Raw genomic sequence first — 142,427 nt, forward strand, 5'->3', positions numbered from 1 at the left:
GCCCTGAGCAGTTGGGGTTTCGGTGCCTTGCTCAAGGACACATCGACAGTACCCAGGAAAGGAACTGGCATTCCTCCAGCTACCAGCCTCAATTCCATACTTGATCCGTACCAGGACTTGAACCAGCCACCCTCCAGTTCCCAAGCCAAGTCCCTACAGACCGAGCGCCTGTCTACCAAATAAAAAAGCGCTACATAAATACAGTCCATTTACCATTTACACTGAAAAGCTCATCAGACTCACTTTTCATGTGTTTCAATGAGGTTATGGAAATCAAGAATCTCTCCATAAAAGGATGAGATGATGAGCAGGAGCTCTTCCAATCACTAAGTATCTTACACTTGCTGTGTTGTTTTTGTGTCCATGACACTGAGACAAATAGTTCCGTACATGGAACTTATTAGAAACAAAAAGTCTGCCTCTATTAATTGGTGTCTCCAATGCTCTTAGTGTCACCATCTGTTTTTGCTTGTTTGCGTGTACTTGCGTGTTTGAATTGTAATTTCTAGTTTTGGTCACTGACTCAAAAAGTACTAAATAACTAAATCACAATTACATCAGTCATGTGCAGTTAGTAAGCTAATTTTTTGTCCACTATCTTGGCTTCAGTCACCAGTTTCCCCCCTCGCTGGCTATCTCCTCGATCCGCGTCTCTTTCTTCAGCATGACAGCGCCCACAGTGGTTTAACAGTGACTTTCCAACATCCATCTTTTTTATAGTCATCGGCTTCCATTAAGTCTATCCTTTCTTTGTGGTGTTTGTGTGTGTCTGTGTTCCCACCATGGTTGGATGTTTAGGCATGCATGTGAACCTTAGCCCAGTCTTTGCTTTCCAATGGGCTGCTGGTGAGGTTAAATGTCAGCTGATCCCTGCTCTAAACCAAGCATCCAGACAGCTGTTTATCTGACAGAGGAAAACGTGTCTGTGTGTGATGTCTGCTCAGCTCTGAGCGAAAACATGAAGGGAGTCATGCAGTTACAGAGAAAACATTTGCCCGTTGCCTGTGCGTGCGTTCACACATCCAAGTGTCTTTCGCCAACATGTCGTCATTTCAAACTGAACTCGATCTCTTTTGAAGAGGGATCTAGCAGCAGGAAAATTACAGATGACAGAAAGCTCACGTGTCCACTTTTGACAAAGGTAATTAACACCTCAGTTCTGTGTGAAATAAGAAGACAAATGTTCCAATAATTTCCTGAAAATCTCCGTGTGGGCCGTTCGTTCTCTCTGGAGGTTTGCTCGCTTCCAGTGGGCTCACTCTCAGACCGAGGGAGAGGAGCGGCCTACTTAACACCATGTAAGTTCAACCTGTTGATGTGATAATTGGCACACCAGGAAGACGTAGGTAGAGGTGTAGTCAGAGGTGCCAGTTTAGAAGGTTTCAGACAAATATTTCCAGTTCCTTCTCTTTTTTCTTCATATTACAGCATGTGTTTGAATATTTTTGATGCTTTAACTCTCTGTAGTTTCCCTCTGGCGGAGTCTTTAAACTCTATAAGGAATCCAAAGCATCGGGATGATGGATAGTGCGGTAAGAAGATTGTGTATTTCTTCTGATTGCGCAGACAGTAAAATAAACAAGGAGAAAACAAAGGCCTGCTCATTCAGACAGTGACGAGCGCATTAGACGGTAAATCACTCAAGGCCGTTGTTTAATATGCTTCCACAGGGGAGATACATCCAAGATTAACAACCACACCATGCTAACCAGCTCTTTGTTGGTTTGGACAGCATTATCTATGGCTAACCCCGCGCTCCCCCCATCCCTCTTCCACATATCCCAACATGCCTTCTGCTGTTTCGGGATCATGTCCAACATTGACGTTCTCTCTCACTTATCCAGATGCTCATGTGCCTTTTCTCTGAGTGAATTACCCAGTTTTGGCCTGGAAACCAGTGTACTCCTGTATATGGAGCGAACATTAACCTCTGGGAGTGCCACAGAGTCAGAAAAGGTCACGTTATTGAAATGCAGACACACAGTCTGCTACAAAGCCATTACAAGTAAAAAGGGGGCAGCTGCCAGAGCTTCAGGTCTTACATTCACATTTTTCTTCTCCCTCTGCTTTTCATTTCTCAGTAACTTCATGTGGCTGTTCTTATCATTCCCAACATCAGACAGGAAACCCTGAGCAACTTTTCCAGCCCCAGTACAGGACTTAAAGCCAGATCTTGCCACAAATGAATGAGAAACACAACAGAAACATAACTGTGTAAGAGGATAATCTGGTTTATTACAATTTGGGGCTTACTTTAGTCGCCGTGGCCTGTAGCTTTCCATCTGTTCTGATACTGTAGTCACCAAAGTAAAATAAGATCTGGGGAACATTGCTACAACCAAGTAGCTAATCATTTCATCAGATTTTTTAATCTTACCCCACTTTGCCAAATACCACCGATTTGTCACTTTTTTCTCTACAGACACACAAGGTTGCACTGTTGCGACAAAGGTATCGTCACTATTCTTCTTATCCAACACTTGGTTGGCACCTGTTTGGTTCAGTCAAGCCAAGAAAACACACAAGGCTATTTAAAGTTGCATTTACACAGGACTCAAACCCAAGTATTCAAGGCTTAGGTCATGTGATGTTGGGCCCGTTCATCGCCCCCCCGGGCCGACACCCTTGATGCACAATTTGTTTTTACTACAGCGTCATAGGAGCCATTTCTCTAAGTGTCTCATATTGCCATACACAGGTCTCCAATACATTATTTAGTTACAAGCCCAGTGCGTCTCATTAAAATGCTGAAGGGTTCATTGTGCATCTGTATGAGCAGAGGAGAAAAAAGCAGTTATTAAAAGGTTAAAGGTTAGTTTATCTTTGGGTTTGAGAACAGGCTGATTCTTTGGGGGGGCATAAAAAAAGTTTGCTCATCAAAAATATTCGTTATAATCCCAACTGGAAAACTGTGTGTGGTTAGTGTGGTAGGGTTAGGGTTAGTGGCCGTAGGAGCTATGACTCTTGTTCGTCCGGAGCATATGAGAAAGAAGTGTGATGGTGTCGGAAAACATGGATGTGGTAAGCGGTTTCTCTTTATTTCACATTAAAATGTTTTACAAGCGACCAGGGTCAAAAACATGGAGTTCATACAGATCGCATGACAGATCCAGCTGTGACCTCAGCTGGAGGAAAAGCTAACTATGACCAGGTTCCTCCTCCTAATCTGCAAATCAGCAAAAGATGTAATCAGAAGAAGATTTGAATTCTCGGTAAGTGTCAGACTGAACTACAGAGAATTAGCAGGAAACGTCTCTACGACCTCTCGGTGTCTGTCTCTCCCGCTCTCACTGCTGCGGCCTGTGTGTGATGGCTGAGGTCTGGTCAGACCTCACAGACAGACAGACTGCTGCTGAGGAAGAAAAACATGAAAAACTGAATTAATTTCTGCATTTGTTTAGACTATGTCGCAGGAACTGAGTGCTTTGAACTGAGGATCAGTGGTGTAATTGAAGACAGCCTTTAGAAAACCTGCGTCTTTGTCCCCTCTGTTTCACCAAATGGTATTACAGCTCAGCCTAACCACACAGTATAAAACCTTTTCCTATCTCTGAAAACAACAGAATTTAAAATCAACAAAATGCTGCTGTATTTCTTCAAACTGTTAATAAACGAGTTTCATCCTGCTACATTCAGAGAAAGCTATTTGTCTCCGAGCAGCTACCGGCCAACTCTCTGTGGGTCTTTCGCTCCTCTCCCATGTGAAATCATGAGATTTTTCTTCAGCACTGTAATCCTACACAGCACAGAAGAATAGCTCATTGTTCAGAACAACAGCGAAGTCACAAGCTCACAGTTTGCAGAGTCCAGATATGCAGCCATAATCCCCTCAGGAGCACAACTGGACCCCATAAACGTGAGAGTAACAGTCCGATTTTCCCACATTCGTAAACTAACATTATACCGCTTGCGTGTTTTCCTTTAATTTTTGTGAGGTCACACCATGGACCAAATACTTGGTGGAGTCTTAGTCAGGATGTGAGATGATTACAAATGAAGTTGATGGTTGAGATATAATGAATGAAAGCTTTGCAGACAAATTTAAGTATGAACAGAAACTTCAAATATTACTGTTTTTCGGAATGAAAGAAAATAACACTTTAATGAAGTGAATTATCTTCAAGACAAACAAATATGACACTCTGCAGAGAACTGTTGCGTCTGACATTCTTCTAATGAACGTTTTTGGACCATGACCTCTCACTTGGGCCGGAGATTTGAGTTGTAAAGTCCCGCACAGCTGCACTCCTCATGTCTCCCTCAAGAGAAAAAAACACGGACTTAAGTGGAAAAGTTTCTCCAGTAGTTTCCAGGTCCCACGTTCATCAAGGTGAGATGTGCGTGAAGGACACAAACACACAGCCTGTTACTATTCATAATCCACTTCCACATAATAATGTCTCATTCATGTAATCCCCCTTTCTCTGCAGTGTGTGTGTGTGTGTGTGTGTGTGTTTCACTTCCAACTCATCCTGAACTGGAAAAACATGACCAGAGCTCATGAGTCACGGCGGAGCAAAATCATGACAGCATTTGGACTGAGAAAAACAAAACATCATGTTTCTTATTATCAAAGGCCTTTTTTATCGGTGAGCAATCTTTCACACTTCAACGCCGCAAACAGCTCTCCTTTCTTTTCTTTAAAGAATTGCTTTTCATCTATATGAAGTTGCCTTTATCAAGTTTTATGCAGTTTGGTTGGTAAGACTCATTAGAAGCAAATGTTTGCAGATGCAGAAGAAAGATAACCATCTCTTAACAGTCCAGTAAAATGACGGTAATCCATTTAAGCACTTAAATGAGCAGATAAGGATAGTAGGTCACCAAATATATGACCTTGGCTATATTCTGTTTAGGCAACTTTACTGTCAATCATACTTAGAACTGAGAGATACTAAGAGATACGCAGCTCTAAACAGATTTCCCTGGTATTTTGACTCACCGCGTCACTACTTCACGACTTCTCACGGCGGCGCTCATGACATGAATGATGGTAACGTGAATGGAATTCATTTGGGTGAAGAAGAAGTTGACGGCAGGATAAAAGAAGAAGAAGACAACGAGATAATGTCAGGTAGCGGTGAAAAGAAGTTAAGAGACGCGCCAGACTTTCACATCCAAAGTCCTAATTTGTTTTGACAGATGTTTAATAGTTCTGTAAAAACACGTTCATAGTTTTATCTCAGTTTGCAACAAACGTTGTGAAACTGACACCAAATTTCAGTAAATGAATACATTAATGTTGCACTTTGTATTCTTCAGTTAATCAGATGTCGTGACGTATCATTATATGATTGTCTTTCAATGTATCAATTGTCGCAGAATCGCTGTATCGTGATATTATCGCTGTCATGGGCCATTTAACCTGCGATTCCCACCCCTACTTAGAACTTCCACCCAGATCAAAGTGGAAGAAAATGTTCAAGACACAATATAATTAGTTTGAAGTATAATCAAAGACAGAACTTGATATTCATTTAAAAGATTGTAAAAAAAAAAGAAAAAAAGAAGTTATTTGAAAAAGCAAACTTATTGTACTCTCTATCCATACTAACTAAAATAGACAATCTCTGCTCCCCTGAGGTCTTGACTCTGGATGCACATGTGAAAACTAAGAGCTGTTTACATTGCAATCAGAATTCTGTTTACATAGACGTCCCAGACAGTAAGTCATCCTCGCTGGCCACGTGCCACCTCCACCTTCCTGCAGAGCACCTTGGAAGAGCTGAATAATTGGCTGCAGGTCCTGTTTAGAGAAAAGCTTACTTTAAATCAACTAAATGTCGTATCTTTCTCCACGTGACTGCAATGCAAGAATGAGGAATGAAGAACTCTTTGATGTAGATGCTTTCATTAGGATGTTACCTTTTCCAGGACACCTACAGCACTTTTAAAACGAGTCAAAAAGTAGTGCAGAAAGATTTTTGTGTTTGTCTTTTAAAGTAAAGCCTTAAGCTGCATCCTTTTCTGTTGCTTGAGTGCATTTACTGTTCACATTGGTGATTTACCAGTTGACCTATGTTCCCACCCTCACCTACAGTCATGAGCTTTGGGTAGTGACCGAAAGAATGAGGTTGCTGATACAAGCTTCCCCCGAAAGGTGTCTGGGCTCAGCCTAAGAGAGAGGGTAAGGAGCTCAGGAGCCGCTACTCCTTCACATTGAAAGGGGCCAGTTGAGGTGGTTCGGGCATCTGATTAGGATGCCTCCTGGGCACCTCCCTTTGGAGGTTTTCCAGGCATGTCCAATTGGGAGGAGACCCTGGGGCAGACCCAGAGCTGGCTGGAGAGATTATATAATCCATCTGGCCTGGAAACACCTTCTCCCCTGCAACGTTTTCAATTCAATTTAAAAGGATTGAATTGAATTGAATTGAAAAACGTTGCAGAGGAAGCCTGGGTCACCTTGCTTAGCCTGCTGCCACCGCAACCCGTGCCCAGATAAACGGAGGATAATGGATGGATGGAGTAATAAGAGAATATATTCATGGCTGCATTGCTTTATTGCTTTCACAACAATGGCAGCAAGCTACCATGCAAGTTACTGGCCTAACCATCAGAAATTTGGGGTTCAGTGTCTTGCCCAAGGGCTGTTTTGATGAGGACAGAACCAATGACCTTGCTCCCCTTCGTGAGCCATGGCTGCCCAAGAAGACAAATTATGAATTGCACTTCTTTGTTGCAAATCTCACCACCTGCCAAATATTTCCCTCACATGCTATCCAGTTTCACAGAGGGCCTGCAGTCATTATCCTCATTGTCATCATCATTATAAAAGTGGACTCCACCTTGCTTGTAAATCCTTCATAATCAACAGGCCTACAGTTATTTTGGTTACTGATTTAGTTGACTCCGCTTGTTGGCGAGATTGTGACGCTTTCACATGGTCTAAATTCAATAAGGGAGACTTCTTTACATTCAACCTACCTATTGGTTTTATAATGGGTCATTCTTTTTAAGTCACTATCCAACAAGTGCTGCTGTGTTCAACTCTGATTAAAACCAGTGTGGCCTCATTTCTGCTCAATTAGTCACTTTATAAAGAAAACTCTGGGAAATGATTCAACGGAGAAGCTCGCAATACCGAGGCAACCGTTTCAATTAGCAACACATGTGGGTTCAAACTAAAAGTGAAATCCTGCCCTTTGTGTGGAGATGAAAACCTCTTTCAAGCTTATACTTTGAAATACGGCTGACCCCAAGCAAGTCCTGTCATGTATGTGGACTTCTTCTTAGCTCTTGAAAGGAGACGTGTGTATGTGTGTATGTGTGTGCAGCAGGTGAGGACTGGTCCTTATACTGAGCCCCACCCAGAACCTTTCTGCCCTCATAAAGGATCGCTTATACAGCTGAGACGATGATGTTGAAAGAACACTTTTCAAGACCGAGAGCGAGAGGAGAAACTAAACTGCTCTCTGATGCTTAAACCAATAATGGTTACAATACTTTTATGTGACGCTTTCACTTAAATCCATGTGATTAAGCAGCATCTTCCTCCTCTTTGTTTGACATGTTTGATTTCTAATATGATGTAATTGACAAATTTCTCGGCAATCTCATCATGAGGTTTGTTTGTTTTTCATTGTTCACTTCCAAAAAGCATAAAAAGTGTACCTAGCATTATCGTCAACAATATTCATGTTGTGTGTCTAAAAACAGGAAAAAAGGTCAAAGGTCAAATTCTTAAGAGTTTAAAGTGGGCAGTTAGTGTTTGAGTGACCCCTATATGAAAAGTACAACAGGTAAAAGTGGTCAAATAGATTCCTGACTTTCATGTCATCTGCACTTGAAACCTGATTCACTCTCTGCTCTGTTGATATGTTATACACACCTTGCACACATTACAGCCATAACATTTTCCTAGCTCGGTAATTGCGAGTGTAAATGTTAAATTCGTCTGGTTTGTCTTTCTGTTGCTGCTGTGTGACCGCTGGTCTGTGGCATTCAGCCTCATGAATCTGCTATCCTGCTCCTCCCCCTACTGTACACTTGTGGGACTTCAACTGACCAATGTGTATTACATTTTGTGTGCGCCAGTTAAGGCCTGAAATAATTAGTAACTGCTTTTCATCAGTTGTTCTCATCTTTGTGCAATCTGTCTAAACTTAAAACATCGACTAAAATATGGAAGAATAATTTTCTTTTAACCATGTGCTGTCGGTTTGGCCACTTTTTTAATATGTAGAACTATTCTTCGCTGCCATACTGAACAAAGTAAACATTTTATAACAATAGCTATCACTGCTCTTTTTTTACATGTTCCCTCCCCCCTTCACATAGTGAATTATGATTCAAAGCAAAAGCCAGTGATATTAACAGTGTATGGCAGAGGATATACATAGTTGGCTGCCTTTTTTATCAAGTGTTAGTGTAGCATAACTTGCATAAACATGTCTAATTAAGAAGCATAATAATAATACCAGCTCCATATAATCTTTAAACCTGTAATTGTACTGAAGTATAATATCTGACTTGTTTACACAGCTGTTGAAACCAGCTGAGTGGTCATGGACTTTTTACTCTGCCATAATATCCATCCATGCTGACTTTCTATTTCAGGTCAGCCGTCCAATTAACCTCTAATGATTTGCAAATTAATAATTAATTATACCGTGATTGCCAGGCTATAATGTCAGTAACATCTTTGGCCTCTACAACCTTTGTGTTTATGGTCAGCAACAAATCTAGTAAGTATGTCAAATAGATTTAACTGAAGAGAGTCCAAACAGACCGAAAGAGAAACAAGATAAAGATATAAAAAAGTGTTTGATGTGCACACAGTTTGGAAGGTACAGAGCAAAAGATCAACAGAGTGGTTGTAAGAAAATATGCAGTATAGTATAAAGACACATTCATATTCTTGTGCGTTGCTTTTCCTCAGCCTTGCTCCCTTTTGTTCTGTGTGATCAAAAGTGTCAGAATATTTAAACTTTTTTAAAAGAACTTAAGTTGCATTAATGTGTTTAGAATTAAACTTTTACTCTGCAATTGCCTTGGGTTAAAAATGGACCTCATAAGCTCCCCTCACAGTGCTCTCTGTGTAATGGCTACTTGTTTTTCTGGAAGAGCCCCCAGTAATATGGTAATATGAGTAGGCATATAGATGTTATATTAGGAATATGCAAATAGGCGCAAAGCTTATAGATAAAGATCCTGAAACTATTTTGACACACACACACAGGCACACACAGGGCCACATGACTCACCCTTGTCTTCTCAGCTGATATTGTTACTTTAGTGGTGCAAATTATCATCGTTGTCAAAGCTGACAGTATCAAACTACCTTTCTCTGCCATTCTTGTGCAACTAAATTGCTAGCTTTAGCTCTTGGAAGACTCCGCTCATGCGCAATGAGTGCACAGACGTGGTCGCAGGTAGGTAAGTAAATAGGCAGGTAAAAAGATGTATTAAAGCCCTTTCTTTTTTTTAATGGGCATTCAATTATTTTCAGCCTGAAAATAAAGAGTTTAAAAAATATATCATTAAAGGTATCCAAAAATTAATTGCCGTTTGTTTTGTTTTTTTAAATGAAGAAAAAAATGACTTAAATTCAGGAACAGTTGATGGTCAAAATCACTTAAAAAATACAGTAGGAATATCCATATAATCCCTGAGAAAGCAGCAAACTCGCATCTTGAAATGATAGTGTTAGCGAGGTTGTCTCAGATTATCATTAAGTGTGCATCAAGCATCAATTGTTGTAAAGTAAAGCTCTTACATTGACTCCGCCCACCGCTGCCCAAACCGGAAGTTTAGCTGTTGTTGTCACACTGGAAGAAAATGGCTGCTGCTCCGACTTTTTTTCAATGAAGACACTGATATTTCAATTTCATTTCGTTTTCTCGCGTTGGAGCTTCAGTCGACCGCTATGCAACCTTGAAGGCAAGTCCATCCTGCTCGTTGAGATTGACGTCGCTTTATCGGTTTGTGTCTCTGATGACGTGACATCATTAGCGTGGCTAGTAACTTACAGCTCACCCACTAGGAAACGGGCTAGCATGCTAACGTTAGCCATGTTAGCCTCAACGGTCAGGCATCAGCGAGCTTGTTGCTATTGAGCCACTCTCTTCACTGGGCGCACACTCATTAGAGTGCACCAACCCCAGTTACACAGTTTTCTCGACTCTGGTGCAGACTGTGCATTTATTTACTTTGCTATAGCATTAATACTGTGAGCAAATGATGAAACAACTTAGATTAAACAGTTTTCGCTCATCAGTCATCTTAGCTGTTTGTGTGTGGCACCTGATTTAGGAACAGCCTGGGTATTTGTTGTACTATTATAAAAACCTGATAGACACACAAAGTGTATCTTAATTTTCTATCATCTGCGGTTGTGTGTGCTGTGTTGGTGTGCAGGGTGTGAATGGTCACTCTAGGAAGGTGACAGTGTGGGGCAGAAAGGACAGCATCGTCTACCGTCACTCGCCTTGAAGCTGGCGGTGGACCACAATGGTAAGTTTCATCTCTTTCAGATCATGTGTCTCTATATATTCAGTAGACTTGCACAGGCGGGTTTTATGCCATTTATTGCAGCCAAACAAAAACCTCCACTGGGATTTGCACAACTTATTTTATTCTTTTATTCTACACCACTTTGAGAGTTCCCATTGTGACTGATTTGTTTCATTTTCCTCTTGTTCCCCAAAGCAACAAGTTTTGGAATATGCATTGGATCGAGCCGAGGTAAAAGCCACTATTTCAGTCTTGTATGCTTGTGGAAAGAGAAATGAACTGCCTGTACTCCCATGTATCTTTGTGCGGCAATTACATGCACTGTGCACTGTGGATGACATTGATTCATTGTGTTTGTTTTGTATCTGTTTTTTAGTACATTGTTGAAAGTGCTCGACAACGGCCAGCCAAAAGAAGAATATCATCCGGTGGCAGGAAGAGTTTATATCAGAAGCTCTATGAGCTGTACATGGAGGAATGTGAGAAAGAGCCAGAGTTAAAGGTTTGTTTTGTGCATCTTGACTCTCAGTTATGACCATGTAGTTATGGGCCGGCAGGAAGACCTTGTTCATTACAATCTCATGGAAATGAGTCGGAAACCTGTGAGACTTTGGGCGATAAACTGTTCATAATTACTAATCATGCATTTGCAGCGTATCAGTAAATTGCGAGATGGAAGTGTTTCAGGTATACGAATGGAAGAGTGGCACGGCAGTATTTTGCCACATCACATTTTTTCAATGTGTTTTCTGCTAATTGGTTGAGAACAGAGTGTCAAAGTTAGCTCCTGTTTTCTTTTACTGTATTTTAACTTCAATAGACAACTGAATGTATCTAAGTAATCCCAGCTTGTATTTTTTTTTCATCATACATTGTAAAAAAAATTAGAATATCAAGTTCACATCCACAAAAGTCCTCACCTTGCTTTGTGTAGTTACAGCTTACCCCTGCCTTGCTGCTTCATCCCCCCTCTGCCTTTTCACGGCTATGAAGTATTTTCTTTATGTTGGATATAATGAAAAATAAGTCAATAACATTATTTCTAAGTAATTATATCTGCTGTTTAATAATGGCATGTATTACATTCTATAACACAAACCATGACATTCCTCTGTTGAGTTTTCTTGAAGAAAAACATTAAATTACTACTTAACAGCTTTACTCACGGTAAATGTGGAAGGAAAACATGATAGCTTACTTTTCCCACAGGGAGTTGGCATGGTTTGAATCGTGTGAGATCTGACATGGGTTTTTTGTTTGTTTGTTCTCTTTGAAGAATCTGAGGAGAAATGTGAATCTACTGGAGAAGCTTGTGTCTCAGGAGTCCGTTTCATGTCTGGTGGTCAACCTGTACCCTGGGAACGAAGGCTATTCTCTAATGCTCAGGGGCAAAAATGGGTCTGGTAAGAAAGGTCAATTAAGCCAAAACCATCGAGTCATGTTTTTAAGATCCGCTTACTGTAATTTTATCATCCGTAACATTCATGTTTGTGTTACTTTCCAGATTCGGAAACAATCCGTCTGCCATATGAAGAAGGAGAACTGCTGGAGTACCTAGATGCTGAGGAGTTGCCTCCTATTCTCGTGGATCTGTTGGAGAAATCACAGGTGTGTGTGCTAGTAAGGTATATGCATGTAAAATGTGCATAAAACTAAAATGTTCAAATGCATGTGTTTAAATTATTTATTTGATTTAACGTGTTTGATTGCACCACCAGTAAATTTACCTTTAAATTACTTGAATTTGAAGTTACAGTAATGCAGCTATTGTGAAGCATTGGCTTCTGACATGTTTCATTTTATGTCTTATATGTATAAAGAGACGAGGGCTCACTTCTTGCTTAGAAATCTCCCTTTTTTTTTACCATCTGTTGGTTAAAATTTGCAACGTCCCATGTGTTTTAGGTGAACATCTTCCACTGTGGCTGTGTAATAGTGGAGGTGAGAGACTACAGGCAGTCTGGTAATACAAAGATGCCCACCTATCAGAGCAGACACATCCTGCTGCGGCCAACCATGCAGGTAAGTCAACCAATAAAAAGGATAACTACTAAAACTAAACTAAGTACTATCTGAGCTGGTATGATTTTACATGTTTGGGATTTAACAAGTTATTTAACATGTTATGGGTTTGTCCTGCAGACTCTAATCTGTGATGTCCATGCCATGACCAGTGACCACCACAAGTGGACACAGGTACATTTTTCCTGATTACTATCTAAAACAATGAACCCTGCTTCATCTGACAACTCACTGTGTAAATGTGCCCATGGTCCCATGAATTCAAATGCCCTAGTAAATAAACAATTACTTGACCAATCTGTTCAGCAATCCTGCCTTGTTTTTAATCTCTTCTTCTTTGCTTCAGGATGACAAACTACAGCTGGAGAGTCAGTTGATTTTGGCCACAGCTGAACCTCTGTGCCTGGATCCCTCCATATCTGTCACCTGTACAGCCAACCGCCTGCTCTACAACAAACAGAAAATGAACACTCGGCCCATGAAACGGTACTGAAAACAGTCACACGCTCTCTGGGGTTGGCAGTCAGCTCACTTTCAAATCAATCATACCAGGGAAAACCCACATTTATGGAAAACAACGACATGAAAGCTTAAAATCATTCAATCCTTGATCATTTTAAGAAACATTCCTGTTTATTTGTATCTCAGGTGTTTCAAGAGGCACTCTCGCGCTGCGCTGAACAGGCAGCAGGAGCTGTCCCATCTGCCTATGCCTCCACAGCTACAACTCTACGACTACCTACAGAGGAGGAAAGAGAGGAAACCTGCTCCTGTCATAGACCTGAAGATCTCAAAGATCGGAAACGTAAGTAGTGAACATGCCCATGATTTGACCAGCCTGTTTAAACCGTACATAAAAGCAGCTCTCTCACTTGTTTTGCTCATATCTATTTCCCTTTGTCGCTGCTGCTATCATCCTCGCTTCTCCGATGTCATCACTTGCAGTGTGTCGACATGTGGAAGCAGAACAACTGCCAATTAACTGTACCGAAGGAAATTGATGTAAGTAGCACGACAAATCTCCATAGCACTGACAGAAACAACACTTAAAAAGTACTCGACGCAGTCCTTCAGTTATAATGTAAGTCGTAACAAACCGGATGGATTTGTTTGTTTGTTGCTTTAGGTGGAGAAGTACGCCGTGGTTGAGAAATCTCTGCAGTTGGAGGACTCTCAGCCCACTACTGTGATCTGGCCTGCTGAGGTAAGTGTGACAGCATGATAAACACTCTCTGTGGGTACAGATCGATGGTGGCTGTTTTCTATTAATATTAAGCAGAGAGTTGTTGCATTTGCTTGTGTAATGCTTCCTAGGGAACAATATTCATGGGACTTTGTTGCCTCCCTGTATTGTGCAGAAATACCAAACAGCCTCTTGGGTTTGTACTGCTTTTGTTTAGTGTCAACAGTGATTTAATACATGATCCTGTGACAAAGTGGTGCTCAATCTTTAACAGATTCCTTCTTGAAGAACCACAAAACTGCAGACTTTGGTAAACGTGGAAATGTTCTACATTAAAACAAAATACCTCTGCTGTTCAGAAAAATAAAACGGACCATGTTTGACTTTAGTTGAACCATGTCAGGGATTTTTTTCTGTCCTTAAAAGGTGCTTGACTCTTCTTCACTTATTTCGAACTTAATTCAGCCAGAACTAATGTCAGTGAGAGTAAGGATCATGTTTTCTTGCTTCTGGAGCCCTAAAACAGGCAATGCTGCTCACGAGCGAGGTTGGTTGCTAAAGCATCTGGGTTTGTAACTACAAATTAAACAATAGTTCAAGTAGCTCAATGTGGTTGCAGCATACCCCGGCCTCTCTGTTCCCTTCCTGCTTTGCCTTTTCTCATCTCGTTTCAAAAGATTTTCTTTGTTAGATAAAGTCCGAAAACATTCATGGAAACCAAGTCAGCTGTATTTAGAAGAAGAAGACATACTTTATTAATCCCCGAGGGTAAATTCAATTTCTTTTCTCTGTTTTTACAAACATGCTACACACAAAGGCCCGAAATACACACATGCACAAACAGGACCCAGTGGACATGTACTAATGGAGAGATGTTGAAGTGAGTGGGCATGGACATGCACCCTGAGCAGTTGGGGATTGGCCCAATCCCAATCTCCATCCTAAAGCCTAAGCACTGAACACTCACGGACTTTATTGGCATCAGGCGTCCAGTGCGTGAGTCCGTGAGTCCTTAGGGTCTGAGAACTGCATAAAAATGACGAATGGGACGCACTATCATGGCATCACACGTTGCCTGGAAACCAGATGGGCCATTAAATTTAATAAGTAAAAAAGCTGACCTGCAGCGTGTATTTGTGTGTTTTACAGTGTTTATTTTAAGATAAGATAAGATAAGCTGTATTTAACTACTATCACAAGTCAGAAAGGCATTGATGTTAATCATTTGCGAATATTTAATTGTTGTATCTGTAGTCATCCATCTTTTCTTTGTTTGTTCAGCCATAGTAGATTACTTTTTACTCGCAACACTTGCATAGACCGGAAATGCAGCCGCTTAGCTCCGCCTACCCTCTCTGGCAGACCAACCACTGCTGGCTGATGGAAAACGCGTCACTAACTGGGCGCCGCTTGTGATTATTTCCGCGAATGTCGCCACCCAGTCTGTAATAGTACTATATACTGCAAATTCAAAGGCTTCTTCAGTGGGCCATAGGCTCAATTACTATTGTGTTGCCTCATTTGGCGATAGATAGTGACTTAACACTTCATGAAAGTCTTTTGCTCAGGAACTAAGGGATGCTTAGACTTGTTTAGTTGCCAGCCTGTCAAACATGTTGGCTCCACTGAGCTTTATTCTGCATGTCATACAAACCTCATCAGCTGACTCTGTCCACTTTGTTAACACAGGAAGTTGTAGACGACTACACCTTTGAGTGTGAGGTGGGTGGCCAAGCCCAGAGGACCAAGGTGTCAATCTTCCAGTCCATGGGAGACCCGCGGGTGTATGGAAAGATCTACTGCGCTAAAGAAACAAAAGCAGAGGAGGACAGCAACGACCTCAAGCTCATACATCCCCCGTAAGGACACACTCAGACAAACTCAGCGTACATGACTGGATTTGAAAAGCCACTTTGAATTTACTCGTCTTCTTCTCTTTTGTCTCATTCAGGTTTCTCATAGGCTCAAAGATCGACGCAGACCGGTGAGTCTTCCTGTTTGCTTTTATGATGAGCTAATGCTGTCAAACACACATGGAATACATTGTGTGTTATGTCTGTTTTATAGGTTTCTTACTCAGTACAAAGGAGTGTATGAGAGAGACGTGAAGTGTCACGTGAAGATGTCCCATAACTCAGGCAGCGTGGGGCAGGGGCCTCCCTCCCCCAGCAAAGATGAGGTAAGGAAAAGTTGCTCCAGGTTTCTGGAATTCCCTCAAACCTCTGGAAATGACACCTCACATTTGTTGCATCTGATTGGGTTCATGTGGGGGCTTTATCGTAGCTTTACTGAGATTTTTACTGTTGAGTTTTCCTAAATAAGTTCATTGTTTTAATAAAAACATTTCATTTTTTAAGCGTATTGATCCTAATAAGCACTCAACTTGTCATTGTTGTTTAATGTTTCAAATTACTGTTTGGACACGATGGAGCTCACAAACTGGTTTCAATGTCCTCTGCAGGGCGATGGTATTTCTTCACTGGTCCAGACGTCTGTTTTGGGGAAAGGGGTGAAGCATCGGCCCCCTCCCATCAAACTGCCTTCGGGAACAGGCAGCAGCTCCTCAGGTACGTCTGACGAACATGTGGTGGCCCGACACCTTTCTTGTGGACTTCGTTGAAGGGTGTTCTGGAAATTGTCAAAAATCAAAAGCCAAAGTAGACAAGACATGTCGGTGGAAAAAGAGTGCAACCGAACGTTTAATGGCGTCTCCTAGACTCCATCAAACATCATAGTTTGATTAACTCTAATAGCACAGAAATGTGCTGGTTGGATTTTTCCTTTTATGGTTAGCATGAGGGCTGTGGGGTGATTCTGAGGTCAGGTGTTGCAAGGGAAGGACTGACCCTGCAATACACCGGGTCATGCAAGGGTGAAGCCCCGTGACAAAGCATATTTTCCCCTCGTCTTGTCTTTGTTGTTTCAGTTAGGGTCATGCACAAGATGCACAAATTCTTACTAAGTGTACAGTATACAGTGATAAGGTCGTGAAGTGGTGTTCTGTGTAAAATAGTCCCTTAAACATCTGCGATAGATCAAATCTCTACTCTGTTTTCATCAGGTAATCCATATAGTTCACAAACCACCAGTGGTCTACTCAAGTGTCCTACGCCCCCTCCAGCCAAAAGCCAGTCTCTGAACAGGAAGCACTCCATGGAGCTGAGCCAGGTGGGCCTGCTGTCGCCTGCCTCCCTCTCCCCGATGGGCTCCACGCAGAGTGAGTACAGCTGAGTCTGACTAACTGACTGGGCTCCTTGCTTTCATCAGGCACAGTCGTGAGAAGGAGTCGGGATGGAACATGTTACATCAGCTCCTCCCGAGCCGCACGAGTTTTCCGTATCTGGAATGTATTTTTGATAAATTGTGATAAATGAATTTGACATCGGTCCACAAAAAAAGCAGAGAACTACAGGGACGTATCTTGAACTTGACATGCAAATGGAATTTCACTCAATACAAAGCCTTTTCCCTGAAGTATTATGCATTCTGACAAAAACCAGCTGCTATGCAAATTAGGTTTTGACTTACAGAGGGTCCCAAAGTGTATAAGAATCGACTTTTTATCTGTTATTTAGGGAGATAACCTTCCTTTGGGTCCGAGCCTAAAAAAATCAAACCTCTCAACAACTCCTGAATTGACGGCTTGGTTGAAGCTCCTCTTTTGAGTACTCCTCTCTTTCTGTTTCGACCTCCCTTTTCCCCCTCTAGGATCAGGGACCCCCAAGCCATCCACCCCCACACCCACCAACACGCCGTGCTCGACCCCGCACCCCGCCGACTCCCTCTCCGCTCCCCTCTCTTTGACCCCGACCCCCTCGGACCCTCCCATGCTTCAGAGCCAGACGCAGCCCACCCTCCTCACGCCCTTCGCCCAGCAGCAACTCGCTCTAAGCCAGCCCTTGCCCGTCATGACCATCCCCCTGCCCACCATGGGAACGTCCATCACCACGGGAACCACCTCGTCGCAGGTCATGGCTAACCCGGCGGGGCTCAATTTCATCAACGTGGTCAGCTCTGTCTGGTAAGAACATAGTCCCTTGTCTCACAGTGTCTCTTGCTGGTCACTGCCAGTCTCTCTGACAGTCGTGTTATGTGTGTGCAGCAGCCCTCAGACCCTGATGAGCGGCTCCAACCCCATGCTGGGTCCGGGCCTTAACCTGAGCGGGATCCTGCCACCTGGAGGGTTGATGCCCACCATGCAATCTGCACAGACTGGTAGCTATTTCAATGCCATGTTCCTTTTTGTATATAATTCTACAATGTCATGACCAGTTAGTCTAGCCTGCAGACAAGCACGATCCAGGGTAGCAGGGTGGTGGTTAGCCTCCAAATGAACTCCCCATGCTCTTTTGCATTTAACCTACTGACATGTCCTTGAGCATTATTGTGAACTCTAGCTGCAGGAATGCCGACCCTGTCTTGCAACCTCATAGTAGACAGAAGAAACACCTTTTTTTAACAAACAACATCCAACAGCACAATCAGCAGTTGACCAGAGAGAATTGAGGATTTACTGTTTTTCGTGAAGGAATTTTGAGCGATTGATTCCTGGAGCTGCTAAGCTTTTTGTTCAAACAAGTGGATTTATACGTAAGAGTGTGTCAGAGTCTTTCTTTAGCTTGCCCTGTGTAAGATCCTCTGTGTCAGACTGCCTTTAGCCCCTCAACTTATTTTGTTATATAAAGGGGGAAAGTGAGAGAAACTTTGGATGAGGCAACTTAAGAAAAATCAGAATTGGCAAAGGGTTTTACACGGGTGGATTTCCACATAAAAGGAATTTGTCTTTTAGTGCATCACAATGAATATAATCATAAAAACAATGGAAACAAAGTTATAGGGACGGGCATTTTAAGCAAAACTACTATTCAATATTCACTGAGAACTATGAGAGTATTATTGGAGGGGGGGTCCAACTATGCACAGTGTGCATAGATTTACAATATGCTACTTTTACCAAGTTTGCACTTGACCTCTTTTAAGTTCATCTCTTCTTAGGAGTTCCAAACTCAACTCTTTGACGGCTGCTGAAGTCTCTGCATTTTTCTTCCGGTTCTGAATCTCATAGCGCCACACCCGCTTTACCGGCACCTGGCACTCGTGCTTTCTTCCTCTTTTGTTATTTAGTGGCGGTTGGCAAAAAGCTCTCAGATGCGCAACAGCCAGCGTCTGGTGGTAGAACCGCATTACAACCAGGTGCCGGTAAAATCAATGGGAAAATATGTTTTTAAGATGAGAGGATAGTGGAAATAACTTTTCACTTTTTTTAATTAAATTATGACCATTCAAAATTCATGACCCATCCATACAAAGTTAACAGAAGTACTCCCACTGTCAAGAACTGTAAATGTAATTTAAAGAGCCTCCTTCCTTGGCTGCATCAGGAGTCACAGGTGTAATAAAAGAGATATACAGAAATTAAGTAAATGCAAACCAAGATATTGACGTTGAACATTAACAGTGTGATTTAAAAGAGTGGAATGAAAGAAGTGTAGTTGGTCTCAGATAGAGTTCATATTGTCTCTTTGCTGTCCTGTCTGGTGATCATAACTCTGATATGTGTTGCAGGGAGTCGATTTGGTCTGAACAGCAGTGCGGGGTTGAGACCACTGAACGTACTGCAGGTATGACTGTTGTTAATCGCATGCACTGATCCCGATCCTGCACCTGTGTTGCAACACCTGGAATAATGATAAGCTGTGTATTAAACCTGCACAGCTCAATTTCCTCACACACCTGATTGTACATGTAGCTAAAACCCCTCCCCGTGTATATGAATCTCTGATAGTGGTAGTGGTGTAGTTACCCTGTGTTGTTTGATTGCTTGTTAATTCTCCTGCGTTCCTCTCCTCTTATCCCTTCATTCCTCTCCCTCTGCCTGTCCTCCCTCCTTCATCCTCATCTCCCTGTCTGTTATTTCCCCCATGTTTTGTGTGTGTGTGTTTTTGTGTTACCCTCCAGATCCCCACTGGTCCTCTCATCTTTAACCCTCTGCAGCAGCAGCAGCTGTCTCAGTTCTCGCCACAGCAGAGTCAGTCAGCCACCTCCAGCCCTCAGCAGCAGGGGGAGACGGTGAGTCGTTAAGTCACGTCTACACACACAAACACGTATTCCTTTATTCAGTATTTGGCTCAGCAACAACTGATTGGGTAGATTAAAACTGAGATATAATAATTTAAGTTTGATATAGTTTATTTTGGACAGATTTATAATGTCCACGTTTCCACATTATTAAAGCTCCTGTGAGAAACCTTCTGTTGTGTTGTTTTAGCCACCCCCTGGGGACAACGCCGTACCTCTTATCTCTTTGCTGATTTTGTCCTGTTCATGCTTAAGTGGTGGTTTTTAACTAAAACTCTCATCCTGCTTACTTTAACAGTCACATGTATCACTCACTTTAGATTAGGGATAGACCGATTATCGGCCGGGCCGATTATCCCTTTTATTTTCTTAATAGCCTTTTTTTTTTTTTTTTTTTTTTTTTTTTTAAATTCGACGGCCGATAAGAGATCAATTTAAAACTGGGTTATTTTGGCTCTGATGCATATGCTTAAAGGCATTTAAACAAAGTTAAGTGTTGGAGTTTGTATTATTCAAAATTTTGACGCCAATATTTTCACTTTTACTGCAAATGAATATCGGCTTCAAATATCGGTTATCGGCCTCCTTGACTACTAATAATCGGTATCGGTATCGGCCCTGAAAAAACCATATCGGTCTATCTCTACTTTAGATGTCTGCCCTGTACAATGTAAACAAAGGCAGCATGCAGTTAATCGCTTCATCTGACACCTACCCCCCACCAGCAGTTTCAGGCATTAAAAATAACTATATAGAAATAATCAATATTGTCGCTGATGGTCTGGTTTGCTTTTGTAGCTCATACAGAGTCATCAGAAATTATTTCAGTCTGTTTCATAACCAGCGAAAAACTCCTCACAGGAGCTTTAAGTAGTGTTTTGAAGCACAAAGTTCAGGATTTAGGAGCGAGAAGTGACCATCAGAACAACAGGCTGGATACGCATCGCTACTTCTCTATTGTTATTGACAGGTTCCCGTGGCAGCGACTTGTCAATAACAGCTTTAAAGCATTCCCTACTTATTCACCGATAATAATGCTGCATTGAAGAGATCTTCGTTTAGGACCGTAAAGTCCTAAAGGTTGAAGAAGTAGGGTCATTTTTCTTTTCTGCTTCCAAGCAATCAGACTTCTCTTTGCAACCAGTGCAGTCGCCTCCTGCTGGCAATTATTGAGACTGCAGGTTGAAGGCACTGGCTTCCCTTTTGAAACCAAAGGTTATTCTTTATATATATAATATTCTTTATGGTTTAAACAAATCAACAAGGAACAAGGAAGAAAATCCCATCAGTGCAGCACTACCTCTCATCTTGCAATTTGACATTTCTGCAGGCTTTTTAGTTTAAGGCTTTTGTGATGGCAGTCACAGTGTATGTGATGATCTCACATAACTTTGGCTTTCTTTGCAGGGTGACCAGGGCTCAGATCAAAGTTTAGGAAACCAGCAGACAGCGGTCATCAACCTGGGAGTGGGAAGCTTCATGTCTCCACAGGCGGCAGGTATGATCCCAGGCAAACAGATGCACATTTAACCCACACAGATGTCTCTTTGTTGACACCATGCCACCAACTAGTACTCATAACATACGATTAACTAATGTGTTCATTATTGTAATGACTGTACATTAGGACTCTGTAACCACATGATCATTTAACTGTAGTTAGCCATTATTCCTCTCAATGGAGCATGTAACAACTGACAGGAGAGACTCAACTTCCCCTTCTTCTCTGCTACATTCTCTCTTTTTATTTTCCCTCTGTTGTTTTTTTGCCCCTACCCTTATTTCTTACCCCCTGAACTCCTGCCTTCCTTTCCTCCTTCTGTACCTGCTCGATCACTCCTTTCTCACGCTCACCCCATTCATCCTGTTTGCACATAATCTGTCCTTTCACATGCACTTTCTGCAACACTCCCTCCTTCTGTCTTCTCTGTCCTTCACTTGCTCTCCTTGTGTCGGGTTATGCATCACTCCATCTCCCCCCTCCAACTCATTTTTCGCCTGTATGTGCACTTTCTCTCTTCATACTTTGCTCCCTTCCTTCCTTCCTTCTCCTGCTCCTCTCCCTCCTCCCGTCACACCCCTCCCTCTGGGGCTCCCTCTCTCCCCTCCTACCCCCTTAGTGCTGTCCCAGTTGGGCTGTGGGCTGGACGGGTCTGGGCCCCAGCTGCCTTCTCCAAGGCTTCAGCAGCAGCACCAGCCACAGATCCAAGTAATACAGCAACTTTAACATCTTTATACACATATGTACATGTTTGTAGGACACTGAGACTAGACTCATCAGCCAGAACTCCATGCCTTTCTTTAGCAGGCAGGTTTTTGTTGTGTTACACTTTAAAGCATCAGGGAATTAGGTCAGTTCTGCTCTGTATTAAGGGCTACATAAGACAAGCATTTCTTTTCACTTGTTTTGAAGTATTTTCATCAGACCTGGTCAGAAAGGATTTAAAATGCACAATGAAGAACAACATCCTTGTAGGCCTAATTAAAGCCTGAATTTTCACCCTTTCTTTTATAATTCTGCTTTTAATGAACAATATTAAAACTGGAGGAGTATTTTTTCCTCTAACGAGTAAGGGCTGAATCATCCCAGGTCTGATTTTCATCCAGGAGTCTTTATTTTTTCTCTGTTGTTGATCCACACATTTCATTCCATCTTGTGTTGTATGTTTGGTCAATATGTTGTTTGACAGCAGTCCCAGTTCTCCCAGCAAACCAGCACACACACACAGAGCTTCTGGCGCTTTCCAATGGCAGCAACTAACAGCGTGTTGAACTGGGAGGCATGTTCTTTAGTGGCAGGATCTTAAACATAGTGGGGAACATGCTGTGGTGATGTTGCTGACTGCAGGTTATACATGACAAGCTGTTACACTGTAAGCATGAAGCATAAGGTGTTTGTTTTTTTTGCCCAGTTGAAGTTGCTGACTTACTCCGAGCAGAGAGCACGGTTGCAAAGCTGCATGTCTGTTCTTGCCGGGATCACAGCCAATTATTTGTGTCTGCAGAACGCCACTGGTGCTGCTTGACTGTATCCTGCCTCACTCCCCAACACACGCCCCCCCCAACCTGCCTCCAAACTCTGTCTCTTTCTCCTTCTCCCTCCCCCTCCGCAACCCATTAACCACTCTTCTGTGTTTCTCCGCACACTCCTCCTGTTTGTCGTACCAGGCTTTAGATCAGCTTCACTAACACATGCCACTGATACACGCTCTAAGATTGACTCCGGTTTCAGTCCGAGAATCGGCTCAGCGTTACTGCCAGTGGATGTTTTTTGTAACCGTACACACATCTTAGATCCACTGACAAACACCTGCATTATTTTGTTTGTAGTAACTTTGTTTCTCGTCTTTCTTCTACACCGGACAGTTGCAATTCTTGCAGCACCAAATGCAGCAGCAGCAAATGGCTATGGGAGCAGCAGCTCCTCAGGGGGGAGCGCCACGGCAACATACCGCCAGCCAACCAAGAAGTAAGCGGAAGAGGAGCATGCCACAGCCGCTCCCCAAGTCATGACAGACTTAAAATCACACTAAAGAAAAAAAAAAAACCTTTCCCCAGCTACACAAGGACGTGAATGATCCATACTGTGCTCTTTGTCTGCCTCACTGTGGAGCCTGCAGAGAAGAAACAAACTTTTTTTTGTCCTTTCTGTGTGTCTTTTTCTAGCTGACAAATTTGTATGTAATGGTTGTCAGAGGTTTTGGACAACCAAAGCTGTGTCTACTTAAGAGGATATGGGTTTTTTTTAGAGAAGGGAGCCCTACTCCTAAAGAACCGTTGTGATATTTTTTGAGAAGAAACAGAAAAAGAAGGTTCTAGTAGGTAGTGGGCTTTCATACTTACAAATCGCCCCTTCAGGAAGACTTCTCTCTACGGGGGCCCTGTGGACTGAGAGGATCGTGAATGCACAGTCTCCTTGCGAGTCTGTCTGATCTTCCCGTCTCTGCTCGGTTGACCCCGGTAGAAACTGCCCTTTAAGCACGGAACCCAGCTGAGCGTCTCGACACCAAATCCTCCACATAACCATTACATGTGAAAATGCAAAATCTGATCTCGGAGCAGTGCCTGGGGGGCAGCTCTCTACCTCTCAGTCTGATGGAAGTTTTTCTTCTGTCAGCCATCTCGGCACAGGGCTCGACCGGGGGGGGGACTCAAGATCAACATGCAAGACGGTGTACCTGCTTTTGTACAGCACATTTTGAAAAGGCATTTCCTTTTAATGAGTTCAGGAGCCATGAGAGTATTCTTACGAGACATCAAATGAGTGTGTGTGAGACATTTCTGGACACTGAGAAATAATTTTTTAAGCAGTCTTTGTCAGCAGTTTTATTGTTATTAAAAAAAAGAATATATATTGACAGTGGAAAATACAGCTTTTAGATAAAAAGCATCGTCTGAGGCTCTTTATTGTGGTGTCTTCACACTGATTAGGACTTTGTCAATCATTTTCTCGATCTCTCTTTGTCGCACTGTAGCTCTGTTGATACACTCCTGCAGCTTCTCTCCCGACAGCGACGTCCCTCCTGAACCAAAGAGAAAGTATTTGATTATTTTCAGTTACATTCTTAATTATTTGATTTAATGTAGTAATATGTCTGTGTGTCTATTCCACTGTGAAACGCCAAAATAGCTAAGAACAAAAATCCCCTCTAAACTGAGTTGCTCAATGAATAAGTCGCACTGCTTTTAATGTGCAAGTGAAGCAGGACTTTAACTTCTTCTGCTTTGTGTTTGCCATTTGCTTCATATAATTCACTACAATAGTGCCATTAACCTTTGACATCAAGAGGCAGCACTGGGAATCTACTCTAAAAGTTTGTCAATACCTTTAATTAATTGAGTGCAGATCAAATCCGACTTAAAGTACTCAGCCAGTTTAACTTGTATTGGCTGATATTTAACTTCATAATAAGCCTTGAGTTTTTTTTTAGTTTAAAGCCCCCCTCCAGTGAAAATCCAGTGTTTAACCTTGTGAACATCTCCATGTGGTGTTCTTCATGTGCTACAAGACATATCAGGAACAACATAAGCAGTCATCTCCATGGCTGGGCCTGTCTGCTTTTAAACTGCAGTGTACCAAGGACAGGCTGAACAACACGTTTTCAGATTGGCAGGTTTGAGACGTCACAAACCTAAGGAGCCAATCCTGTTAATGGACAAGGTGATGCTATGCACATCATTATGTGTAACCTATGGCAACCACTTCCGTGATGCACGAGCCAGCTGTAACCGTCGTAATTTTTGCAGACTCGCTACTGACTACTAACATTGCTACTACTTACAACATTTCAATCTAGCTAAGTTTCAACAAGTTGCCACTAAACGATGGCAGAGACGTGTTTTGTTTCTGCAACGGTGGGGGCGGTTGGAAGTTTGCATAGTGGGCGGGGCCTATGCAGATTCAGGAATTTTGAATGAGGGAGAAGGAGGAGACGCCTTGGGAGGATTTTTACAAGGTAATTAAACATATTTTGCAGAAAACAACATATCAGACACTATTTATTATTTCAAGCATGCATTTTATATGCTCTAATTCATGACTGGAGCTGGTCTTTAACTCTAAAAATACCACTTAAATAGTCACTTATTTTAGAAATTGAACCCAGTAAAACCTTCAAGGTCTTCTTCATCCCTGCATACTTGACAAGACAGAGTTGGTAATGAGTTTGCACAGAGTACACGCTGCACAGGGACTGACCTGGTTTGTGTACAGCGCAGAGTCTTTCTTTCTCATCGATTACCACAGTGAGCTGAGCTGTCGACAGAGTCTCCTCCTCACTTGTGGGATCTACGATCAGTATGGAGCTGCACAGAGAGCAGGCCAGGATTACAAAAGATGAACATCACACTCTAAAAACAGAATTTATTTTTATCCTGTCTAGAAAAACAAAAAAATCCTGCACTTACTCATCGAAGACACAAAAAGAGGCACCGACTGGATGTTTATGAACCTGCAGCCCACGTCTCTTCTCCAAATTCACCTCTGGCGTACACGTCTCTGTGTTAATGGTGACTTCTGGAAGTTGTGCTGTGAAGAGAAGAGAAACATTAACATATTAATGAACAAGCTATGGATAAGGAATATGTCCACTAAAGGTGGGTAGTTTAATAGTTAAACACTTAAAAGGTTTATACAGCACATACTGTTCTTGAGGGCAGCCAGCAGGGCGATTATACAAGCATCCAAAATGTTCCCGTCGTAGTCGAGACACATCAGGTCACAGTAGAGCACCCAGCACAGCTACAACCAGAAGCAGCACAGTCAGGACCACTGACCCAACATTAACAAACAGCACCAGTGTGGGATTGTTGACTTACCTTTCCTCTGTCAATGCACAAGTCCTCTGTCTCTATCACTTCAGAGCTGCAACACCCATTAAAACAAAAAGTTAAAGGAGCAGTAGAAGCATTAAGACAGTGAGGGCGCGTATGATGCCATGACAGCTAAGAAATGGGTATCAAAGTCTGTCACACCTTTCGATGACATCAGCGATGAACTGACTGGCAGCCTGAGCTTGTTCTCCAGGAGGACCCGGCCGAAACCGAGAGGAACACAGAGGCGGCAGGTCCACGTTGGGCACTAACGGGAACAAGAAGAGAACTGCAGTTAGTATATGTTTGGTTATTTAGATCCTCATTTTTCCTGGGGTTCTTTTAAATAAAACAATCATTGTGACAAAATAAAATAGTACTTACATAAAACTAACAATTACTAAATAAACCTACGCCTTCATTGTTCTGTACTGTACTTACCAATGTAACCTTTCCCTGGAGCCTCCACTGTAGGGTTTGTTAGCTCCTGGAGATAAAAAAAAAAACACACCAAAAAATTAATGTTCATTTGGTTCAGATGAATAGAAATACATTTTTTAAACTGCAGTGTTCCTAATCTTTTACCGCTTTGATCCCACAGATGACTGTGGTGTTTCCAACCTTCACCAGGGCTGAGCCGTCTGCTGTGGATATGGACCCTGAACAGAACAGACAGAGAAAATAATCCCAAGTAGACATGAGAAAAAGAAAGTGTTGCATAAATCATATAAAGTAGATAAGGGTCTGTGCTGTGCCTCACCTATGTTCACTGTTGTGGTTCTAAATTCTGCCAACTCCCGTCCATCAGGTCGACAGTTTTCTTTCTGTAAAGGTTTAAATGTTGAGTTAATAACATACCTGCTGACACTGACATGAGTAAAATAAAACAAAAAGGAAATCAAAGCCAGTCACTCAGCAGAATACGTTTATACAAACTATGGGCTGGATATGGTTTTGTCACTGACCAGAAAACTTCTGTGGTACTCCAGAGGCTCAGCAGTCCTGGAAGTTTGCGAGGAAGGACGAAAGAAGCGAAGAGAGCAGTTATTAGATTAACGTTACAGAGCTTCAAAGAGTCATTAATACATTTATCAGTAGTGACAGATCTGCTTAATCCTCTGTCATTCACAGTTCGTGGAGTAGCGGATAACAATTAGAAACACGTTATCAGATCAAAGAACAGAGGACAGGAAGAAATTCTTCATAAATCTGGCTAATGACTGCCTTTGTCGTGTATCAGCCAACAATTTAATAGACGTATGTACTAAGTAATGTTTTATATATTAACAACATCAGGACACAACTCTGTAACATATCTGAATGAAACGCGCAGTTAAATATTTTACGCGGATACTTTATTTTTTACTAAAAGCAGATCTAAACATGCGCAAGATATACGTTTATTTCAATTAGGAAAACAAAACAGAAGAAAAGTATTATTTTCGGTGTACGGTCTAATCAGTCTTACTTGAAACCAGCCGCCATGATGTTTTGATTGACCACGTGGGTTTGTTGTACGTACTACGGTAGCCGGTAGGAGGAGGCTAGCCAGGCCAAAGGCAAATGTGACGCACCTGAAAATGAGCTGTCACCTAATTTCAGATATAAGGCTCCATTCCTTTTGAACTGTCTTTGTTTGTATGTATTCCAGAAATACACGAATATATATTTACCCCTTTTCACATTGTCAATTTAAAAAAAGGAGTCGTCAGATATTGCACTTTTAGCCAAACGAATTGTAAACACAACATCCTAGCATACATCGTAGACATGGCTATTAAATGCCGCTTATCCTGAAAAAAAGAAAAGAGAAAGCCATAAAGACTATATTGTCTTGAAAACATTTTTTCTAACTTTATATGCTGTCTGTACAGTATATTTTATTTTGGATTACATGTCCTATGTGTTCTTCCTCCTAGTTTATCCTTACTTAGCAACTTAGCAATTAAGTTATTATTATTTAATTGTAAAATTCAATAAATAAAAATGTTTAATATTTGTGTAAATTCTTCAAGAAAGTTTTTTAGCTTTTACAACCATGATTACTTGTTTTTATACCAATCAAAATAATATGTTTGTTTAGTTTTTTTAGTGTCTATTTTTATCCAGTTTGGAAATTATGCGTTAAATCTATCTGGCTTTAATAAGTTGGCTCGGTTGTCTTAACTTCATAGTTAGTCTGCATGTCTGTACAGTACTTCTATCTTTTTTTTTTACCACTAATTTAGTTGCTGCGGTAGTTCTCACCCCCGTCCACTAGGTGGTGGTGTCTGTGTCACTGCAGTCTGTCACCGCTCGGTGCTCTCTTGCCTCAAACTGATGATGTGTCGAGAAAAAGCTGTCACTTCCGCGTCGCCGTTGTGTTCAGCTGTGATTGGAAGTAGAGTTCACTGAACTGCCCACAGAGTAATGGAAATATTGGAGCACTTTTAGGTTCTTTCTCCCTCTAAACTATGTTATGAGTTTCTGTTTACGTGTATATTCCTGGAAGATAAAATACCGGCTTCAAGACACGAAGCAAAGCAAGGAAAGACCAAGCTAGCTTTTCAGCTAGCCTCTTGGACTGGTGGTCTGTCAGTGGCTGCAGGTAAACCTGGGGAGATGGATTTACTCTGTGATATAGTTCAAGCCCTGGTCGCTTTGGCAGCTCTAGGTTTGATTGTGGTAAGTAGTTCAAATATTGTGTTGGCAGGGATCTCTTGTAGCCTGTTTCTGCAGTGGTTTGAAACATGCTATGAAAAGAAAAAGCTGTGCAGTTATAGCAGTAACAGTACACCTTATAGTTGGGTCTCTCTTCTCCGTGTTTTTTTTCCATTCAAAAAGTACATGTGCAATGTATTTTGCTGAGGCTGGTTGAGAACTTTTAGTGTCGTTTTTATCCTGTCCCTTCCTTCATTTTATGATAAATCCTATTCTCTCTGTGTTTGTTTATAAATACTAAATTTCAGTTGTTAATCATGAGGAAGTCGTTCAATGTAGCCAGGTGTAAGGCACAAAAATAAAAGTGTTATTACTGTCCTGCTTTCTGTTTCTTTACAACATTACAAACTTTAGTCGAATAATTTTCATGCTTAAAGTACCCAACAACAAGAGTAACAAGAGTATCATTCTCATATTTCTCTCTTTTCAGGTGCTCATAATAGCTCACGTCACTGCCAAGATGGTGAACCTGACACGCCACGAAAAGGAGAAATACTTCCTCACAGCCACAGGAGAGAAAGAGCTTTTCCCCAGTCTGCATGACCCCCACTCAAGAGAGCTTTCTGTGGTGATACCGGCCTACAATGAGGAGCTGAGAAGTGAGTGTTTGGGTGCACACCCAGATTTCTCTCAGGAATGTCTGCACAGTAACCTGTCCTGACTTTTGTCTTCAACATTGTTTGAATGCAGACCTTAAAAAGTAATGTTAATCAAGTTGTAAATTAGCTTTGTAGTTTTATTACATTATTATTATTATTATTATTACATTGCACATTTAGAAGGTATACATATAGTATATATATATAGGACAGGGTACATTCAACCTGTGTGTATAAAGGACTTAATATGTGTTGGGCTGTTTTCCACCAGCAAATCATAATAAGGTTTTCAGTTACTATACAGGCTGGTGTAGTTTAAACGCTGTAATCCTGCTCTCTGAGGCTGCATTTCACTTTGCACTTGCAGTAGGTTATAAGTGCTCTTGTGTTTGTTACTGTGTGTCATTATAGTGCCTGTGATGTTGGATGAAGCTATGGACTACTTGGAAAACAGACAGGTAAGATCTCAGCCTCATATTGGCAGTATTAGATGACATTTTAATCTAAAAATACCTCAATCGATGATCTATAACGAGAGGCAGTTTTTTTAATACTCTGTAAGGTGAGTCAGTCTTAACAAATATAGTGGTTCTGGATGTATTGTTTATCCTCAAAGGGGCCAGTAGGTGGCAGCATTTAACTGAAAAAGTGGTTGTTGTGAATCAAGTTCTTCATGTTTCTTTCCTCTCTGCAGAAAGAGCAGCCCGCTTTCACCTATGAGGTCATTGTGGTCGATGATGGCAGCAAAGACAAAACCACTGAGGTGATCATTTAAATTTTTTTAAGCAATATGTCACAAAGAGTTTTCATTTTGTTCTGCTTTGTTTTGATCAAAATCTAAAAGTGATATGAATATAGATTTATTGTGATGTCCTCTCAGGTTGCTTTGCGGTACAGTAGGAAGTACAGTGCAGATAAATTGCGAGTCCTGACGCTGGTGAGGAACAGGGGGAAAGGAGGAGCTGTGAGGATGGTGAGTGTGGAGTTGTCAAACTACAGTGTTTCTAAATGCAGCACAAAGCAACAACAGTATAACATTGATCTTGTGTTTTTATCTTTTTCTCTTGAAGGGAACTTTGAGCTCCAGAGGGAAAGTCATTCTGATGGCAGATGCTGACGGAGCCACTAAGTTTTCTGACCTTGACAAAGTGGAGGCCGGACTTAATGACCTCAACCCTAAACCGGTGCGGCAGCGTTCAGCGTCATCCTTTCTCACATACATGCAATAAAAGAAGGCTGTTTGTGTGTTGCCATCCTTTAAAATTATTTTCTGTACTTTTAGGACAACATGGCCATTTCCTGTGGTTCCAGAGCTCACCTGGAGCAAGATTCGGTAGCTCAGGTAATTGTCTGTTTAGAGATGACAGTATTGTAATCTCTGTCTGTCTAACCATTTAATAACCACTGTTGTGTCTCTGTCGCAGCGATCGGTGTTTCGCACATTCCTCATGTACGGCTTTCACTTCCTGGTGTGGTTCTTCTGTGTGAGAGGGATCAAGGACACACAGTGTGGGTTCAAGCTTTTCACACGTGAGGCTGCGCTGAAGACCTTCTCCTCTCTCCATGTAGAGCGATGGTAAGACCTCGCACTCCACCTCTGACACTGTGTTACTTAGTGGCCTGATGTGATTATGTCATGTGTTATCATGATGTTAAGCACATCAAATCAAATCAAATCAAATCAAACTTTATTTATAGAACACTTTTCGAGCAAAACTGCAATAGAGTGCAATAAGTGCTGAACATGGGATAAAAACAATACAATAAAAAAAATCATGCTGACACATGTTTGGAATTGATATAAATAGAGATAACAATAAATGATATAACAGTGAGTTAAAAGTAGTCCTTAAATTAAGGGAATGCCAAAAGATGTGTCTTAAGATTTCGTTTATAAGTGTTAACAGGTTGTGGTTCCCTCAGTTCCTCCGGCAGGCTGTTCCAGAGGCGAGGACCATAGACGCTAAATGCTGCTTCCCCGTAGTTCTTAGTCCTCGCCCATGGAACAGTTAAAAGGCCAGTGCCTAAGGACCTGAGTGATCTTGAAGGAACATATGTAAAAAGCATGTCTGTCATATATTCAGGCGCTAGTCCATTGAGTGATTTGAACAACAGTAAAAGGATTTTAAAATCTAGTCTAAAGCAGACGGGCAACCAATGAAGGGACTGTAAGACAGGTGAGATGTGTGCTCTCCTTCTGGTCTTGGTCAGTATATCAGGGTTCCCACGCGTCCTGGAAAACCTGGAAAATCGCGAAATTTAGAGACTAGTTTTCCAGTCCTGGAAACACCTGGAAATTGATTAAAATGACCGAATTTCCTGGAAATAATTTCATGTTGTCCTGGAAAATTAATATTTAATTTAGCCCCACGCTCAGCACAAGTTTGCTGCTTCAACTCCAGTCAGAGCTCCCAGAGCTGTCACATTCACAATCGAGTCCTGCGAGGGGTGCAAGATCGCCGCCTTTAGACGCTTTCTAAACATCTGAAAGATGATAGAAAAGTATGACACTTGAATTTTAATATTTTAATATAATCCTGCCTTGAACTGGCAGTGTAAAAGGGGCTTGAGACACTTCATCATGAACCCTGCATCATCAAAAAAAGGAGGAATAAAACTGGGGTTAAATGTGTCAGTACTAGGCCTACCGGTAAATGATATGACCGTTTGAGAGCAGGTGCTGTCCCGAAAACTCCTGCAAAATTATTTCTTCAAAGAGTGGGAACCCTCTATATGTGCTGCCGCATTCTGGATGAGCTGATGTTATCATACTGTCGACTAAGATGATGAATTTAAAGTTCCTTCTTAGTCTGATTAGCTGAGAAACATGTTAAGAATTTAACGGAATATATCTTTAATTCACTGATTTCTCTGCATGCGTTAAAGACGTTTTTCTACACAAGTTAAATACAGTCTTATCATAAAATATCCTTATAAATACAAATTACTTTCTTTCACATGTGGTTACATTCTGATTTCAGTCAGGAACCAAAATGTGAGCAAATAACTGAATCAATCCTGCCGGCACTTTGATGTTAGCTTTCAGTACTTGTATGTTTTCAATACTCACTGCTAAGGACACATTAAGGTCAGAGCCATAAATGTACTGATGTTCCACACCCGGCCCCAGTGACGAGACAACTGCGTATTCTTTTATAGCTGCATTAAAACATGAATGTTAATGCAACTTTTGAACATCTGTTGTGCAAATCTGTGTGTCTCTGTTGTCACAGGGCTTTTGATGTGGAGCTTCTGTACATCGCCCAGTGTTTTAAAATCCCCATAGCAGAGGTGGCCGTCAACTGGACTGAAATAGAAGGTAGGTTTTTTCATGGAATATGTGGATGGGTTTCCTCCCACCGGGCCACTGATTTGAAGAGCTATTAATATCTTTATTCGGTGGGTTTGAGAGTCTGGGATTGGCTGGTTTTAAATGTTTCTTTTATTCTTTGTGACATTACAAATTCATGTTGGAGCTGTTTAAGCTGATCATCCGAGTGGGTTTTTACTCTCTTGCCAATTTGCTGTTAAGACCGACTCATAAATTTATTATGAGTGTTATGAGCATGTTGATTCTTCCCTCAATTTATAAAACATCTTTTCAACTACTAAGCTAAGCCTCCTTTATACAGCTGTTATGATAACAATATCTGCTGGAGGTCTTGCTTGGCCTATTAGTTGTTTAAGCAAACTTGCATATTTCCATTATCTGTCCTATAAAAACGTCACTTGGGAATATAAAGGTGTGCGTTTCCTCTGCCAGGGTCCAAGCTGATCCCGTTTTGGAGCTGGCTGCAGATGGGACTGGACCTGATCTTCATACGCCTGCGCTACATCACAGGAGCCTGGAAGCTGCAGTCACCACAAAAGACTGACTAGCCAATCAGACGAGCCCCGGTGTCATAGAGGCAGCCTATGATAGGGCGGTCACACCTTTGTACGAGGTGGGATAAACAACTGTGTCCATCATTCACTGTAATCCAGAACAAAGCGCAGTACTTCACATCCTCTTCAAACGTCATCGGATGAGATGTAACGACTCAGTCTGGAGTTCTTTGCCGTCCTGCCTTTTTTTTTTTTAAATCGGATTTTGGCTTGTGATGGCCGTTGTTACGCGCACATTTCTGTTGCCACGGCTACAGAATGTCTGTATGACTGCTCCGTGTGCTAAGTTACTTAACGTTTATTTTGTGGCCAATCAGCTGTAAGTGTGAAAGACTTAAAAGTGAAGGATGTGAGAATCAGTGTAAGGACTCTGACGGGTAGAATGACTGTTATACAAAAGGGGGGGGATTGTATATTTGAGGAAACATGGCTGTGGGTTTATGGGCTGGATGAATTTAATAAAATGAAATATAAATGATTTATGTTTTGAATATAATTGACTTCCTCGCTACGGCTGGCCAATTACTTGATGAACAGCAAAAAGGCCTTATTTTATGACTCATGGTTCCCAGTGGTTTCTATTTTGGTCTTTGCTGCTCTAAACACTTTGATATTGTAACCATGGGCCCGATATTGTTACTAGTTTCGGAAGCTTATAAAACCAAAATGTTAGTTTATTAATCAAGAAAATGATCATCATATCACATAAAACAAAGTGTTCATCAAAAGAAAAGAGGCAGAATAATATGAAGTCAAGAAAAGCCAGAGATGAAAAATGTTTGAAATGGTTTTGAAACTTCCACTTATTTAGCTTCTCATGAGTCTTTGATGCACGCTGATCTGTAGCCAAGGAGCAACGTCAACAAACACATGATTCACCTAGATTTCCACCATGATATGGGGAGAGCCAGAAATCCCTGTACCAAAGCTCTCAGGCAACGCATAAGGAGCTGCTTTCAATGTCACTTAAAAATAGGACTAAACCCGTCATTTCTGTGGAGCTGAAATTTTACAGTCTCAGAAACCTCAATCTGCTAATTTTGTCTTTCTTGAAGTGCTGGAAATCTTACTGTAAAATGTGAGATGCTCGACTGAAATGCTGCAGAGTGTGAGTGTGCTTCTGTCCTGTCTGTCACAAATGATTACCAGAAGTTTGCAGGATTTGCCTCCACTTGCAGGTTATTTAATTTTCTTCAAAATAATATGTCACAGTTGTAATCCCTGTATGAAATCATATCCGCTTTATGAAAGTTTCTTGGATGGTGAGAGGGCTGAATTATCATGATATTTGTCTTTCCTCCTCATGTAAGAGAGTGGGGGAAAACCCTGGATGACTATATATATTATTGACAAACCATCCCTCTGCCTGTTGCCTCAGCCTCAGTGGACATCCTATTGCATAGCGTTCTTCTGGGGTTTTTTTGCGGTCTGACAAAATCAAGTTCTTCATGCTGCTGTTTTCTTATGCAAGCCTGATGTCTGGGGCGCTGATGCGGATGTCTCTGCGGCCTCTCGGAGCCCCGGGGAGCGCATCCTGTTTGTGCCCTGCCTGCCTCCTGTATGTCTGTCTGCAGCCAGACCAGACACACAGTTCTGAAGAATCACAATCTGGCTGCTGTTGTCCTCGTTTCCTGCCCCAGCAGTCAGACCTTCAGTTAACTGGACGAGTATGTTGTTAATTGATCTGAGTGCTGCCGATTTACTGCGGAAATAGTGTTTCACTTTATGGGATTCTGAGGTAAAATTGTAATACTTGAACCCAAACAAACACTTAATAGTCATGTATTGGCTGTTATGCTGTCCACCTAAAGCTTGAAAAACTGCTCATTTAAAGTGCTCCGCGCATCAGCCTCCACACGGCTTCCCTTAGGGACCCCGGACCACACTTTGGAAGTCACTGCTTTATTAGACCCTCACCTATTTGCGGAGCACCGACAGTTTATCCGGCTGGTGCGTTTCAATGATGCACCTGGTGGTGTTGATTTAAAAAAGGATGCGGTTTTTGACAGGGTCCTCAGAGTGGTTTCACTCGGTGTTGGGAGTATTGTTACGTTCCGCAGCAGTAAACTGAAAATGTCAAACTTGTAGACTCGCTGTCGCCAGCCTGGTTTGCGTCATTAACTGGACCAGTCAAGGCACTCCCAATGAAGGATCGTGTCCATCCGCAATGAAAAAGAAGCTCCCCTTGTATTGCTTACAATAGATAATGAAAAGATTTCAGTTTAAAGGAAAATAAACAAGAAGGTCGATTTCACGACAGGGTTGAATTCATTGAGGATGGTCCCTCCCTCATTTTTAAGCTACAGGAGCAGAGTGTGTGCATGCACGCGCCTGCACGTCAATACAGCCAAAATAGTTGTTTATAAGCAGATTTTAGTAAGTCCCATATATATATATATATATATATATATGAACTACTTTGGATTCTATAATCTTCAACATAGTCCCCCAGCATATGTTATCTAGGTTGCACACTGAGGATGCAACCTGCTGTGATGGCAAAATATAACTCCTTAAATCATGTTTATCATTATTGCACTGATTCACCACCTTATCCCTTTAAAATTATACAATAGTCTATATATGACGAACTAATACCGCAGACATTAACTTCCTAAATGATACAGGTAAAAGACAAACACGCAATAAAACACTATAAGAACATTATTACTCTTCCACCGTATTTGACCTGTAAGGATATCAGTCCATTCATTAGAAAGGGGGAACAGGTGTGATTGTTTCACTTCCCGGACTCCGTAGGTAAGAGTTAACTTTTCCTGTCTGATTGGCAGACTCTGCGAGGCTCAGGTGGGACACACAAACACGCACGCGCGTACACGCACAGCTGCCGCTGCGGGGCCTGCATCTGAAATCCCTGAATCCTGCTAAAGTTCCAGGAGAGGGAGGCGGAGGGATCTCACATGCAGGCGCTGCGGTTCCAGCCAGGCTGACGCCGGCGAGGCTGTGTGGCGCTCGGCTGGAGGATCGGAGGCTCCGGGGCGCTTCAAACCTGCGTTAAGCCAGACGCAGACTGATAGGGCTAAAACGGATGCTCGTATGACTGTACTTTCAAAATAAAAGCGAAAATTATGTGATTTGTAGCCGAGATGTCCGGAGCCCACCACCAAGAAAGTGCGGTGGTCAATTAATGTTATTAGTTCTAAATAAGTTGAAACGAAGGCATTTTTATTGTCTAGCCACAATATACAGTAGGGTTAAAATGGTGCTCTGTAGATATACAATTTATTGATTATTTAGTAGCCGAACTATATTAGAATATATCATATACTCCATAATGTACGCTTAATTTCTTTAGGAAAACAAAAAGTTTAAGCACCTAATCTACTGAGGTGTACAAATATTAGCATATATGGTGGATATTGCACCAAAGCTATTTTTTCCCTTTGCTAATGACGACATAATTTATGACCTGAACATCCCTGCTTAAGCACTGTATTTCCTTTCGGATGACACCTTGCAAGGCAAACACTTGTTAGCAAAGCTTTTATTTTGAAACGCGCAACTAGACGCATTTTTCTTTGAGGTTGACTTGACGCTTCAACGCCAACACATGCTCGCAGACACAACTCACACACACACATATAACACACACAACACACACCTTCGCTGCTCCAGTGTGCTGGCTTGAACCTCCACAGACAGCGACGCATCGACACGCACGAGGCTGTCTGCGGTGCACTTGTCATCACAACAGAGGTGAGGGAAAATTAACATTGTTTACTTCCAGAAATTTCTTGGTTGCTTTTTTGTGTGTCCTGTATTTTTGTGGGTTTGTTGCTCGGTTAAATATTTAAGGAAGTTGTTGTTGCATACTCGCAAAAATGAGCTCTAAGGCGGTTTTGGGCAACTTTTAAAGGATAAAATGTATCATCCTACATCGACATGAATGGGTTTAGACTATTATAATGATATAGCTACCATATAAATAAAACATAGTCTTATCATTAAATATATCTACTTTCTTAATATACATTTAAATTTGATCAAATATACATACAAAATTATATTAATGTACTTGCTTGACTTGTTTATCTCAAGTCTACGTTGACCTGCCGTCAAATTATGACAATAATGTATTTAAATTAAAGTTTCTGATCGCATAATGCCCCTCCAAGCCCACAGGTTTTGTATTGACTCAATGACTCGTTGTAGTGGTAGTAAAAGGAAGCTGGCGTGTTTACTTTTTTGGGAAGGGGTGTCCTGGTGATAAAGCATTAGGTAATTAGCCTATCTGAGCCTGCAGACTGGGTGACGCCAGGCTCCATAATAAAGCAGCAGCGGTGGACTGATGCCGCATTGAGCTCGTGTGCTTTTGCTGTCATTGTAAACCCCAGCTGTCTGTTTGTCTGCGGGAAACCACGGTAGCTCGCATAGGACATAAAGCAGACAAGCTTATTGACGCTACTTTTTTACCTGTGTGTATTTCTGAGAGCAGTCTTACTGAAACGTGCCAGATTACATGTTATTTTATTGTGTATTGTATGAAAGGATACGGCAAAACTTTGGCATCTTTTGTACCACGTGGGCCAAACATGATGGGAAGTTCTGCCACAGGAGTTTAAACAAGTAGATACCCTTAAAAAAAACCTTACTACTTTGACATTCTTCACTGTATGAATAATAGAGAAAAGTTTATCTGTTAAATAGTCCTGCTGGAATGTATGCGCAAACAATGGTTTCCAAATTATAACTGGAACTACAAAAACAAAGTGTAGCCCTATTTTATTCCTTTCTTCTATTCCACCTTGTTATAAGATGAGCAGAATGAGACAACAGCAGAAACAGGCAGAGCTCTCTGTGTCTGTGTGTCTGCCCTCCTCCCTCCCTCTCCCCCTCCTGTCCTGTGATGTGTTCTGGCCAGACAGTATGACTCCTGGGCGTCAGTGGCATGATCATAGAAACAGAGGCCAGGGAGGACATTCCTCATTGTTGGTGAATCTAGAAATGAGCTTGGCCATCTTGCCCTGCTCTTTCTCAAACACTTTTGGTACTTGTTTCATTTTCTCCACAGACAATAATAAGCTTGTTGTTCGTGTATCAGTATCCTTATTATGATGGAAATCCACCTCTGAAGCCCAGATTGTTAAATATGAGTTGCTTCTGTGGTGTTTTGTCTTTTATTTCACTCCAGACCAGCTTATCAAAGCGTTGACTCTGACTAAATTCCCTATAAAATCAAGTCCTAAGGACTCTGAATTCTTTTTTCCTTTTCCTTTCTCTCTGTTTCAGCTAAATTAGCAGCTAATACAATCTCTCACTTCTCTTGCCAGATGATTGAAACTTGACCTGGATATCTGACTGTGCGAGGAACAACCTTCCCTGCAGGAGGCTTTGAATCCCGAGCTGCCAGATCCAGTCTGTGCCAACACAGAGAGGAGAGATTTAGCGTTTGCTCTGCACTGGCGGGACTTCAACTCCTCCACCAGCGCTGCTCGGAAGTACCAGCAGAATACAAAAAAAAACAACCTTTGTTTACACAGACTCGTCCCGCTGCATCTTTTATCCTTACCTCTGCCCTGGCTTCTCATTACTTGCCTCCTCGCTCAGCCCTCCAGGGAACTTTTATCCCCTTTTAACAGCACCCATCAGCCCCTCTCGCCACCCATTTATTTATCCATCTCATAATGAACTCCTCTGCCTCCATTACGTCCCTATTCTCCTTCACCAGCCCGGCCGTGAAGCGCCTGCTCGGCTGGAAACAAGGGGATGAGGAGGAGAAGTGGGCGGAGAAGGCTGTGGACTCTCTGGTGAAGAAATTGAAGAAGAAGAAAGGGGCGATGGAGGAGCTGGAGCGAGCGCTCAGCTGTCCTGGACAACCTAGTGAGTGTGACAGTGTCAAAAATAAAGATGTAATGTCGTCCAGTGGCTTCCCACCTGGAGGTCAAAGGGGATCAAGAGTGAAAGGCCAAAAAAAACACTCTTTGGTGAACATATTCAATATGTGACAAGAGTGCATTATTATAGAGGCCAAAGGTTAATAAGGGTTGAAACACCTATCCAGACAGTTAAGATGTTTTATACCTGTGGGGTCACAGGCTTAAATCAACAGATACCTTTTGTCTATGTGTGCTTGCGATACTCAAAACCACTGTTCACTGCATCACTTTAAAAGAATATTATCACTTAAGGCCTGAAATTTAAAATTTTACTTGTTTGATTATCATTTATGGGAAGTAGAACTCTATTAGAAATACTTTTACAAAATACAAGACAAAGTCCTTATTTGTTGTCTAATCACCATGGTAACAAAGTGCCTCTTCATAATCAAGGACAAAAAACAAAATAAATAAACACAAAACCCAATCCACTTTTCGGTCGAGCCGTATTGACGACCCTTCTGCTTGATTTTACTCCCTCAGGCAAGTGCGTGACGATTCCCCGCTCGCTGGATGGCAGGCTGCAGGTGTCGCACAGGAAGGGTCTGCCTCATGTCATCTACTGCAGGGTGTGGCGCTGGCCCGACCTGCAGTCTCACCACGAGCTGAAGGCCCTGGAGTGCTGCGAGTTCCCCTTCGGCTCCAAGCAAAAGGACATCTGTGTTAACCCGTACCACTACAGGCGCGTGGAGACTCCAGGTACACACATAATCAGGGAACATCTTCTGAATTAGCTGTAAAAGAACGAAGTTACTGTTGGGTTTTAATATCATCACAGTGAAGCTTTTGTGAGCTGCAGGACATCTGATCTAATACAGTGTTCCCGAGTCAAAAGGATTTGCAGTAATGTGATCTTTTATAAAAGCAGCTGTCTCTGACTCTCTCTCTTTGTCTATGTTTCCTCTCAGTGCTGCCGCCCGTGCTGGTCCCACGTCACAGCGAGTTCAACCCCCAACACAGTCTGCTGGCAAAGTTCAGGAACGCCTCCCTGCACAGCGAGCCCCTGATGCCCCAGAACGCCACCTACCCGGACTCCTTCCCCCCGCTGCCCTGCCCCTCCTTCTCCTCCTCCCCTTCCTCCTCCCTCGCCCAGTCTCCAGCGCAGTCGCAGAGTTACCCCAACTCCCCCAACAGCTCCGCGGAGCCAGGAAGTCCGTATCACATCACAGGTAGGGATCAAAACAAGAAGGCTGATGCTTCTATTATCATCAGACGTATTGATAAAGATTTATTGATCAGCCTAAAACACATCAAATTAAAAAGCACCTGAACACAACACGACAGATGAACAGATCAAATAAAACATCATCATTCATTTGTAACTGAACGTGTTTTTGTATGCACACGCTCACAGTCAAAGACACTGATGGAAACAAACACGTCGCATTTTAACCTTGAATGCAGCAGATTCTGACTTCATGCCTGACCTCAGAGACTTGGATGAGTGTTAATCAATTACCTTACTTATTTCCCAGCAGAGACTCCCCCTCCTCCGTACAGCATGATGGAGTCGAGCCCTCAAGAGGATGTGAAGCCCAGGGAATCCTCAGAACCCATCAAACTCACATTTTCAGCCCCACACAGAGGTAAAAATGTCCTCTTAATATTGACGGAATAGAATCGACCTGATAAACACAACCTCCCTGTAAATACTGCCCGCTCCAGCTCCAACATAAGTACAATAAATATACAAAGCTTACATCAGCTTACCCTAACTTTAAGCTGGCAGTACTTACATTTCAGTTTATTATTTTTTAGTGCCAGTTTATTGAAATCAATATATTTACAGGTTGGGACATACTTAAGCAATATTATACGAGAGGGAGTGATATTGTACTGAATATCACAGCTGTGATCCAGTACAACATCATGATATTGCTTTTATACAACTGTTATACAAGAGGCAAACAGTAGTAAAAAGTAACAATCAAGAGATAAAGGTATATATGACCCTGTTGCATGATCTATTTAGTCAACCCTTCCTTTCTCCTGTGTAGATTTACGGCCGGTGTGTTACGAGGAACCAGAGTACTGGTGTTCCATAGCGTACTACGAGCTCAACAACCGCGTGGGGGAGACTTTCCACGCGTCGTCCCGCAGCGTCTTGGTGGACGGCTTCACGGATCCCTCCAACAACAAGAACCGCTTCTGCCTCGGCCTGCTGTCCAACGTGAACCGCAACTCCACCATCGAACACACACGCAGGCACATAGGCAAAGGTAGTCTGGGCCACTCGCGCAGGGAGTTTATGTCAGATCACACTTAGGGCTGTTTCTGTGCAAAGATAACTGAGCCTGACGACGTATTTGTGAGACTATTTGACTTTCTCCTCCTCTCCTCTCAGGTTTACACCTGTACTACGTAGGCGGCGAGGTGTACGCAGAGTGTCTGAGCGACAGCAGCATCTTCGTCCAGAGTCGTAACTGTAACTTCCAGCACGGCTTCCACGCCACCACCGTGTGTAAGATCCCCAGCGGCTGCAGCCTCAAGATCTTCAACAACCAGCTGTTCGCCCAGCTCCTCGCGCAGTCCGTTAACCACGGCTTTGAGGTTGTGTACGAGCTCACCAAGATGTGCACCATCCGCATGAGCTTTGTTAAGGTGATCAGCATTTTGTAAAGTCAAAGATGGAGATCCTTTAGTCTTTATTTCTTCTTGGTACATATCAGTTTCTTTTGATGAGTTGAGCATTTTTAGTCTTACACCTGTTTGTTTTGATGCTTACATTGTGTCCTCTGCTCAGGGCTGGGGTGCTGAATACCACCGTCAAGATGTGACCAGCACCCCCTGCTGGATCGAGGTGCACCTGCACGGGCCCCTACAGTGGCTGGACAAGGTCCTCACACAAATGGGCTCCCCGCACAACCCCATTTCTTCAGTGTCGTAACACGAACTCACGCTTCTCAGTGTGTTTTCTTGGTCCGTCACACAGGTAGTCGTAGATTCTGTATGTTCTGCTTCGTCCAGGTTGGTTCCTTTCTCGACCCCTCAAACTAAATTACAAAAATATATGTTGCTCATCCCTTTCTCAAGTCATGATGCATAAGTGAAACGTGATTCAATTAATTTTATTTTGGTAATTTAAGGCTCATCGAGTTAAGTAATCGTGTGTTCCTAAATTTCAGTGAGACTCTGAAAAAGCATTTATCCTCTCTGTTTTGAACGGGACATTAACTGCACTCCAAGAGAAGAACAGTGGGATATATTTGTCGGTACTCAAAGACTTGTGTTCTATGTGTTGTAAATGTTAATATGGTCGTATGTACTGTATTTCCATGTGTTGACTTCTTGTACTGGTTGCTTTTTACTTGTTCCATTAAAGTTGTTTTTCTTTATGAATATATTTGTTCTTAAATAACATCAAGTTGCAAATTTAAACACAAAGTCTGAGACATTTTTCAATATTAGCATCATAATTTTACTCTCGTATTCACAGCGAGTTATACACTTCAACTTAAACACACACAAACGATGTACAGTACATGACTTTCCCTGCCACTTTTCAACACAAACAGAGTGAGCGTGACCATAATTCCAACTAACTTAATTTGTGTTCCTTCTGTATACAGTTTAATTTTCTGTTCCTGCAAGTATCAGATAAACGGGGACGTAAAAAGTTGTGTTAAAAACAAACCCAGAAGGCCCCGCTCGGCTGCAGAGAGGTTTCAGACATGCAATACACGATTGTCATATGTAGCAAAACTCCAAGAGAAAAGATTAAAAGCACAGTTAAGATCAATCAATTCAACAGAAAACAGCCTGATAAGTAACTTAAGCAGCACTCAAACACACACAAAATAACAAAGGAGGGGTTTTGATGTAGAAACTACAAAGTAAATTCACATTAAGTTACCATGAAAAGAAATCGCTTGTATCGAGGAGATTATATTTCCTGAACCGCACCAGACATGGATTTAAAACATGTTCAGTATGCTGCATCAGAAAATCACATCTTTGGAGGGATTTAAATCAATTCACCAAGCTTTCAAAAACATCCCTTCATGACCATGATATCCTTCCAGCGCAAAATGTTCCTTCAGTGTTCTCCTTTTGTCATAAATACTAACATTGACCTGCCAGCGTCAGCAGCCCTGGAACTGCTGCTGTGATTGGCTGCGGCCCTGTGAGGCCAGGAGCTGCTGCTGCTGCTGCAGGAAGCTGATCACCTCCGGACTCCTGAGCAGCGACTAAAGGAAAAACACACAGACACAGTTTTGATTCTTGTTTGAGAAAGGAATTCTGCAGGAAAGAAAACGCCTTTTGCCAAATTCCTCCAAAAGATTAAAACTGATGCCTACAAGTCTGAGTAAAAGGACTCAAAAAACACAAAGGCTGAACATGAACTTTTTCCATACCACGAGAAAAAAATTAGGACAGACTGGGGCACATTTACCACACAACTGACTTGACATTTTTCCTTTCATTTGTAGTCCCATGATGTCACGATCAGGCCGCTGACCAGTTGTTACTTACCAGTCTTTTCTGGTTGAGGACCTGCTCTATCAAAGAGGGTCTGGCTGGCCGGTCCCCCATGGCACCCAAACGCTGTTTGTTCACTGACACAGGCCGTTCCTCTGAGTTCTCCTAATCAGCACAACAAAAAGATTTTTTTAATATATTTTGGTTCAGTTAAGTCTAGTCGTGAAACACAAATGCCAGTAAATTCAACCATAAAGTAAACTGCATAAAGCTTAGTTTAAACCTCTCAAACTCCTTTCTTCTCCAGACATTCATCTATTGAACCCTAGTTGTAATAAAAATGTACTTAAAGGTTTGTGTGGAAGGTCTATTCCTCTTTTTGATTGTTAAAATGAAGGAAAATCTCAATAAAGCTTAATCTTACCTCAAGTTTCCCACTGGACATGGCCTGATCACTCTTCTTCTTCTTGTACTTGTCTTTGTACATCTTGTTGCGGTGCTTCTTACACATCCACGGTTTCCTCTGCTTGGCCACTTGTGTCGTGGTCTCCGTGCACCCCTCATAAGTGCACTGTTTGGGGGCGTTGTCGCCCTCCGAGGTCTCCTCGTCGTTGAGCTCCTCCGGGCTGGCGGCGCTGTCTCTGGGGTCTGAGGTGTCCAGGACGTCGCTCTCCTCGTCCGGATCGTCCATGTCGTAGGAGGAGGCGTTGTTCTCCGGTTCATGCGGCGTTGTCACATTTCTGCTGTCGACTACTCCGCTCTTGTTTACATAGTACCTCTGTCCGTCTTTAGTCAGGAGGAGAGTCGACTCTTTGTCTTTGTTTGCTGAAGCTGAAATGTCATCTTCGCTCATGATTGCGGTCCACAAATACAGTGTATCAGCAGCAGGCTAGCTTAGCTAACTACCATCCCTTTGCAGTCAGCTCACGTTAGCCGGCTTAGTTAGCTATCCGTTGACATTTAGCCTCTAAATTCCTTATATAAGAATGTTTTTACCTGTTTTGTGAAGGCGATATGTCATTAATAGACCATGATTTTGGAAATAAATGTAATGAATCTGAATCGGCTACGGTGATACTTCCACAGATTTAAACTGTCACCATACTCGAGGCATTTCGACAACAAGGATTTTCTTCTTCGCTGGATTTGGTTCTATGTGTTACAATGACCCCTAGTGGTCACAATAACAAATGCATGCTCCTCACTATGGGCACAACCAGATAGTGGCTGTGTCCGAAACCGCATACTATCATGCTAATCATACTAACTGTGACTTAAAGTCGAGTATAGTGATAAAAACTTATTCTGAAATATAATAGCAAAAGCTCTTAAGAATAAAGTCGCAGCTAGAACATTTTAATGACCTTTAATTTCAGAAGATAAAAAGGAAGTCTAACATCATGTGATTTAGTTAAAATAATGCAGTCTAATTTAATATAAAGAAATACAATGCAGTAATGTAATGTAATCTGACGACCTTTTTATTCTAATCCGTTTTGCTTTCTTTAAATCTAAATATTGTTGTGGTTGGATCAAGGAAGTAAACTAATTCACAGACTGACACTTTAACGCTCTCTTATTTAAGGTTATAAATCCTTATACACATTTGCACCGTACTGTTGTTGCACTAATTCTGCTCATCATGTTAAAATTTGCTCTAACTCGATACAGCCACTACTCCGTGTTGCAGTGTATAGTTGTAATTTTAATAGGCTTTATTTTTATTTTTTATTATCTCTAATTTTATTATTTTCTTACGGGCTCGAGGGTGGGGGTGAGACAGATGTGTGATGTCATATGTCTTGTAAGCTAATGGATGCCTAAATTTCCCTCGGAATCAATAACGTATCTATCTATCTATCTATCTATCGATCTATCCGTCCGTCCGTCCGTCTGTCTGTCCGTCCGTGCGTCCGTCCATCACTATTTAACCTGAATACTATTTAAATCTAATTACTATTGTAATGCCCCATTGACTCCAATGTTGACGAAAACTAAACCAAAAGGTTTAGGAGGAAAATGTTAAGTTTATTTATTTAGTCTTGGTAATTGGAATTACACCAATCAAGTCCTACCCAGGACTGAGACAGCCGATAACAGCAGCATGTGAATATTCAACTAATTCAAAGCCTAATCCAAAAGGCAGCTGGACTTGGTTGACGTTCTCGAAGATGTTTGACCTCTCATCCAAAAGACTTCTTCACTGAACGTCTTCAAGACCATTAACCAAGTCCAGCTGCCTTTTGAATTAAGCTTCAAATTATCATGACCTGGATGACCAAGAACCTTTACAGACATGATATATAACTGATATCTTCCCATACTTAAACTAAACATCCAGAAATAATTACATGATTTATTGTTCAGTCGATTGCAAGATAACCAATTGCCTGTCTTTAATGTCACATGCAACTCATAGCAGCAATAGTCTTTTTATGTAACTGCATCTGTGGTGAAGCCCGTCAGTTTCCACAGCAAAATGAGCCTCTACTCATCACGTCTCCCGTACACTGAGCACATGGCCTCTCAAGTCCGAAAATTCAGCCCACAATTGTAGTGAGATTCATAACATCATTTAAATTACCCCTCTAGTCAAGTGCCACAGATAACAGCTAACAAGAGCGACTAAAAAAGCCTGAGTGGGAGGATTATGTGATTATGTAATATGTGACAGTTACAATCTGCCTGCAGCAAATATAAGAGTGTTTTGGTTTCCAGGTGGCTGTCCACAGGAGTTGTGTGCTGAATGTCAGGTAAGTTATCTTCTCATCAAGCGAGACAACTGCTGCACAACCGAACCCATTAAAACATGAAAGCACTTTTAATGACACAGACAATTCGTTTTTTAAACATATTTTAATTATTACTATTAGTATTGATAGACCATTGTTGAACAGAGGTACAGGTATCGATATTGCAACAGATTGAAATGTGGTGCAGCGGTGAGAGCACTTTGGTAAACCCCGTGTGCCCATGTGCTGGAGAGAGAGCAGATTTCAACGGCACAAACAAATTCATACTGATCCGGTCAATATGGCGGCACATCACTGAATGTGTGTGATGATGAGGATAAATACAGAGAGTTACAGACAAGTGTGACGACTGCAGGGAGATCATCTGTAAAAAAAAAGAAAACTGCATTTCTCTCCCTCCTCTGGCATCTTTTTTTTTTTTTTTTAATCTCACATCAGTTACTGGAAATCCCATTTACTGGCGTGACATCATTCCCATTGTCCGACAAGAAGCAAAGATGGCCTCAGGAATTGTCCGTGTTAATACAGTCATCGGTTGTTTTCAGCGTGATGATCTCCTTAGATTTTTTTCCCCCTCGCTGACTGATACACATGTGACTGATGTTTTTCTCTACTGTTCATAGACCTACTACTAGTAAAGAAATATACTGTATTGTGGACTATCAAAATAAATAAAATTATGTTATTTACATGACATATAAACAACACGTCATCACGAAACTGTTTTTTTTATAAGAATAGGCTACTGTATGTCTGTCATGCTTTCATCTGAGCAAATGAAGCCATGAATGAGGTTGTACAGAGCTGAAATAAATTCTCTTCCACCCTTTTTTTTTTAAACTTTACTGCTGGTTCTCCGGCATCCATACGTACTGTGTGACTGCACCTAAACTGCAGTACTTTGTGCAAATAGGCAGCCCTCATAAACTGTTAAATGTGTACATTTACCACCCAAAAAACATACCTCCAACTAAGTGGTTCACCTAGGCGGCAACAATTATGCCTTCCTTTACTGCTGGAATATGTGCATGAAATATGTCTTTAATGTTACAAAAATTGTAAACAAGGCCCTAAAATGAGAGTTAAAAATATCAAGAGAATTAAGATATAAGAACAGAGAGACGGTGGACGTGTGTGCGATGAGGAGAAAATGTTGAAATGTTGCTACACAAGCACCCGAATGCTGCTGTATTTTGTGTATGAAGACGTCATGAATGAAGAAGCAAAATTACAAGGAGGAATTGAATGCACCATTATTGTCTTAATAGCAGTCTGTGTAAAATGTAAACTGTAATACTGCAATCCAACATTACAGGAAGGCAACGCCAAAACTGTGTGGAGCACAGAATTATAGCACAAGTGCTGACTTTGATCTCACATTTATCTTGTTTGTTTTTTTTAACACATTTGTAAGAAAAAAACGCCTCCGTCTACACACTCATTGTCCCATATTTCTAGTTCTCTAGCCTACTTTTCTGAGCTCTACTTCTACAGACTCTCACATTCTGTCCTTTCCAACAAGCTCTTAGGACAACAAAACTCCTTCATGAAAAAGGGATCTACATATCAAAAGATGCAGTGAATAAAGAATGAATAAATAAGGTTCAATAAAACATGAACATTGGTCCATATTCTCATATTGCCTTGTAGAGCTGCTCCGCCAAAGGAAGTTTCCATGTCGAGCTCGGATCATCACTGAAGGGGGAACGACGCTGTCGCCCTTTCTCGCTCCTTGAGCTCTAAAACATGTGCTCAGATGAGAGAACGTTAAAAGAAATAAAAGTAAAGTCTTTCACCTCGATCGGTCTTTTCCCTCTACGTCATGATCTCTGTTTCTTGCTGCCTCTTTAGTCCCTCTTTTGTCCTCCATCCACCTTTTCATCGATCTCTCCTTCAGAGACGGATTTAGGGGAGCTTAAAGTTCTCATAAATCTTTTGTTTTTCCTACCACAGTTTTCCCTAGTTCACCCAGAGCCTTAGCTGAGAGACTGCGGGGAATCCGACATCTCCTCTTCCTCCTCCTCCGTAAAAAGGGAGGAGCTGGATGAGGATTTTTCCCTCCTTGCTTCCTCCTCCCCCTCTTCCCTTCCGCCTCCTCTCTAGAAGGGCGAGCTGGGGGAGCAGGCGTTACTGGCGGAGCTGATGGAGATGTCGTCAGAGCCAGATGGGAGGCTGGGAGTCGAGGAGGGGTCGGAGCAGGTGTCAGGGGTCAGAGGGAGAGGGGCCGTGGGCAGGCCGGGGAGACAGCTAGGAGGCTCCGCCCGGAGAGTTTTTGTAGTTGGTGTTGTTTCTGTCGTTAGCGTCAGCATCATCTGCAAAGGCAGCCGCTTCACATTCGGGTGGCGTCCTCGTCTGAGAACCTGCCCCTCCTTATCAAAAGGGGTGGCCTGAAGAAGGAAGGGACAATATTATGATTAGAACATCTGATACAGGGATCAGGTAGCGCAGTGTTTTATCCAGTATGGAGGACCAAGAGTGTAGCACACGTTACTTAAGTTATTAGTTGTTATTTTATTGGATGCACAAACAAGAGATTAATTTCCTTATATAAGAGCTATTTTTAATGCCAGATTAAAACATTGTTTTTCTTTATTATTAGACTATTTTGTTCTTTATCAATTCAAGTCTTCCTTTGGTCAGCATCCATCTACTTCAAATATTACCTAGAGAATTTATAGAGTATAAAATATGTAACAAGAAACCTCTAGGTCCTCCATAAATCAGTCACACAACAGGAGTTAAGCAATAGGAGGTAAAAAAACAAGCCGTGCTATTTGTAGAGGCAGCCAGGAAGGGAGCAAGACATCCATCAAAAATCACTGATACGACTGAGACAAGCGAGGGAACAGGGTTATTTCTTTGGAAGGCAGCATTCACAAAGAAATAGTGTAAACACAAAGTGGCTGTTAGTCAGAGAAAACCTCAGCAACACCAGTTTGTTTACTTTGTTATGAAAGAAGTGGTTTCGTAATGCAGAAAAAAAAACATTCACAGGAATAATTTAAGGGTAACTTGCACTTCCTTATTCACACACAGAGGTATCCAGGAGGAACAACATAGAGGACGAGGCTTAAGCGAAATACAGACGACAAGCACAGAGACGACAGAGCAGGGGCAACATGAAGCTGTCACACTGCAGCCAGTCAGCAGGGCTGCACACAGGCAGGAGGGAGACATCCATTTCACTGGGTTTTGACCATCTTAATGGTCGTGTCTCTATGGAAACCTGGCGTACCTTATCCAGTACATGGCCGGGTGCTGGTAGAAATCCAACGACCCAGATCTCTGCATAGAAAAGCTGTCATCCAACTGAACACAGAGAGAAACCAGTACAATCAATCTAAACACCAGTTCATCTAACAGAAATACTAAAAGGCATAAACGTCCCTGAAAAAGTTACTGGTAACTGGTAAGACCTCTAAACAAATTCAACTTAGACTATAGACCAGTTGCATCATGGGTAATGTAGTTCCCAGTGGTGGCGACTTACAGAAATGACTGACACTCCTGCAGTGGTGTCGTTGACCTTCGGGCTGGTGTTGAAATGCTTCTTTATCTTCCCTGCTACAGACAGCTGATGCTCATTCTCACATAGACCCTCGTCCTGTTACAGAAGGAAAATAATAAGTCAGCGCACCTGGGAGAAGAGATGAGAGAGGTCCAATAAGATCAAACAACACTGTACTTACAGTGACCCATGGGTGCTCGAGCACCTGGAGCGCAGAGTATCTCTGATCCACCTCCACCTCCAGCATGGATCGAATCAGCTCCTGCAGCAGAAGACAAACACCGGTGAGTTTTCATTTGTTTTATAGAGAGGGTCTTTCCTCAAACACGTGGATCCATGCACAAACAGACAAAGCCATACAGACATAGATGCTCACCTTGGCTGTCTCTGACACGTTGTCCCAGTACGGGAGAGGAAATTCAAGCTGTCCCATTAGGATCTGATCAAAAAGCACTTCTTGATCGTCGTTGCTCCTGCAAACAGAACATTTCCACATGGATGTGTTAATAAAAAAACATATTGTTTGAATTAACATTATTTACAGTGGTAAACATACACTCTTGTTACCAACCATAAGGGAGAGTCATTGATAAATCAGTGTGTAAAAGCATTGAACGTGATTAGCTGTTGCTGTTAGCGTACCCTCTAAAAGGCGGGAAACCACACAGCAGGATGTAGGTGATGACTCCAGCTGCCCAGATGTCCACCTTAAGGCCGTACCTGCACAAGGACAAAGAAATATAATGACTTTAAGGCAAAGATTAAAAAAACAAAGGTTACTGCAAACATCGAAAGTAGTATTGTTTCATTTAGGACAAAATGTCTTTGTCCCTGTAACTCTGCTATTCATGTTCTTACCCTGTTTCTGCGATGATTTCAGGTGCTACATAAGTCGGGGTCCCGCAGACAGTGTAGAGGGGTCCGTCTACCACAGTCGCTAAACCAAAGTCGCCCAGTTTCAGGCTTTTGCTGCCGTCTGCATGCTCATACACCTACGGACAGAGAAAAGGTATAGCAGGATGGTGAGTGGCTGACATGCATAATCCACAATTTGAGGCATTGCAACTGTCCTAGAGATAACAGAGATTTTTAGGGGGGATACTGAAGCATCTTTTAAATTATGTTTATAAAAGAATGCTTATATCCCTGGCGGGACTGACTCAGTCTCAATCCTTGATTGTCAGTTTCCCAGGGTTAAATCAGTGGGAAGGAGGGTAGGGCTGTGCATTGCTGTCCGCTTAACTTTCTTTTTTGATACTACCACTGGGGAGCGCCACAGTCTGAAAATACTCTAAACCTACACGTGTTGATTTTAGCGAGTAAAAACTTCCAGTGACTTGCAATTAGCAATAGCACTAGTGAAAAAGTAGTGCAATGAAATGTAAATATGTGAGTACAATAGTGGTTGGACTCATTTATATATTTATAATACAGCTGCAAACAAAGTGTGACAATAAAGCTGCCATAATACATGTTTTTTTTTTATTACCAGTTGAAAGCTTTTGTATCTGAAAGCTGTTGCTCTTAGAGAATTATAACTCAGCCGCCCTCAGCTCACTGTTTCTGGTCTTATGGTCCATGACTTTACTTTCAGCGCTCTCACATTGTCCTTTTATAAGGAAAAAAAGAAGAGCTTGAAGAAACCCACCGTATGCTAGCTACCTACCACCTAATAACAAAGTTAGCATCTAGCTGGTTAAAACAGTGAGGCATTTAGAAGCTAACAGCAAGACATTATAAGCTGGTTGAGACAAAAAACAGAGCTAAAAGGAGAGTGATGATAGGCCTTACATTCACATGCTGGACAGAGACATGCCTCTCAGTAATGCTAGTTTTGTCCAACTGTTTGCTAGCATGTCCTTATTGCCGATTATGGTACCCCCTGGTGGCCAAAAACTCAAATAAGCAGGTTTAAAAATTGACCAATACGTTGAATAAATTCATATCTGAATTCATATCATATGTGTTTTGTGCAGGTACGGCCTTAAGGTGGACATCTGGGCAGCTGGATTCATCACCTACATCCTTTTAGCAGGTACGCTAACAGCCAAAGCTACTTACTTTCCAGAGAAAGGACATCGCTTTGACGCTAATTGACTAAGAGCCAGAACCCAGAGAGTTAGCGTTTCTTTTTTGGCAGCATATTTAACCTCAGCTCTTCTTGTTTAATAGAAACAGTTGGAGAGCAAAGGGGAGATAGAGTAGAGGAACCATTGAACCTAACACGGGCCAGTGGGGGCAAACAGAGGCTACAAAGCCAGCTATCTAGAGTCACATTTCTGACAAGTCTGAATCTGGTGATAGAAGTGGCAAAGGAGGGGATGACAGGACGGCAGTCGAGGGAAGATGAGGAGAAGACAAACTAGAAGATCAACAGAAGAGAGGAAAAGCACAAGCGCGGGAGGCTGGAGAAGGAGTGTGCGGGAGGTGTGAGGGCAGCAGGTATGAGTCATCCAGCTCCTCTGTGAGCGTCCAGAGTGAGTGATATTACTTCACAGTTCATTCAGAAAGGAAGGAGGGGCCGGGGGGGGCTACACTGCAGCAAGTTATATGACTATCTCGACAGTATATTCCCACTATGTAGGAACTCACCAGAAGGTTTTCTGGTTTGATGTCTCTGTGCACAATGTTGAGGCTGTGGAGGTATTTGATGGCGTTGGCTAGATTGTAGAGCATGCCGCTGGCGTCTCTCTCCGTGTATCTGTTGGCAGAGGTGATAGCATCGAAAAGGTCTCCCCCCTGTAGGAAAAATCAGGATGGATAGGTTTAGGAAAAATGATGCAGGAATTTTAAGTTTACAAAGTTGCTCTACTTTTCTGCTGAAAAGAGTTTTCAGAGATTTAGTAGGTTGTGTTTTCAGTTGCTCAGCAGCTGGAGGGCTAAACTGTGTCCTCATTGGTTAAAACATCTCCACCCGATGTCTTTAATATTTCCCTTTCATTTTAATTTCCTCCTTTAATTCACATTCTTTTCTTTTCTCTCCGGCTTTTTCTCTGTTTGTCTAAGTTTCTCACAGTTTTTATTTTGTACAAGTCTCACCCTCCTCTATCGTCTCTCTCACACATCCTCTCTGTGTCTCTCCCGAAGTGGAATAAGTAGAACAAGGCTTAAAATAGTGCTGAGTTTCTCCCTGGCTCTCTATCTGCACAAACTGAGAGTTCGACCTGCGAAGCAAAAGTTATTTAAAACTGAGAGCTGTGAAAATTCCACATTTCATCCTGTAACCTGTTCATTCGCACCTCTCTCCACCTCCACCGCAGTATGTAGCCAAAAGTGTGTGGCATTACTTACTCAGACATTAAACTTATATCTATTGCTGGGTTGTTGTATACCAAATATAATCGTTATAATAGTTTGCAAATGTTCAGAAAAGTTGTTGCATGCTATTTTAGAAATCACCTTGCTAACTGAGTAATCCTGTTTGTGTAACGCCCCCACCTGCACTCTAGTTTCCTGCAGAAAGGCAGGTGCCATTCCCATTTGTTGTGGTGCTATTCATTTTATTTTTATGACAGTGTGGGAGCTTCTTAAAATAAATTCAATTGAGTTGAATGGCATTGAGTGTGAATTTCTTTTGGTATTTTTCACCCATTTACAAAGTAGTTTCAACCTACTATTTTCTTAGTAGCTTAAGTTGACTAGTCCATTAGCCCCTGACAGCTAAGTCACAACAGCTAATGGTAGCATTCAACCAATTCCTAGCTAACATCAGTGTTAGCTTGTTTACACAAACTTTAGACAGCTCACATTAACGTAAGCTACGTATTTGGGCCTTTTTTATCGTATAATGTAACACTATTAAACTTTAGTGTTAGCTACTAGGTAGCGGTTTAAAGCTAACGTTAGCTGTTGTCTGCTAGTGAGGCAGGAAGAGGTGAAATGGTAACACTTTGTCAGATTTGCAACGCTTATACGATTTGCAATCTGGATTATACTATATTTTTGGTTATATTTTTCTCTCCTCTGTCTCCCTCCCTCGATGCTCTTACTCTTTTCCTCCCCTTTTAAAGCCTCCATCTGTTCCCCTCCCGCTCTCAGTCCCCGTCATTCTCGCATCGACTCTCTCCACCTCATTCATCCAGAGCCTCCACTCGATCCTCCTACTTTGGACACGCTCACACGTTTCTTCCACAGATTGCCTCTCATCTATATTCTGTAGTACTCCACGGCACAACGCGAACAGATGGATCACATTCCTGGCTCCTGAATTATGCACAAACATTTCTTGACTCAGAGAGCGGGAGAGAATAAAAGATGTGAACACACGAGCGCTCGAGGCCACAGACCGGTTCTCTCTGTCCCTCACTGTGTGACTGGTTGGAATTCATCATTTGCTTCATCAGTTGGATGCTGCTGCTCTGTCTCTGTCACTGTTTCTGCCTCTCTGCTCTTCTCTGCCACACCATATTGGAGATAATGACCCCCAAGATGCAGTGTTTGGAAAATAAATCTATGCAAAATGATAGTTTGGGCAAATATCCCAGCTTGTCCATAACCACAGCTCAGAAAATACTATTAAGGAAAAAAAATTTCCACACACCTTGACCAGCTCCATGACCAGATAGAGCTCATTGTAAGTATCCACCTCCTCGATGAGCAGGACGATATTTGGATGTTTAACCCGGCGGAGGATGGCCACCTCGTTCTGGATCATGTGCTCCTGGAATAAGAAAAGAAATTGAGTTTAAAGCCAAGTCAAACAAATGTATCAAACAAATAAGGATGAAAGTTACACCAGGCAAAACAGAGTTTAAAAATGTGTAACACTTGTCTAATTTCTGTCCTTGTGATGGGTGTTGTTAAAAGGGTTCCCTTATGCACCTTTAGCCGCACCCAACAGTGATGGCATGATGTACTGCCACACCTTGGAGTACATCTCTACATTGCTGCAGCAAGGTAAGAAGGTAAACCCTCAGTGGTCAGTGAAAATATGATTTTCAGATGGAGGTACATGGCTCTTTAAGTGACACAGATAAAAAGACAAATGTCGTATATTTCTGTAAGATATTTGCTATTATACTTTATTATTCTGCATCTTTGCAGTCATGAAAGTTGTTTGTGTGCCAGCTCCCAACAGGGTTCTTTAAGACTGAGCTGCATGTAACAAGATTGCAGATGATTCGATTAGTTTTTGTTTGCTGTGAAATTATCTCCAAATTTGGCAGTTTTTTAGATCTCAGGATGAAATGAAGGATTATATTCTCTTTTATAGTTCAAAGTAAATTGTTTTTGTATTAATCCAATATAATTGAATTTAATTAATGGAAATATGTATTGCATACAGCTTAAAATAAGGTTGTTTTTCTTCCTTTTTTTGACACTGAAAACTAGACACATATCCTGAAGCAGTTTCAACAAAGTAAAGATTAAAGCTAAACAACAGTATTGAGTTGCTTTTTCCCCCAAAGCGTCATAGCTTGTAGTTTACCTTTCCTCTGCATTTGCCCTTGTTGATGATCTTGAGTGCGTACTCCCGTCCTGTTGTGTGCTCCACACATTCCCGGACAACCGCAAAGTTCCCATCTCCTAACGTGCGCCCCACCTTGTAGCGGTCTGATATGTAGGACGGGACAGCTGGAACCTCATCGACTAGGATCTCAGCTGCAGGGAGGGAGCACAAAAAAAGCACAAAGTTTAAGGCACTAAAAGGCAGATTTGTACACTATTTCAGACCATGTAGGAGTCATTGAACACACAAAGAAAAGTAGGGGGAAACCTCAAGTTAACAATACATTAGTAAATTGATTAAATGGTAGAGAAGTTGTAGAGGACTGAGATGAGACAGTGGCTCACATCATTGTTTGTAGTGTTATAGAGTTTAATGGAGTCAAAGAGGAGGTAGAGATGTGAGAAAATGAGGTGATGAGAACAGGAAGTACAAATCAGGAGAAGAACATGCAGACAGGAGAGAAGGTTGAGAGAGATGCGTCAAAAGGTCATGAACATGATTCAGACATGCATGATATTAACAAGTACATGGCCTTTGCACACTGATGGACAGATGGGCCGTTCTTGTAACATAGTTTCTCTCACCTTCGTTGACAACTCCATCACCGTCTTCCACTGAGTTGGACCCTTTGGTGGAAGACAGAGAGGTGGAAGAGCCCTGGGAACCCTTTGGAGAGAGAAAGAGACATTTATCTACATCTGAAAAACAGTTTGTAATCAACTCCCGGTCCCGTCTGAGATAATCGCAGCAAACGCAAATATTTATGTCCAAAAATAGACAAAAGGACTTTGTGCAGCTCCTCAGAACATCCTTAAGTCTGTCTTTGTGTTTGTATGTCTGTCTGCTGTATTAGTCTGCCCTGCGCTTTGTGTACACTGAGCTCACACAGAGAACACGGGCAGGTTTACTAAAGGTATTGAGCTGAATATAAACCGCCTACTTATTCAGCCGAGCACCTGTGTGTGTGTCCACATCGAACAGATGATTGCTCCCCAATAAGCTCCTTTTACATTCACTGAAGCTTAAGTAATGCCTGCGTAACTGCAGCTATCTTTAATAAAAAATAAAAACACAGGTTTCGGTGTCTCTAATGAAGGCGGATGAGTGCTGCCTTTTATGTGGATTATAAGTAGGAGGTCATTAAGGCAATAGAGAGTGGCTGATATGTGGCGTCTGCATCTATCCAAAGACGAAACTCATTACGCCCTCCTCCTCTTAACTTTCCGTCTGGTTTGCATGGAAGCAGCGAGGGTGAGGAGGGAAAATGAGACTCTCGTAGTCCATATTTCTGTTCGCCCTTCCTCCACAACCCATTTTGAGCTTTAGCATCTTCTATTACATTTTTTAAAAACACATTTCCACAAGACGCTTAGTCCCTTGTTTTGTAAGATAAACATTTTTCAAGTGTTCATCATCATCTCAGAGAAAATTCCTTGCAGTTTTGGTGTTTTCCTGCCTTCAAATAAATCCCACAGGTGCAGCTGCAGCCTGCCCACTGACGGAGCTGGACTCCATCACTATCCCTCTTTAAATGTAACCGGAGTCCTCTGGCTGATGTGAATTATTAACAAGTGCAGTTTGAGCCGTAAACGCTCTGCACCTCGTGTGTGATGCATGAGCCAATCCTCATTTGCAACTTGCCAGTAATGTAGCACCCAGAGAGAGCCGAGCATCAGCAGTTTGTTAGCGGTGATACCTCTGACTAATGTTGTCTGGCTGATGATGACACATTTTTTCTTTCATCTCATTTCAGGGCAGGTGTAGTTTTTTTTTTAAAGCGCTCATGATGAATTTATAACACATAGTATGAGTCACACATCATACTCTCCCGGCTCCTTAGAAGAGAGGAGATCAAAAAGTGTTGAATTAATGGATGTCGGCCATTGTTGTTATAACAATGCAGCAAGTATTTGCAGCAGCATGACGTGTACGACGAGGCCAAATTCTACATCAAAGACTTTTGACAACATGTTATTAAGGCTAAAAACTTTTCTTACTTTGTCTAAATAAATCTCATATCAGGGCCCAGTGGTTCAAAAATGTTTAATATGGAATTATCCCGGAATTGGAAATCCCATTTTCTGCCAAGATCAGCTAATCCATTTTACTTGTGTCCTGGTTTTTCAAAGTAAAAAATGATTAGATAAACCTGATCCAGATACAGACGTCTCAAGATTACCATCTGAGGACAACAGTGAACATGTCGAGCGTGACCCGTTTAGTTAGCGATAAACGACTTCCAGTAAAGACTTCGTTTTCCAACAGCGTTTACAGAACCCATTTATCTTGTGATTTACTTTAATTAACGGGTCTTGCCTTTGCCGAAATCTCTCTGTCTCCAAGAGGAGAAGAAAACTACTTTTAAGATGCTCGTTTGTTGGACGGAGGTCAGATCGATCTGATGCATTCGCGGAAGTCGGGAAATCTGAGCGCTGCACGGCTTTCGTCACACTGTTTATAGAGATTAATAAGAAGCTAAATCGTCGCCTGATGACGCTAGTACAAACGAAAACCACTTGCCATCCCTAGAATCCACGTCCCTGCCTACAGATTCTACATTTCAATGAGATCAGAATAATCCTGATATTTTGGATCAAAGTTATCCTAATCCTACTTAAACATGCTGGAGATTTTATCCAGATAAAGCTTGAGCATACAGTAGTTTAATAAGGTTTGTAATTCATCTATTCAATGCTGTCTGGGAACTAATCTCAGCCATAACATGGAGGAAAATGTGTGTACAAGGGGGTGCAGATTGTAGTATGAAATAAAAATAAAAGAACCTCACATGAACCTCCTCTTTCTATAGTGTTCAGTTAGACTGTCATATCGCCTGAAGAGCTGCCTGTCATGCCAGGGAGGGCAAAATTCAACCCATGGTAATTACTGAGACGAGTGAAAACTATTTACAGAGCGGAGCTGCCCTATATCTCTGCCAAAGGAGCTGTCAGCTCTTTTCCTCTTCTCATCTACTGTGACCAGGTGAATGTAGCTCTGAGTCAGCCTGAATTTAGTTTATGTAACGTTGTTTTCATCGGGCGCTCATCCAAGAACAAGTATCCCCCACTTCACGTGTCTAAAGTCGATGACCCTCCTGCGCTTCATCTCCAAAACTTCCTCTCTTCCACTCTTCTATTGTCTCACCCAGACTCGTTTATTAACCTCTCTTGTGCCCTTATCTCCCGTCCGGCCCCGTCCTCTACTCTCGCTTTCTCATTTTCGACTCCCTATCTCTTCTCTCTTCCTGCCACCGAGGGAAACAAAATACTGTTGCTATGGAAACTGCTCACAGAGAAGAGAGAGCGAGCGAGAGAGGAAGCTTATGAGACTTCCAGTGTGGAGACAGACGCCTATATATGGCCATTTCCTGTCTGCTGGCTGGAAGGTGGGTTAGACCTTCTATGAACATTGCGTCGCTCTCTTTTCCTGTGTGAAAAACTACGAGACAGATGGAGCGATAGACGGAGAGAGAGAGAGAGAGAAACTAATAGATGTATGGATTGTGGACTAGTTGACATTATCATTACATATCATTAGAGCTCATTATCTGCTTCACAATACAACATCGACTACTCCTATAGCTCTACATCACTACACTTTTCGCTCTTCTATGACTCACAGCACCAAAAAGCACACTGACAAACCTTTTGCATCACGGCTGCAGACACTGCTCTTCAAACCGGGAAGGGCAACACTCAGCGGCTGAATACTGATCAGTGCATAAATGTCAACCAAACAGGATGTCCATGATTTACCTGAAGAGCGGAGCATCATCTGCGTAGAGGTTGACGTATTCTGTGCTTGAACGGGAAGCGTTTAATCATTAAAAACCCTTTCCACTTTTATAAAAAAAAAAAAAAAAGCCCTTCTAATCTGACGATGACACACGCCCTAAAGCCTTCTTACTCTCCGTCCCTCAGGCTGAACCAAAGCTCTCCTCCAGCAACGTTTTCCTGTCGCTTTCGCTGTCACACGTAATCTAGCAAACGCAGGATTTATTGCTGTTTGCTTCTGTGGAAGAATCTAATAAGATCGGATGGAAACAGGGCACTTTGTTTAGTCCCAAGTTCCTCCTCTGCTTCTTGTAAAGGACACAAGGTACAGGAGATAATATTTCTTGGCTCTTATTTTGGAGTCTAGACAGACAGACTACATAATCTACTTGACTCTCATCTGAAAGGATGAACACTCTGCGGGGACTCTGGCTCTCTGCTCTGCCAGTTGGACGTTGGGAAGTTTTCTAATCACGATCTTGAAGGACTGAATCTAAGAAACTTGATTAAATGCTTCTTTAAAAAATGGCAGGGAGACTTGGTTTGCCTCACTGACGAGGAGATGAATACCTCTGGGGTTGTGTTGGAATTTCTTGTGCTCTGCCGAGTACACACGGAAGTTTAACAAAGGAGAACGAGCGATACGTGTGTGTATGAAAACAATCATTAGCATCATTAGTATCCCCCCATCTACTGGAAATGTTTGTTTGGGTTGTGATGAACATGATGAACAAACAAATGAGGAGAAAAAAGAAGAGCACAAAATGAAAATGAAATGACAATGAGTTTAATGACACCAACAAATGGAAATTAATACATTAAGCAAAGAAAATACAAACAGAAACGAACAAGCTGAGAAGAGCCGGCAGCAGCACATGACAAAACCTGAATATGTGGCTGAACTTATCGAGCAGAGGACACATTCAATTTTCATATTTACATTTCTTATGCTTATTTAAGTTGTAGTGCAAACTGAATCCGTGCAAAAAGTGATGCGTTCAAGATATGTAAATATGAGCCGATTTTGAGCGAAGCAATGTTTACGCTTTAAACCCTCTCCAGCGTTTTGTCACGTGCTGCCGCCGCTCCTCTTAGCAACGAAACCTCTAACGACATCAACACAACATGAAATAAGAAATAAAACAACCAAAAAAAAAACCCAAATACAATCTTTAGTAACAACACACTCACATGGATGAGATGAGACAGTAATTAACAACATCACAGTACACACATTCATTTCAGTCTCTCTCTCACACACACGCACACATACTGTATAATTTAATTGTGAATCACCCAACACATAATAATGAGAGATGGAGCATGCAAATCAATGGATTACGGACACGGATGACTCAATGGTGAGAGGAGGATGAAGGTGACATACTACTGATGACAATTAGCGCTCTCTCTCTCTTATAAACAGCTACCTGATTGTATCACAGCTGTTGTATCGGCACAACAGACCTTCTGTTTGTCTCTGCCTCAATCTGTCGCTCGCTGCTCTCGGCTTAAAGTCCTATTTTTAATGATTTATCTCCCTGTTTGTTTGTGTTTTTCGCGTCTAATGGAGCCAACCGGGGCGGGGAAGAGCGTCATCTGTATGTGCGGAAATTGACGATATCGAGCGCGTCTGCTTTAATGCACGTGTCTGCAGGTTATACATCAAATATTGAATCAATATAGAACTAGGCTGCTCTTAGTGACCCTGAAAGAAGCACAAAGAGGAAGAGGCTTCATGAATGTAGACCATTCCTTCATGCTTCTGTTGCTAATTCATAAAAATGGGTCACACTAGCATGCACTGAATGTGTAAAACACACCAAGGGGGTTGTCGACTTCCTGTGCACAAATGGCGATATCATGTCTGAAAGCGTTTTTTTCTGGAGCATACATGACCGCTTAAGTGATCCGTGTGCGTTCCCATGAAGCCGCATGCACGTCTGTGCGCTCGCGGGCATGTGAATGTGAAAAGGGGAAGGAAAAAAAAGCGACAGTGTCTGTATGTTCAGCCCCGCTGAAATAGGTTGTGATGGTCTGAGCTGTGCGAGCAACCTACATCAGACAGCAAAGTGCCTCTAAGTGTTTAAATGCAGGGTCCAGCGAGGTGAGCTATTTAAATGCAGCGCTCGTCGTAGTAGGTCACAGAGAGTCTGTGGCTGCTGAGAAAATGGATTTATTGTAGCTTTAGTGGCTGGAAGTAGAAGTATTCTCGAGCCAGTTATGTTCTGTTATTAACGCAGATGTTAAAATTCACATCTCTGGGTGATGTCTGAGTCATGCCTTGGTTAAATTTAGTGATGAAAATGTACTTTCTCGCCATTGTTAGCATAACAATGAAAGGATTTGTGTGTGTGTCCTATTTTATTTATGATTATTCATGCACATTTCCACAGTGGAGGCATGAAAGGGGAGAAAATGAGCAAATACGGAGTCAGAAACTTGGCGCCTACTTCTCATAGAAGCTTAGAACTCATCTACAAGGGAAATGATGGAATATAATTTACTCCCTGTGAAGTTAATACCCTTTCATATGGGAGGGAGAGCGAGAGAGAGGGGGGGAGGAGGCTGGCGAATGTTTTGGGAGATGGAGTAAAAGAGAAATTAGAAACTGTCAGGGAGGAAAGGGACAGAGGGAGAAAGGCTTACAGGGGGGATAGAAAGCGGGAGAAGAGGAGGAGAGAATTACACCGTGTGTGTAGCTGAGGAGTGAGGAGGGGAGATAATGGGCTGGAAAGGCTTCCTCACTCCCTCTCTCCCTTCCAGACGAGCCATTGCAGGCTTAGCTCAGTGTGTCAGAGAGTACAAAGAGCATAATAATCCGTCGTTGAGGAATATACACTGAACTTGTGATACTGCGTTGAACTGGAATTTAACGGCAGGGTCACGGAGGTCAGGAAAAAGTTAATGTGTGAGGCTATTTTTTGAGGAGGAAGACAGGGAGTTTGGTCTAATGTGGAGATGATGGTGTGATTCATTTTCCCTTTCAGTCACCTCTCTAACTGTTAAAGACCTCGCCCTGAAATGATTCAGAGAAAAGAGCAAACAAAGAAGCAGAAACTGAACGCTGTTGTTGTCGCCCTGCTTGTTTTCATTCAGAGACAAGTAGGCAGGAAAAAAAAGAAGTGTTAACAATCTGTGCTCTCGCCAACCTCCTTCTCTTTCAACACTGAAATCTGTGCTGACCCACTTCCATCACACGACTGTGGAAGCTCCAGTGCACCTTGTTCCTGTTCTCAGTAGCCACAACCCAAATCTGATCTGTTCCTTGCTGCCCTCGCCGACCTTCTTATCGCATCAATATAACCCCATCGCTGATGGATTCAGAAGCCTAAGGGCCGATCCCCACCATCCATTAATTCTTCCTGGCACGTCAAATCTAGCACGAGATTGAAGCCACTGAGCCCAAGAGATGAATTCTTTATGCTATTCTAATTTTAGCGTATACAGTCGCACATACATGCAGACATACACGCTCGTATATGCGCAGGAATGAGTGGCAAACCGTTGTATTTGTGTCCCGTTAAAATGTAACTACTTTCTCCCCCCCAAAAAATCTTTGCACCTGCTCTAAAAAAACGGCGAATAATTACAGAATAAATCACTGCTGCGCTCCTTTTGTCAGGTAGAAAAGTGGAGCGGGTTTCAGCGAGTATATACACAGGACACAAGCAGGTGGGAGCTCGTATCGATACATGACAGGTCCACAAATACTGCTGTGTGTGTGTGTGTGTGTGTGAGAGAGTGTGAAAGGGTGAGGCAAAGCGAGCGCGAGCGTTTGATTAAGAAGGAGAAGGAGATAAATCAGCGGCAGGCTTAGAGCTCCTGCAAATTAAAAGAGCTGCTGTGAGGAAACAGCGTCTGATTAGGATTGGGGCTGATATTAAAAGCTCACCATCATCGCTGTCGAGGAGTGGATTAACCACAACTTTGATGTTGAACGCACACATGCACACACGCACACACAACACCCTGTATGTGAACTCTCTCATGTGGCGTTTGAGTTGCATGCTCCTCTCTCAGCACAGAAGTGTTCTTGTTCAAGTAACAACCAGCTTTACAGTGTACAGATTCTTAGTCGGGATGTTTTAACAGGAATATTTTAAAACTCTGACAAAATACATGATAAAAAGAAACTATCGCTGAATAGTCTGATTTACTAGTATAAAATGTGTCTCTAAAGTCTTGTCATGAAAGGACATGTACAAAATGACATAAAAAAAGAATCCTAGAACGTCTTTTGGGCTTTGTTTTTAACGATAAAATGCAATGCTAAGCATGCTCGGTGGCTAACAGAGGATGCTAAGCAACTTCTGCAGAATGAAAACTTTAAGATTGGAGGAGGCCGCTCACAAAGCCAATCATCAGTCTCATCATAAGGTCAGATGTTGCACAAATGACTGGCTTGTAGTTCTCTAGAAGTCAGTGAACGCATCATTCATTGTTTAGTTCTCCACGTGAGAAAACAAACGAACAGCATAAAGGATATTCCCTTGACATCTATTAACACTGGATAAAAGTTGTAACATTAAAGGATTCTAACATGAGCCTGAATCCCAGAGCAGCACTGCTGTGAGGTCAAAGGTCAGAGACCCAAAAGCTGTCGGGATGTTGTGGTTTCTTCATATTCTAGCGACTCTAAGATGTAGTCGGCCTATGCTCGGGGACAACCTGAGAACATAGAAGGGATGTGTTATAGATTTAACGTGTCACTAAATGTTATGTTTTCGTGTGTGTGTGCGTGTGTTCACGTGTGGATTCTTGTCTTACCCGGCGTTGGCTGAGGCTGCCCGGGCTGGTCGGGGAGGGGCTGGGAGATTTTCCCGAGTGAGGAGTGGAGAGCTGACTGGCCGGCGTCCCGTTCACTGGAGGAAAAACACAAGAGAAAAATGGAGCAGGTTGGATGAAACAGGCGAGACGAGACGGAGAAACGTATCGGAATAGATCATCCTATAAATGTGGATGCATGTTTTCTGAAGTGGTTATATTTCTGAGCGTCTAGCAGGCAGCCCACACTTCCGCCCTCAGCATCCATCCATTCACATGAATGAGGCAGAGGAGGAGGACAAGAGGGGGAGGAAGAGAGAGAGAGAGAGAGAGAGAGGAAAAGAGCACTTCAGTCCACACTGCTCTTTTTTTTTTTTTTTTACTTCAGCCAAAATACAAATCCTGTTGCTCCAAATCTGCGTGAAACAAGCCAGCCACACCACAGCCTTTTGAACAAATGTGCAGGGAATAATTACAGCATGTTCTAGCGCATGGCTGGAAGTCAACATACAGCACCAGGCTGTCCTCATTTTCAACCAGATCCTCTCTTCTGTGCACTTGTGACCTCTGCTCGGTCTACTTTTCCAGCTGCAGCACCGAAACCCAGCGGCATCACCTCATTAGACAGCAACATTGGATTAATCAACGCTGCACCCGAATCCTGCGTGTGGTCAAGCAAAAGTCAGATTTGGGAAAACGCCTGAAAGCATCATTAACCTGCAACACAAAACATGACCTTGTGTTCCATCTTACTGGAAAAAACAAGGGTTATTGTCTCCGGGCAATAAGACAACTCAAGTACAGCCAAGCTTGCAATAACTGACAGGTCTGTGAATGTGGAGTAATGGGAGAAAATGGCAACCAAAACAACTGCTTATTCATGAGCAAAGATCTAAATGAGGGTATATGTTTTGGGGATGAGGGGGAGCTCCTGGTTGAACTTTAACTTTTTAATGAAGGTGGAAAAAATGGCCATTTGTGCTACTTTTCTATAGTACTTAAAGGACAAAATCCATATTTAAAATATCCAGTGAATAACATCACGTTTATAATAGTCTGCCCTTTCCAAGCCATTTCCCAAATATAGACTAATCTCGTCAATTTCTTCCATTTTCGTGGCTTTTTATGCTGCATGTAAACAACATTTCCTCTCCACCTTACATAATAACATTTTAGACATTATCGCTCACACCATCAAAGAAGTGAACACCGTGGGAGAAAACGGTCCAACCTTCATTGTAAAATGTTTATTCCCCTGCCGAGATCAAAGAACTTTCTGAATTATTCAAGACAAAGGGATATAAAGCCAACAACAGACGAAAATAGCGACTGCTTCCGCTGGATTAAACAAGTACTTTTATTTTGAAAAGGCGCCATGACATATTTTGATATAAAGAAAGGAGCTTTTGTTTAGACAGTTTCCTGGATGTGTTCATTGATGATATTCAGCATCAGCAACGCAGGCGGACAGACTGACACTCCTCCCGGTTACACAACGAAGCATCAACATTTAAAGACCTCTCTCACTGACTTCTTAATGTAAAATCACAATAATTCATATCACAAAACCACCTGTTTTCAAAGTCACGTACGCGGAGACCGAATAGAAAGGCAGATATCCACATAATATCCGAGCCGGAAAACATAAAAGTTCACATTGTCGAGGATAATGACAACCGGCGATAACATAAAAGCAGAGTGAAATGGGGTTTTAGCTCCCTACCTTCCTCTTCCAGCATGATGAAAAACACAGTGATAATCCACAGCGGCGCAAAGACACGAAGAAGAAGAGGAACAGCAGCTGTGCACGCGCTCCGCCCGGCTCTGATAGTAAACTGTGGTGAATGAGAGAGACGGAGCAGCTCTGTACTACACGGAGGGGAGGCGGAGACGCTGCTTGCGCAAACTCTGACGCGCACCGGGGAGAGAGAGAGGGAGAGAGAGAAGGAGGGAGGGAGGGAGGGAGGGAGAGAGAGAGGGATGAAAGAGAAAGAGATAGAGAGAGAAAGTAATTCTATATGCTATAATGCTAATATTTTGGGGTGTCTTTTTATTGCAACCCAAGAAAATTACATTTAGTTGTATAAATGGAACCGGGAGAGAATGAGGAATGTACATGATATACAAGGGATTCTCTCTATTGTTCCTTGTCCAAACATCCTCATCTATGGAGGTAACAAATTATGCTATTTTGAGCTAATTTTTCACCCAAAACAAACAGCTATAACTGAAGCATGCTTTGTTTTCCATGGCCTGACTGGATGCAGAAATATGTTCAATGTGCCCCTGAGCAAGACACTGAAACCTAAACTTGCCACCGGCATGTATGGAAGCCCTTAGCGGACATGCATCCATACATTATATGCACTCAGTTTTCCTGTGATGACGAGTTATTTCTGGTCGTTTTCTCAAGATCTCGAGTTATTTATCACGAGATAACGACGCGGCACCGCCATAACGTCAGATGATCATAACTCGTATTGCACTTGTAAAAGCACAAAACAAATCCTGTTATCACGAGAAAATGAGCTTTGCTATCTCGAGATAATGGGCCAAATAAATCTGTTATAATGGGAAATCCAGCTTTGATTTGATCTCGGGAAAACGACCAGAAATAACTCGTTATCACAGGAAAACGGAGTAAACAAAATGAAAGAATGCATGTCCGCTAAGGGCTTCTGTTGGTATGTATTAATTTTGGCATAAGATATGCTTTAGATCGGAGGTCAACATTCACACATTAAGAGATCCATTGTGGTGCATGATACAAATCTGAGCAGAATGCAGTGCAGGCACAATAGATGGTGTGTTTCAGCTTCTTTCACACCTCCTGTGTTAAACACTGTGGTTACACAAGGAAGTCGTGTTAGCAATGAATATGCAAAAGCACCTCATGTCTCCAGCTGTGTGACGTGATGTGATGGATGATACATAGGCTACATATTGTGATTAAATACAAAACAAAAACACAACCTCACAGTAATTGTGTAATATATCTAGTAGATATGCAGCCAAAATTCGCCTTCCAGGATTTGTATTGATTTTCCTCTTTAAATGTAGCTACAGTAACACCTACAAGTCAATAGAAGACTGTTCAATGCCAAATAGGAAACCACAAGAGTCTGTACCCAAAGTACAACTAAAGCGATCCTTCCAATACATAGTTGTTTAGATATTTCAGTGTTGGACCGACACAGCCGTGATGCTAACACTGCTAAATATCCAACAAAAGCTCTGCAACAATAGCACCATCAAACAAAGCATAAACAGTGCCAACACGAATCTTTTACGTGGGAGAGCAACACATTAGCTGTGAACAAAAATAAAAGCTATCACTATCCTAAGAAATGTGGGTCAACAAAATATATCCAGGAAATTTCTTTTGAAAGGACAAAATTCAGAATCCTTTTGGGAACGCCAAAACAGGGTTTTTACTCTTCCTCTCCATCTTCGGGAAGACTAATTCAAAATTCCCTTCATGGCTCGATGGATTTTAGTGACTGACCAAAGCACAATCTTTTTTGTACGTGTCTCAAATAACAATATCACATTTGTATAGTATTAAAACACCTTTTTTTTTAAAAAAAACACATTTTTCAGACTCAAAATGGAACATGAGCGCTGTCGCCTCAAAGCTAGAAAGGTCCTGGTTCAAATTCCGGTTGGGACGCTGTCGTCCTTTTTGTGTGGAGTTTGCATGATCTCCCCGTGCATGCATGAGTTCTCTCTAGGTACTCCGGCTGCATGCTCGTTAGGTTCACAGGTGACTCTAAAATTACCCGTAGATGTGAGTGTGAGCGTGAAAGGTTGTCTGTCTCTATGTGTCCCTGTGATTGACAGGCGACCTGTCCAGGGTGCACCCCACCTCTCACAAAGTGACAGCTGGGATAGGCTCCAGCCCCCTCGCGACCTTGAACAGGATAAGCGGTATAGATGATGGATGGGTGTAAAATGTGTCATGATAAATATATACAATACCTTCATCAACATATGTTGTATGAGGGCTGTCAAAAAGGCTTCTGGGAAATCAGTGATTTTAGCGAAACTATGCATCATGACACATGTTTTGAGACTTCTTTTAAGAGCTAATACAATGCTATTTCATAAACACACACCACCTCCAGGCATGTCATTATCCTGGCTTTAGTGCAAATATCAATACAGCCCTGGCTATGAATTTGTTTTTCTCCCAGCCTCTGCTATTTGCTCTGGTTATCCGTTCCGCTCCCTGTGCTTATCCATTTTTCCGGAGAGCACATTTGTACCCTTCATGGAGCAGGAAAAGTGTTGAAGGCTGCAGGCGGTGTCACAGCCAGCAGCTCATCCTCTGCAGACAAACTGGATTTAAAGTCTCTCCCCTCGTGCGGAGTTGATCATGACAGAGAGAGAAAGGTGACGCCCTGGAGTGTCAGAAGTGATGCTCGCTCGCACCATCTGCAGCCCTCTACGTTAATTTTAGCTGACGTGAGGCATCAGAGGAGAGCGGGGACACAGATGGCCAGACAGGCAGAGAAACTATGTATGAGTGCAGATTGTTTTCTCACATTATTTTGGATGTGTGTGTGTTTGTGTATAGGCACTCAGCTGGGGTTGTGACATCATCGCAGAGTGGAGCTCCAGTGATGACAATGTCAGGCTGACATGCGACAACCGACCCACACAAACACACTGAGGCTTTGATACCGTAAACCTGCAAGCTGAATGAAGTTGTTCTTGAAATTAACTAGTTGCTTGCTTCCTCGATGATTAGTCTTTCATATAAAGACCTATGATTCATCGACTTCATTAGACCTTCACTGGGATGAGGAGTCTGATTAGTTGTTTGTTATTACCCAGCTTTTAAATGGATTCAGCATATTTCTCAGAGGGCTCGTGTTCTAGTCGAGACCTGCTTATCCAGTCACCTCATCATAGTCTGGAGAAGCAATATTAAAGACAAAAGATCGACTATAGCTTTTCATAGTCTGTCATCTGACTGTTTCTGAATAGTACGCAGAATTTCTAATTCAAAGTCGTCTTTTATTTGACACGTTTCCTCTTAACATGGAAGAAAAAGGCTCTGGGCTAAAACTTTTTTACCATTTCTGTAGTCCTCATTGGTGGACTACAGAATGGGCTGATTACCTAAGACTTTTAACGCGACATAAATGGCCAGCAACATATATTATTCTCTTAAGGGCCATATATGACTTTTGGAGAGTCCAACAGACAAAAATGTGGTTTGGCCAGGTTTAGAAATCAAAGCTACTTGGTTAGGTCTGTATTAAAATAAGTTAATCATTCATGCAAGTTAAGTTAAGTACACTAGTTATGTTATGTACATGCTGTAGGTTAAGAACATTATGTAACATAAGTTAACTTACTGACACAAGTAAGTAGTTAACTTACTGGCACAAGTACTGGCCTCCTTATGTCTGTGTTATCAGTTAACCCAGACCTCGTCCCTGTGTGGACGTCTTGCTCTGAAGGGCCTTTGTCCACTAACAGCGTTTTTATGCTCTGGCAGCTGCTGTTTTCTATTCAAAACCAATGCAGTTTTCGTTGCTCAGCACCCTCAGCGTCAGCTGTTTTTTATCACTGCGCTCACTGCACTCTGTTGAAAATAGTTCAACTTTTGGAACACTGCAGCACTTGTCAAAGTCACTTCTCCCTCACCGACCAATCAAACTCAAAAAGGGACGGGACTAACAATATCAAATTTGTCTATTTTTTGGGTTTCTTTGTAATATTACCTTGAATGAAAGCAAATATTGAGCAAACAGAGCTATTTAGAAACTAGCCTAACGATCACTAGCAAGGGAAGTCGGGAAGCAGTGCCACCAGACAACTTTCGTAACCTAGCAACAGTAAGCGCTGTTGAGAAGTGCTCTGAAATTGAGGTCGTGGGCGCTGCCAGCGCAGAAAACGCTGTAAGTGGACACAGGCGGCCCTTATACCATCTCAGCTTCCAGCTTTGCTAACATCATATTATATGGACACTATTGGTCGCTGCCTGACAATAAATGTAAATTTGAATCATAATAAGAAAACACATTTGGTTATATTTCTGTTTTCGGGAGTGATACTTAAAAAATCACAAATTTAGTTTTGAATTTTGTATTCAACACAACCGAAGTTTCGTTCACCTTTTGAAAAGGGTTTAGATGCGTCAAGAAAGACACAAAGCTGCTAAATAATCTCTATATCTTGCACATGATTGCATTTCAAAATGTAATGAAAGTCCACAGTCAAAATTATAAACCACTCGGCTGCACCAGTAAATATTTGGGTGTGTCATATTAAAAGGCTTATTTCTTTTTTACTTAACAAAATTAAAGTGGGTTTCGAGAGATCCATTTTTCACTAAGACACAAAAGATATTATGTTATTATATTTGATTAGTGTGTAATAGAAGCCACACTAAATCTACTTTAATTGAATTTAATTAAATAATGAATAATAAAAACCTGCAACTGATTTTAAAGGCATTGAGCGTGTCATTACTGTACATTTGACAGTATAAGAATCTGTGTTCCTTGGATGTGTCTGTCTTTCAGACAGGCTCTCTGTCTCACACACACACACTCCTGCTCCTCTGTGGTGTCAGGCTTTAAGCTGCACACAGCGAGCAGCAGCCAGACACACAGAGGGACACCAGGTGGTGTGTGACAGCACGTGTGGTGCTCTCTCCCCCTCTCTCAGAAATAATTCACACTCGCATCTTTCTCATCTTCTCTGTGCAGCTTCAGTCCAGATGATTAAATATGATAAAGGATAATATTAATGCCGTACACCTGCAGACCTGGAGCAAGGTTTCAGACCAGTACCATTTTATATTCTGCTCTCTTAAAGTGTGAATTAGAAATAGTAAAATGCTAGCTGGTTTATAAATATCAATTACCAGTCTATTTGGTGTTTGTACTTTTAATTTCGCTGCACACATATCAGATTAAAAGGTTTGGAGTGTCGCTGTAGCAATAACATTTTCAATAATTAATCACCTTTTATCCACATGCATTATTCTGCAGAGTTAATGGGGTTACATTATGATTATATCACACACAACAAATATAGTCACGCATGCAAACTGCAGTGATTTAGCTACAGATGTCGTCTTGTTGTCAATTTAATGCAAGGTAAGAGATGCACAAGACAACATTAATCATCATCAACATCTTTGTCATATACACGTGACATATGTTGCATTATCTCATGTCCAGTACACAGACTGGACCCTGCAGGGCCTTCGAGTGAAACACGTGGACTCACAACAAAACGGGCCGCATGTGTTGGCGCACGCAGTGTCAGCTGTTGTTGACTGATGTTGTAATTCTATGACAGGTTGTCCTTAAGCGAAGCGAGCATGGCGTGCTTTAAAGTGAAAAAAAACAAACAACAACTCTGAGGGAAATATCGACTGGGAACAATAGCATAGAAAAAGGTGTCATTCAGGGTCACACAGCAGCTCGATGAATCATTTTTCACATCCTTCTTCCCTCTAAACTCTCCTCTGGTGCTAACTGATGATGTTTAAGGGAATAGGAACAGAGCGGTAGGTAGGTAAACAACAGCAATCTGGGAACATTTGATGATGTTCAGCAGCAGAAGCAGCACCGGAGGGAAAATATTTCTCAGAAGTGAAAAACGTCGGGATGGTCTGACTCAGGGTTCCAGCCAGGGCCTAGCGTCAGTCATCTCCACTGCAGGCCATTCAACAGGAAGCCGCTGCCTTATATGGTCGTCACAGGCTATTGTGTCTGTAGCTACATGCTCCTACTGTGCTATGTTTCTAGGCAACCAAGACGAGTCAGTCTTTTTTTTCCTCCTGTATCTGTCTCGGTCTCTTGTTTTCTCTCTCTCTCTCACACACACACACACACACACACACACACACACACACACACACACACACACACACACATACACACACACACACACACTAGTATACACCTTCATACCAGACAGAGATCAGATAGCGTATGACTCACTCTCATAACCTTTTTCCCAAAGTTTGCAAGCCACCAGCATCCAGAACTTTCTCTGTTCACCCCTTCACTCCCCTCCCCCGCTCCTTTCTCCCCTCTGCTTCTCGCTTTCCTCCAGAGCTCGACATTATTTTAACATCTGTTGTTTTTTTATCCTGCAATGCTTCATGGCTGCTAAGCTTAAAAAATACATCACCCCAAAAAAGAAAAATCTGTGCATGTTTTTGTGCTCCAACAGCAGGTGAGACGACTTCTTTTTGGGGAGTTTCAGCGGGTTGCATCATACAACGAATCATCCACCAACTAAATAGGTCTCTTTCAACTAAAATCACAGAATTATAATAGGTAGAATGAAAAGGCAAACGCGTTGTTGCATAACTACAGACGTTTTACACACAGCTGAAGCTCAAGCTGTGCAATCAGAGACAGATGACCTGATATTTGTTAAGGCTGCAAACTAATCACCCAGTCCTCTGCAGGCTTCAACCAGACTGCCACACACACACACACACAGGCAGAGACATAGACGCGGTGCATTAATGGAAGCAGCATTCAGTTGCTAGAATTAATACTCTGTTTTATTTGACCACATTTCTGTGCTTTCCTGCAGCCTCATAAGGGTTGCCTTTTGTTTCCAGCCGGCCATAAAAGCATCATTATCAGACACAAACAGTGCAGCAGGTAGCAGCGCGAGCTCGCACAGTTCTATTACAATTCATTAGTATGTCAGGTGAAGAACGGCTTGTGGGGAGCTGCAGGATTGAGTCACCAACCGTCTTCTTCTTTCCCTCTCATCTTCACTCCCTCTCTCTCTCTCTGTCTCTCTCTCTCTCTCTGTCTCTTTTACCTCTCTCTCATCCCTGTTTGCCTTTTTCTCAACTCCCTTATGAAATCATTCTCATTTGAATTCATATTCTGCGCGGAACAAGACACACACACACACACACACACACACACAGTAAACACTGCCAGACACTCCGCAGAGCTCTGATTCCTTGCAGTGTTTCTTCATACTGTTTTCATTTGCTGCGACGCTGATTAAGTAATGAGCGAGAAAATACTAAGCAATCACACAAGGAAGAATTAGGATGCAGTTCACAACTTTGTCCATCAGGTCTGAGACACACAGGTGTAAGGGCATATTGAAAAAGGACAATAGCAGCATGTCAAATTGTATTTAGATAAAAGAATAAGATTGAGACTTGTTTTACTGTCTTACCAGATGCAGGGGACTTGCTGCGTCCTGATTGGATGACGGTCCTGGGGGAGCTTCGGGTTAGGGAGCCAGACATCTTCCCGTAGTTTACCGACCGCACCACACGACACTCTGCAAGCACAAATCAGACAACGGCGCTCAGGAACCATTTTGGAAACTACAAATTCATTTTTTTAACTTTTATTCTTTAGTCGACTTAAAGTCTCAAGAACTTAGGAGATTTTGTTAAAGGACCAATTCGCCCCTGAAAAAAGCCACTGTCAGTCAAAGCTGGTGTTCTCTGTTATCGATAGAAGCAATAATATTTGAAATTGGCGCCATAGCTGTGGAGAAAGGTGTACAAACAGCTTGTGGTTTCACCCATTCTACATTCCTACAACACCCAGCGTGCATTGCGCCCCTCTCTCTGAAAGGAACGGCCCAGCGAGAGACACGGGAGTGAAATACTACCGTTTCGCTGCAGGCAACGGCTCAGAGCGGTACAGAATCCGACATATGACGAGAATATACCGGTGGATCGTCTGGCAGGCGTTCTAGATTGAGGAAGTGTAGTTTAGCGAGCTCCCTGGCCACCGTTAGATGACGTGTTTTACGTCATCTGGCGGAGGTTTTCCAGGGCCCATTGGAGAATCGGATAGCGTCCGCCAAAGACAATTGCGAAATTGCATTTTTTTCTACCATAATGGCATTAGCTCCCCATAATAGTATGATAAGACTGAGGGTGAAAATCGGCGAACTGGCCCTTTAAGAGGTTTGGTCTAGGAAGCATCTAAAATGCTACACATGAAAGAGAAATGAGTTCACCCACACACCACATGATACAAACATTAAAAATACATAAAATTACATAATTTTTTTTAAATTTCTAACCAACTTTTCTTTTAACGTTTTGATTGATTTTGACTTTTAGTCACCCAGGAAACCACCGCACCACTTCTGTAACACACAGCTGTAATTGGTTTTACATTCAGGTCCCCTACAAAAATTAGTTCTGACCTTCACCGACTCGCTTCCCAAACACAATTATTGTAGTGTTTCAGGAGTGACAGCTATGACTCACGGAGGTCTGGTATTTCACACACATACGGCGCTGGTAAATGAGCCATGTGATGGTACTCACACACACACACACACCCTGCCTCCGTCTTCCCCAAAACTTTGCTCCTCTCCTGTTCATTAGCCAAACCCCATTATAGCTCATTACCATCTTAGACCAGCGGGAAGGGGAAATTATACCCAGTCTGCCATGTGTGGGCTCCTTCGCCTGCACGTGCGTCTATATATGAGAGCGTGTGTGTGTTCTGTGCTTGCCTAAAAGTGGTTGCAGCCCAGTGATTAATATACAATGCAGAGTGTTAACATGATGACAGTATGTCAGAGCTGAGGCAGAGGCGATAATTATAGTGATGCTGAGAGGAGGCAAAGTTGTCTGCAGCTCAGACTCCGACTGTCTCTCTGTAGGACTGTCTGTTTCTGCCTCCTGCCCTCTGGCTCCTCGGGGCATGAGGAGGTGTCACATTGTGCTCTCTGCTTTCAGAGATAGAAATTACAGTGTGTTCTTGCTATTAATGACTCTGTATGGAGGGAAAGAACTGTTCACAGTTCATTGGGTGAAGAAAATGAAGTTCCTTTAGGTTTAAGCATTTCACTTGGATTGGGGTTAAATATAAGTCGGGAAACTGTTTAAGTTAGCTTACATTTTTAACGTGAATAAACATGACTTAATGTAGCCTGTATAAAATGACCTTGTCCTCTAACATGATTTCTGCTGCCATAGTAACATTAGATCGATTTTCATCAACCATTATAGTTGTTTAACAATAAACACAACAACTCCCATGATTCCACGCTACTTCATGCTATCATCAAACTACATCTTTCATTATTTTGTTGATTGAGAGACCCTTAGCAGCACAATTACACACTGTCGGGCCGCTAGTTTAGCTCAGGTAGTAGAGCAGGTGCCCCATTTTCAGAGGCCACAGTTCTCGACGCGGCGGCTGCAGGCTCGACTCCCGCCCTCGGCCCTTTGCGGCATCTCATTACTCGCGTCTCCCAATATTTCCCGTCTCTCTTCAGCTGCCCTATAACTTAAGGCAAAATGTCCAAAAAATAATCTTTAAAAAAAGAAGAAGACATTTTTGAAGAAATTACTGACTGTGTGGTTAAGGCTTAGCTCTCGGTTATGGTTAGGGTTAACGTTGGGGTTCAGCATTACGAGGTTATGATGAAGGTTAAGGAAGGCCTCCAGTAGGCCTGCATGACAAGAGAAAACTCTGCCATGTGCGATTACATAGCTCAATATTGGGATAGCGATACGAAGAGCGATAAATAAACAAATATTAAAGAGTGCAACTCTTAGTTTCTATGTGTATCTGCTGTTGTGCATGTTTTACACAATACCTGTGTTTGCAACATGTCCCTGTTTGTTTTCACCACGAAATTGACAATTAATCTGAGGGTAGCTGATGGCTAGCTTGTTCTTTATCTGATCGTGTTCACAATGGTGCGACAGCATGGCCATTATACCCATTATACCCATTATAGGGCTCCATCCAAGAGGTAAAATCCTATATGCCGAGTGAGAAAGCATGGCTTGTTTACATAAATACATTTTTCACTGCAATAAATTCTGACTGTTCATTGCGAATGCTCATATTATTGCGCAGCCCTATACGGTGTCCTAACCCTCAAAAACAAAACCATAATAAGAGCCAGAGCTGAATTTTTATCACACTAATTGTCACTAAAACTAGTGTATCATAGCATTAAGCTTATTCTGATGGAAATCTTAATTTGAAACTGTATTTTTTTTAAAAGCTAATTTCATTAAACTTACATGCAGTGTAATTGAACCAGGTTTCTTCACACTTGTAGCACACAGTTAAAGGCTTTCATATCCTCTGCACTGAAATAAGTCGAGCAGAGTCTTATCTGATGTCTCCAGCTGTAATATATTGCCTCGCAACTGCAGACATCTCTGTTTTTCATCAAGATTTCAGTCTAAATCAAACACTGACAAACATCTGAGCCAGATAGATAATGAATTTTATATAACACCGCTGCAGCTACATGGTCGGAGAAAGTATGAGCTTAGTTGAGCTTACAGCTCTCTGCCTATAGCTGGATAATAGGACAAACACTAATGAAGGCAATTATCAGTAAGTAATGGAAATGCAGATCGACTGAAAACGTGGTCTTTATACACCTTGGGGCATGTAGGAGGCTGCTTTGTGGTCTTTCTCAAGAGAAAGTAACCAGAAAGAAAGAGGCCAATGGGAGCAGCTAGCTATTATATTTTGCAAATGAAAGAAGAGTGTCGGGGAAGAGAGGGGGGAAATAAGAAAAGGAGAGACAAAAAGAAAAAGGGGTTTGGCGACCCAGGTGGGATAGATATGATTAAATGGATGAGGGGATACAAGGGGAGCAAATAAATTGAATAAACCTTTGAACAAAGCCAGTGCACACTCATTCATGTAGGAGACAGAAAGAGACATGAGAAGGTGAGAATACAAATGAGCGCTAAATGGCAGAAGAGGGAGACAGACAGTAAAACACAGACGGGTGACGTGAGGACACAGTGTATCCTCGGCAGACTGCAGGGGAGAAACAGGCGGACGAGGAGAAGAGGAATAATCGTACACTGGCTTCAGTGCGGCGGACGTTTTTTATTCCAAGAGGAGTAGAGGAGTGGCGAGAGACAATGGAGAGTAATGAACTGAACAGCCCACACAGTCCTCTGCCACCTGAACCATGGAGATGTGTCATACAGAGGAGACAGGCAGCACTGTGCAGCTGAAAAGGCATGATGTAATGGTGAGGAAGCAAAGGGAAGTACAGAACACAGGGAAAAGAAAGATTCAAGTCCACTAAGAGGGTAGGAAAGATGCATTTCCTTATTATATATGTATTTACTGTGTCAATGTGCCATTAAATATAAGCTCAACATAAGGACAATTATTAGGTTTTTGTCTCAAATAATGGAACCATATTCTAAAACAAAAGACAAATTCAGGGATGCCATTTCTTGTTCTGCTCACAATTCATGGTATATTACTGCTGTTGTAATGTCATACTGATGTAATGCTGGTTTGCACATCATGTTAATCTAGTAAATCTGGCTAATCCTTCTTATTTTATTGCTTTTCAAATGATCAGCGACTGAAAAGACAATGGGTAGTGAAAATATGGAGGAATATAGCACCATAACTCAAGGTAAAAAAGCGACGTATTTAATAAATCGCTAGCTACCTTCAGACAAAAGCTACATTAGCATTCAATCACTTCCTGGCTAACCTGACTGTTTTTTATGCTACAGGATACAAAAGGAATGGTCAGGTGTGTTTTACTCCCAGGCATAAATAATTGTGTCCAATATGTTATCAGACAGTTGGAAATAATTCACACTTTTATCCTGAAACACAACAGAAGAATACTGTTAGCTATGAAGAGGTTGAATGCTATCGTTAGCTGTTGTCTAACACAGGGGTTCTCATACTTACAGGGGATAACAGTTTCCAAGGACCCCCTCATAATCCTAACACAGATTAAACATATGCTTACTACCATCTGCACTCTTAGATGCCATTGGAACTATTTGTATTGCAAAACATCTCAACCTAAACACCTGTTTCTTAGTGATAAACAGACAAACATTTTGAATCATGTTCATACAACTTACAGACTTTAAAACAGAGGCTCATTTTATTCAAGCTGCTTGTGGACTCAACTCGACAGCATTTATACTTTTCAAATAACTGATCTTAAAAACCTTCAGAGAATTAACAGCAGCTAGACAGCTGCAGGAACGGTTCACTGCGACCTGAGTGAGTTGAGTGGTCATGACAGACTGACATGATGTGTCACGATCATATCAGTTTCTATTGTCCAAGCTAACGTGGGTGGGAGTAATGGACACAATATGCTTGTTGGTGCAAATGGTCCTCACCTGTACACATGCAGTTTGTAATGATACAGCAAAATTTTATAGTTTATTATAAATTTATTGTAATTATTTCGTGGACCCCCAGGCTACAGTTCACAGACCCCTTTGAGAACCACTGGTCTACCATTATACAACAGTTAGTTCCAACCAAGTAATCTGATTGGACAGGAGGTATTGTTATTATAGAGAACAGCATCACTCCCTTTCATGTGATATTGCTGAAGTAGCTAATGGGTTATTAAATATAATGTTAAACTTGAAATATTGCCCAATGCCCCTCCAGCAACTAAAAACCATACTGATCAATGGGAGAGCAGTGAAACGATAATGATTTTTCAGATACCCTACTTTTAAACAGCCAGCAACCTGAAACACAGCAGTACGGCAGAAAACAGCATTTGAGCTTGATGTCAGAGGAATAGGGCCGCCGTGTGAATATGGTGAATGAGATCAAGTAGCATCTTCACAATGAGTTGTCCTGGAATAAGTGTCTCTGTTGATGTAAAAATACATTCCTTGTACACAAGCATCTTTATGAATACATTATAGTAACAACTTGTAAACAGGAAGTAGAAAAGAAATTAGAGCTTTTATAATTATGTCAATTATAAGGGGCACTAAAGATTATTTAGATAAATCTTTGGAGAAGTCTACCTGTGTTTTTTAATGCTTTTTTAAACATTTAAATGCTGTTCAACGCACTAATTGAATGAAGGAAATACATAACTTGTAACTAATTAATCCCTAATTCTGCCTTTAGGATAAATGTAAAAAGTCAAATATTTATTAAAAGAAATGTTTGTCCCAGTTGCCATCTATCCATTATCTATCCATTGGGCGAGAGGTGGGGTTACACCCCGGACTGATCGCCGGTCAATCACAGGGCTGACACAAAGAGACAGAGAGCCTTTCGCGCTCACATGTACACCTATGTGCAATTTTAGAGTCACCTATTAACCTAACGAGCATGTCTTTGGACCCGGAGAGAACCCAAGCATGCACAAAGAGAACATGCAAACTCCACACAGAGAGGCCCACTTTGTTTGAACCGGGACTCAAACCTGGAACCTTTAAGCTGCGAGGCAACAGCGCTAACCACTGCACCACCGTGCAGCCCCGCAGTTGCTATAAAAGATCTTAATGAGTAATTTTACTTTAGAGTCAGCCCGCTACCTCATACAGCACATAGCACCTTATATTACTATTGAACACCCCTTCAGTAGAGCCTGGTGCTTCCTTTAATGTAGCTACTATTATTGGTTTTTAGTGTGTGTATGGTGTGTTTTTAAGCTTGTCTAATGGTTTAAAATGACATATACTTGCAAGTCAAAGACAAATTTGCTTGCAAAAAGTAGACAAAGTTTTTATTATTATTATTATTATTATTCTTATTATTATTATTTTATTCTATTTTTCAGAATTATTAATACGACAGAATCATGTAACACAACCAAACGAAACCCCCTTTTCATCCGATTGCTATAAATAAAAAAAAATAGCCCAACCCTAGAAAAGGGCAGGAAGAAAAATAACTTGTGAACAACTTGAAAACATAGCTGTGGTCAGGGAGGAAAGGAAAGGAAGGAAGAAGAGGAAAGAACAAGAGAAAGGATCACTGAGCAGTCAAATGCGAAATGTCAGCGTGGAAATGTCAGAGGAAGCAATAGAGGCCTCACCGCTCTCATCCAACATCAAGTCATCCTGGTAGCGGAACTTCTCGGGTCCGCACGCAACGAAAATGTCCTCGTCGCCGAAGAAGTCCTGCAGACAGGAAACCTGCAAACAAAGAAACACAGACGAGTACAATGAGTATTTTTATCTTTTATTATTCAACTCACACTTTTTCAACTGTGCTTACGCAGATGGCAGCTGCCAAGAGTGATGACAGCTTTCTACTGTTGAGGGCTAATTGCTTTGTACAAGGGCACCTCAACTATCTGTTAAGGGAAAGGAGAGGGTCTTACCGCTGATTTTTAAATGACAGTCTTCTCGTCAGATGTCTATTATCCTTAATTATAGGCCACTGATACTGAAAGACACTCACATGTTCACAAACTTGCTTAAGGTGAAAAGGCACATGCACAGAGGCCCAGGAAACCCATAATGAACCCCAGCGGCGTCTGTTTTTGTGTGCTTGTTTTTGTTTGCATACGTGCTCATTGCGTCTGTGAACATCCCTGCACATGCCTGCCGCGTCCCCAAGCTGCAGCGCTGTGTTGTTCTGCAGTTAATCAGTCTTTCAGTAACTATAATGAGACCTTGCTGACTCACAGATTTGCTGATGCACTGCAGCACGTGCGCGGACATCCGGAGAAACAAGAGGGGGGCCTGTTCCCCGTCTGGCATCTTATGAATGATAATGAGCAACTAAGTAAAGTACGAAAGTTAGACACCAGAGGGGGAGTGCGTGGATGAGCTGCAGAGAGACAAAGAGTGGTGAGAGATGTTTCAAATGTTTTGGCGTCTTAATTAGTCGGCCTAATTAGCACATTGTTCACGAATCTTTAACCTAAGCTGACATGTTCATTTGTCTGCACAAGACAGATGTTGTTTAGTTTCTGTCTGTAAACTCACGCCAACTCTGCCAGGAAGAGACCTCAGCAACAGGGTGTTTATTATGACAAACAGGCAGGAGAAAAACGCTGCTGTTCTTTATTTGATTTAGTCGACAGCTCGTTCCATATCTGATCCAAACTCTGCGTGATTCACTCAAACAACTTTAATTACACCCCACAGGCCAACCATCACATTTTAATCCCAAGCCATCAATAGTCCAAATTATATTTTCGCGATAGGCAACATTACGGTCGTAACAGAGTTAACTGGAAGATAATATCGTTCATTCATCTGCTTTGACAAATCTCCCACCAAAAACGTATTTGGAGCTATTAAAATGTAGGCAGCATGCGTGTCAAGCACTGCCTGGAGTTAACACATAAATACAAAGCTAACATTATTGTGTTTTCATGGCAATTAACATCCAAGAATCCATTTAGCCACCGATCAACGCCCCAAAGACAGTCACAGCTGATGTAACAACATTATCAACACAATACCCAACACATAGAAGGCCATTCTGTGTGTGTGTGTGTGTGTGTGTGTGTGTGTGTGTGTGAGGATGGTAGTCATCCAGTTTTACCCCCCACGGACTCTAAAAAAGCCAACAGGGAGGCAAAAAAACAAGTTTAATCTAAGACACTGACTCTCCGCGGACGGGTTATCATTTTAATTTAACTTTTCATATCAAGGCTCAGTGTGTGTGCGCATGTGTGTCTGTGTGTGTGATTACTCTGCCACACGTCACATGAAAACACACGTCTCTGCACACATGGATCCGTGTGTGTGAGGAAGCGATATTATTATGGTTTCATAACAGAGTGCATATTGCTTTGTTCCCTGATGTCCCCTGATAGCGTGCTGGTGATTATTTCAGGGCGAGCGGCTCGACTCCCTAACAAGATGGCTGTGATACAGAGATACAGATGCTGCTGCTGTTAACATTTCCCCAGTGTGTCTGCGCGGATGGGAAGCTTTGGCCACTTCTACGTCTAATTGTACTGTTTTTTTGTCACTGAATTTTCACTTTATTTTCCTCTATATATCAGTTGTGTATTGCTTGCTGTGGCATACTTACATAAGCTATTTGGTCCACTGAGGGCAATAACTTCATTTTAAATTACTGCTTACAGATTGTGATTAATATTGTTATTAGCTGTTGTCTCCTGTCACATATTTACACACAGGGTCTATTGCATAATACGAAGCACTTTAAAAGTCACCTTGGGCTTTAGGAAATAGTTAATTAATATATTAGTGAAAAAAAATGAATCAACAAAATCATTTGTTGCATCAGCAGCAATGAAAACAGATGATAGACTAGCTATTTTGTTCCTTAAGCATGATGACAATGATGCTAGCTAGCTTGTTTAGTACTAGCTAGCTTGTATCAATTTAGGTAATACTAGCATGTCTTTCTAAGCCAGGACAACATGTTAGATAAAGTAAGTAAAAGTGCTCTACTTCTAAAAATGTAGAGTATTCAAGGATATAAAATTGTGGTAAATGGCGACAGAAAATACTGTAACCTGTCATGTAAAAACTGCACTTCTTTAAAAAGATGCTAACACCTTTGCTAACAATGTTGTGACTCTCTGTGACAGGATTTACAGAGTGGGCAAAATAAAACTATAACATAATAGTTAAATGTACAGCATAAGCTAAATGTTTTAGTTAAATGTACAGTATAAGCCATCTTAAGCAGTTTTTTTTTTTTATAAAGGATAAGATATACTGTGCTTTATTTGCTTTCTCATTAGCTCGCTAGCTAAACGCATCTTGACTTCACATTTTAACTTGGAAAAACTGCTCTTAGATGCTAACTAGACTCTAAGCTAATGAATTTTAAAGAGCTTCAAAATGTACACGTCCCATTTCTTCTAAAGATTTTAACGTTACATTAAAGAACCTTGAATGCTACTTACAATAGTTTCGGTAGTGTACAATCTGTAAGTGAATTGTGCATTGATTATGAATTGTTGCTCTGTTGTCCATACTTTGTTCATTCTTATCAATCTTTACGAAAAGTCTCTACCTTGATGGGACTACCTGTTTTAATAGTGAATAAAATGATTTTCAGTCAACAACTCTCTTATGCAGTTTAAAAAAAATTAAATAATATAATAAATTATAATCTTTTTAAAGCTTTGCTTATGATCAAATGCAAAACTATTGTAAAGATGCCAGAGATATATAATTCATAAAAGATTTCAGACTTTCAGACAGAAACAGAAAATATCGTTGTATTGTATCGTTGTAACATTGTTAATTGAGAAATCACTTCTGCGATTAATAATTTATCAAATTTGTTGCCAGTTAATTTTCAGTTGAGAGGACTAATTGATTAATCTACCAGGCTTTCCAGCTCTATAAGTAAATAAAAGAAATATCCCTTAGTGGTCTTTTATTCTATTTTTACATCTCTCATCAGTTTTCAGCTGGTGCTCCTTTTTAAAGGCCAAAACACATCCGGTTGAAAGCTTTGTTCCTGTCAGAGAGGATTTTTGTTGGATTTGTTTGCTGCTCTGAGTCAAGCCGACCACGTCCCCCGGGCCGGGACTGATGCTGCTACTGGAGTCGACCAAGAGTTGGCTGCTGGAAGGAGGCACTTTTAAGCTACTTATCCTGAGATAGCGTCTGTAACACACCAGAAATGTTTGACAAAATGCAGCCGAGAACACAAGCAGAAATATAATGAGGTATTTAGTAAGCAAAAGCGGAGAAAACAGAGACAGTCTTAATGTAGGGCGGCCTCTGAAAGCACCATTAAGGGTAAACTAATACAGAGCCAAACACACACATACTGTATAGGGAGAAGGGTGTGAAAAAAAGTATAGTTGCCATGGTGATTATGCCCTCCAGGCTGGTGCGTGCCACTGACTGCATGATGTGCACAGTGTGATAGAGAGCTCCATCATTCATATTTTATCTACTATGGGCACGATACTCTACAGAAGTGTGTCATCACATAGAAACACACGGTGGCACACGGCTTGCTTAATATTGAAACACTTATGCAATAGCTTCTGTTTAAGAGAGATGATGGTGAGAGAAAGAGAGACAGTGAATGATGGAGAGGGGAGGGAGCTTGTAAAGTTAAAAAGTGATGAAGAAATGACAAAACAAATCAGTCAAAGATGAATCTGAATCCCCCGAGTTCGGGAGGGAGCGAACAGACAGAGGGAAGAAAGCAGCGATACAAGAGGAGGAGATCTATTCCTGACTGCTGCTCTGAGCCCGATGACAAAACAAGCTGCTTTGATGTCTCTGGTGCTCGGCTCTCTCAGAGAAGCAGCGCGGTTACACAACAGCCAGCGCTGCTAAAACAAGGACAGGAAGAAACAAACAGAGCAGCACTGGAGAAGAGGGGCTAAAATAAGCACGGGAGAAAAGAGCAGAGGAGTGTAGAAAATTGGCAATTTCATAACCCTGCCATCAACTCTCACACATCTTTATTAAAGTGGGACATGGGTGCTGAGACTGGGTCACGACGATCAAAGCTCCAGCTTACATCACAAAGGTTGTTTAAGTTTCCAGAATGGATTTATAAAGGGGTTCTTTTAGGCAAAACAAAAGCAAGTCTGCAGGAGCAAGGTAGAAATATGACAGGTGACGGATTGTGTGTCACATCTAGCATGTCTCATGCATCTTCAAGTATTGTCCACTTACATCCTAACTGACAGGACACCGGTAGTTTATCATCTACTGTATCACTGTGTTATACATAACAAAAGGGGATAAGGACACGTGTCTAATATTTACAGTTGCAAAGCAGCATAACAAGGATTACATAAAAATACAAAAGATATAAAATTGTGTTACATAAACTGTCCTTCACTCACACTCACTGAATAGTTCTCAGTAAATCCATGCATGTTCTCAGAGCGCCCCCTAGTGTACAATCATCAACCTCTTACAAGAATGTCTCTGGTTCTCCTTTTCCTCCACCGTTTAACTCTGTCTTTGTTTCATTGAGATTTCATTCAAATAAAGCCGGTTTAGCTCATATACTGTGCGAAAAGACATATTGTGTCAACACCAATACCTTTAACAAGGTGGGTCAAAGACTGAGACAGATAATCCCAGCCACCACATGAGGGCGCTGTTTAATAAAGACATGAAGTGGAGGCTTTAACAGCTATTAAAACAACAAAAACACCACCAGAAAAGCAGGATGATAGATAAGCTAGATGGCAATTTATTTGATGAATGATAGAACCAGTATCAAGACAATTTTATGGGGATTTTTAGTATAAACAGAGAAATAAGTAGAGACAGTTTTATTGAGAGAAAGCTAGTAGTATTGGGAAAGCTTCTGACTTGCATGAGAATTGGCTGCTTTATCTCAAAGCTCAAAAATCAACATGTAAAACACACTGGGACCTAATCCACATGTGGTTTTATTTCAGTATCCACAGCAGCGCATGGATTAAAAAATATTTTAAATCTGGGTCTCTGTTTGGTGTGTGTCTTTCGGGACAACTGTGGAGCATCTGTGCGGATTTTCAGTTTGAGTTCTCAGGGACACGAGGGAAAGAGTGTGGGAAGACACCAACAGCTGTGCATGGACACATATAACTCAAAGTGAACACTTAATATGAAAACACATTTTTATACACAAGTTTGTTATTTTACACAAATGACTGTGTAGCTACACAGGCACAAGTAACGCTAAATCTAATCTTTTTGTGTTTAAACAGTCGGGGACGTTCTTGTCAGCGGCTCTTGTGAATAAGCTGCTGGAAACAAATGATCCGTGACAGCAGGGCTCACTCTGCTCATTTAGATCGGCTATTTCTGTCTGCCTGTCAGATTTCAGGTCTACTCCAGGACTCATCTGTCAGCTCCTCGCTTTTTAGAGGGAGTTTCTGACAGCCACTCAGAGGTAACTGAAGTGTAAATGAATGAGGGCACACGAGAGCGTATTTCCCCCTAAAAGATACAGAGTTTAGTGGGTAACAGTTGGTGCTGGAACAATTCAATATTAGGCTGATCAACAGAACTGTAACCCTTAACAATTTTATTCATCATTTTATTTATTAATAAAAGGAATAAAATCTGAATATTTTTTGGGTCCAGGGTTCTAAAATGTGAAAATTTGCTCTTCTCTGTTTTATATCATGTTAGATTGAACATTTTTGGGTTTTGGACGGTTGTTTAGTCAAATGAAGACGTTTGAAGCCATTATAAGGCTTTTATACTGGAATTTTTACTGTTTTTGTATTCATTTTATTCTTATTTTATTAGTCTTGCAAAATTGTATCTATTGTTGTCAATTTTCTTCTTATTTTCTGTCAGTTTGTTCCTATACTAAGCACTTTTGGGCAGCATCAAAGGTGCTCTAGAAATAATTAGGAGTTTAGTACTAACAGATTAATCTAAAAATTATGTACATATTTAATGTTCATAAAAGAAAACATTTTAAGCTGTAGTTCCAATACACACAAGAAATACTGTGAAGATTTCTTAAGAAAAATTGCATTGTGTGTTTTGTCCTTGGTCTGCCTCTCATAAGAAACAGAGGGATTGCTCAGAGACTAAGACGGACAGCACCAGAAAAAAACAAAACCGAAGAAGAGATTGAGGACTCAGCCACTAATCTCCTGCGCCACAATAGACTCACAGTGGTCACACCGAGGACACGGTAAGGTCGACATTATCCTGCTCAAAGAAAGAGCACATTTTGGAGGACTGAGCTGTTGCTGCGCTCTGCCAGAGGAGCTTAGCCGAGTGGAGCTGTCCGTGGTGCTGGTGCTACTGCAGCTGGCAGACGGGACATGTGGTGCTGCTCTGAGACGTTTACCACTGCGGGACTGAAGAAATAAGGATGGATGGACAGACGGTTGGATACTGAGAGACAGTTGGACTGAAGGAGGAACAGATGGATGTGTTGAAACAAGATAGAGGGAGACAGAAACAGAAAGGGCAAAGGATTTGTGTCAAACATGCAGAGCATTTGAGGTGAAAAAGGATGGAAAGAAGGAATGAAAAAAAAGAAACTGACTGACAAAGATAGATATCTACTTAGCACTGTGTTGGGCTGCATCAGTTTTTCCAAATTTCATGCAGTATTTTGCCCCAGGGTGGGTTAGGATCATAATCAATATACTTAAAACTAGGTTGGACATTCACTAGCAGAGAACAGGGCATATGTTCAGGGAAAATTTCATAGATAGAATGGTTTGTTTTAAAACAGGCCGATATATCTCCATTGTAGACTGGTTATAGGTGTTGCAATATGTTATAGTAAGGGCTACAAATCCTTTGTAATTGTCAGGAATATACAGCATAAAAATATCTGCAGAAAAGAAAACCTCATTCTCCCTCTCACAATGACACAGCAAAAATTTCTTTCCCTTCTCTCTAGGGAAATCCAAATAATCCTCTCTCAGGCTGCAGGAAGACACAGACACAGACACAGACAGGAAAAGAGCGACACCGGCTAGAACAGGGGGAGGAAGGTAGACAGGAATCGATCGGATATAGTTAAGAGGGAAGGAAAAAAACATCCGCACCCCGAGGGAGAATTCACACGCTGCATGACCTCCCGCTGCCTCAATCAGCACGCTGTGCATGGCCCTGTTTCATCAAAGAAACTGACAGAGGATGCGAATGACTGAAAGGACTGGTAAACAAAGAGATAAGAGACAAACAGAGAGGAAAAGAGAGCCATAATGATGTGAGGCCAATTAACTGTGCAGCGGCCAGAGTTGGCACTGGTTGTGTTTTTACCTCAAACCAGCGCAGCAGACTGCCTGCCTGGCTGCTGGATGGCTGCTGGCTCCTCTGTTACATAACAAGTTATGTAACAGCCTCTGCTTTCCATAGGGGGAAGGCAAACTTTGTTTTGGAACTCTGTTTCTCTCCGAATGTGAAGGCTTTTTTTCCTGTCTTTCATGTGTCTAAAGGGAGACAAACTTTTTGCAATGATGAAATGAATAAAAAATAAGAAATCTGGCTCTGCGGTTACTAAAAAAGACACAACATGGCTTCAGCCTCAATTTTTATTCCGTCTTTCGAGCTTTTCAGGGTTGCAAACTTTAAACTCAGCTCTCTCACAATCACATTTGGTTTATCAAGTTATCACTGTTTTTGGTTTTAATCTTTCTCTCTCTCCCCGAAGCCAAAATCACCCATTCAGGCTGCAACAAATGACATTTCTCATGATCCATTATTCCAACATGTTGAAATCTTCTCGGAAATATTTGAACAACTATTAGATTTATTTTTGTTTATGGTTAATGACCAAATACCCGCATAGCTACTTTAACAACATTCCTCATCTCATGAGCCTTGGAAGTTCTTGATGTTGAAGAGGGGGTATTATGCTGTTTCACATTTTAAGACATATATATAATGTTACAATGTTGGATGTCTAAACTAAACTTGGGTGAAGTTTTAAATCTGTAGGTTAAAGTATGTTGGAGGCTTCTCAGCTCAGTCTGCAGGCTGCTGTGAACGCCAGGTTTCACACAGTTTTTTCTACATGCTGCACTTTGTGATGTCACAAAATTAGGAGGTTTTTTTAACTGTAAATTATGCTAAGCTACTCCACAGGTATCACAGAGTGCAATATGAAGCTTGACATTAGTATAATACCCTCTTTAAAGCACAAAAAAGCCAACATGCAGACTGACCTCAGTTGACCTTTGAGGTTGATAATAACAGACAGGCAGTAATAGGGAGGAGCTAACCATTGCTACATACGATTCTTCATTTGAAGATCTAAGGCATTGCTTAGCAACTTTTTCCTTGTAATGTTTACAACCCAGCCTCTCACCGCCTCCCTCACAGACAAAGCCTCTGACATTTGAGAGACTTCTGTGATGCTCTTGAAGCAACAAAAAGCACCAAGCTGTGATACAATCTTTGAAATGCAGATCCAGCCGCGAGAAAGATTACAGAGTGAATCAGTCAGGTAGTGCATGACTCAGACAGTCTGTGTGTGTGATGAGGAAGCCTAGTTGTGTGACTAGGTTCTCAACAGCCTGCCAGTGCTGGAAACGTCTGCCATCGATCCTAATTTGGCAGCAGATCCTCTGACTACAGACAGCCCTCCGATCTGTCACAATCACTCTCTGCTGGAAAACAAAGACAAACAAACTCTATAACTGACTGTAACAGAGACAGAAAGAAACACAGAGACACTATTACTTGTTTAAAATACAGCAGCTGTTCAGCCATCTGCGGAGGATTGCTCCACGAGCCGTATATTGTCAATGTCATTTGCTTCAGATACACTGTATTAAAGGAAAAGCTCTGTATACTAGGTGCATGACACACATTCACTCTTGCCTCACACGCACTCGCAGCTCTGTGCTGAGTCGCTGTGACTCAGCAAATCAGCAGGAGCAGACAGACTTTGCTTCCCACAATCCTCCTTTGCAGAAAAAAAGTGACATCATCAAAATATGGTGCATCAAATAGAGATTACAAACCTAAATGCTTAATGCTTTGTATGGAAGCAGAACATAATCCCTGCTCTTCATAATAAGCAACATTTTTCAGAGACGTTGCTGTAGAAGCCTCTCTACAGTCCCTGCAGAGCTGGAAACAGGCCAGAGAGGAGAAGGGAACAAAAAAGTGAGAGACAATTAGAGAAAAGAAATGTGAAATGAAGGTGGGATGGTGTGACAAACAGAGGGTAAGAGGGAGGAGAGAGAGCGAGAGAGAGTGTTGCCATATGTTGCAGCTCTTGGATTTGGAGGTGCGTGCAGAGTGTGCTAATTAAACAAGAAGTAAACAGCCGTAAAAACAAAGGCAAGTTGACAGCAAGATACAGATAGAACTGAGAAAAAGGAAGTCAAGGAAAGTGAGGGAAAGAAGATCAGAGGATGCATCGACAGCTGATGGACTGGAAGACAGCAAAATTGTTGAAAGAAAAGCAAACATTATATAACAGCAGATGGAAGAGGAGTAGAATGGATGGGGTGAGGATGAAAAGAAAAGAAAAACAAGAGGACACAGAGAGAAGGAGGATGCAGAGAAAAGAGAAGATGGAGATAAAAGGATATTAAAAGCTCTTCAGCCTTGCCAACAAGGAGAAGAACAGGCCAGCAATGCGGTTTGAGAAGTGAGAGCTGCACTGCAGATAGTAAACAAGTGGTTCATCCACACTCTCCTCCTACATGTAACCTCTATTTGTGACTTTTAATTAGTGTGAAAACATGCCAAATGTTTCTCAGAAAAGCAACTTGTTTACAATTATTGTTGCTATGAAAGTTGCTACGTAAATGTTTTCCAACCACTGGGGATGACAAGCAGAAGGACATCATCTTCACAGTTTGCAGGCGCATTAGTGGGAAGGGAAAAAAGGTAGACAGCTACGCCACATGTTAGGCCACATGTAAACATGCTAACATTTGCTTATTAGCAGTTAAAGGGGGGTATCATGCTAATTTCAGGCTTCATACTTTCATTCTGTGATACCTGTGGAGTAGCATAATTCACAGTTAAAGACACCACAGACACTGGTAGTCTGTGAAGGCCCTCATACAGCCTCTGCCTGACGACTCAGTCAGCTCTGTCCCTTTAAAAGCTGCAGTATATAAGATGGAGTAGAGAGCAGACTTTGCTTCAAAATTTGAAAGATCACAACCTCCAGGTCCCTCCCCCTCTCTCTCCGCGGCGCTCAGTCCTGCCTCCAAAGCCCTCCCCGGAGAGGAGGCTATCATGTGCGCACAGGTTAGTAACCACAGCAACTGAAGGAGCCAGATATACACTATGTAAAAACGTGAAATAACAACAACCGCAGGCGTTGTATTACACCACCAACACTGTCGAAGCAGATACACATCAAACCAGCGGAAAGCAGCTAATTCTATTTAGAAAAGCCACCAGCACTTACTTTGCTAACAGAGACTGTGGAAAGAACAGCGCCAACTAAGCAGTATCTCAGTGATATTGTAAAACATTTAGCAGTGAGAGCACAGACACACAGAACTATCAGGAGAAAGTCTGAAACGCTCACACTGCCTGGGCACTTCACAAAGATACTTTCAGCCACTCTGCGACTAACGTCAGCCACTAACGTTAGCCCGACTTTACATTCTTGGTAGTTGTTTTTCAGCCCTTGTGGACACAAACCGGCTGACGCTGCGCACACTGAAGAAATTGAGCTTAACTGTGTGAGCATGCGCGGAGTAGTGGTGCTGCGCAGCGTGTGATTGACAGCAGCCTGAGAGACTGCTCGGCTCTGATTGGTTGTGTGTTTCAAAGCGTTGGATTCTTACACATGCCAGTCGTACAGATTATCTCTCTCATGTACTACAGCATGTTTAAAGTGAGTTTGAGCAAATAGGACAAAAAGTTACTTTTAATAATGTTACCTACTACAGCTTTAAGAAACCCCGCCCCTACAAGCCCACTTTCTTCTGATTGGCCAGCTCTGCGAAGCCTGCTGAGGCTATGAGGTCACAAAGTGCAGCGTGTAGAAAAAAACGGTGTGAAACCTGGCGTTCACAGCAGCCTGCAGACTGAGCTGAGAAGCCTGGGGGTTACTCCAACATACTTTTACCTACAGATTTGAAACTTCACCCACGTTTAGTCTGGACATCCAACATTGTAACATAGGTCTTAAAATGGGAAACAGCATAATACCCCCTCCGGGATGTTGTTAAAGTAGTTATGTGGGTATTTGGTCATTAAGCAAATAAAGTATATCTATAATAATTGTTAAAATACTTCACAAGAAGCCAAAAATGTCAACATGTTGGTGGCACAAGAACAAAAACCAAGTCACAATAGGATTCAATCTTGCGAGCTACGAGGAGCCCGTGGCCCGGATTTTAGTAGCTTGCCAAAAGGTTCAGAGACTCCGTACAAAAAATCAGACGACAATAAATGCACCTTGAAAGCCTCTTTCCACTTCAATTCAATCAAATACACAGATGTCCCACCCCTTCCAATAAAAAATTATAGGATAGGCCAATCAGCTGTCAATAAAAAACAGTGATACTCCTGGCAAGTTTGTCAACGTCTGAACCTAACCAATCACAGCAATGTTGCATCGACAGGTCCGGTCACTTATGCTGCACGCTAGTTGAGCTAAAGTGAGGAGTTCGGTGCCATTAGCCTGTTCAGCCAGATTTATGATGGACAATGAAGGTGGCGACACCAAGAATAAGCAGAAAACATGCTATTTCCACAGGGAGTGGGAGAGCAAGTTTTAAGTGTGGATTTTTCCAGAGAATCCAGGACATAGTACAAAGAGACAATCTGTTTAAAAGTGCTCACCGTGTGGTATGTGGTTTATCAAGGGCGATTTGGCAAACAATTGTTTGTTAAAAGAGATGAAAGTTTTCCACCGATCTTATGTTGTTCAGTTCACTTGTTTTGCGTAGTACCACTGTGTCTGTGAAAAAGAAATGGCTCCAAAGTTTTAAGAAATAATGTTAGGTTTGGAATGAGGGTCTTATAAAGGGCATGTATCATTGACAACTGTAGGATGCAACGTCAAGCATACAGAGAGAAGAAGGTCAGGGTATAGACTCTGCTGCTGCTGATTTTTATTTTCAGTCTTTTGTGGGTAAAAAAAATCTGCATGGGCACAATAATGTCTGAAAAAGTTTGGACATTTGGATGACATAAAACTCTTTACATGTCCTTTTTGAAGCCCTGTATTTTTAGCATTAGCGGTCAATGTGGGAATTCTTCTAGCCCAAACTAAACCCACTGAGATTCATACTAAAGAGCTCATTAACGAGATACTCAAAAGCAGAATGCAGAATACAAAAAAACAGAGAGATGAATAAGTGGCATCGCTTCATGCACTGGTTGATAATTTCCTGCAGTTAATGCCCACTGATGCATGAGCACAAATCTAGACAACTCCATTAAAAAGAGTGTGTGTCATTATTCGTGCCTAAACATGCGTGAGCCTCACAAGGCCTGCAGCTGTGGCCCCGACATTGTTGTGTGTGCGTGCATGTGTGTGTGTGTGTAAACAGAGATTAGTTGTATTAATAGGGCAGCCATGTCCGTGTCCTAAGCCACTTACAGGCCGTCTATCTTCTTGATCAGACCAATGCAGCTACACCATCTCGCCCTGCTACTGTATGACATCACAGCAGGTCTGCCGGTTGGTTCCTAGGCAACTGGATCAAATTATCATAGAAGCCGGCAAAGGTGAAGAGCTTGCCGAGGAATACGAGGTTGTGGTAACCCCAAAGGAGAGGGGATGGAGCTAAAAATACAGACAATGTGATGCAGTGGGACCTGAGGCAGCGAGGGAATCAGTATAACTGTGGCGGTGGAACTTGATATATTCTTTCTCACACTGTTGCTCGTATTACAATCAGAAATTTGATGCCAAAACTACCACAGCAGAGTAAGCTCACAGAGGGTGGAGTATGTGGCCCACACCGGATGCTCAAAGAGACTTGTTCACAGCCTGTCACATGGCATTTCCTCTCTATCCCCATCTCATAATTCAATCAATCCAATTGTTATTTATATAGCGTCAAATCCCAACAAAAGTTATCTCATGACACCTCACATATAAAGCAACTGTACTCTTTGTAATATCATTAAGAGAAACCCAGCATTAATCCACCAATTAGCAAGCCCTTATCAGCAGTGTCAAGGACAAACTTCATTTAAACAGGCAGAAACCTCGAGCGGAAACAGACTCATTGGTGGACAGCCATCTGCCGCGATCAGGTGTCATATCTCAAAACAAGGTATCACAATCAGTACAGCTGAACCTCAGTTATCTTATGACAATAATACTGAAAAGCCCAAGTAAGCGCTCAGTTACAAATGCAGATGAAAATAGGAGGCCGTTTTAGCTCACTGTGTCTCTTGCCATATTTCCAACTCTATCCTTGTCCTATCAAATAAAGACCAAAAACACAATCTTTCAAAAAAAACCTAATAAATAAAAGAGGAGGCATAAGAGGCCTGAGAGAAAGCTCTCAGTTGAACTCTTCAGATTCCAAAAACAGGATCCATTATTCATCTCAGCTAACTTCAACTGCAGAATTTTTAACCAAACTGAACTTCTGACATCTGATAAAAAACATTTGAAACCAAATGAGATGAATTCAAAGTAGTTACATAAAGGGATAAAGAAGAAGAATAGAGCTTTTGGGATGTACATCCTGCCCCACTGTCTATGACCTCATTAAAGGGGTTAATGAAGGCGAGGAGCCTGAGTTCCTCTCTCTCTCTCTCTAGGCTCTGCTGGGACTCAGATTTACTGACAGCAAGGCCCAGAAACCTACTTCTGCTGCTGGCTCAAAGACTGACATGGCTCAGCAGCCCACACACTTAAAATCATGTACGTACGCATGCCTGAACCTGCACACACACACATATACTCTACTTAACCCTTTAAGTAACCTTATCCAAGCGCGCACTCGGGTAATTAACTTCAGCACACTGCTGAAATCAATAATGTATACTCAAGTGTCATCAACATACAGTTTGATGACGAGCCATCCCAATGCTCTAGCCTCACTCAGCCACATGTTATTGTATATTTTTGGCATTCACTTTAAATGGCATTGAGGTTATATTAGTGTGTTGTTGAAATTAGCAGGGGGTTAAAGTTTGCTAAATAAACGTATCTGTTTTTGACACTTTTCAGAGAAAGGAGGCCGACAAACCTAGTCCAGGATTTCCTCTCATGTATGCAACACACCTGGACATTGTCAAACTTCTGTAAAGGAGAGAGAATACAGTCGACTAACTCTTTAAACGTTTGAAATCTCATTCTTCTTCCCATCCAAGTCCGTTTTTCTCCCATTTTCTTTTCTCCTAATAAAATAATCACAAACTCTCCCACATGCATTAACCCACGCATGCACACATAATCACAAACAAAAATGAGAAGGAGTCGCTTCTGCACTCAGCCGAGCCCAGCCCATTTGGCAGCGAGCGCGTTACCATGCCTACAGGCCCAATCAATACTGCGGCTAAAAATAGCAGAACCATACTAGTCTTATTTCCAATCTCAGAAGGGGTGAGCAGCATTTATTGTGTAATCTGCCAGATCACTGTAACCAATGGCAGCCGGAGTGTTAGTGAGCATTGTGTAAAAGCGTGAGTTTAATCCCCAACAGGAGGTTTCTCAAAGGAAAACCTGATGCTGGGATTTTATTGGCTGGTGCGCGGATCTAACAGCAGGTCAGGACAGGAAATCTGGAAAGACTTCCTACTAGGTTACAAGTGGATCATTAAATAGACAGCACAGGACAACATGCGAGAGTCAACACAAGTCTTTAGAAGTGGGATAAATATTGAGTATTAAAGTGGCAATTAAGTATGAAAAGCCCCACAAGCCAAAGAGCATTTTCATGAGAATGAGTCACAAATTGATCATTTAGAGGATGATTACTGCTCTACGACACAGAGTGAAAGGACGCCCTTGACATCAAACGCAATCTGTTTCAAAATGATAGTGTCATTTTGATGCTACTGCCAGGGGAGAAGTGGTTCCGTGTTGCTATATTCAATCGTTTGGAGCTCAAACACGACCCAGAGAGAGGCAGAAACGATGGCGATGGGGGGGTGATGTTTGCGATGGAGAGGTGACATGAAGAAAAACAGAGCTGAAGCTTGTCACAAACATAACCTGAAACCCTGACATGCTTGCAGGGTCCCACCCACATGATGAGCAAGCATAAAGAAAGTGCGTTTGACCTCATTCAACTGCAGTGCCTGTTTCAAACCCACCTCATTGTGTGTAGACGAGAACATGTGCATACGTCAATGTATACCTACGATCGTGTGTATAGTACAGCTTTAAATCACGTTCTTTTTATAGCATCTCCTTCCACAGCAGAGAGAGGGAGCAGAATGGGTGGGTGGACTATCAAGGGGCCCGTGACTCTGATTCATTTCTGTGTTCGGAGGCTAAGCTCTGGCATACGTCGCTGCAGCGTGGGTAGAAAACCCAGACTCCATTCATAGATTTCTTTCATCTTTACCTTCTCTCGACCTCTTTCCGAGTGTGTGTCACTGTTTCTCGCCACAGCGCTGGCTGCGAACTGGGACACTTCATTCATAAAAGGCTCATGAAAGAGAAATGAGAGTGTGGTGATAAAATATTTAGACATTGTGATGCTTCTGTCAGCCTGTTGATTCATACACCTCAGTGAGAGAAAGATGCCTGAATCTTTGTGTTGCACGTGGAACCACGTCTGCACATGCTACCTTGGATCCAGGCTAACAATCAGCAATGCCAGCTACAATAAAAACAAAGTCCAGGGAAGGCCTTCTTTTTCCCTTTTCAACTCTAAGAAAATTTATAAAAGCTGCCATAAAAAGATGTCTCACCAGTTTGCCATCCAGCGTGTAGATCTTCTTCACCACTCCGGAGTCGAGCTTGATGGCATCGGTGATGTCGGTCAGGACTTGCTCGTAGGAATGGGCCGTCTTCTTATTCAGCAGGATCCTCACAGCTTTGCGGGGTTTCACTCCGCTCCGCACTACAGTCACAAGCTTTGGACGGATGAAGTCCTTGATTTCGCGGCTCTCCGGGGCGCCGGCCATGGTGCTACCCAACGAAGGAGGACCGCGGGAGGACGCCGCAGAGGCCTTGACGTTCACAGACCAGTTGGGGTTGACGTTTTTTGTGTAATCCAACTTTTTGTAGGCTTCGATGGAGCTGCACACGTAGCTGTCACCTGTTGAGGTAAGGGGGGAGATTAGTGACAAAAACATTGAAAGAAATGAAAATAGGCGGGCTACTTTTGCATCTGTTATCCAAGCAACAACACAATTATTGTAGCAGCAGTCAGCATAATCCATAAATAAACAGATTCTGCTGCTTTTTATTTATTTTTCATACCCATATCAGCCAAAGTCTCTTCAAATGTCATGTTGTTAGAGAATAAAACAGATCAAAATAGGACTAATGTAAGCCAAAGCACGTTTGTCTGAACATCAAATGATAATCTTCACTATAATAGTCTAGGTTAGCCTTTGCTTAGTTGTTGTAGCCAGTTTTATAGGGTCTTGCCAAAAAAATGTATGTTTATGTAAATGGGTCTAATGTTGGGACTTCTCAAATGCAGAGATGTACAGAGATGGGTCTGTCCAACTTGTTTGTGGATGGTAATATAGTTCCTGATAAGACTATGAGTCCAGGTGGATAAGAGAACCAGTCCTATAAACCACTGTGACCACATAAAACATGCATGAGTGTTGTAATGCTGTACACTCACCTTCTACCAGGTGGTCAATAGCGGTGATCTTCTTAGTGCCATCCAGGGTGTAGATAGTCCGGACGCCCTGGGGCAGGTTGACGTTGTCGGACAGGGAGCGTGTCAGGTCCGCCAGCAGGGCGTCAAAGGTCCGGAACCTGTCCATGGAGATGGCGTACACTATCCCGTTGAAGTACCGGTCTCCGTTGCGGTAGAAGCGGACCTTCTTGGCTCTTTTCTCCGCCGTCAGAGTCTTCAGGGTCCGGGTCCGATACAGGCTGCAGTGAGCGCTGTGCGTGGGACTTGGCACACCGTTCATCTTCGCACTGGACCGGCCGTGTCTCTGACCTTTGTCCCGGTCGTCGAAATGCTCCATCTCCATCTCGCTGCCGAGGCTCACAAGTACGGCTGTACTGTCTGTGAGGGGAGACAAACAGAAGCACGAGGGGGGAAAGTTTTCAGTGACGAATAAGTAAACAAAAACAAAGAGACAGAGGAAGGAGGACACCGGCAGCGGAGAGGTTTGGACGGCTGTAAAGTAGCCAGCCGGTATCCGTCGCTGGTGCCCTGTCTCAAAATAACCCCCTAATGACAGATTAAGTGCTGTTAAGCCGAGAGGTGGACAGCATGCTTCATGACGACGGTCTGTCAGAGTGCGCACAGTTGTTGGATAGGGAGAGAGCGACAGTCACGAATCAATATTAGCCTATCAGTTTCTTTTTTATAAATATTCAGAACCTCCACGCGCAGCCGGACGAACATTATCGAGTTTTCCAAAATAAAACTGCGACCTTAAAACAAGTATAACACCACTTAAACAATAATTACACATTTCAAAGTAAATTTTACATTGTAGCCTTGATATCAGTTTTCTTCAGACAATAGTGCACGAGACAACACAGAATTAATCTCTTTTAAAGCAGATCATAAAGAGCACATTGACAGGCTTACCCACGCGAGCGATTAACGCTTCTTTGACGGTCACCTCCAGTCTGACTGACGCTTTATTTCCGAGTAGAACAAGAAAAAGAGTTCAGTAAGCTTGTCGCTGGCACTTGATTCTGTAATCCTGTCCTGGCTGCAGTGAGCCCCCCCTGTTCCTACCCTTTGTTGTCCGGTGGATGTGCTCCGCCACCACCACCAGTATGTGTGTTCGTGTGCGCGTGTTTGTGTGTGTGAGCAAGAAGCAGAGCCAGGATTGGAAGTGAAGTAGGCAGCAGCTGCTTCCCCTCCCATTCTCTTTTCACCCACCTCCTCCTCCTCTCCTCCTCCACGTCACTCTGTCGTGATGTTCATTCAGCGCCCCCACCCCTCATTAGGATGCAAACCCACGTTTCCCACCCGGGCTGGGGATGCTGGTGGTCCTGCACCGCCCCCCCCCAGCCCCAAAACACGAGTCTAATAGGGGGTAGACCCTGCTACCTGCTGCTGTTTTTATGGAAATTAAAAGCCTTTAAAGCCAAATCGCATGATGCAAAAGTAATCGATCATTTTATTTCAATTCAAATTCATCCTATGTCTATGTTTCTGAATTTAAATGAACATTAGAAATATGATATGTTATTTTTTAAAGGCAAATCCTGCTTATTGAAACCTTGCATGAGATCACCATTATGTCTAACCCTTAAGAATATGTGCACGTGAGTTGTTATGTAACACACTATTGTATACAAAGAGGAGGGGGTCCTCAGGCTAGTACAAACCCAAACTATGACATTCAAACCATGCAGGGAGGCTTTCAAAATGATCCAAATGCAGTGTGACAAGTATGAATTTTACCCACTTCATCCCTTTTATGTACATTCAACAGGGATTACATGTCTAAAAGACTTTAACATTGAGTTGGCATCTCCAAAAAGCAATAGGCTATAAAAAGTTGTGTGGATGCCGCTGTCTCATTATCATATCCGTGTTTCTTCCTATGAGCTCTGAAGTTCGCTTGAATGTGACGACAGGAAATAGTTCCTTCGAGCAATGAAGAAATAAAGACCACTGACCTACATCCTTGCCCCCAGAGACCAGCCAATTATGCCCCATCACCACTCCCTGATGAACCATACATATGCGAGTGTGTGTGTTACCCAGCATTTCCGTGTGCCAGTGATGGTGATGATGAAACACTGTCCTCCTACTGTTGTATTTACAGTGGTTTAATAGGTTGTAGACATTGTGTTGACACACATTGAACACACACACAAGTGTTTAATTGCCTTTACATGTTATTTTAAATTATCTTGACATTTGTTTAATGCCTGTTTTAAAAGGTCACATATCATAATATGACACTAATAGTCACAGAAAGAATGGGAGTGCATCTTTTATGGCTGCATCTGTGCACAAACCTCCTTGTCTGACTAGATGCACCTGAATGCATCAGAATGAGTTACAGTGACATATAGAGGTAAAAACATTTCCCACCACATAGATGTTTTCTATTTTGGGGAGAGACACAAAAACAGAGTGCGTCACAAGCTCAAGGCTGAAAAGGTGTTCCTGCCTAAATTAATCCTGCAGAAAGAGGGCACATGTGGGGGATGTGTCTTAAGACCAGTGCAAGACAGATTAAGGACATAATGAAGGACTTAAAAACAGGACCATGGTCTCAATTTCATTCTGATGATTGTCAATCTCCACCTGTATTATACTGAATAAGGAAAATAAATTAAAAAAAAATGTTGGAGAAATGCTGTGGATTAATACATTTATACTATTTCAGATGTTAAAGCAGATTTAATCTTGAGTGCAACTCACGTAATCGAGCATGCAGTATATAGCAGTTTATTTTCACCCTATTTTGCAGCTGGCAAACTGACTCAAACAGGTTATAATAACACCAGAATGATATATGATTGGGAACCTTGCATTAGTAGAAGTAATAAAGTGAATTTTCAAAGAGGTCATCTCGGGTCAGCTGCGACTCAGTTGTAGAGTCGGTCGTCTCTGAATCGGAAGATTGGAGGTACGATCCCCAGCTCCCTCTACAGTCTACATACGGTCTACATGTCGAAGTGTCCTTGGGGAAGACACTGAACCCCAAATTGCTCCCGGTGGCATAGCCATCGGTGTGTGTTAAATTGAAGACTGATTGATTTTTGGGTTATGTAGCAGCCTCTGCCATCAGTGTGTGGATGAATGTGTGAAAGTGACATGTCGTGTACAAGTGCTTTGAGTGATCGCAAAACTAGAAAGGCGGTATATACGGGCAGACCATTTACCATTTTATCTTCATTCTGAAGCATGACCAGGCAATTTCCTGAGATTCTATGAACTTGTATAAGGTGTTGGTAAAATAAACAATACTTGTGGATCGACAGTTATATGATCTACCCTCATAAAAAAGGTTAGAGATGACTTCTTTATACCTGGAGCTTCTCACAGACAGGTACCTTTTTACTCTAAAAGTTGTTTCAGTGACCCAAAAAAACCACAATTGAAAGTAAAAGTAAAAGTTAGCACATCTCTGCTAATGCATTTTTTAGAAGTGATCATAATGAAGACAGTTGGAGATAATTATGATGTAGATAGATGGGACTAGTGATTCATAGTGTGACAAATCCCATATGGAATAATTCTGAAATTAGATCCGTCTTAATTTCACTGCCAAGAAGAGAAATTAAAGAACCACCCATTCAAACTGTTGACAGATGCTACGTACAAAAATACTCTTTCCATTATGCTACACTTATGATCTTTACAACTTCATACCACACAGTACCAAAGTCCATCAGGTTTGGATGTAACACTTTTAACTAAGTCTCTTATAAACACACATATGCACTTAAACACTTGGTTGTTTGCATATTAACAGTACAGTACAGAGAGAAGAAGCTAACGGAGTTAGCATGAGCAGGCAGCAATAGTGTGATTCATGGTGTTTTGACAGATGCTGTAGTGATTTGTCAACGTGTTGCACCTGTCAGCACAAGACATCTGGTTGGTTGCTCTGTGGCTGTGTGGGCAGGATGCTGTAAGCTGTACCAAAACGAGCTCGTGCATGAAACACAGAGTAAAAGAGAGGAGAAGAAGAAGGAGGAAGGGGGAGAGCTGAAATGTGCTCACTCTCTCATAAGGCAACACGGACTGGCTATCTTTAAATGAAGTCATTAATCTAAGACAAATAACCTGCCACCGCAGCACATTTAGGGTTGTACACTGTCAGCAAACCATATCAGAAATATGGGTGAACCTGTGAAGGGAAAATACACCCTAAAACAGAATTCAAACTGTTCAATACCAATTGGTTTTAGACGGTAAGTAATGAATAGAAAACAGGAGCAAATGTCTGGAAAATAAAGAGGATACGATTTTGATTGATGATGTCATCAGGTGATAATTGTTTTAGATAGTTTATTCGGTGAATTGATGGATAAATTAGAGACTCTGTGAGATCATATAATGTTAAAATATTACATTTAAAAACAGAGCTAAAGAGCTAAAAATCTATATGTCTTCAGTACAGTCCTTGGTGGAATATTGCTATCAGGTCATTTCAAACCCAAAAATGTCACAGAAAATATTTGTACGAAGGGCAATTTTATCCGCAGCAAGGTTGAAATGGTTTAACATTCAGTGTCATGCTAAAGGACAGTTCAGCTGGCGTAATGCTTGCTGACACCAGGGCTTGATCTCTGCCCTTCTAGTTAAAGGCCAGATCCCCTGTCACTACTACTAACACACTGCCTTGCCAGTCTGGGACCTAAAGTTGTAGAAAGGTTAATGCATATTTCACCTTCATGAAAAGCTCTTTTCCTGTGACCTCTTTGTCTCATAACCCAATTTTAGGTCACAATCCCTGAGCTCATTAATATGACGTCACTGTGAAAAAGGGAGATAAAGCTAAAGGGACACGACTGAATGATGAACACCTGCTGGTTTTAGCAGTAATACTATTTCTTTGCTATGATATGTTGTTCTAATTCAATGCTTCTGCAACTGTCCCACACAAACACAAAAAAACAGCTTCTGGCTATTTTCCTGCTCACTACTCCATCTCATACAGTTACAGTTTTCTTACTCCTACATTGGTAAAGGCGGTCAGTGGGTGGGATGGGGGTGACTGGTTGCTCTGTAGGAGAGCCACACACGGAGCGAGTGGTGGATGAGGTGCTGCTTACGTAACACATGTCGTAGGAGGTGTTCTGGAAAAGAAAATTGCAGTGACACTAGAAATGTCAGACTCAGCAGGGTTCTGGCACGTACGGGGGTGGATAAGCCCCACTCAAAGCCTGTAATATTCCTCCCTTTTAAACATCTCCGCTTATAAACATTTTCTTGTTCAAGCAAAGAAACGTAAAGAAAAAAAACATTTTATATCGTGAAACCAGTGACAATGTTTTTGCCGTCAACAATACTTCTTTTTGCAATTTGTTTACTGATAATACAGCAGATTTTGGTTAGGGATTGTGTTTCAGGTAATACTTTAGTGTTGGTAACCTGCTTCCCTTCTGGGATTTCTTTTCTTCTCTCCTCTCCACTGTTGCTCCACTAACACCGCCTCCTCTCACACGCACGCCTCGTCCATCTTCTTCTGGCTCTTTTCCTTTCTTAGAATCAGCCTCTGCCTTCCTGCCGGCCTGCTTCCCTCTATGGAATCAGAAAATATAGTTTGTTTAGGAGACATAAGTGGTATATATTCATACACAATGTGTTCAATTCAACTGCTTCAGAGAGCTTTAATAAGAAATGTAATTAAAGGAGCAATTCGCCCCTGGAAAAAGCCAGTCAGTCAAAGCTGGTGTTCTCTGTAATCGATAGAAGCAATAACATTTGAACTTGACGCCATAGCTGTGGAAAAAGTTGTTCAAACAGCTCCGAAATACGGCGAGAATATACCGATCGTCTAAAACATCTTCAGGTCTGAAGGAAGTGTAGTTTAGCAAGCTCCCTGGCCTCCTCAAAATGACGTGTTTCATGTAGCCTGTCGGAGGTTTTCCAGGGCCCATTGGAGAAGCAGATAGCGTTCTCCAAAGGCACAGAGCCAAATTGCTTTTTTTCCCTACCATAATGGCATTAGCTCCCCATAACAGCATGATAGGACTGAGGTTGAAAATCAACCTGGCCCTTTAACGAATTGAGGTGGTCTTTAAACTGATTTTAGCCTGTCTTTTACATGAAAAGCTTTTGTTTACTCCTCTGTTATGTAACCTTGTTTCTCTGTATTTGAGGGCATCCTAAAAAATCTTCCAAAACTTCTCCCTTTTGTTTCTCTGCATTAGGGGAGTCTGAAGTCATCACAAAGTGCAGCTCTCAACAAGCTCACTTTTCAAAGTGTTGCAATTTTAACACTCTTTAAAGCCTAATTAAAAAAACACTCCAAAGCTGTAACACCATGTTTGCATGGTAAAAATATTGTCCATGACAAATATATTTTATGTAATATTTCCTGTATCTTGTTTCAGTCCTTTAGGCTCTTGGTGTGTGCATGTTTTATTGTGATCTGGACTGCTGATGAATTAGCTCTCTGCTAACTAAAACACATCAAAAGGAAGCATTTATTTTGGATGTAATATTGCACAGGATCCTTTGAAAATAAATCCAAATTCAAAAGTGTAATAATAAAAAAGTGTTTACATTAATGCACTCCAAAACACATGAACATTGTTACCTTTATGAAGCTGATGATGTTCAGGTTTCTTCCAACGCTACAGTCCTTTCTGAGGCTATAGTTTGTTCATATTATTGTGCTTATCACTCACCTCCTCTGTTTGCTCTCTGCTGCTCTCTGTGGCTGGTTGGAGTACTGTCGTCTTTGGCCTTCAAGGGTAGAGGACAGCTGTGGGAGTGGACAATTAATGGGAAATTATAATAAGTGCCCTTCAGACTAATAAACACTTTGTTAAGTTTTATGCAGTAGCATGTTGTGCGTTTGTGTGGACAGCTGACCTGAGCCACTCAAACTCAAATGTTAAGACGTGTTTCTGAAATGTTAAGAGAGAAATGTAGTTTGAGTTTGCTGGCAACTGCACTGGCTTCAGCCCTGCAGGAATCAGTTTGGTTGCAGCACAAGGCAGAACGTCCTTGACTCACCTATTACATAAGAGAGAGCAGCACTAGAGGATGAATGAGAAATCATAACTAGGCCTGAAAGAGAGGAGCTGCTCCCCACACTGTAATGTGATTTTGTAGCACTTAGTTATGACAGCTTTTCCTCAGTGTGGCATGTATTCAATATTCAATGAGTTGCAGTCGGTAGTTTCGGTTTCAGAGATACTTTTTTGACGTGCCAGCAGCACTTATGTTGACATAGATGAAAGGGAATGCTTACCTTAGCTATCTCTGAAAGGTATGCCCGCCTCTCATCATTGGTTTTATGAAATGCCTGGAAGTTGAACGAAACAGAGGGCCTTAGTGTCACATTTTCCCCTTCATAGACTTAACTTTTTCTAACTGTTTATACAATGTTTCTGCTCATGGGTGCAGTGCTTGTTATGTGTGTGCTTCCTGAGCATATATCAGGAGGTCTTCAGTGTGAGCAGCAGATTAAAACGAGGGATTACTGGCTGCACATGCTTTGTGTTAAACCCCTTTTCAACTAATATCTCGCTGTTTGTCAAGAAGAAAACAATAAACAAAGAACCAGGTGGGTAAACTAAGAGCATATCGGCCAAGTGTAGCAGTAAGCAGGTTATATTTTGCATTAATGGTGGTTAAAAATGAGAGCAAAACAAAAACATCAGATTCATCTTTTTCAATCTGTTGCTAATTATAGTCATTTGTTAATGAAACCTTTTATCACCTGGAAACATCTAAAGCTGCTTGTCGGAGAAATAGTAAATACACAGACAAAAAGACATTGTAAGCTCAAAATCCTTGTATCTAAGTGCAACGTTTGAGATCAACACCTTTCCCTCCTGCTCAATATGGAGATGACAGTCCATCAGCTGACTCTGGAGGTCCGACTTCTCCTCAGTCAGGAGCTTCAGACGCTGCCTCAGTGTCTCCTGCCGCAAAAGGGTTTCCACTAATTAGCAACATTCATAACAAAGAGGGCGCTGAGTGTGAAGGTGTTTTACGGCTGATGTCTAATTACAAATCAGTTTGTGTTAGAATTACACTGCTCTGTCTACTAGGATCAAACAATTACAGAAGAGTTAATGCAGAAAACATGAGCGCAAAAATGGATTAGGCTCGTACATTATCCAGTAACCAGATAAACATGTTAGAGCTGAGACATGGCACAAATGAGCAGTGAGACTTCTTTGTCTTTTTTCTTCACATGCACCAGAAAGGAAGTGTGGATTAATACTAATGTATATAAAGATGCTAAATTATAAGTATATGAATTGAGAGTTAGTTTTGTGCAGTAATTGAAAGCATCAGTTAGTTATAGTCAAGTTGCACACAAGATAGTTAAAAGAGTCAGGAGCTTTTCTAGCACTGATGCGACAGGAGATCATTTATTTCCTTGTTATTTCTTTCTGAGCACTTATAAAAATAATCTATATTCTCCTCACAGTCTATCTTACAATCGTGCTCACAGTTTCCTACAGATTTTCAGTCCACAATCTTGCCGTCACTCCTCCAATTCACTAATGAGCATCTGTTAGTTCTGCCTTAAGGCACTGGACACACTCATATTCAGACTGTTGTGCAACAATCAGTGTATGGTGTGCATCTATGTGTGTGTGTGTGTGTGTGTGTTAAAGCATTGTAATTAGTGTGCATTACTCTCCCATGGTTTGTAATCCTGTGATTACAGTGCTGTGATTAAACGCTGGATTGTTCAGCCTGCATCAACTGAAAGACAGAGAGCAGCTGGCGTTACAATCCTCTCTGTCCTGCCTGCATGCTCTCTTCAGTCTGGGTCTCTGGCTCACTCTGCTGGTGTGTGCTTCTGTATTACTGTATATACACTTTCTGCTCTCAATAGGACATTTATTTGTTCATCTGCACTTGTAAAAACTCAATTAAAAGGCTTTTAAAAAATGAACACGTTTATACTCACTACTGGCATGTCATCATAAGATCGGATGGAGGCCAATCGATCTGTGGAAAAGAAAAGAGAAAGGAAAGTGTGTTAACATAATGTGTGCATGCAGTAAAATACTCCTGTTTGTATTTGTGCTGTTATGCACAGCTTCTTTGGGTTGGTGGGAAGGGTTGGTGCGCTCATGGGATGTTATCATAAATTTCAACATCCCATATTTGAGTTTAGTATAGGATGTTTCTGCCAAACATCAGGTGTTCAAATGCAATAACACACACTTAATTACCTATATACACCTTTACTTTTCCTCTCAAATTGAGACATTGTAGACTAAAATACCTAATAAAGGAGCTTGTTTTCCAAAGTTGCCTAGGATGAGCCCTTCCCTGCTGGAGCAAGAGTGGTTTTGATGTTTAAAAGTATTACTACAGAGGTTTTGCGATGGTAACGCTTTGTTTTGACAAAGTAAACCATACCAAGATTATTCAAGTTTGTTTTATGTTTATAGTTCCAAAAAATACAGTATGCCCTTTACAAGGTGGCAGTAGACTGTGAGCTTACCCATGGGGTTTCCTCGTAGGTCCTCCAGTCTCTCATGAATCAGAGTCATCTGTCTTTCCAACTGTCCATTTAGCTCTATCTGTGTCTCATACCTGGTCTTCCACTCATTTCCTAGTAAATCAGAATTAACAGAGAAAACGGTCACAATACTAGTCACATCTGGGGACAGGACACATTACAAACACTGACTGAGAAGTGACTGGACTGATAAAGAGCAGTCAGTACCAGCTAGCTTAAGCTAAGACTTTGTTGGTTAGAATATTGAGACAGTGTAGGACAAAGTGACTCATACTGCATAACTACGAAAAAACCATTGATATAGTCTAAAAACACGTACCTTCCCCATCAACGCTGTGCAGTCTCTCTTGGAGTTCACACATGGTACTCCGCAGATCAGACACCGACTCTTCCAGCATTTCTCTACAGTAGAGCCAGACGTTGCTATTTTTAGTGTGGATAATATTATTTCATTTCCTTGATAAATGTACCTAAAATAAACTTACTTCATTTCCCGCTCCTGTTCAAGTTCTGCCCGCAGACGAGCCAAGTCGTACTTGCTGTAGTCGCTCTCTCCCGTCATGTTTCCGTAAAATCTGACGTTTCAGAAAAGTTTGTTCTTCGCGGTTTCTATGGCGACGGCTGCTTCCGGTTTGTTCAGGCGCGAGGAGGGAGTAAATATGCAACACCCTTCTCGGTTTAATATGACGAATAAATACGCGTAAATAAATAATAAATAACTCGTAAATTTCATACTTGTCACATACTTGAACTATTTTTGCAAGCGGCTATTTTATGAAACTAATTTCGCGCTGAATTAGGCCTGTAAATGGACTTCCTCTCTTTGAATTTCGAGTTCTTTTTCCAACCTACATCAATAGCCAATCATACATCTTGCAGACTAGGCAATCTGAACGTTACATACAACATCCAAATAACAAACATGAGCACGTTAGTGTTCTAAGCAAAAGACAACATATATATTTAATTTAGTACACCTTTTGAGAAACATCCAATAAAACAAAAATAGTCTCCAATAGTCATACTTACCTATCATGTATTATATATATATATATATTCTTAATTACATGTGTGTTTTATTGAACATTATTATGGGCACTTTAACACAGATCTCAAGATACACTCCCTAAACAGGAGGTGGTCAATCAATAGGTTTACTGGTATAGTACTACTATTTGGCTTAATGTAAACATACATAAAATATATGGGCTACATTACATTTACGTATATAACAAGCTTAAAATGTTATCACAAAAATAAGTACTTTCATGTCAAAGTATACAATCCTATTACCATGACCTATAGAGACATAAATAACTTAACAGGCTATTTAAAAGCTTTTGAAGAAAAATGCACTGAAGCTAATTCCTTATTTTGCCTTCTTCTTTTTACATTCACAATTTTTTCTTCTTCTCTGCCTCCTCATTCTTCTCCGTCTCTGCTTGATGTTCTCGTTTCTGCACCTCCTTCCCCTCAGTTTCTGCAGGCTTCCCACCTGGGCTTTTAACCATGGCCTTGGCTGCCTGCTTGCCTGCGGTCTTCAACATGGCTTTAATGCCCAGATTGTCAATGTTGTGTGCAGTGACACCCACATTGATCGCTGACTTGAGACCAGTGTCTGTGGCTGCACCTGCATCATTCCCATACCTTCACCACAGATAATATGGCCAAGTTAGGGAAGAGTGGTTTGGTGTACAAAAACAATAAGGGTGTAGAGAATTGAAAAGCAATGTGGCGTGTGATATGGGCGTTGTTGTCATTCACATGAATAAGAAAAACAGCCTTATTTACCTTTGTAGAATTTTATTAGTAAGAAACCAGGAAAAGGGGGCTACATATACTATAAACAGCAAGAGAAGCAACACAACCACAAGCAAACATTTACCTGTACAGAGACCCAGAAAATCACACAAAAAACACAGGCTTAAACTACACCAAGTCAAAAAAGAACCCAAAACACATATTAAAATGTCCGGATATAAATGGATCCAATAAATGTTTGTTAGCTGTTAAGATTTGGAATTTGTCTTATTGAGGGTTATCTTTATGACTTGATCTTGGTTAATAAAAAGAGTGTAAGTGAAGCAGAGTCAAACGTTAGTTCAAAAGTCTTTGCCTTTACTCCCCAGTGCAATCAAATGTTCCTGGACATGTTTATTAGATTCCCTAAGCCCCTAAATCTGGAAAGAAATAAGTGTGAAAGCAGATCAGTTTCCCAACGTACCAAGAAGAAAACAGAGCAGGCAGCTGGTTTCTGATCGAGTTTTCTACAGTTTAAAGTCACAAAATAGATTCTGAAAAAGTCTGGAAACAAGATCTACAGTAATTTATAGAAGATTTAAAAAAATGTCTAATAATTAAAGAAAGAAGCAGAAACAAGAAATGTAAGAACTTACTTGTACGTCACAGTTGTGACAGTCTCTGCTGCTACACTTTTGCCAATAAGCTTTGCTCCGGTCTCAAGACTAGTCCAAACAGTAGAGAAACCTGTTTTGAATGAAATAATGTTATATTGTAATATTATATATAATAATGATGCGAATTAGCTTAAAGCTATAATCTGGCACGGTGCATCAAATGGTGACATTTATGTTTTAAACTGTACATGGTCCCTTTTAAATAAAATACAATAAATACATAATGTTTATATATATAATAATGTTATATATATAAACTATCAGACAATGTACTGGGATGTGTATATTTATTTGCTACTATGTGCATGTTCCAGAATTTCCCATTATACTAGTACTAACCTTGTACACTGCTGACTGCCACAAACTTCGCTCCATCCAAGTTAGAAGCGTGGCCATCTTTGCCCTTCCTCATAGACTCTGGGACCAGCTTAGCACCATGTTTCTTCACATGGGGCACCACCTTATCTGCCACGTGTCCTGCCACTGTACTCACTCCATTTACTGTTAATACACACACAGTTATGCAGTAGAAGCATATGTTAATGCTGTATACAGATATTGTAATTACACCGTACATGTTGAAAGAGTTGAAAAAATTAAAAAAGGTATAAACTCTCTGTTCAAAAAAATGCTTTATATGGAACTATGTTAAATCTCAACATCCCTATCAAATAAATAAACATATACAAAATATACAGAACATACTTCCTTTATTGATTTTAAGGTCTTACCCAAGAACTTGCTGACTCGCACACAACCCCCTGTGGCCTGTTGAGCCACCTGCAGACCTTTGGCGACATGTGGGCTGACCTCAGAGGGAGTGTCCTCAGGCGTGATGTGGTCTCTGATCTTGGATGCTCCTTTATGAATGGCCCTTCCAGTGGCCTCAGCCCCTTTTACAAACCCCTCACTCAACTTTGTAGCACCTAAAGACAGAAATATGCTGGCTGATAAGTGAGCGTTGGTGACATGACTATGAAAGAGACAACGATTGAGAGGTGAACAATGCCCTCTAGTGGTCACTCTGGTAGACAGAGGAAAATCTAGTTGTGATATTTAGTTTATTTTTTGTGCTTTATAAAGATCATTGCTTACAAACACACCTGACAAGATTCCTTGTGCCATCTTCTCACTCCATCCAGGAAGTAGTTTATCCCCTGTGGGTACTGTCAGCCCTGTTCTTTCTTTCGGAGGACCAAGGGGGATTTTCTCACTCAGATTGATGACCTCTGACCCTGCCCCCTCTGGACCCTGTGAATCAATTAAGTCTTATGATGAACAGTTATCACGAAAGGACACACAGTAAGATGGTTTTTGAAATTTTAATACAGGTGACATATAGTACATTCCTGTAAGCCATGACTCAGCTGTCTGAGAATGTTTTTACCCACAGCATACTAACGATTTTGTTCCCCCTGGAGTGTCAAAAAAGTATATCCACAGCCAACCCTGTCTTTTCTTTCCAAACCCAGTAAAATACTCTTAGCATATTGTACAAAAGTATTGGCCCACCTGGATCCTAAGATCGGCAAGCTGTGATAGGACGTCCTGAAACATCTCTCTGTCGGCAGCAGGCAGTTCAGAGGACAACACTATGCCAATGTAGGACCCCGGCGCCTCTGCCAGGCAGTCAGGGAACATGTAGATCCCAGAGTTAGCCAACAGCACTGGGATGTCCGCCTGCAGCGGGTACAGCCTGTCACAGACCTGGAAAACACAAAGTCGTAAAAAAAAGGAGGTGATGAATGATGATCATCATTTTTTCTAACTCCTTGCTTCATTAAAACTGGTGACAAACATGTCACATCCACTATTCTATATCACCTCTCAGATCTTTGAAATAAGACTGTTTTCCTAATTACTACATACTTAAGTCCCGGGTGGTTTCTGGTGGTGTCTAAGGGGTTAATCCGTTAAATTTCCCCTTTAAAATTACTTTTAATATCGGCCTTTAAAATTCTATATCAGTCAGGTTTTATAACACGGATGCAGACTTGCTGCTGCATCATGCCACTGGTATGGCGCTTGACAGAATGACCCCTGCGAGGGCGTAAATGTACTCTGACCAGCGGCACAACAGAAGAGCAGAGTCATCTGTTAATGGGACCATTGTGCTGTTGGGAAACAAAGCAGCGTCAGAAAACAGGCGAGCATCCCACCCGCCACAATAGAGTCATGGGTTACATTGCGGTACACAGAACAGCATAATACACGCTTTGTAGAGGGACCAGAATATATTATAGTGATTTAATAAGTTTACTCAAAACAATATCATGACACAGAACAAGCAGGTTGTGAGAGGGCTCCACATGAATGCCACACACACAGGGTTAGAGCGGATAAACTTGGATTTTGTATCTATTTTTGGATTGGAGCTTGTGCTATGAAAGACATATGTAACTTCTTGCACTAGCACTAATATTTCTTTTCAATTAAATTTTTAAAACAGATGGGCACTAAGCTACTAAGATCAATTTCTTAGAACATCAGCATGGGGAGAGTAATCGGCTCAAATGTAAATACAACAGATTTCCACGGGACAACTCAATGTTATCAACGTTATAAGCCACAAATATATCAAGTTTCTTTGAAATATATACTAATGCTGACATATTAATCAATAAAGCAAGTAGTCGATTAACTGAACATTAAAAGCAACTTTTGAAGGGGCTCATGGGTACTGTCACAGGTGGTTTCTTTAAACAGTTTTCAAAGTTTTTAAGGACCAAAAAATTGAGAAAACGATCATCAGATTAAGAAATAAAGTAAAAAAGCATTAGTTGCAACCTCAATTGTAACATCCTTTATAAGTTAATACATTTTGTACAAATACGTAGAGGTAAGAAAAATCATAATTTTAGCAATAAAAATGAAAAATTGCTGCTTCCACGAACTTTCGATGCTCTATGAGATCATCAATTGAAAGCAGAAATGACAAGCAATCTATACACCAACATAATGAGCCAGTTATTACACTGGTCTAATAATATCTAAGTAGTATGAGTTCACACATACTTGCCCACAGGACACACCCAAGGACAATGCTTTGCTAACATACCAACGCCCACACTGTACAAACACTTATGTCCGTTTACTTACATGTAGAAATGCTGAGGGTCTTCCCGCAGTGGAATCCTTGTTCTGATTGTCAAATGTGATGATGCGAAGGAAGCCTGGATGGGACAGTGAGCTAACCTGTCCATTTGGTGCCACAAAAAACATCTGGACCCCAGAGGGGATGAAAATCAGCTCGTGTCCATCTCTAGTCTGGAGGCTGCCTCCAGCAGAACCATGAGCCAGGCTGCGGTGGCCGACTGTTGGCTGTGGTGTGTACGCTGGAGGCTGCTCCCCTGCATTTGCCATGGCTGTTGTTCCTGTTGCTGCTGCAGGGACTGTGTGTGTGTGCATAAGAGCAGGGGAGGGAGGCCTAGGAGGGGGGGTTTTAGGGGTTGGCGTTGTGTTTTGGGTGGTAGCAGGTATGGTGGGGTACAGGTGGTGGAGGGAGCTTTGGGGAGGCTGACTGTTTGGTGCCAGGTCTGGATAAAGATTTTGAGGAAGATCCTTTAACAGGTGATCCCTCTGACCCCCTGTAGTCACCTGTGAGGTCTCCAGATCAGAGAGTCGGGTGTTGACAGTCTTCAGAGTGTCCCTCATCCTCTGCTGTAGCTGTCTGGCCATGTCCCAGGCAGCTCCATGCTGCCTCACCCCCCCAGTGGGAACCTCCACTCCCTGGGTGAGGTGCTGGTGACCTTTCCTGTAATAAACCAGGGCCTCCGCTCTTTTCCCAGCTTCTTCGGCAGCCAGCCCCCGACTCAGAGAATGAAACGCCAACTCATACTGGTCCTTGATGATCAGCAGCTCAGCAGGCTCAGCCATGCTGAGGAGGAGACGGATATAGAGACTAGAAGGGACGCAGAGAGGAAGTAGACTTATATCACCCAAGTGAGTAAAAAGTTGCACATTCAGAGTTTTTTTTTTACTATTGTATTTTGTATCTATAAAGTGACATTAGTTATTATTTTTTTGTTTCTCTACACCACAAATATTAAGTATTAAGTTATTCATTTAAATTAGTTGGATTGGAGGCAGATTGGATATGTGATAAGATTATCCTTTAAAAATGAAACACTTAAAGGATGAAATGGAAAATGAAAACTAAATAAGAAAGTATAGAGTATGTATCTGTAAACAAGATAAACTAGGTGTGAAAAGCACATGAACTTATGTGAGAAAAATCTCTGTCATGTAACTTCATTGTTGTTGTTGGCTGTTACACAGGTTGTGAATGGCCCGAGCTAGCGAACACATCAGGTTTGACCTGAACAACAGGCCCGCGTGTGAGCTTTACCTTAAAGAGTCCTTTCAAGATCGTTTTAAAGTAAGAGTTTACACATTAATTCCTCACCTTAGTATCACATGTATCAACAATGTATTCCTCTGACCGTTTGAAGATGCTTGACCGCAACAAAAAAGTTCACATGTAAATCTGACTTACCTTGAAAGTTAGGCGTTTATTTCACGGAACAAAAAAATAACAATAGGCAAATAGTTTGAGCGACTCCTTTTATGTTTCCAAGTTCTTCTGCAGTTTCATAGATGCGGAAATGTCTACTCTCATCAATCTGTGTTGACTTCACTCTCAGGTTTAATCTGGCGCACTCCCAGCAGCGACGTACGAGCGTCAAATCCACCAGTCACAAATCAAACTTCCGGCGAAGATTTTCAAAATAAAATCCATAGCTGCACGATAAACCGTGGATAGTTGGAATTAAAACTTTATTTGGAAGGGATCTACAAAAAAATATAACATGTTTCCTTTAAAAGCAGAAACTTAATTTCTTAATATGTTTTCTTTCAATTACATATAAACTTATAGTTCACTGGGACACTACATGACGCACTATAGTTTGACATAAAATATGACAAATAAAGCAACATATTTTAGATTTACACTAAAATATATGGAAGATGTTGTTAAACAACATTTTCTAGAGAAAGTGTGTTGTTTTTAAGTATTACCAGTTTAAACACCTGCAAGTATTCACATTCTAAAGTCATAAAGTAAGTTTGTTTTAAATAATTTATTGTAATTGCATAAGCTGTTAGATAACAAAACACAAGGTAATAAAGTGTGCAGTGGGGAATGACCTGCATGGGATTGGCAGTGGAACCAGCTGTGTTTATTTTGTCGTTTATAATTATGTTCTGGCGGAAGCGTCAGGGGATGGGTGGAGTAGTGATTCATTGGAAAGGTAGAACAGCAGGTGGAGTGATTAATGAAACATGACAATACCTGTGAATAGAGAGACAACACAAGACATGAAAGACAAATTAGAGATGTCAAGGTGTGTCCTGGGTGCATTAACAACCCAAAACACCGTAAACTAAACATCAAAGATACTAAATGTAGTGTTTTTGTAGTTTACACAGAGGTTGTTTGTAAAACTATAAACTACATCTTACTTTGAACTCTTATACTTTTCCCTGACGGCCTGTTGGGGGCGACTCTCTGCACTGATGTAAAGCTTGTGAAGTTCATTGAGGCAAGGCACAATTTCAGCCATTGTATAACCAGTAAAGGCATGTAAGGAATCAGGCTGAAATGTCAAAGGTCATATTTTCCTTCAGAAATGTACATAAAAGGCACTCTAAGCACTTCAGGCAATGATCTGGATAAACTTACCCAGAGAGATTTGTTTACAGTGTAGATAGCTAGACAGTACACTGCAGCTGCCACTAATGATGGGCTGTACTGCAGGAATGGATCGATTTCCAGCAGGTTTAACTCTGCTACGTACTAGAAGCAGAAAAGACACATTACCAAATCAAAATATGATCAAGGGACATGGAAAACTGTAACTTCAAACACAAAGGGCCTAAACTAAAAGTCCGGCTGTCGTTTGGTTTATTGATTTTGCTCACCAAGGCAAGATTCTCTGTGATGGCGCACACAGGCTGGATGGACATGAAAAGATGAAGGAACCGGTTTATGGTGGGGGCGGCCATCTTGAAAGCAAGCACTTGCAGGAAAACATGCTCCATGCGGATCAGCTGCTTCTTAGTGTAGGTGCTGTCCGTGGTGTACACGAACTCACTCAGCTCTGGAGGGGAGATCTCCTCATACTTTCTACAAGATCAAGAAACATAAGATCGTCAATGGCACAACATTAAAAAAAATCAAATTCAGTATTGCGCAGAAAACATGTCAAATCTGTAAAATCACAACATGTTCTTACGCAGCAATCATTAATGCAGCTGTGCCGACCAGCTGCAGTTTGCCCCGTTTCACATACGTCATGCAGGAAAGAAAGCGGTCCACATAGTTGACCGCGAGGTGCAGAGTCTCAGAACGAAGCCTGTACTCCTGGACGACTTCCACCAGCCAGTCCACCAGGATGACCCGCATGCCGTTAGTGATCTCTGGATGTTTGTCTAAGTAGCCTGGCCGGGGCCTGAAGCTCATCTGGTGTTAGAAACAAGTTATCAAGTATTTTCAGTGCTAATCCTCAACTGCACTGCAATATGAAAGTAAACATTAGGTGATCATAGTTTAGTAAATTCCGCACTTCACTCTCCCTCAGGTGTCGGTGGATGTCCTCTGCATATTGGGAAACACACAGCACCTCCTCTGACATCAGGGATCTATTTGGTTCAGACTGCATAGAAACATCCTGACATGAACCTGCGAGTGACAAAATCAGGTGAGTAAAGAACAAAAAGAAACATGAAAGAGGTTTTTGTATTTGCCAAACTCACTTGAACTCAGTTCCAGCAGTAGTCTCACATCTTCATTCTGCAGGGCTGCAGCTTCTGCATCTAGGTAATATCTGTCTGAGACCACTTCTTGACCAGAAGCTGCAAGAACAACTTCACAGGCCTCTTCGACGTACACGTCATAGCTGGAGCTGGAGGGACAGCCAAAGACGGTAGGCTGGGAGCTGTCTGAGATCGAACTTTGTTTGGAAAACTGGCTTCCCTGCAGAGAGGAAAATGGCCCAACATGATTATGGCATTTAGTTGAAATGTTACATTTGAGAGGAAATTAAATGAAAATCACAAAATGTATTTCCACCTGCTGTGCATCGCTCATTTACCTGGCTGTGGGATCGACTGTGCTGCTCATTTTCTGACAACACACCAAGCACTGTCCTCTGCTTGGTCCTCTGAACCTGCAGTGCATCTGTTTTGATTGAAGGCGGAATATTTTCTTTTCTGGTGTGACTGCCACATTGGGCATTCGTGCTCAAATTCATCTTCAAACAGACCAAAAAATTAAGTCAATACAGGGCGGCAAACATGGTATAAAGGAGAGGCAAAATAACACTTAATGAAAACATGAGTTTAAGTTACCTTAATCATTAAATATACAGATAACAGATAGATGGATTGAATTTTGTTAAATAGCTTAACATTTCCTGAAGGCATATTAGGCCTGTGGTTTCCAACATGGGGGTTTGGACCATGAAGGCAGTTGCAAGATCTCTCAAGAATCCCAAGATAATTCAAATGATAGCAAACAAGAGGAAAACAACAATCTGACAGAGACACATCACTGATAGCAAAGTATGCAATCTCTGGTAAGCAAATAAAGCAAAAAGTCAGAGAATAGCAAAAAGAAAGTTATCACACATTGTCTGGAGCACAAGGTGACTTAGCTTGATTGCACTGCAAAACCTAAATATATTCAGTTTTCTATCTATATATTTACATTCCAGAGGCTAACAGGTACTTATATTAATTTTACCTATGAAGCTACAGAAAAAAGTTAAACGTTGTGTGAGTAACCTAACGAGCCACTTCTTTACGTATTTAAATAATTAAGCTGTGAACATTTTGTTTCATTATTTAAAAGTGTAAAATCTGCAGGGGCAGTGAAGGTGTCAGAAACATCATTGCCATGGTTACAAAATTTCGCAATGTCCATCAATCACAGATGTAAACATCAGGTAGAAAAATGAGGCTGCATAAAGGGTGCATCACAGCTTAACACTGACTTCCTGTGCCTTTCAAGAATAAAAGAAGGTACCACTTCTCCCTAAATGCAAACTCACCATCCTCGGGATCAACGTAGCGAATATCTTAACGTCAGGTTACAACGGCAGAAGCACCGCACTTCAGTCCTCCACGGAGTAATTATATTTTATAAAAAACTTTCCTTTTTTGCTTATTTGAAGACAAACAGCGACTTCTGCTGCGTTTAAGCGACTCAAAGCTGCTTTCTGGGTGTCCGATGTCCAACTTTTCTTTAGGTTAACTCTTCAACAAATCAGCTGTTTCCGGTGAACGGCTCTCTGTTACATCCAGTGCGTGGACGCAACTTCTGACGGAAGGGGACGTCGTGCGTCATACACCAGATACAACTCCAATTCCACTATATTGTTAACTTCACATTTTATTTAATAAGGGATCTGCTACGACTGACTACTTAAAGTAAAAGTGAGTTTAAAAAATACATTTAGTTTAAGTTTAATTAGCTTAACTTAAGTAGCATTTCTTCTTTTTTTCCCCAAATCTGCTGCTCACTATTAGGTCAGGCACATAGCTGAAAAGCCACAACATAAAAGTTTTCACACCAATAAAGCAAAAAAAAATTATATTATGAGCCCTACAGGAAACACCAGCTATGTGTACAGTTGTTTGAACAACTGCACAGAAACGTACAGATTTCTGGGTGTGGTGGTGGACGGTGAGTCTCTTACAAACCGAATCTAACGAGAGCTTTTGTCAGCATGTCATGAAATGATGTATTGACTCATGGGAAGTTGTTGGGACAGAATGTCGCATTTGGAGTAGGTGCTGACAAGATGGACTTATTTCTAGAGAAGAGGAATAGAAGGGCTGAGTATTCAGCTTCTTCTACACTACATGTCTTTCACATACATTGTCTTTTTCTCATTTCTTATTTTTCTTGTGTTATTTTCTCTCTTCTTTACAATTTAAATAAGCAATGTTTCTGGGGGTGCCTTACAACAATAGTTTCGGCAGATTAGCAGCTTTAGAAGCTTAAATGATGAGAAATAGAAATGAAGATTATACACCTATATAGTACTCTAACAAAATAGTGTGCATAAAATCTGTAATTTATATCTGTAATGTATATAATAATTTAGCGGTGGGACAGAGAAGCAAAAGGTTGTTTAAATGTCTGGTAAAATAATAATTAATAAGGCCTAAAAATGGGACAGTTTAAGTGAAACTTCTGTGCCTTGCTTGTATCTGGAATTAAAATACATTGTGAGATTTTGTTTAAAATCTCAGCACCAGCAACATCTCACATCTCTGGTTCTCATTGTTTCAAAATCTCTTAAATGTACATCAGTGTGGCTGTTTCACAAAATCTACAGCATAGTCACTGTTTCTTGTCCTGTTTCCATCACTGGGAGCACTTGCACCTGTCCGCAGTAATTCCTGTAAAAAACAGTTGAGGGTGCGTAAGAATGAAAACGATGCTGCTCCGGCTAAATGCCTTCCTGTCAGTATACCTCAGCTGAGTTTAAACTGTGAGCTGTATTATTTACTGTACGTGTTGTTGCTGTTGTCTCTGTTGTTACAGAGGCTGTGTTGACGCATCCCAGGTCATAGTGGCGGCAATGATTTTCTGTCCCAAAGACAGGTACATATAACACAGGAAAACAGTAACAAACAGTTAAATAGTGGAAAAAACTGACATGAATATTAAATAACACAGACATGTATCATCACATGGACATAATTCATAGACCTATGAAATAAGGTTGTTATAACTACACTATTAACACAGAAGAGATTGCATAACACTTCTGACCTCCCTTCTTATATAACAGCTGACCAAGGTGAGGCATCAGAAAGTTTACAGTTTAAATTGTGGCATTGTGGCCTTATATGTACTAGTACATGCAGTGAAATAAACAAATAATGTAAAATAGACAAGTAAACAGAGACAATAAAAAATACCTGAAAAGAAAAAGTCTGTAAAGAAAGCTTCATGTTTTATTGTCTGGAATGCGCCTTGCTGCGTGCCTGCAAGTTCGATACTGTCCATCAGATGGCAGACTTTCTCTTCAGATATGCTGTGGTGTTTTTCATCTGCAGGGTACCACTCAGACTCTTGACCTGTTGTTCCTTAAAATAAAATATGAAAGATTAAAGATATCTTAAAGAGGCAGACATGATTCTACAAAACCAACTAGTGAAATAACAGGTACATTTGATACATGAAAGATGCAGCTACATATGTATGCTACCTCTCTGACCCCAAACTGTGTGTGTGTGTGTATGTGTTTCATTTTGACAATTTAATTTTGTTGTTGTTTTTGTATGTCTGTGTTTTTCTCTGTCTGTGACGGGTGCAGTGTTAGATTTAGGTTTTGTTCTTATGACGCATGTATTTATTGTTTTGCCAGCAAACCATTCATATGTTTACATGCAGAGATTTTTTTTAAAATTTCGTTGTAATTATGATGGTGGTGATATTCATTAAATCTTAGCCACAGCTAGAACTACAGGCTGTAAACTAAAAATGCGGGTATGGAAACTTAAGAGGACCCAGGAGCATTAGGCACACTCGTCATCCTGCAGCTGCAGCTGAGCGGCTCCAGTGGAGCAGCAGAGGATTAAGGATTCCAATTTGCAACCTTTTGCTCACAAGGATTCCTTCTTCAACCTTCAGCCAACCATCACTGCTTTACCATGATGACTGCTCTGCATTTGATGGATTCACTTTTAGTGCACTTTGTTTTTAATCGTCATTGTACAGTGTTTTACCCTCCACCTTTCTAATCAAATGTAAATGTTTCTGTGTTTTTTTTGGTTAGATTGTCAAATCCTATTTTCTTATCTAAGGAAAACTAAGGAACATACTGTGCTTACTGAAACAAACATTTTCCTCTATCATTTTGTAAACATCCATCCATCCATTTTCTATACCTCTTATCCTGTTTAGGGTCGCGGGGGGCTGGAGCCTATCGCAGCTGTCATTGGAGGAGAGGCGGGGTACACCCTGGACTGATCGCCAGGCAATCACAGGGCTTGAGACACACAACTTTTCAGAGTCACCAGTGAACCTAACAAGCATGTCTTTGGACTGTGGGAGGAAGCCGGAGCGAACCCTGCGCATGCACGGGGAGAACAAGCAAACTTCACACAAAAAGGCCCGCTTCGTCCTACCGGGACTCGAACTAGGATCCTTCTGGCTGTGAGGTCAGTTTTCCCAGTTGCTTTTCTTTAGAGCACACTTTGACAAATATATTCACTTTCATCTTCTGTGTAAAATGTCAGTTAGTGGAGCTGAAAAAGATATCAACACCGGTTGCAACAAATACAGAAGGATGAAAAAAGGCCCAGTAATCGTCTCTGTGACAGATAAGATGCATTGCACTTTGTTCTACACAGAAGCAATAAAACATCTTATCTGTTTGGCCGAGGACAGATGGGAGATAAGGTGGCCTGCTGTGACTATTTTCTCCTCTCAAAATAAAATCAATATCTGCTGAGAAACTGAGCACACACACTCTTTCATACTTACACACAAACACAAACATGGCACCTGCTCGTGGGACACAATGTCTCCCTGTCTTCCTCTGTGTGTGTTTTTTATGCCTCTTCCTCATTTCCGTTCCGTCTCTAAGCAGATGCAGATTGCTTGTGACAGATAGCATTGGGCTGCTGCCATTTCATTAGCGTGATGTATTGCTGGTGACAGGCTGGGGCCAGATGGGCTTGTGGTTTGAGCATCACTTCTAAAACACTGCCATCCGGAAGAGTCCTCCCAGCTGAGGATGGACACGTCTCATCTTTAAGCAGCACCCTCATCCAGCAGGGTCACCCCTGCAGGAAAACAGCATAGCTCAGATTACCTCTCTCACACTGAGCACAGACCATGCTGCTCAAAAGCAGAAGAAAAGTTAAAACAGGCTGCTAACTTGGAGGATAAAAAGATGAGGACACCTAATCTGCTGAGGTTTATCCATGTTGAACAGACATTTTCCCATTACCTTTTGCAGTTCAGGTTAGAAACTGATTAAAACTAAAATCACAGGCTGTTCCTTAAGTTAAGTATGGAGTAAGTTAGGAGATTTAATGTTATGTCCTTAAATAATGTCTGAAAGTCGCTAAATATACTCACAATCCTACACGCCCCAATATTCAACTGAAATAAGTAGGGGAGACTGAGGTTGGTTCTCACACTGCTAACAGCCAAACTAGAGGGTGCTGTTTCATCATACCGATATCAAATGTTTTGTATGAAGCATGCATATATATATATATATATATGTATATATATATATGCATATATATATATACAGCCGCCGAGAACGAGACGGAATTATCTGGCAGAGTGGTGGAGTCTTGAGCAGTCTTTTATAAAGTAGGTGATTGCTGGAAGATTGAGCACAGACTCTGCTGCAGCTCCAGAGGAGAGTGAATTCAGCCACGCCTCCTGCCACACACTGTGGAAAAAGGTAACCAAAAAGAGGAGGGGGAAGAGGAAAGAAGAAAACAAACACCACAAGAAAACTTCAGACCCTAATATATCCTTCACTTCATGTATGTGGTGTATCATTTAGATGTCCTATTTTGTTGTTTTATAACATTTCAGTTTGTTTTAGATTTGTTGCATTTCTATTACAAATAAAATGATAACTATGATGGTTGCAAATTGTTAACATAGCACAAGATGAATTCATGTTTACTCACCCATCAGTGAAAATGGCAGCAATGGGATGAGACACGTTCCGATTTTTGCCCATTTAGTTTCGGATTAACCTGATTAAGGTATGCGACACAAAAAATACTACATTTGCCAACACTTTGTTGCAAGGGTGTATTTTTCATTGTAACATTGGTGGGGACAACGACTTTTTTAATGTATTAAATTTTTTGTAGCATTATTTAAAATGGACCGAGAACAGAATGATTGATTTTCACTAACAAATTATTGTTTCATCATTGCTTGAAACTGAAACGAAGAAATTACTTGAGTATACTCTCTTTATCTCCACCTCACTAACTGGTATACTCTATTGTATCAATTAATTATAATGTACAAACATAACTTTGATGATGAGGTTATTTTCATTCATCAAATGTCCCACTGTAACCAAGACATTCGGGCATGACATTAAGTAATATTAGTGTATAATATTAATACTAACTGCACGCGTATCATATATTAATTTCTGGACAAAATTATTGGTATGGACTGGGCCTGTCAATCGATTCAAATATTTAATCGCGACTAATCGCATGGCTGTCCATAGTTAACTCGTGATTAATCGCAAATTAATCGCACATTTTTTATCTGTTATAAATGAACCTCAAAGAGATATTTATAGAGATTAATACTCTTATCAACATGGGAATGGACAAATATGCTTCCTTTATGCAAATGTATGTTTATTATTACTGCATTTCAAAACAATGACAAATACTGTCTACAGAATAACCTCAAAGGTAGGGCATGCTCAAAAAATATGCTGAAAGGATAACATGGCAATCATCGCATATGTCAATGATTTCTGTGAGAAGTCTGTCAGTCAGTCTGGATTACCCTCTTTCTAGATGCTTATTTTCCTTCCACATTTTAATTGTACTCTCTTCTTCACCTTAATTCACGTTTTAATTCACAAACTAGTTTAAAATGATCACTTTGCTTTGCTTCAGTCCCCCCCAACACACCTGCACCTCTGCTCCCTGCATAGCTTCCGGCCTCGTTTTGACTTTCTCTCTGTCTGCTGTGTTGACTGTGTGGCCGAAAATGGGGGGAGGAGAGTCGAGAATAGCTAGGCAACGCCACCTGGGGAATTGCACCCCAGGAAATACAATAACCACTCTTACTATAGAAGATCACACAGGTTCGTGACACAAATATATTTAAAGAGGACGAGAGACGGACTTCCACATACAATAAGATTTATTGAGTAAAATAATTGACCAGGTCTAAAAGAACACAAAGATGTCCGAATGCACGGCCTGAGTGTCAAAATAATAAAGCACTGTAAATTGTGGTAAAAGCATAAACAAATGGCAGGAACAGGGCTAAGGCTTAGCTTGGCGGACAGACTAAAGCAAAACAACCAAAAAAAACCACTACTAACCACCACGTGCCACACCAAATTCAGGGAAGTGAGAGGGGAACCACCACCGGGGGGAGTCTGCCGCACGCTACACCCGCTCCTGTCCTGGAAAAGAAAAGAAAATCATAATACCACGTATGATGGAACACTCAGGCAGATGGATTGCACAGCTAAAACAGGAATCATACTACACCACACACACACACCAAACAGACAAAGAAATGAACCTAATAACTAATTAAATGATAGAGACCAAATACGAATCTATAAGAAAACAAAGTAACAAGATAATAATGAACAAAAGAAACTTAACACCAAAAACTCAGCTATGAGCAGGGACCAGGAGTAATATTCCCTTTAAATAAGCAAACAAACCCAAAAGCTGAATATTAAACTGAATAAACCACAAAAGAAAATATTTAACCCAAACGAATAAACCCAAGTAAGTGAAAGAAAGGAATTAATCAAATCAATAAGAGTTGTGGTGGAATGGAAAACCCGAAGCTGCGTGGGCACACGGCAGAAATACTGTGTCCTTTAATCGACATGTAGACCACGCAGCAGCAGAAGAAGACGGCGGAGACGAAGCGACCGCACCAGGGCTGGGGGGCCGTGGACAGCCGTCCTTTACGATGCCCAGCTGGTAGTCCGCGTCACCGAGCCGTGGCAGCGCAGCCCCACACAGAGCGCAGGGGGAAGAGGAGAGACAAACTGTGGCCTCAGCAGCTACAGCAGCACAGAGAGTAGGACAATTCAACACAAGGACAATAAGCCAGCAGACGTCAGTTACAAAAGAGCCAGCTTACCCGAGCGAAAAGAGCTTAACCCCTGGCCCAAAACACCTTCACGGTTTCCTGGTGAGGGCAGAGAGCAGACTCCACACTCCTCAACCCTCTCACAAAGCGGCACCAATCAACACGGCCGACAACGCTGTGGAGCCACAAAATCACCGCAGCTGTAACACCATGATGCACAATAAAATCAGTCTATAAGTATAGCAACACTCACGCCTACCTTCCAAATCCCGCTCGGGGCAAACAACCGGAGCACGCCAGCAAGCCCTCCCTCAGTGAACGCCAGGCAATAGTGTGCGCACCCGCGAAAGCGCGACTAATAACAGGTGGCACCACTGCGCAATCAGGCACAGGTGGTATTGATTGAGTGGAGGTGGAGCAGCACTCAACCTGCCACAACTGTCTTCATCAGCAGTCTGTTTAATTAAGTCACAAAAGTTAAATATTTTCTCTCGTAATTCAGTTCTCACAGCACGTGAGCCGCGTGTGCACGAGGGACTTTATTAATGACGTAACGATCAAAACGATCGATCGTTACCGAATGACATCTGCACTTTTATAAGCTTTATAAACAGCGACAATCAATGCATTTACAATAGGAACATACGGAGACACACAGTAGGATTGTTTACATTGCGTTACAGAACTGCATATGATTGTGTGTGGACCTGATTTATACGGTCTATGGTGCGGACAGAGAGCATCCTGATGTCCTGTGACTTCTGTCTATGTCAAGCGGCAACCTTCGGTGTTGAAAAATGAAGCCAATGCGGAAGTGCAAAAAACTGCAGTTCCTCGAGTGGCCACTTGAGGCTGGCTCCAGAAAACAAGAAAAAACATTACAGCAGGTGGGAAAATGCCCATTTTTACTGCAGAAATAAACATGTTTACAGCCTGGTACAAAAAACGGGTTTGTTATAAATAGCTAATTTTATTGTTCAGGATAACTGTACGGGGGTGAATTTTTTTTATAACACTCGTTTTAATTATATTAAGCCTTAAATCATAGGGGCCGGATCACTTGATTGACAGGTGGATCCTGCTGGCTGTCTGCTAGACGTCAACACAGACACAGACACTGAACTTAACTTCACCTGTTTGTGTAGTTGGAGACTTTTGGGGATTTTTTCATTCAAAGTTTGGACAAATAATCTCTCTGTGGGATTTATGGAACGTTATGGCTGTGCAAGAAGTCTGAGCTCCAGCTTTTCGGTGAGTTAAATGCTAGTGTTATTGTATTAAAATATTTTTAGCACTAAGTAGCAGGTATACTGTGCTCCCTTTAGCTGCTTGTTAGCCTGTGCAGTGTTTATTTATTTAATTGTCGGTCAGTAAATAGGAGTCAGGAGTTGTTGGCGTTTCCCCGGAGAGATTACAGCGGACCGTAGTGATGAAGAGACCGGTTCTTTTACGTTTCCCGTTACGTGTCGGCTCGCCGCTCTCTCACCGGGCGAGCGAGCAGCGAGTCCGCTACTTCTTTAGTCTGATAACTAAACACCTGCAGTCAGTCACCGACAGAATCTCCTCCTGGGAAAGTCAAACCAGCTCATTCATGATTTATACAGTCTAATATAATAACCGTTAGCTACGCTGAGGAGCATATAGCCTAGCTTCATAGCCGTAGCTGGCTGATTCATGCGGCCCGCACATAGAGCTCAGCCATAGGCTGTAGCTCGGTCGTGCTCTGCCTCTTTGCCTGCCTCTGGATTAGCCGTCTCTGGCATTTCCAATATGGCGACCCCCAGCGGCGGCGCAATTCGGGCTTCCAAACGCTTCTTCAGAAACCAATGGGTGACGTCACTAAGACTACGTCCATTATTTATACAGTCTATGGTCTATGTTTAAGTGCTCTTCCTCAACAAGGAGAGCGGGCGAACGACCGGCAAAATCTATGTAGCGGTAACACTGTCCAACGGTAAAAACAAATAACTTTTGTCTTGTCCAGAGAACAATCTAGCAGGGCTTTGGGGCTGAATTTGTCATTTAAAATACCCTTTACTTTATCCATTTCTGCTCACAGAGATTTGTTTCTGCTTGCTATCCATAACGTTGCGACTTCATCGCTTCCTAATTTCTCAAACTACGGGGCGGGCGGAGGGTCATAATAATAGAACGCGCGTGCGTTAATCGCGCGTTAAAATAATTAGTGGCTTTAAGGGGAATGTACGTTAATTTTGACAGCCCTAGTATGGACATTTCAGAAATTTCTGTATATTGGTAGGGACGTGTCTCTCACTTTTTCTGCACCGCCAGAGAACGTCATTCTGCAAGAAACGGCTGCTCTTCTTCATCTTCCGCTCACATTTCCTCCAGCAAAATGTAAAAAAAAACCCCAGTGATGTTCCCGACTAGAGCTCTCGTGTAAAAGGGTAATAGTCTGGTCACAGTATCCATTCATTTTGGCTAGTCACTCAAATGATCTGGGTCATTTTCCTAGTCTGAATTTGATGTTTTTACCAAACTGAAACCATAAAATGATTTTATCTGTCTAATAAAAAACTACAACGTCGATAATGACTTAGTTTTGCTTGCTTGCCAACATCCACTTCATCTATAAGAAGTACAAAATGTGAATAAATTAGCATGTATTATTGTCAATCAAACATGTTTTATGAAATACTTTGCACAAATTTGACAATTGTCAATGTCAAAAAAAAAAATGCTTGGATAAATTTTTTGGCTCTTAAGAACACCAAATGATTCAAATGGTGAGATACAAATCTTGAAGATGTACCAAAATAGAATATTTTATTGACATTTTAGAAATAGGCATGGAGTAAGAGCACTATTTGTAGCTGGATTGGATGTCCCATGGCCATCTGAACACAACTAACTGTGGTTTCATGATAAAAAATAAACCAAGACGTGCATTTTCTTTCTCATAGCAATATTTTGGTCATTTATTCTTCCTTTATGGGAAAAGGTTGGACTCGAACATTAAAGGATGTAGAAACACCACCATCTAGCCGTTTGCCTCACGTCTGTGGTGTGGTTTTTAGCGTCCAAATGGGACAATTTTTTTTTAACTGTGCAGACATTACACTGCATGAACTCTATTTGAAAGTGTGTATTTTAAGTGTCTACAAGTAAATGAAATACATTTTAACATGACAATAAATCCATGGTAATGTTAATTCATTTACTGTGATGTCACAGTCACCAAATGACCGTGATGTCACGTGATGTCACAGTCACCAAATGACCGTGATGTCATAGTCATATGGTCTCAGGTTCCACAAGCAGGTCTTCAATGTTCTGTGATGTCATGATGACATCATCAGACGAAAGCCATGATCAAAGCCAGACATCCGAGCAAGGTTATAAATAGGACCCAAAAATTTGAATCGTATTTCTGAACAGGACTGAGTTTACAAAGACAAACACAGCGACAACAAACAACCGGAACAATGAATACCACAGGAACAATGAAGAACATGGATCAAGGCTATACACTAGCCACAAGGGAGAGAATTCGTCCAATTGTCCGCATGTTTTTGGACCAACTGACAGCGGTACAATGGGACAATCTGGAGGGAGGGTTTGTGGACGAACAAACCAAAACTATCTTACTGGACATGTGCTTACAGTTAATTGATGTTATGTCTAAATATCTCATGTGTGAGATATTCAAAAGAGACTTAACAGATGAGATTGACGTGCCATCCAAAGCATCCAAAATCTCTTCTGGATCCAAAGGATCACAGAAGAGCTTGGTTCTGTCAGAAAAGCAGGTCCAAGAGTGTGTGGGTGACATGGGTGACACCATTGCACAGACCATGGCTGAGGTGGTTGGTGTAGAAGGTAACATCTGCTCCCTCGTGTCAGAGGAGGTGACAGGACTAATGGTCACAGAAATAATGGAGAAAGTTAACAAGGAGCTCTCCCAAAGTGGTGGAAACATCACAAAGAAGAACAAGGGAGGCAAGCCCTTCTCCATTAGACTCTGGAAATTAGTTACACATGTCGGGAAAATCCTTAAAAGCTGTGTGTTAAAGATTTCAGGTTGCTGGGTTCAAAACAAAGCTCAGCAACATGAATCTACCTCGACATCAGGACAGTGCACTGAGCAGGAGAGGGAGGAAGCTGAAAAATGTCAGACCCCCGTCACTCCTCTGCAAGAAGAGGAACCATATAGAGCTCAGTCTGTTACGAGCGAGTTCATGTCGTCTGTCAAAGCAGTCAAGATGATCCTGGAGGAACAGACGAGTAATATTGCTCGCTTTGACGGTGAAGAATTCGACCTGCTTCAGTCCAGATCCTCTCAGGACACAGAATGGACATCGCTTGAGATTGTTGAGATCGTAACGAAGGGCGAGCAAGAGAGCACTGCTGATCAGGAAATCAAATCACAGCCTAAACCGATCAAACAATCAATCAGGGAAAGGGTGGCAAGAAAAATCAAGGCCCTCTATTTTCGCAAATTTGCCCGGGAGTCAATCCTGAGCATAATGACAAAATTAAGGAGCAAGCTTCACGGCGACCAACCCTGTAAAGACAAAAAAATAACAAAGGTGTTAATAGATGGGGTAGACGGCCTGGTGGAAGACATGATTGTGCAGGCAGAAGATCAGGATGTAACAATGTGTACAGATGAGAACTGCCTGTACAAGATAATTGCCGGAGACATTTCCAGCGGCCAGAAAGAAGATTTTGCTCAGCATCTGAGTACTGTACTACTCCTTCACCTGAAACCTAGAAAAGACAAAAAGGTCAAAGTTCGTGTTGAGATTCGCACTGAAGTGGACCATTTCATGAAGCTGATGTGGGAATGGCTAAATCAGCAGGCACAACAGCACCAGAGAAGGAGGGACCCTGTGAGCATGGCTCTGGGGCAGATTGAACAAGCTATTGTCCTTCTGCCAGCAGCTTCAAGTCCCCTGGAGTCTGAATTTAAAATCATGTTGTCTGAGCCAGCTGACGAAGCTATTCATGACATTATAGCCCCCCCAGCCCAACAGTTGGATGACATCTTCTGTGAAATGATGGTGTCGGAGCTTGTAGGGCAGGTTATGAAAGATCTGCCGACTGTTCAGTCCCTTGATGCTTACAAAACCACCATAATGACATTGAAGGAGATGCTCTTGAAAGAGATAAGGGGCTCTGACATTGATTTTTATTTAGCTCCCAAAAAAATAAAGAAGATCTGCAAGGCGGTGCGCAAGGACCTGCGCAAGAAGATGGCTGAAGGGGAGCTTTGTTTGGGCATGCTGGCAAAGGATGAGTCAGTGAACAACTGCGTCATCGAGACTCTGAAAGAGCACCTTTCACCAAAGAAGAGCAGCGCCATCAAGAGGTTCTTCAAGTCCCTCTTCAAGCCTCTGACTGCCTGCTTCAAACGTGGCTAAAGGACAAGTCATCGGTGGTCTACGGGTGGTTGGGCGGGACAGGCCCTTTTCACAGCTGTCATGTTGTCTGGTAGTGTGCCTACTGGCTCCTGCTATGACAACACCTCAGCTGTGGAAAAGGTCGTCTGGGGCCTGAAGTCCTTTCTCACATCCTGATCAGAGTCTGTGCGCGACTAGCCAAAGTGAGGCTGGTCGCGCAGAGACTCTGATCTGGATGTGAGGAAGGACTTCAGGTCCCTTCAGGGCCACACAGGTGTACATGTGAGCCCGCGTGTGCTCCTGTGTGGTGTGGGTTTACTCCGAGCGCTTCGGTTTCCTCCCACAGTAAAATAAATTTAAAAAAAAAAAGAATTCTATGTCTGAAAAAATAATTTCTGTTTGAATACATGTTCATGTCTTTTCTAAAATGTGCTGCACAGGTTCAAAGATGTAAATCTCACACTTAAGCTCTGCTCTGACACTGTCAAAGGTTCTGATTTATGGTTTCAATCACTGTCGTTAATTTCCCTATCTTTATAAACTGAATATATTTGGGTTTTGGTCTGTAGGTTACAAACACCTTTCACTCTGAGAACTTTCGTCATTAAACAACATTTTCACTCAATAAATTGTATTTTTCTATAAACTGATCGAGTCTTTGGACAAAAAGTTTTTCTAAGATTTTTGAGAACTGTGGAAGGAGAGAAATTGGTCTGTAGTATGAGAAAGAGTGCTTATCTCCAATGTTATAGATAGGAATGACCTTGGCTGTTTTCATTTGGTTGGGAAATATGTTTTTAGTGGCTGGTTGGGTCAGCGGTTTCGCTATGCCATCTCTAATATTTTTAACTAATGTCATGTCAATATCATTACAATCAGTAGATTTCTTATTCTTAAACTTGATAACAACATCAACTAACTCCATTTCATCAATTTCTTCAAAAAAGTGGTATTTGGATTTATTTTAATGGAGGTCTTCATTTACATCCTCAGTTATTATGGGTCCACAAATTCTTTTACTAAATTATAGCCAACATTCACAAAATAATCATTGATTTGTAGCGTGGTATCAGGATAGGCCTGATCCAGGCCTGACCTGGTCCTGTGACCCCAGCAGGAAGAGAGCTAAGCCATTAGCTCTGTTCTGGGGACCAATAAGTTAAAGATTGTGTCCACAGGGGAAACTTTATAACTCTTCGTCCGCAGGACCAACATTCCGCAGACACCAGATGAAGGACGGCACCTGATAAACCGTGGGATTACGGTCGGTTAATGTTTGTCTTAGTTGATTAGCTGTGGGGAAATAAGGAACCACATGCTTTGATCCAGGGACGGTGGATCAACAGGAACAACTCACACTCCAGAGCCCTGGGGAGAAGAAAGAGTTTTGGAGCATCCATTTGTTCCCCCCCCCCCCCCCCCAACACCCCTCTCTCTGCCAGACCTGCAGACAGGCAGGGGAAGGGGGGGTGAGACTGAGACAAAGGGATGTTGATTCAGTCAGGACATCTATTAATGAATTTAGCAAAGTTGTGTGTCTGTGAATACATATATGCCCTACAAGTATATATGTATATATATCTATATATATATAGATCCAGGTGTCACATTCACACGGAAATGCATAAAGACTGTGGAAGGTTGCTATGTGTTGATCTGGACGTTCATCATTAACTTGTACTTTTATCCTCAGGAATCTGCCAGGTAACCTCATTCTGTGTATTTTCATCCTGTGGTGTTTGGAGTCTATGTGCAGCTGAGAATCCAGAGGTATTACATGTTGGGAGGTTAGATGGATAAGGATAACTACTTTGGGGTAAAAATAAGTAGTTTAATAAGTAGAGAAAGTCTCGGATATGAGGATTGGTCAAACTCGCGCCATTGCCCGGACGCCCCCCCGGGGAGGGGAGACCCTTTAAATGAGAGGTGACAACTTCTCTCGTTCTCTTGTTTTCTTCCCTTCTTGTGCTACACCCTGCGTCCCGGCCGCTGACGAGCGCCTCCGCCTCCCCCTTCCTCCGTAACTTCTTCCCTTTCCCCTTTTTAAGTTTTGCCCGCGAGTAGGCCCAGAACCTGCGTGCACTCTGCCGTGCTGAAGACCTCGCGTGTCCATATTGCTCCAGCATTAGATCTGACTGCTCAAAATACAGACTCTAGTTCTCCCGGTGCTCAAGCCCCGGTACTCGGACAGAATTTCAGTCCCGAACCCAGAAGACGCATTCAGCCTCCATCCGGCTCAGGCCGCAACGTGGGACTGACCAGCACGTCATCATCCAGAGAGAACGAACCGGCCGTGCGGCGCCGCTCCGAGGGAACCCGGGTACAAGCCCCGGCATCAGAAGCTCCGAAACCACTCCAACCTGACGCTCTCCACACGCCTCATCAGCAACGCGGTTGACCCTCCTCACCCTCCGAGTAGGTCTAACTTTGGTTTTACTGTATATTGGGGTTGATGCTTTAGTCACAGATTTGTTAGGAAGGTTAGGATAAGGTTTTGGGCGATATACCTCCTAATATCTCAGCTGCTACACTTCACTCCTTTGAACAGGTTTCAATCCATCTTTCATCATTTTCATCCTGTCATAATCATTTCACGTTCATCACCATATTTAGTTATCTCATGTATGTTTAGTAGTATTAGTCAATAAATTCTTCATTTATAAAGTACTGATCCAAGTGTCTTTGTGTGTGTGAAGTACTAAGCCTCTGTAAACCGCGAAACGAACTTAATTCTAAACTGTAGCAACCTTCAGATTATGAGACTGAATTAAACAATTAGGTAACTAATTATATGTTTTCCCTGTTTTCTCAAAATTGGGTGGTGCCCCGTTAAATACCTATGATAGGTTAAGTCTTTTAATTAACTTTAAAGTTAACTTCTCATCAATATAGAGTGCAGGCATTCTATGACGAGTTTAATTAATTATTAAATAATTAATCGACCGATTTACGCTACAGTATTTTGGTGCCCCTTGCGTGAGGCCGCATTCACAAGCTTTTATACTTCATACACACAAAAGATCACTTTTATTTAACAATCAGAGCGACTTCAGGAGCTGTGTTGCGCATTACATGGTGAGACTGAGTGCTGAGCTGTTACCATAGTAACGAAACAAACAGAGTCAGCTGGAGCTACGTCACGATCAGCTGAGAGCAATAACAAAGTTTGCTGTTAAGAGCCAGCGACTCATAATATTTATTTAGACACGCCAAAATTAATTTTAACTAATTAATTGTCCCAGTCTGACTGGATTACAAGTCACCCATCTTTTGAATGTTTATTCACTTCGGGTAACTTATTGAGAGTGATCACTGTGTGATTTTGCATGCATTGTCAGTGTTAGGAGTCCCCTGCACTGTAACCTGCTAATAGGCCTAAGAGTTGTTTACCCTCGTACCACGAAGTGTCTGGACGTGCGGACAAACGCTCAACCTCCATGCTAAAGCACTAGCGTAGCTAACTAGATTCTTTGCAAGTCGTCCCAACACGGCTGGAGGATTTATTCTCTGCGCACGTTTAAACTGCGACAGAAAGGAAGTGAGGCTTAGTCACTGTACATTTGAGTTGGGTGTGGTGTTGCATACTGTCTCGTTCACGCTAACACCAGCACGGTGTTGAGCGCCTGTGTAGGCAAAGGTAAAGCTACGCTGTTAGCGGCCGTGGTAAAGCCTCTTACACACACAAGCTGTTCAAGGCTTGGGTGAGATCCTGAACTTTGACAGGATCGCCATTTTGAATTGTGGGTGTCACCCCCGGAAACTGATCGATCTCCCGCCGAGGAGGCAGCTCCGGAGTTTACCCACAGCGAGCTCCCCCTGCTGCTACGAAAGCAGCATTTGTTTGTGCTAACTAGCATTAGCCGTTAGCTGCTAGCCGGAGGCTCTTCAGGAACTTATTGATCGCGAGCTCCCCCTTGCTGCTACGAAAGCAGCATTTGTTTGTGCTAATTAGCTTTAGCTGTTAGCCGCTAACCGGAGGCCCTTCCGGAGTGTATTGATCGCGAGCCCCCTTTTTGCTGCCACGGAGGTAGCATATGTTTTGCTAATTAGCTTTAGCCGTTAGCCGCTAGCCCTAGCCGCTAAGATAAACCCAGTTTAAAGCTTTCCCTTATGTGCTAAATGCTATATTAGCGCCGCTAATCGTACCATTCTTGCTCGGTTCCTATTTTACACTGTTTGAGTTTTTCTGCTGCCCAAAATCCCTTTTGTTGTGCATCTGGTTCACTGCAAAATAGAAGTTTACTGTGTTTGTGGGTGCCATCCCACTCTGCCTGCGGTCACGTGATTGTGTTACCTGTCAGTCTAGTGTAAAGAGAATTAACGCCCCCTCATGAGTAGTTAGCACTACTGCATGAAGTAAATACCATTGGTTACCTGCTGACACTTTTAACGAATTAAACTTGATAACAATAATAGTTAACTTGCTTTTAAGTAAAGTTTGGTTCATTAATTGTTTTATTTAAGCTTTACTTGATTAATTTATCAGCTTAACCTAATGCAACTAGTATAAACAGATAATGACACATTTATGAACTTTTCAGTTTAATACAAACAAAACATTTAAGCCACTTACAACTGTTTTCCACTTTTATTATTTACATAATTTAAGTAAGAATTCAGCTTCATTAAAACAACCCCTTAAAGTATTTACAGGTAGTGAATCACAACGCCCTACCTTAATAGTACTTTATAAACCACATCATCTCGCTTAATCCCTCAGTTCAATAATAGCACTATTTGTTTAAACCTACCTAGAATTGAATTAATCAGAGTCAATTACAATTGTAGTTACTAATACATTTTTACAAGGAGAATTGATTATAATTGCAATTATTAATTGGTAAAACAAAATTAATTACAATTCTAGTATTGGTATTTTCCTGAATCAACTGCAAGTTTCAAACCTTTTTAACCCAAATTCTTTTTGTTAAATTAACTGCCCTTAGACACAGGGTCGATTAGATAAACAGCTATTCTCTTTATTCTAAAACACCTTAACTGACACAAACATGGCTGAGCTTCCAGAGAGCCCGTGCCAAGTTCACAACCTTGAGTCACTAGAACAACTGCTAGTAGACATGACCAAAGACATAATCCCAGGTTATGCAGACACAGTAAAAGAGGCACAACTTGAAGTTCTCAACAACAACATTGCAGAACTGACGAGTGAAGCCGAGAGCAAAACCCTTAAAAATAAGGCCCTAACGAAAGCCTTAGGATGTATGGTCCTTAATTTAGTGGCACGATTAAAACTGAGTGACCAAGATTGTGACCAGATGAGAAGCAATTGGAAAACTGAGCAGCAGAAAAATGCACAGGTTAACCAAAAGTTAATCCATTCAGAAATACAGCACGGTGAGGCGAAAGCGCGTGTAACCGACTTAGAAGAACAGTTAATCGACGTAGGAACACAGCGAGATCACGCCGAATTGCGGTTAAGCGACGCAGAAGCACAGCGCGACAACGCAGAAACGCAATTAAAAGACACAAAAGCGTGGTTAAGATACAGAGAAGCACGGTTAGGCGACGCAGAAGCGCGGATAGCCAACCTTACAGCCGACCTCGACTCCAAACAGTCGATGCTTCCTGATGACAGTGCTGAATTGAAAAATGAAATTTGTCGATTAAAACAGGCCTTCATCACGAGCGAGCAAACTACCCTGGAAAAAGCGCAAGCACTGCACACAGCAGAAACCACGCTCGAAGAGCTTAAAAAAGAGCTCACTGACTACCAACGTGCCAACCTCATGCTAAACCAAGCATCAAATGAGATCCAATACCTCACAGACAGAGTTGAGGCTCTCAAAAGGGAACGTTCCACTGAGATGAACAAAATGTACGACCTAAAAACAAATTTAGTCGTAATGGAGGACAAAATGCATCGCCTTCAACTGCATAGCCAGGACCAAGAAGATGAGTTAGCTCACGTCATACAAGAACTGCAGCGCGCGCACAGGTTAAGTGAAGACCGTAAAGCTCACTCATTTGAGTCCACTCCTACTAAAAGCCCCAGAGGTAATCTGTTGCAAACAGATACACCTTTGCAGCCTAAAGCATCCCTTGTGTTCGGGCCTGAGCCCACCTTCGGTGCGCAGCGAGCAACCGTCGCACCTCCTTACGCTGCTCCACAGGCAGCAGTGCCATTCTTGAGCCCTGCTCCGCAAGTAGCAGCACCATTTCTGAGCCCTGCACCACAAGAAGCAGTGCCATTTCCTTGCGCTGCTCCACAAGCAGCAGCGTCATTCCTGAGTCTTGCTACGCAAGCAGCAGGCCCATTTCTGAGCCCTGCTCCGCAAGCAGCAGCAGCACTTCTGGACTTTGCTCCACAGACAGCTGTAACTGTTTCAAGTCCTGCTCCGCAAGCAGCAGCTTGTCTCCATCCGGCTCCACAAGCAGCTATTCAAACCCCTGGCCCTCAGCCAGGTATATCCCTAAAGGATTTTGGCAAAGTGGCACGAAACATTCCGAGGTTTGAACCAAAACCTAACGGAACCCATGACACTTTAGCCTACCTAAAGGACATCGACTATCACTTGAGACGATTCCCAAATGCAACGGCGGAGGATGGGATCTGTCTTATCAGGTTGACTTCAAGCCGAGAGGTAAGCAACTTGATAGAGCGGCAAGCAGCCCACGTCCAAGTTGACTTTCAAGCACTGTGCAAAGCCTTGATCCGTGAGTTCGATGATCCTGAAGCAGCCACAGGCTTATTTGCTGCATTAGCGGTTAAACAGGGTAGACTTGAACACCCACAACTTTATTACTGCCGTTTACGCGAAGCGTACTTCGGGGGTAGAAACGAAGTCAACATGGAGGAAGATCACAACTTTAAAACACTGTTTGTGGAAAATCTCCATGCTGCTACCAGCCGCCACTTGGGTGTCGTAGCCTGTCCCCGCACACTTAGCAGCTTACAGCTGCGTGAGCTGGCTGCTAAAGGCTTCGCCAAACAGAAGCGAACCGCCCCAAAAGACCCAGGGTCCCCAACTGTCTACCACCTTGAGGCCCACAGCCCAACTTTGGACCTTAAAGGAGGCTACAAAAGCCGGACAGGTAATGTGCAAGGGCCGCCAGCCAAAGCACAACGTAGCGACAGTGGTCGCCACTACCACACGCCCAACCAAGTGCAACAGCAAAAGAGCAGGGCGTCCCAAAAACCCCATTCGTGCTTCCGAAAGAAGCCACATGTTGCCAACAACGGCCCAAACTCCCGACACAAGTATCGGGAACCTGCGGCAAGAAAACGCTCCTGTACCAAACCGTCTGAACACACAGACAACAGTCAGGAGTCCCTCCACCTAAAGGGCTTTCAGAAGCCTCGGGCCAAACAGGCCAAAACTGAGACCACCTCCAGAGAGACAAGCTCCTTGGCAGCTGAACTTTCTGCGGTGATCCAACAGTGGTTGGATGGACAGCCCAAAGCAAATCAACCGCTGGGCCCCACAGTCTATAAAGACTCGCTTACTGGCCCAAGCAAGGAAGAACCAGATGCGGTCTTTGCTGACAGCGAAACCCCGGTGCCTGATGACACCAGACTTGTGGTCCAGCTGGACTCTAAACAAGCACCAGCCACCACCAACTCTTCCTTCAGTTGTGACACACAGCCTGTCCAACATCTTTTGGGCAACCTCATCAAAAAGGGCACAGCCCGTAAATTCTACTTGGACACGACACTTGAACGAGTGCTGTCCCATGAAGCTGTTCAATAGACTGAAGGCAAAACTAGAACAGTCTGGGCGAACTCTCCGCCTCCATAGTCATACACTTGACATCAATGCCTTCTCCACGGTCCCCACTGAGGTGACCTCATTCGCCCTCATACACTGGACGATTGGACCAATGAAACTAGTCCATCCAGTCTATGTGTCTCAGATTGACTCGATTCCCTTGCTAATTGGTCAGGACTTGCTAAGCCGCTTTGAACCTGTTATGGACTTCAAGCGACGCAAGATATGGGCGCAGGTGCAAGAACCGCTACCTGCCAAGGTGCCAGGTCAGAAGGCAGCCCACTGCTATGCCTTTAACCTGGGTGACTTAGCACCGCAACCGTTGTCAGTCGAACAGACTCCTCAGAATCGTTCCTCAGCTGACTACCGCTCCCACCCACCCGATCGAAGTAACAAACTTCACTGCCGTGCTCACCACACAGCAATCAAACGCCATTCGGAAACGGAATATGTCATGGGCCTCCCTCAGCATGACTCAGACGACCGCAATTCACCTCAACTCATCGGTCCTCAGAGCCATGGGGGGGTATCGTCGATGTATGCCCATGACACACCTTGTGCGAACTATCTCAGCGTTAAGGTAACATCTGACAGGTTGCAACAGAAGGTTATGCAGAACCAAACTAACATGCGCAAAACCCTTACTCGACGCTAGGAAAACATGCAGAGCCCTCAGTAGGTCTACGTCAGTAGGAAACGACTTGCTTACCATCCACAACTCAAAGATTTGCAGTGACTCAGTCTGACCCGAGTGAGCGCCCCAGACACGCAGAGCTGTTTAAAAGGGGGGGTGCACAATGACTTTTGCCATTAGTCTCCTAGTTTGCATGGAAACAACCACTGCCAATGCATTTCAGCTAAACATAGTTTACAAAATGCATGCGAAATCAAACGATGTGCCTCAAGACTTTAGGCCAAAACCTAGATTTATCATGAGAGCTTAAAACAAACTAGGCAGACCAAAACCAAATGTCAGTACATGGTCCAGACAGACGCTCACACTCAGATCTCCACCATGTCAGAAAAGAACATGCTCTACGAAGTCGATTCCTCTGCAGAGTAGAGCCTACTGTAGTGTTGTAGAATATCGAGGTAAGTTTTTTTTCTCTTCTCAGTTTTACCCCACATTTAAATTCTTTTTTTTTTTAACTTCGCACAATCAGCTTCTTCTAGTCCCAAATAGGTCTTCATTTGGACAAGATAGCAAAGCTAATATCTCTAGATTCCACAAGTTCAAGTTTAGGTATAGAATAAGGGGGGGAGATGCATCAACTCTGTGTACAGGTAAATGCATTGTTATGACCACCTACTTATCTCACCTGGCAACCACCACGCCTTACTTCGCACAGACGATCCAGAAGGTTGCGTCAGTGCGAAGGGGGGGGACTGTAGCGTGGTATCAGGATAGGCCTGATCCAGGCCTGACCTGGTCCTGTGACCCCAGCAGGAAGAGAGCTAAGCCATTAGCTCTGTTCTGGGGACCAATAAGTTAAAGATTGTGTCCACAGGGGAAACTTTATAACTCTTCGTCCGCAGGACCAACATTCCGCAGACACCAGATGAAGGACGGCACCTGATAAACCGTGGGATTACGGTCGGTTAATGTTTGTCTTAGTTGATTAGCTGTGGGGAAATAAGGAACCACATGCTTTGATCCAGGGACGGTGGATCAACAGGAACAACTCACACTCCAGAGCCCTGGGGAGAAGAAAGAGTTTTGGAGCATCCATTTTGCCCGCGAGTAGGCCCAGAACCTGCGTGCACTCTGCCGTGCTGAAGACCTCGCGTGTCCATATTGCTCCAGCATTAGATCTGACTGCTCAAAATACAGACTCTAGTTCTCCCGGTGCTCAAGCCCCGGTACTCAGACAGAATTTCAGTCCCGAACCCAGAAGACGCATTCAGCCTCCATCCGGCTCAGGCCGCAACGTGGGACTGACCAGCACGTCATCATCCAGAGAGAACGAACCGGCCGTGCGGCGCCGCTCCGAGGGAACCCGGGTACAAGCCCCGGCATCAGAAGCTCCGAAACCACTCCAACCTGACGCTCTCCACACGCCTCATCAGCAACGCGGTTGACCCTCCTCACCCTCCGAGTAGGTCTAACTTTGGTTTTACTGTATATTGGGGTTGATGCTTTAGTCACAGATTTGTTAGGAAGGTTAGGATAAGGTTTTGGGCGATATACCTCCTAATATCTCAGCTGCTACACTTCACTCCTTTGAACAGGTTTCAATCCATCTTTCATCATATTCATCCTGTCATAATCATTTCACGTTCATCACCATATTTAGTTATCTCATGTATGTTTAGTAGTATTAGTCAATAAATTCTTCATTTATAAAGTACTGATCCAAGTGTCTTTGTGTGTGTGAAGTACTAAGCCTCTGTAAACCGCGTAATTATATGTTTTCCCTGTTTTCTCAAAATTGGGTGGTGCCCCGTTAAATACCTATGATAGGTTAAGTCTTTTAATGAACTTTAAAGTTAACTTCTCATCAATATAGAGTGCAGGCATTCTATGACGAGTTTAATTAATTATTAAATAATTAATCGACCGATTTATGCTACAGATTTCATGAGCAGCCTCCTTTGTTTGTGTTATAACTGATTGGTTATTTTTATTAAAGTGATCTGGATAGTCCAATTTCCCTGTGGCCTTTTTGATCATGCTGTTAAGCACCTTCCATGTACCCTGTGTATCATTTCTGTGCTGTTGTAATTGTTTGTTGAAATAATCTTTTTTATTTAGTCTCATTATACAAGTCAACTTATTTTTATATTTCTTATATTTATGTTCCGCTTCCTTTGTTCTAGATTTTAAGAACTGCTTGCACAGTGAATTTTTCTTTTTACAAGCATTTTCTAGTCCCCTAGTAATCCAGGGTTTGTCTTCATATTTGTTCTTCCTTAGTGTTCGTATAGGACAGTGTTTGTCGTATAGGGTGGTAAAAGTAGACAGGAAGTCATTATAGGCTATGTTTGGATCATTTGTTGAACAAACCTCTGTCCATCTTTGCTGCCCTAACTCCCCTTTAAGAGCCTCATCAATTTATTTAATATCATAAACGTATCAAATGAAATAATATTACTGCATTATTTGAATTGATTCGTTAATGTGTCTATCACTTAGTAGCAGCTGTTGGAGGTGGAGGTCTGTAGGAGGTCTGTAGCCTGTGAATTCCCCCACAGGGATCAATAGATTCTTATCTCAATGAAATATCATTATGTATTTGCTATCATATTTTTTTCTCTTCTTCTTTTTTCTTCTTCCTTTTCTTCTCATTCCATCTGTGTGCATAGTTGTGGTTACAGTCACATGCACTGTGGCTTTTGGTGGTTTGGGATTTTTCCGTCTGGAACAGTTAGTTTGGAAAATAACGCCAAAATCAAGACTTGTCGTCATACTTCAAAAATAGTCCCAAAATACAAGTTGTGCTTACCATAACAGGCCTTAAGCTGGACGACCTCCCTGGCCATTGTAGTAATGTTGAAACATGTTGCCACAGTGTGCATATATCATACTATACATTTTATGTGCAGATTAACAATTTGATATGCTACAAGTTCTGAAATGTTCTGGCCAACGTCCTGTCTGACCTGGGCATCTGTCGGATGTTTAAACAATGTTTATTTTCCAACATTAAGCTGATAAACACAAATCAATAAATCAATCAACAACACTTTCATCATTTTAAAGTGTATACATCTTAATTACACTGTTTAGACGTCCTGCTGTGACTCCAAGGTCCACTTTAAAATCAGCCTCAAATGATCTGGGTCATTTTCCTAGTCTGAATTTGATGTTTTTACCAAACTGAAACCATAAAATGATTTTATCTGTCTAATAAAAAACTAGAACGTCGATAATGACTTAGTTTTGCTTGCTTGCCAACATCCACTTCATCTATAAGAAGTACAAAATGTGAATAAATTAGCATGTATTATTGTCAATCAAACATGTTTTATGAAATACTTTGCACAAATTTGACAATTGTCAATGTCAAAAAAAAAAATGCTTGGATAAATTTTTTGGCTCTTAAGAACACCAAATGATTCAAATGGTGAGATACAAATCTTGAAGATGTACCAAAATAGAATATTTTATTGACATTTTAGAAATAGGCATGGAGTAATAGCACTATTTGTAGCTGGATTGGATGTCCCATGGCCATCTGAACACAACTAACTGTGGTTTCATGATAAAAAATAAACCAAGACGTGCATTTTCTTTCTCATAGCAATATTTTGGTCATTTATTCTTCCTTTATGGGAAAAGGTTGGACTAGAACATTAAAGGATGTAGAAACACCACCATCTAGCCGTTTGCCTCACGTCTGTGGTGTGGTTTTTAGCGTCCAAATGGGACAATTTTTTTTTAACTGTGCAGACATTACACTGCATGAACTCTATTTGAAAGTGTGTATTTTAAGTGTCTACAAGTAAATGAAATACATTTTAACATGACAATAAATCCATGGTAATGTTAATTCATTTACTGTGATGTCACAGTCACCAAATGACCGTGATGTCACGTGATGTCACAGTCACCAAATGACCGTGATGTCATAGTCATATGGTCTCAGGTTCCACAAGCAGGTCTTCAATGTTCTGTGATGTCATGATGACATCATCAGACGAAAGCCATGATCAAAGCCAGACATCCGAGCAAGGTTATAAATAGGACCCAAAAATTTGAATCGTATTTCTGAACAGGACTGAGTTTACAAAGACAAACACAGCGACAACAAACAACCGGAACAATGAATACCACAGGAACAATGAAGAACATGGATCAAGGCTATACACTAGCCACAAGGGAGAGAATTCGTCCAATTGTCCGCATGTTTTTGGACCAACTGACAGCGGTACAATGGGACAATCTGGAGGGAGGGTTTGTGGACGAACAAACCAAAACTATCTTACTGGACATGTGCTTACAGTTAATTGATGTTATGTCTAAATATCTCATGTGTGAGATATTCAAAAGAGACTTAACAGATGAGATTGACGTGCCATCCAAAGCATCCAAAATCTCTTCTGGATCCAAAGGATCACAGAAGAGCTTGGTTCTGTCAGAAAAGCAGGTCCAAGAGTGTGTGGGTGACATGGGTGACACCATTGCACAGACCATGGCTGAGGTGGTTGGTGTAGAAGGTAACATCTGCTCCCTCGTGTCAGAGGAGGTGACAGGACTAATGGTCACAGAAATAATGGAGAAAGTTAACAAGGAGCTCTCCCAAAGTGGTGGAAACATCACAAAGAAGAACAAGGGAGGCAAGCCCTTCTCCATTAGACTCTGGAAATTAGTTACACATGTCGGGAAAATCCTTAAAAGCTGTGTGTTAAAGATTTCAGGTTGCTGGGTTCAAAACAAAGCTCAGCAACATGAATCTACCTCGACATCAGGACAGTGCACTGAGCAGGAGAGGGAGGAAGCTGAAAAATGTCAGACCCCCGTCACTCCTCTGCAAGAAGAGGAACCATATAGAGCTCAGTCTGTTACGAGCGAGTTCATGTCGTCTGTCAAAGCAGTCAAGATGATCCTGGAGGAACAGACGAGTAATATTGCTCGCTTTGACGGTGAAGAATTCGACCTGCTTCAGTCCAGATCCTCTCAGGACACAGAACGGACATCGCTTGAGATTGTTGAGATCGTAACAAAGGGCGAGCAAGAGATGGTTGGCACTGCTGATCAGGAAATCAAATCACAGCCTAAACCAATCAAACAATCAATCAGGGAAAGGGTGGCAAGAAAAATCAAGGCCCTCTATTTGCGCAAATTTGCCCGGGAGTCAATCCTGAGCATAATGACAAAATTAAGGAGCAAGCTTCACGGCGACCAACCCTGTAAAGACAAAAAAATAACGAAGGTGTTAATAGAGAGGGTAGACGGCCTGGTGGAAGACATGATTGTGCAGGCAGAAGATCAGGATGTAACAATGTGTACAGATGAGAACTGCCTGTACAAGATAATTGC

General features: G+C 41.9%; 9 protein-coding genes across 17 annotated transcripts; 3 read left to right on the plus strand and 6 right to left on the minus strand.

Moving 5' to 3' along the window:
- Positions 1–9,794: 9,794 nt before the first annotated feature.
- supt20 (SPT20 homolog, SAGA complex component) lies at positions 9,795–24,049 on the plus strand. Of its 4 annotated transcripts, none has more exons than XM_069674461.1 (24): positions 9,795–9,879; positions 10,357–10,452; positions 10,648–10,683; positions 10,829–10,954; positions 11,729–11,864; positions 11,957–12,060; positions 12,358–12,474; positions 12,595–12,648; positions 12,821–12,960; positions 13,123–13,279; positions 13,420–13,476; positions 13,601–13,678; positions 15,347–15,516; positions 15,609–15,641; positions 15,725–15,836; positions 16,119–16,224; positions 16,719–16,874; positions 17,366–17,678; positions 17,760–17,872; positions 19,223–19,278; positions 19,616–19,726; positions 21,143–21,233; positions 21,856–21,944; positions 23,102–24,049. In XM_069674461.1, the coding sequence occupies exons 2-24, from the start codon at positions 10,450–10,452 to the stop codon at positions 23,246–23,248; spliced, it is 2,505 nt and encodes an 834-aa protein (XP_069530562.1). In that variant the 5' UTR covers positions 9,795–9,879; positions 10,357–10,449; the 3' UTR covers positions 23,249–24,049. The 4 variants fall into 4 exon arrangements, with proteins under 4 accessions (XP_069530562.1, XP_069530572.1, XP_069530581.1 ...); XM_069674471.1 differs by having other exon boundaries at positions 11,729–11,855; XM_069674480.1 differs by lacking the exon at positions 21,856–21,944.
- Positions 24,049–27,546, minus strand: exosc8 (exosome component 8). The gene is made up of 11 exons (XM_069674501.1): positions 27,516–27,546; positions 27,013–27,049; positions 26,808–26,871; positions 26,633–26,706; positions 26,489–26,534; positions 26,210–26,315; positions 26,054–26,099; positions 25,880–25,976; positions 25,643–25,763; positions 25,434–25,540; positions 24,049–24,258 (listed from the first exon to the last, which is right to left on the minus strand). Exons 1-11 carry the CDS (start codon positions 27,530–27,532, stop codon positions 24,140–24,142), a joined length of 834 nt encoding a protein of 277 aa, XP_069530602.1. The 5' UTR covers positions 27,533–27,546; the 3' UTR covers positions 24,049–24,139.
- Positions 27,547–28,408: 862 nt separating this feature from the next.
- On the plus strand, positions 28,409–33,745 carry alg5 (ALG5 dolichyl-phosphate beta-glucosyltransferase). Its single transcript, XM_069674598.1, has 10 exons — positions 28,409–28,711; positions 29,178–29,346; positions 29,758–29,804; positions 30,041–30,109; positions 30,227–30,319; positions 30,417–30,530; positions 30,629–30,688; positions 30,771–30,922; positions 32,580–32,665; positions 33,110–33,745. Exons 1-10 carry the CDS (start codon positions 28,649–28,651, stop codon positions 33,223–33,225), a joined length of 969 nt encoding a protein of 322 aa, XP_069530699.1. The 5' UTR covers positions 28,409–28,648; the 3' UTR covers positions 33,226–33,745.
- A 3,129-nt stretch (positions 33,746–36,874) lies between these two features.
- Positions 36,875–42,463, plus strand: smad9 (SMAD family member 9). Of its 2 annotated transcripts, none has more exons than XM_069667622.1 (8): positions 36,875–36,948; positions 38,523–39,072; positions 39,612–39,827; positions 40,037–40,297; positions 40,604–40,714; positions 41,126–41,347; positions 41,473–41,729; positions 41,872–42,463. In XM_069667622.1, the coding sequence occupies exons 2-8, from the start codon at positions 38,877–38,879 to the stop codon at positions 42,013–42,015; spliced, it is 1,407 nt and encodes a 468-aa protein (XP_069523723.1). In that variant the 5' UTR covers positions 36,875–36,948; positions 38,523–38,876; the 3' UTR covers positions 42,016–42,463. The 2 variants fall into 2 exon arrangements, with proteins under 2 accessions (XP_069523723.1, XP_069523731.1); XM_069667630.1 differs by having other exon boundaries at positions 40,607–40,714.
- A 78-nt stretch (positions 42,464–42,541) lies between these two features.
- rfxap (regulatory factor X-associated protein) lies at positions 42,542–44,658 on the minus strand. The gene is made up of 3 exons (XM_069674609.1): positions 43,972–44,658; positions 43,602–43,712; positions 42,542–43,315 (listed from the first exon to the last, which is right to left on the minus strand). The coding sequence occupies exons 1-3, from the start codon at positions 44,398–44,400 to the stop codon at positions 43,211–43,213; spliced, it is 645 nt and encodes a 214-aa protein (XP_069530710.1). The 5' UTR covers positions 44,401–44,658; the 3' UTR covers positions 42,542–43,210.
- Positions 44,659–46,384: 1,726 nt separating this feature from the next.
- Positions 46,385–97,776, minus strand: LOC138596701 (serine/threonine-protein kinase DCLK1-like). Of its 4 annotated transcripts, none has more exons than XM_069668013.1 (17): positions 97,578–97,776; positions 96,648–97,043; positions 95,758–96,107; positions 79,599–79,698; positions 72,981–73,088; positions 63,801–63,895; positions 55,842–55,923; positions 55,237–55,409; positions 54,349–54,468; positions 52,401–52,547; positions 50,667–50,800; positions 50,451–50,528; positions 50,185–50,281; positions 49,990–50,070; positions 49,791–49,904; positions 49,536–49,585; positions 48,536–48,687 (listed from the first exon to the last, which is right to left on the minus strand). In XM_069668013.1, exons 2-17 carry the CDS (start codon positions 97,006–97,008, stop codon positions 48,630–48,632), a joined length of 2,148 nt encoding a protein of 715 aa, XP_069524114.1. In that variant the 5' UTR covers positions 97,009–97,043; positions 97,578–97,776; the 3' UTR covers positions 48,536–48,629. The 4 variants fall into 4 exon arrangements, with proteins under 4 accessions (XP_069524131.1, XP_069524114.1, XP_069524107.1 ...); XM_069668006.1 differs by having other exon boundaries at positions 49,536–49,609; XM_069668030.1 differs by lacking the exon at positions 49,536–49,585 and having other exon boundaries at positions 46,385–48,687.
- A 3,205-nt stretch (positions 97,777–100,981) lies between these two features.
- On the minus strand, positions 100,982–106,693 carry ccdc169 (coiled-coil domain containing 169). The gene is given in 8 exon segments (XM_069668044.1): positions 100,982–102,296; positions 103,322–103,398; positions 103,891–103,944; positions 104,468–104,566; positions 105,571–105,611; positions 106,114–106,224; positions 106,451–106,533; positions 106,617–106,693. Coding segments are annotated over 8 exon segments (819 nt in total). The 3' UTR covers positions 100,982–102,019.
- Positions 106,694–107,230: 537 nt separating this feature from the next.
- sparta (spartin a) lies at positions 107,231–113,160 on the minus strand. Of its 2 annotated transcripts, none has more exons than XM_069673587.1 (8): positions 113,044–113,160; positions 111,648–112,449; positions 110,061–110,255; positions 109,652–109,799; positions 109,280–109,474; positions 108,888–109,049; positions 108,528–108,618; positions 107,231–107,778 (listed from the first exon to the last, which is right to left on the minus strand). In XM_069673587.1, the coding sequence occupies exons 2-8, from the start codon at positions 112,422–112,424 to the stop codon at positions 107,526–107,528; spliced, it is 1,821 nt and encodes a 606-aa protein (XP_069529688.1). In that variant the 5' UTR covers positions 112,425–112,449; positions 113,044–113,160; the 3' UTR covers positions 107,231–107,525. The 2 variants fall into 2 exon arrangements, with proteins under 2 accessions (XP_069529688.1, XP_069529697.1); XM_069673596.1 differs by lacking the exon at positions 107,231–107,778 and adding an exon at positions 107,924–108,311.
- A 557-nt stretch (positions 113,161–113,717) lies between these two features.
- ccna1 (cyclin A1) lies at positions 113,718–118,643 on the minus strand. The gene is made up of 9 exons (XM_069674642.1): positions 118,482–118,643; positions 115,643–115,801; positions 115,305–115,524; positions 115,115–115,230; positions 114,785–115,011; positions 114,471–114,675; positions 114,232–114,345; positions 114,012–114,145; positions 113,718–113,841 (listed from the first exon to the last, which is right to left on the minus strand). The coding sequence occupies exons 1-9, from the start codon at positions 118,512–118,514 to the stop codon at positions 113,790–113,792; spliced, it is 1,260 nt and encodes a 419-aa protein (XP_069530743.1). The 5' UTR covers positions 118,515–118,643; the 3' UTR covers positions 113,718–113,789.
- Positions 118,644–142,427: the final 23,784 nt, after the last annotated feature.

The sequence above is a fragment of the Semicossyphus pulcher genome, unplaced genomic scaffold (assembly GCF_022749685.1).
Source record: "Semicossyphus pulcher isolate SPU_LCO1_2020_fin unplaced genomic scaffold, fSemPul1.0.p SCAF_10, whole genome shotgun sequence".
Classification (NCBI taxonomy): domain Eukaryota; kingdom Metazoa; phylum Chordata; class Actinopteri; order Labriformes; family Labridae; genus Semicossyphus; species Semicossyphus pulcher.

Bases quoted from the DNA above. Each gene is read 5' to 3' on its own strand.
- rfxap (XM_069674609.1), bottom strand. From the start codon at position 44,400: ATGAGCGAAGATGACATTTCAGCTTCAGCAAACAAAGACAAAGAGTCG. The intron at 43,713-43,971 runs GTAAGATTAAGC...TGTGCTGATTAG, and splicing joins TGTCCAGTGGGAAACTTGAG to GAGAACTCAGAGGAACGGCC. The intron at 43,316-43,601 runs GTAAGTAACAAC...TTTTTCCTTTAG, and splicing joins TCCTCAACCAGAAAAGACTG to TCGCTGCTCAGGAGTCCGGA.
- supt20 (XM_069674461.1), top strand. The intron at 12,061-12,357 runs GTGTGTGTGCTA...CATGTGTTTTAG, and splicing joins ATCTGTTGGAGAAATCACAG to GTGAACATCTTCCACTGTGG. The intron at 17,679-17,759 runs GTAAGAACATAG...ATGTGTGTGCAG, and splicing joins AACGTGGTCAGCTCTGTCTG to CAGCCCTCAGACCCTGATGA.
- exosc8 (XM_069674501.1), bottom strand. The intron at 26,316-26,488 runs GTAAGTACAGTA...TGTTCCCGTTAG, and splicing joins TCCAGGGAAAGGTTACATTG to TGCCCAACGTGGACCTGCCG. The intron at 24,259-25,433 runs GTCAGTCCCTGT...TCTTTGGTTCAG, and splicing joins CTGCGCTGTACACAAACCAG to GAGGGACGTCGCTGTCGGGA.
- LOC138596701 (XM_069668030.1), bottom strand. From the start codon at position 97,008: ATGGAGATGGAGCATTTCGACGACCGGGACAAAGGTCAGAGACACGGC. The intron at 50,071-50,184 runs GTGAGCATCTAT...CTTCTGCTGCAG, and splicing joins ACGTGTCAGAGACAGCCAAG to GAGCTGATTCGATCCATGCT. The intron at 49,905-49,989 runs GTAAGTACAGTG...CTTCTGTAACAG, and splicing joins TCGAGCACCCATGGGTCACT to GACGAGGGTCTATGTGAGAA.
- sparta (XM_069673587.1), bottom strand. From the start codon at position 112,424: ATGGCTGAGCCTGCTGAGCTGCTGATCATCAAGGACCAGTATGAGTTG. The intron at 110,256-111,647 runs GTAAGTAAACGG...TGTGTTTTCCAG, and splicing joins GACCCTCAGCATTTCTACAT to GTCTGTGACAGGCTGTACCC. The intron at 107,779-108,527 runs GTAAGTTCTTAC...TCTGTGGTGAAG, and splicing joins GTCACAACTGTGACGTACAA to GTATGGGAATGATGCAGGTG.
- smad9 (XM_069667622.1), top strand. From the start codon at position 38,877: ATGAACTCCTCTGCCTCCATTACGTCCCTATTCTCCTTCACCAGCCCG. The intron at 39,073-39,611 runs GTGAGTGTGACA...TTACTCCCTCAG, and splicing joins CAGCTGTCCTGGACAACCTA to GCAAGTGCGTGACGATTCCC. The intron at 41,730-41,871 runs GTGATCAGCATT...TCCTCTGCTCAG, and splicing joins TCCGCATGAGCTTTGTTAAG to GGCTGGGGTGCTGAATACCA.
- ccna1 (XM_069674642.1), bottom strand. From the start codon at position 118,514: ATGAAGCTTTCTTTACAGACTTTTTCTTTTCAG. The intron at 114,346-114,470 runs GTGAGCAAAATC...TTCTGCTTCTAG, and splicing joins TCACAGAGAATCTTGCCTTG to TACGTAGCAGAGTTAAACCT. The intron at 113,842-114,011 runs GTAAGATGTAGT...CTCTATTCACAG, and splicing joins GAAAAGTATAAGAGTTCAAA to GTATTGTCATGTTTCATTAA.
- alg5 (XM_069674598.1), top strand. From the start codon at position 28,649: ATGGATTTACTCTGTGATATAGTTCAAGCCCTGGTCGCTTTGGCAGCT. The intron at 29,805-30,040 runs GTAAGATCTCAG...TCCTCTCTGCAG, and splicing joins ACTACTTGGAAAACAGACAG to AAAGAGCAGCCCGCTTTCAC. The intron at 30,110-30,226 runs GTGATCATTTAA...ATGTCCTCTCAG, and splicing joins GCAAAGACAAAACCACTGAG to GTTGCTTTGCGGTACAGTAG.